A 144,179-nucleotide genomic window follows, 5' to 3' on the forward strand; every position below is an offset into this window, starting at 1 on the left:
AACAAAACGAATGAAATTTTCAATGAAACTTAAAAACATGCATGTAACGACCCGGTCGATCGTTTTGAGTCTATTAGCGCCGACCCCCCTATTTATTGCCTTCTTTGTGTTATACTATGGTTACGTGACTTGTCGGGAGGTTTGGTTTTTGGTTTCGGAGTGAAATGGGACACATAGTCCCTAAATTGGAAGTTTAAGTCGTATGAGTGGACCGTAGTTTAACTTGTGTGAAGACGACTCTGGAATAGAGTTTTAATGTTTCGAATAGTTACGTATGGTAATTTGAGTCTTAGGAGCGTGTCCGGATGTTGATTTGGAGGTTCGTAGGTCATTTCGGCATTAATTGGCGAAAGTTGGAAGATTTTTGAAAGGTTTAACCGGGAGTGGACTTTTTTATATCGGGGTCGGATACTGATTCCGAAAGTTGGAATAGGTCCATAATGTCAATTATGACTTGTGTGTGAAATTCGGGGTTAATCAGAGTTGTTTTGGTATGAATCGGTGTTGGTTTCGAAATTCGGAAGTTCATAAGTTTATTAGGCTTGAATTGAGGTCCGATTCGTATTTTTAATGTTGTTTCATGTGATTTGTGAATTCGAGTCAGTACGTTATGGTTTTGGAACTTGTTGGTATATTCGGACGGAGTCCCGGAGGCTCCGTATGTGAATCGGATGAAAATCGGATCATTTTGGACCTAAGGAATTTGCTGATGTTGGGCTGGTTCTGGGGTTTTCACACATGCGGAGGGACTGGCCGCAAGTGCGGGCTCGCAAATGCGAGCCATTGGTCACAGGAGCGGATTTGGTCTAGCCTAGCTGGGCTCGTAAGTATGGACAAGTTTCCGCAGAAGTGACATCGCTTCTGTAGTGGGGAGATGCGCAGAAGCACCAATGGTCGCATGTGCGACATTTCATTCGCCGAAGCGCAAGCGCAGGTGCGCTTAGAGTGTCCACAGAAGCAAGATTTATGGGCCTAAGTAAAGGCCGCACCTGCAATGATTTTTTCGCAGGTGCGGAGCCGCAGGTGCGATATAACTGGGCAGAAAATGGGAAAATCGAGGGTGTGATTTTATTTTTATTTTGGGACTTTGAGAGCTCGGATTGAGGCAAGATATTGAGGGATGTTTCAGAGGAAGAATTTAGGTAAGGATTATTGACTCGTTTTTTATTAATTACCATGAATCTACTATTAATTACACCTTTTAATTATGGTTTTGGAGTTTAAAATTGGGAAAAACGTTCAGAAGTTATTAGACCAAGTTTTTGGGTTTTGAAAGGATAAATGAGGTCGAATTTGGATTATTCTTGAATGGTTGGACTCGATATCGAATGGGTATTTGGATTTTATGATTTTGGTTGGGTTCCGAGACATGGGCTAGAGTCGAATTTTTGGGGAGATTTTTTAATTCTTAACTAAGATCATTATTTCATTATTTAAATTAGTTTTCTATAGTTATATTTATAGTATGAAATTATTTTGGCTAGATTCGAGCCGTTCGAAGTTGGAAAATCGAGGAAAAAGCCTTCTAATTGATTGATTGAGAGTGGTTTGAGGTAAGTGACTTATCTAACCTTGTGTGGGGAAAATTCCCCTTAGAATTTGGTATTTTGGTGATGAATTGTGATATGTGAAGGCCGTGTACGCAAGGTGACGAGTGCGTACACGGGCTAAATGTTGAAAATTCTGGTTTTTGTAACGTAGTTTTCTTTTCATGCCTTAATTGAGTTAATTTAGCACGTTATAGTCATCATGTTTGGCCTAATTTCACATGTCTACTCTTCCTATCTCCTATTTGCAACTTGTATCACATGTTTAGTTGAATTACTTGCTTTTCTTGATTTCCGTATTCATTACTTAACTGTGGAAATTCTTTACTTGAAATTGATATTCTTGGAATATCATTTATCCAGTTGTTGTGTTTTGGCTTCGTGTTATTGTTGAAGTAATTGTTTGGTTGTTTGCAAGAGGTTTCTGCCATGCGGTTGTTATTGTTTGCAAGAGGTTTCTGTCGTGCAGTTGTTATTGTTGTACGAGGTTTCTGTCATGCCGTTGTGATTATTGATACGCATGCGGTGGTATAAGGTCTGGGTGTTGAAATTCATGCAGTGAGATAAGGTGGGCTTGATACACGAGGCTAGTAAGAGAACTACTACAAGTCATGCGGTGTGATAAGGTGGGATAAAATGCGGGATGCTATTTCGTAAAAATGATATAAAAAACCAAATATAAAGGCTACAGTGGTGGTATACGGAAAAACTGTGAGATATTTTACTTTTGGAACTACGAGGCGGTACCCTGGGAGTGCCCCTGTTGATTTCCTCTATTTGTTGTTGTTGTCCTTAACTTGTAAGATTCTTACTTCCTTTCGTGTTGTATTTGTCTTTTTCTTGATTTCTTGTCGTTACCTTCCGTAAATTCTTATTGTTTTACTTCTTTGTCATTTTATTATATCATTATATCTTCTGCCTTGTTTCTTATCACTACTCTACCGAGGTTAAGCTTGACACTTATACGGTACCGTTGTGGTGTACTCATACTACACTTTTGCACATATTTTGTGTAGATCCAGGTACATCTTATCAGCCTCGGTGTTAAGAGCGTTGTGTGGCTTGCTTATTGGAGACTTCAAGGTACACCTGCCCGCAGGCCTCAGAATCCCCTTCTTTCCCGTTCTTTTTCTTATTTCTTTACATTTGATAGACATTGATGTATATGATTGTTCGGTACTGTATCTAGATCTTGTAACTTATATCTCACCGGGTGTTGGGAAAATTGTACGTTTAAAGCTTATAGTCTATTGATGAAATTGTCGAAGTTTTGAAATTTTATGATTTTATTTGATATTTTTGCATATTATTAGACTTACCTAGTCTTATAGACTAGGTGCCGCCACGACATCCTACGGAGAAGATTTGGGGTCGTGACAAGTTGGTATCAGAGCTCTAGGTTCATAGGTGTTATGAGTCACAAGCAGGTTTAGTAGAGTCTCGCGGATCGGTACGGAGACGTCTGTACTTATTTTCGGGAGGCTATGGAACTATTAGGAAATGCTTCACTTCTTTGATTCCTTGTCGTGCGAAATTATTGACTTTGGGATTCTAAACTTCTGTTTTTCTATTCTCTCACAGATGGTGAGGACACGTACAACCAGATCAGATGACCAAACACCCGCGCCCCCTGCTAGAGATGCGAGAGACCGGGTCCGGTGTAGAGGCCGAGGACGTCCACGTGGTGCAGTTATAGCACCCACACGAGCTACTACAGAGGAGCCACTAGTAGCTCCAGTTGGAGGGCAGGCACCTGAGACGCCTGTTACTGCACTAGCTCTCCATGAGACTCTCGCCTAGTTTTTGAGCATGTTCGGCACTTTAGCTCAGGCAGGGTTAATCCCACTTGCTTTTGCTACATCTCAGGCCGGGGGAGGAGCACAGAATCCTGCCGCCCGTACCCCAGAGCAGCGGGTCCAGGTTGACCAGGTCCTAGAAGTCATACCAGTGCAATCGGTAGCCCCAGTTTAGTCCGAGGTAAGGGCAGCAGTCTCTGAGGAGGAGCAGCTTAGGCTCGAGAGGTACAAGAAGTACCACCCTCCTACCTTCAGTGGCTTGGTGTCGGAGGATGCTCAGGGTTACTTTGAGGACTGCCACTGAATCCTCTATACTATGGGTATTATGGAGTCTAGTGGGGTTGCTTTCACTATGTTCCATCTTAGGGTAGAGGCTTATCAGTGGTGGCGAGCATATGAGTTGGGTAGTTCGGCCGAGGCAGCTTCACTCACTTGGACTTAGTTCTCAGATATGTTCTTGAGGGAGTATGTCCCCCAGAGTCTCAGAGATGCATGGCGCACAAAGTTTGAGCAGTTGCGCCAGGGTTCTATGATCGTGTCGGAGTATGCAGTCCAGTTCAGTGATTTGGCTAGGCATGCGCCAACCTTGGTTGCTACTGTTAGAGAGCGGGTCCATTGATTTATTGAGAGGCTCAACCCCAGTATCAGATTTAGCATAGGCTGAGAATTGGAGATAGACATCGCATACTAGTAGGTAGTAGGGATTGCTAGGAGATTGGAGGGTATGCTGACTCGGGAGAGAGAGGAGAGGGAGACCAAGAGGTCTCGAGATTCAATCACATACAATGGTACTCGTGCCCCAGCTACAGCTCGTCATGGTAGGGGCTATGTGAGTCTCCTTGTTCATTCAACACTTCCAGCTGCCAGGGGTATTCTGACCACTCATAGGCCTCAAGCTCCCTATTATGCACCGCCATTATCTAGTGCACCTCCTGCACGGGGTGCTTTCAGTGGTCAGTCCTGCCGATCACGCCCGAACCAGCCACAACAAACATGTTCTCCGAGAGCTTGTTTTGAGTGTGGTGACACTCATCATATGGTGAGGGATTTCCCCAAACTCAGGAGGGGTGCACCTCCACAGACTACTCAGGCTTCGCGTATTCCACCGGGTCCTCAGGGTTCTCAGTCCATGGTCGTCACCCCACCTGCACAACGAGCTATAGGTGGAGATCGGGCAGGAAGAGGTCGCCCTCGAGAGGGAGGCCAGGCCATATATTATGCTCTTCCTGCTAGGATAGAGGAAGTTACATCCGACTCTGTCATCACAAGTATTGTTCCGGTATGTCACAGAGATGCATCAGTCTTATTTGATCCAGGCTCTACTTATTCATATGTGTCATCTTATTTTGCTCCGCATTTGGGCGTATCCAGTAGTTCTTTGAGTTCTCCTGTCTATGTTTCTACACTTGTGGGAGATTCTATTGTTGTTGACCGTGTGTATCGGTCGTGTTTAGTTGTTCTCGGTGGTTTTGAGACCAGAGCTAATTTATTATTGCTCACTATGGTAGACTTTGATATTATTTTGGGTATGGACTGGTTGTCACTGTATCATGATATTCTCGATTGTCATGCCAAGACCATGACGTTGGCTATACCAGGATTACCACAAAAAGAGTGGAGAGGTGCTTTAGATTATGTTCCTAGCAGAGTTATCTCATTTCTAAAGGCTCAGAATATGGTTGAGAAGGGGTGTAATGATTATTTAGCTTTCGCGAGGGATGTTAGTGTTGATACTCCTACCATGCAGTCAGTTCCGATAGCGAGGGATTATCCAGATGTATTTCCGGATCTTCCGGGCATGCTGTCCGACAGAGATATCAACTTTGGTATTGATTTATTACTGGGCACTCAGCCCATTTCTATTCCACCCTATCGTATGGCCCCAGCAGAGTTGAAAGAGTTAAAGGAACAATTGCAGGAGCTTCTTGATAAGGGCTTTATTTGGCCCAGTGTGTCGCCTTGGGGGTGCTCCAGTCTTATTTGTAAAGAAGAAGGATGTAACTATGCAAATGTGTATTGATTATCTCCAGTTGAACAAGGTTAGAGTGAAAACAAGTATTTGTTGCCACGCATTGATGACCTATTTCATCAGCTATAGTGTGCCCGAGTGTTCTCTAAGATCGACTTGCGTTTAGGCTATCATCAATTGAAGATTCGGGAGCCAGATATCCCGAAGCCTGCCTTCAGGACTCGGTATGGACATTACGAGTTCCTTGTGATGTCTTTTGAGCTGACCAATGCCCCAGTCGCATTCATGCACTTGATGAACAATGTATTCCAGCCCTATATTGACTCATTCATTATTGTGTTTATTGACGATATTCTGGTGTACTCCCGGAGCCGGGAGGATCGTGAACAACACCTGAGGACTGCGCTTCAGACATTGAGAGAAAAGAAGTTATATGCAAAATTTTTGAAGTGTGAATTCTGGCGAGATTCAGTGGCATTTATGGGTTATGTGGTGTCGAGTAGGGGGATCAAGGTAGATCTAAAGAATATTGAAGCAGTGTAGAGTTGGTCCAGACCATCCTCAGATACGGAGATCAGGAGTTTTCTTGGTTTGGCGAGGTATTACCGTCATTTTGTAGAGGGTTTCTCGTCTATTGCAGCACTTATGACTAGGCTGACCCAGAAGGGTGCTCCGTTCAGGTGGACCGAGGAGTGTGAGGAGAGATTTCAAAAGCTCAAGATTGCTTTAACTACAGCCCCAGTGTTGGTATTGCCTATAGGTTCGAGGTCTTATACTGTGTATTATGATGCGCCACGCATTGGTCTCGGTGCGGTGTTGATGCAGGACTCCCTACGACAGAACTACTCTGATACTACTTTTGTCACGACACAAACCAATGGGTCGCGACGGGCACCCGGTGCCTTACTCAACCGAGTACCAATGTAACGTATCTTCGTATCATACTTTCATAGGTAAATGAACCAAAAAGGCTGTCATGAGATAACTAGAATCAAACATGTGGGAATACTCGACATGGGATGACCCAACATGATATACCGACTTATACATATATTATACGGGTCTATAAGGCCGACATGATCATTTGTATACTCAAAACATAGGCCGACAAGGCCATACAAGTATCCATATGCCTGACATATGTTTACAAGCATCTAAGATTACATAAATATCATAAAGGCCGGGACAGGGCCCCGCCATACCAATCAATACATGTCCAAATCATACTGACCAAATAGGCAACTTTTGAGCAAATGGAGTACACCAACACCTTCCGCTAAGCTGATAGAATACTTGGAGGACTCTCAACTTGTCTATCGGAACCTGCGGGCATGAAACACAGCATCCCCAGGCAAAAGGGATGTCAGTACAAATAAAGTACTGATTATGTAAGGCGTGAAAGCAGTATATAGTAAACATGAAAGAAATATGGAGGAAAAGACTCAAACTGTAAGTCCGAATAGCTCTATGAATCATGAAACATTTATAATGTCATGCATATGTGTATATATGTCATATCATGCATAGGTATATACGTACATAACATCATCTAGCCTCTGAGGGCATCCCATCATATCATCTCGGCCACTGTGGGCAAAATCATTAACGTATACCTGCTGATCAGGTGGTGGTGCGTATATAACACCATAACCTTTCCCCATATCCCATATACATATAATATACACGTATATAATGTTATCTGGTCATGGGTCAATATACATGTATAAGTGAATGCAATGCATAAGAAGTAAGTTAATAAGATTTCTCGGTATGCCATAAGATCAATATGCCTTCAGATAAATTTTATCAACTACGTATTTTTCTGAGACCCATGAACAGAAGATATAATAATAAGACATACGGGGAATCAAGAACATAGGCACCCCTAGTGCTTCTATGAATAGAGGTATTTATGAAAGTTGTGTGTTTGCTTGTTTCGTTTGTATCGTATGGATCATGCCAAATGCAAAGAAGAGATAACTTTAACATACCTTAATTGCTCATAAGAGCTCGTAGAAGGTCGTAGATAAAGAATCAAACTTGGATCGCCTTCAAAAGCATTATCCCCAAAGTGAGAACCATGGTTACTACCAACATTTTCTTATTCTAAAATAATTTATCCTCATGGTGTTAGGCATGAAATTCCCAAAGGAAAGAATGAATCATTAACTAAAAGAGTTTCTCAATGTTGTTTCATTCTCCTCATAAAAACCGAAGTGTAATGTTATAAGTAACTTTCATCTAAAGAAAGCAAATGAACAATTAATGCTTGGCTTCCACCTGGCCATGTATTGGCGGTGGGAGTCTTAAATTTGTGACAAATATTGCCTACTGACACAAAACATATCCATCACATACTTATCTCTATTCTTTAATACTTAATGCATATAAAAATATATTTACTTCATTATCCAATTTATAAAGTCCTAGTTATTAATAGTAAATTATAAATATTTTATGAAGACATTTACTAATATTTCATAACGATGAAGTTATTGATAAAAATATATAGATTCTAGTTTTTCCACTTTAACAGCAAGAGTTCAAATTTTTGTACTATAAATTCTCAAAATGGATAAAGATAACTGTTATTATGAGAAAATAATTTCTATCTTTATAACAAAGAAAATCCCATTTAAAACTTTCTCAGATCAAATGTATAATTTAGAGCATATCCGAAAATAGTAATAATAGTAACTATCCAAGATTATACTTGATATATATCAATTGTAATGGCTAAAGTGCCTTGGACGGTGGAAGAGGCAATGTTTGTCTTTACTTGCCAATAGATCTTTTACAAAGAATACATATATCCACATAAGCACCTCAATAATTCTATACTAATTATAGGACCTATATTATGCTAATCATGTGTATTATCCATTTTTACATGCTAGCCTATGTTATTTTAACATCATGACCAATCCTCATTTTACTACGGGGCATAATATCAACGTAATACTGCGGGGTGTAACAAGGGCGATTGCCTCCGCGTCTAGATAACTGAATGTGCATGAGAAGAACCATCATGTCCACGACCTCGAGTTAGCAGCTACTACTCATTCCTTAAAGGTCTGGCGACACTATTTGTATTATGTCCCTTGTGAGGTCTATATCGATCACCGGAGTCTACAACATCTATTCAAACAGAAGGATCTTAACTTGCGGTAGTGGAGGTGTTTAGAATTGCTCAAGGACTATGATATCACCATTCTATATCATCCCGGGAAGGCCAATGTGGTGGCCGATGCCTTAAGTCGCAAGGCAGAGAGTTTGGGCAGCTTAGCATATTTACCGGTAACAGAGAGGACACTAGCCTTAAATGTTCAGGCCTTGGCCAACCAGTTTGTTAGATTGGATGTTTCCGAGTAGAACTGAGTTTGGGCTTTTGTGGTTTCTTGGTCTTCTCTTTATGATAGTATCAGATAGCCTCAATATGACGACCCCTATTTGCTTGTCTTCAAGGACACGGTTCAGCACGGCAATGCCAAGGAGGTCACTATTGGAGATGGTAATGTATTATGGATACAAGGCAGGCTATGTGTGCCCAATGTAGATGGCTTGTGTGAGTTGATTCTCCAGGAGGCGCACAGTTCATGGTACTCCATTCATCCTGGTATCGCGGATATATATCAGGACCTAAGGCAGCATTATTGGTGGAGGAGAATGAAGAAGGACATAGTGGAGTATGTATCTCGGTGCCTAAATTATCAGCAGGTGAAGTACGAGCATCAACGTCCATGTGGATTGCTTTAGAAGTTAGAGATCCCAGAGTGGAAATGGGAGCGGATCACTATGGATTTTGTTGTTGGACTCCCACAGACTTAGAGAATGTTCGATGCAGTTTGAGTGATTGTGGATAGGTTAACCAAGTTGGCTCATTTCATTCTAGTGGTGACTACTTACTCTTCTGAGCAATTGACTCAGATTTACATTCGCTAGATTGTCAGGCTTCATGGCGTGCCGGCGTCTATCCTCTCTGGCCCAGGTACGCAGTTTACATCGCGGTTCTTAAGAGCCGTACAACATGAGTTAGGTATCCAGGTGGAGTTGAGTACAACATTTCACCCCCAGACAAATGGACAGTCTATTGGATGATATGCTTCGTGCATGTGTGATGGAGTTTGGGGGTCTTGGGATCAGTTCTTGCCAATTGCGGAGTTTTCCTACAACAACAACTACCAGTCGAGCATTTAGATGGCCTCGTATGAGACTTTGTATGGTAGGCGGTGCCAATCTCCGGTGGATTGGTTTGAGCCGAGCGAGGCTAGGCTATTAGGTACAGACTTGGTTTAGGATGCTTTGGAAAAGGTTAAATTAATTTAGGATCGACTTCGTACAGCCCAATCTAGACAGAAGAGTTATGCAGATTAGAAGGTTTGCAACGTTGCATTCATGGTTGAGGAGCGGGTCTTGCTCCGGGTTTCGCCCATGAAGGGTGTTATGAGGTTCGGAAAGAAAGGAAAGCTGAGCCTTGGGTATATCGCACCTTTTGAGATTCTTGAGAGGGTTGGAGAGGTTACCTACAGACTTGGACTACCAACTAATCTAGCTGCAGTTCATCGAGTGTTCTATGTTTCTATGCTCCGGAAGTATCACGATGATCCGTCTCATGTGTTAGAATTCAACTCAGTCCAGTTGGACAAGGATCTATCTTATGTTGAGGAGCTGGTGGCCATTTTGGATAGACAGGTCCGAAAGTTGAGTTCGAATAACATTGCTTCAGTTAAAGTCTAGTGGAGGGGTCAGCCAACCGAGGAGGCGACTTGGGAGACCGAGCATGATATGCGTAGTCGTTATCCTCATCTTTTTACCACTTCAGATTTTTGGAAAGTTTGACCGGGAGGGGACTTTTTGATATCGGGGTTGGATCCCTATTCCGAAAATTGGAATATATCTGTAATGTTAATTATTACTTGTGTGCAAAATTTGGGGTTAATCAGAGTTTTTTTGTTATGAATCGGCGTTGGTTTCAGAATTCAGAAGTTCATAAATTTATTAGGCTTGAATTGGGATGTGATTCGTGTTTTTGATATTGTTTGATGTGATTTGTGGCCTCGAGTCGCCCCCGTATGTGAATCGGATGGAAATCGGATCATTTTGGACTTAGGGAATTTGCTGATGCTAGGATAGTTCTGGTATCTTCACACCTGCGAAGGGATTGGCCGCAGGTGCGGACTCGCAAATGCGAGCCATTGGTCGCAGGAGCGGATTTGGTCTAGCCTAGCTGGGCTCACATGTACGGATAAGTTTTCGCAGAAGCTGCATCGCTTCTGCAGTGGGGAGATACGCAGAAGCGCCAGTGGTCGCAGGTGCGACATTTCATTCACTAAAGCGCAAGCGCAGGTGAGCTTAGGGTATCCGCAGAAGCGAGATTTCTGGGCCTAAGTGAGCGCCGCACCTGCGATGATTTTTCCGCAGGTGTGGAGCCGCAGATGCGGCAGTAAGGTCGCAGGTACGTCATAACTAGGCAGAAAAGGGGAAAATCGAGGGTTTGATTTCATTTTTATTTTGGGACTTTGAGAGCTCGGATTGAGGCGAGACTTTAAGGGATTTTCATAGGAAGCATTTGGGTAAGGATTCTTGACTCATTTTTGATTAATTCCCATGAATCTAGTGTTAATACACCTTTAATTATGGGTTTGGAGTTTAAAATTGGGAAAAAAATGTAGAAGTTCTTAGACCAAACTTTTGGGTTTTGAAAGGCTAAATGAGGTCAGATTTGGATAATTCTTGTATGGTTGGACTCAATATCAAATGGGTGGTCGGAGTTTATGGTTTTGGTCGGGTTCCGAGACGTGAGCCCGTGTCAACTTTTTGGGATGATTTTTTAATTCTTAGCTAAGATCATTATATCATTATTTAAATTAGTTTCCTATAGTTATATTTATAGTATGAAATTATTTTGGCTAGAGTCGAGCCGTTCGGAGTTGGAAAATCGAGGAAAAGGTCTTCTAATTGATTGATTGAGCGTAGTTTGAGGTAAGTAACTTGTCTAACTTTGTGCGGGGGAAATTCCCCTTAGGATTTGGTGTTTTGGTGATAAATTGTGATATGTGAAGGCCGTGTACGCAGGTGACGAGTGCGTACACGGGCTAAATGTTGAACATTCTAGTTTTTGCAACGTAGTTTCCTTTTCATGCCTTGATTGAGTTATTTTAGCACGTTATAGTCATCATGTTTGTCCTAATTTCACATGTCTACTTGTCTTATCTCCTATTTGCAACTTGTATCACATGTTTACGTGATATAAGGAAAGACTGAGATAATTTCACATGTCTACTTGTCTTCCTTTCCTGTTGTATTTGTCTTTTTTTTGATTTCGTGTTGTTACCTTCCGTAAATTTTATTGTTTCACTTCTCTGTTATTTTATTATATCATTATATCTTCTGCCTTGTTTCTTATTATTTTCAGTAGGTTTCTGACCTGACCTCGTCACTACCCTACCGAGGTTAGGCTTGGCACTTACTGGGTACCGTTGTGATGTACTCATACTACACTTCTGCACATGTTTTGTGCAGATCCAGGTGCATCCTATCCGTCTCGGTGTTAGAGCGTTGTGTGGCTTGCTTATTGGAAACTTTAAGGCACACATGCCCACGCTCGCAAGCCTCGGAGTCCCCTTCTCTCCCATTTTTTTTTCTTATTTCTTTACATTTGATAGACAATGATGTATAGGATTATTCGGTACTGTATCTAGCCCGATAGCAACAAAGTCAAACTACGGTTAAACTTGAAATTTCTTTAAATCTTTATACCTCTAGTTTTCAACAAATGGAGATAATTCAACATATGGACTTCCGAATTCGATAATGGGCATATACCCGAGTCCCAAATCACGATACGAACCCACCGAGACCGTCAGAACACTGATCCGGGACCGTACTATAGTGAACTTATACCAAATTTCGGAACTAAAATCCGGACCCGATAGCAACAAAGTCAAACTACGGTTAAACTTGGAATTTCTTTAAATCTTTATACCTCTAGTTTTCAACAAATGGAGATAATTCAACCTATGGACTTCCGAATTCGATAATGGGCATATGCCCAAGTCCCAAATCACGATACGAACCCACCGAGACCGTCAGAACACTGATCCGGGTCTGTTTGCTCAAAACGTTCAAATGAGTTTTAAAGCACGCTTTTACATTTTTATTAATTTTTCACATAAAAACCTTCCGGATTAAGATACGGAATGCAAACGCAAATCGAGAAAGCTAAATTGAGCTATTTGAGGTCTCGAAATACAGAAATGAAGGTTAAAATTAAAGCTGACCTATCGGTCATCACAAGAGAATGTTTGTGTATTGGTATTTGTGGATGTGTTTGTTGTTCTACATTACTCTCCTCGATCGAGTCTTGTCTAATTAGGATAGGTTTCACATTTGTCCTTATAACAATAGTAATCATTTATGAAAAGTTATGTGAATTATTAGTAATTTAGTATTGCATTTAGGAATAACACATATTTTAAATTGATTACCTTCTCAGTTATTTAAGTAATTAAAATTTAGGATTTAGGGTATTTGAAATTTACCTAAAAATTATATGAAATTCATGTCAGATGATTTGATTGTTTCACTACAAGAATATGCATATTACATGGGATTTTTTTGCGGATTATATAGGAAATCCGCATGTAGGGCTGTCAAATTTGACCCAAATCCAAATGACTTGCCCAACCCGTCCAAGGTCGTGTTGGTTATAGACCCGTCCATTTATTGAACTTAACCCGTTTGGACCCAATCCATCTCAATCCATTTAAAGTTGGGATGATTTTTAACCTAAATTGATCCATGAGTAACTTTGCCAAAATATCTAAAAAATATTCTTTTTTTGTTTGATATGTTTTATATGACCATAACTAAAGGAAAAAAGTTTTATTTAGGAATTATACAATTTATAAGAAAATAATATATATTAATTAAAGTTTGGTAATAGTTGGGCGGGTTGGGTTATGACCCAAATTTTAGCCCATCTTGACCCAATTCATCTCAGCCGAGTAACTTTTGGGCGGGTCATTTGATCCGCCTATTTATTCACTCAACTCATTTTGATCCGCCCAATTAGCCAAACCCGCCCATTTGACATCCTATCCGCAAGTAACTTAGTTTCTTCCGGATATTCCTACTAGCAGAAGTCTATTTAAAAAAACCTTCGCAAATAATAATTACATGCTGATTTAAAGCCCCAAGTACAATACCTAGAGATTTTTGAACCGATCTACCATAGGATTATATATGCACACACATTCATAAAGACCGATACACAAAGTTATGTGAATTATTAGTAACTTAGTATTGCTCTTAGGAATAACAAATATTTTTAAGTGATTATCTAGTCGTTTTTTAAGTAATTGAATTTACCTAAATAGTCTTAACTAAACAAAACACGCTAGATGATTTAATTGTTAATTCACTAAAGAAAAATGCATATTACATGGTTTTTATTGCGGATTATATAGAAAATTCGTAGGAACTTAGTTTGTTGCGAATATTTCAGCCAACAAAAATTTGATAGAAAAACTTTCATAGGTAAGTAATTATTATATGCAAATAATTTGCAAGCTTGGATCTCATAACCTCGGGTAAATTACCTAGGGATTATATACAAACACATTCACAAAGACCCAACATGCAAAGTTGTGAATTAGTAGTAACTTAGTATTGCTTTTAGGAATTACAAATATTTTAAAGTGATTATCTAATTCACTTATTTAAGTAATTTAAATTTACTTAAATAATCTGAACTAAGCATGCCAGATGATTTGATTGTTAATTCACTATAGAAAAATGCATATTACATGGTGAATGTTTTTACAGATTATATAGGAAATCCACAGGTAACTAAATGTCTTGCGATATTCCTGCAAACAGAAATCCATTAGAGAAACATTTATAAGTAATTATTACTTGCGAATTTAAAAATTCATAGGTGGCTATATATCCGCATCCAACTATGCAAGTTCCCTGGGATACCTGCCAACAGACTACTAGAAATTAGGCCTATGGCAACGGTTGCAATACCGTTGTCGTAATTCGGGTCTGTTCCATTAGGCCGCATGTCAATAAATCTATCGCAACGGGGTCTTGCCACGGTTAATAGCCTGTTTGGCCAAGTTGGAGAAAACAACTTATTTTGAGAAGTGCTTTTTTCAAAAATGCTTTTGAAAAAAGTACTTTTGCAGAGAAGCAGTTTGTGTTTGGCTAATCACACTAAAAAGCACTTTTGAGCAATAATTTGTGTTTGGCCAAGCTTTTCAGAAAGTGCTTTTAAGTATCAAATTACGAATAAGGACATGAATAAATTTTCTTAATAGTTAATATTCTAAGTAAAATAAATAATCTTAAAAATTTATTATTACAAGCAATAATTAAATTTTTTTATTTTATTTAAGTAAAATATTAAAATAAAATTTAAAAGTACTTAATTCTTTTAATATAAGTTAAATATATTAAAAATCATTCAACAAATATATAAAAGCATTCACCCCTAAAGTCACTATATATTAGAAAGCTATCCTAAAAATAATAAGAAATATTTATACATTAATATACTAAGTGTTAAGTTTAACGGTTATTTTGGTATATACTATATTTTGTTAAGGGTATTTTTGGTAAGAAAAAAAGTCAAAACTGTTTTTGCTTCTGCTTTTGGGAAGAAACTATTTTTTTCTGTTTCTCCGAAACTGCTTTTGCTTCTTCCCAAAAGTACTTTTTCCCCCAAAAAAATTTTGGCCAAACACCTCAAGTTAGGAAAAAAAGTATTTTTGAGAAAAAAAGTATTTTTTCCTCTTGAGAAACTTGGGCAAACATGCTATAAATATCCGTTGAAGTAGCTGTATCTATTGCAATTGTTTCCTTTTTACATTTATTTTGGTCTATAGCAACGGTTTGGAACCGTTGCCATATAATCTTTTGCAATAGCCCTGTGAGGGTGCTGCAAAGGTTTTTTGATGCTACAATAACGATTACATATTGCAACGGCTATTAGGAGCTATTGCAACAGTATTCTTTTATATATTTGATTATAAATAATTGTTTATCTATATGATGTAATAATACATTGATATTATTACAAACCACGAAAGGAAGCTATTTATCAACCAAAATAATCCAAAATTTCCAACAACTATTATCCATATATAAAATAAAAAATAATTACAACATTGTTTCACAATCAAGAGTTAGCATACATTAAAAAAGTTTCAAAAATGACGGATTGCTAGAAAATCTAATGGAACAACAATCAGTTAATACTCTTAAATAAGGTTTCCATTGTTTTTGCTACTCTCGGGTCATTTTTGTCACCTATAAAAGATGATAAATAAATAAATCAGCAAATAACTCACAAAAGAATATATTTTCAATGAATAGACTAATATCGTGACACACCGTAAGGTAGAATGTACATTAAGTGGGCACAACCAGTATTCAAATCTTCTCCATATTATCCTGAGTGCTAAATGAGATCTTCTCCATGGTAACATGCATTATTCTGACCCTTCTTATTTCACCATAGTGGAAATGATAGGCTGCTATAGTTAGCAAGAAGGGTCAGAACAAAGATAAAATCAACAAGAACAAGGGGAAACAAATTGCAATTGAACTTGAAAATGAGCAGTACACTTTGAAGAAATTAATAGACCAAATAAACAAGAGAAAGAAAGAGCAATCTTTCAGAAATGGATTGAAGTTAATCAAGCTCACACTGGTTACCACTGTTCGGTTAATCAACAGACCTAAAACTCCATACATAAGCAAAATGAGGCCACTAGGAAGAACATGTGAAGAATAAACATCAAAAACTAATTCTCAGTAGGCATTCAGAGGCGGATCCAGAATTTAAATTTAATGGGTTCAACTTTTATAATTTTTAGCATTGAACTCATTGTGCGGTTAAAATTATGGGTTCAAATCTAATACTTATTGAGAATTTAATAGATTCTTACATATAAATTCATACTTCATATCGAAAGTTATGAGTTTATTTGAACCCGTATTTGAAATGCTACATCCGCCCCTGTAGGCATTGGCTTTTCATTATTTGTGATCACAAGCCTGAAACTCATGTTTAAGACAGGAACTATAGCGTAAGCGCGACAATATTATCCAGGGACATTAATGGTGACTAACTCTTGCAACAAAGAAGAGAAATGTGACGACTGACAAGCCTACTTGCTACTACTTGGCTGGCATTCTATCGAACAATGGAGGTACATGACATACTCCATTAAGCTCAATTTTAACCCCAACAAAAGAGCAACTCACCTATTGCAACATCTAAATCGATCACATAACAAAGTATAGTTAAAACTCTATTTACCCACATAAATTACACCCTCAAAATCTAAAATTAACCTAGAGATACGTTTCACCCACTTAGATGAGAAATTTTTTAAAAACTAGAATAAAAAAGAAGAAGCAATGAGTTGGACTTACCTTGAAGCTGACCCACAATAAAGAAAATTAAGAAACCTCGACTATTTTGATCCACAATAGCGAAGAAAACTAATGTAGACCAAGCGAATGAAATTGGGCAAAGAAGGTTATGTTACAGTGCTTGAGGGCTAACATTGGATGCCTTTAAAGCAATAAAAAGCTTTGCCGGTGGGGGGTTAGGTCGTCTGGCGGCGATTAATGAAAGTTTTGCCGCAGGGTTTTTTGGGCGGCGATGCAACATATCCGAGGAATTGAAGAAATCTAAGTTTTAGTGAGAGCAATAGCCATAGAAAAACAAAGAAATAAAGAAAGTAATATACTTAATAAAAGGTTGCGGGTCTAGAAAAATCAGAAGCGAAAAAATTTGGGAGAATTGAAAACGTTGCCACAAATAATTTTACCAAAGGGTCGTTGCCATAAAGGTGTCTACTGCGACAGTTAGCATATCCGTTGCAATAAATACTAATGGTTTATCCATTATTGCAACGGTTCAATTGCAAAAGTGTCTAATAGGCGCAAAATTCTTATGCAACGGTTATATGCCTAATTTCTAGTAGTGAAATCCGTTGGAAAAACATTTATAGATAATTATTATATGCGAATTTAAAAGTTCTCAAGTAAATATTGTGTCATTGCATGTTCTATGGAAACTAAAAATTTTAATAACAGCTAAAACTTGAAAGTTACAAGATAAATTCCAAAACACATTTGTATAATTAAATATTAATCAATCCACAAAACAAAATTCTTTTAAAATATATGTAATGAAAGTCTGAAAAAAAATAAAAATCACTACAACTAAGTATTATATGTCTGAATATATGTCTTCAGAGCCTATAAGAGCTGAAGAACCCTAGCACATGTAAGTTAAATTGTACATGTAGCTCCACAAGTAGTGCCTGAACAACTGACATATACCCACTTGCTGTAAATGTACCAGGATTAAACATGTGTATGAAAAAAGACATAATTGAAATCTGAAATAAAGTTTAAGAAAAATGAAACAAGCTAAGCTTATTGCAAGAAACAATAACATGTTCTCCCAGAATACTCACATAATTTAAATTTTATTAGTTTAAATATTAAAAGTTAATTAAATAATTATATAGCTATCTAAATTATACTTGAAACTTATATGTGCTCTACTTTATAAGATATGGATTATAATATACTTCAGTGAGCTGCATCTTTCATTGGCTAACAAATAAATATTTAGTTTGCTTTATCAGTTTTTTAAGATGAAAGTAGTTTGTTTATTAACTAAAAAGTCAGAAAATGTCTACTAGTAATTTGACATAAAAATTATAAGTCATAATACTATTGTCATTTTTCATAAATTAAATTCGGATGAATCATGGAGAAATTCACTAGTTAATGAATTTGGTTAGTCCATTCAAGTCGGTAGAAGAAGTTTACTAAGATAAAAACTTTACTTGCATCTAGTTTTACATCAAATAATATCAATTTATCATAGTTAAATGAGTAAATAAAATACGAAAATATATCAATTAACTATGATTAAGCGAGAAAAGTATACGCAAATACACATCATGCTTCTCAGGAAAACAATCCCCAACTAAAGACGCAATCACTTATCCCCAAGAAAGTTCGCAACTAACAAAATCCCTAGGTAAATACCCTACTTACAACCACCAAAGGTTGGTAGGTGATATGGTAAGCATCCTTCTATTCTTAACTACAATTAATAGGCGGGGTCGTATTTAATTGGTAGGGAATGCTTTGAGAAAGCTAATAATGATAAAATTTTGTGGATTCTATCATAATACTTGCACTCAAGAGTGTCTTTCTTCTTCTTTCCTATATTTTTTCCTCTTTTCTACTCTATACTACTAAAATATTTTCCTATTTTAAGGTGATGTTTACGTTCTTCATGGTTATAGGAATGCAACGTTAGCAAGCTTGCTAGCATAGCTAATCCATTTATTTTAAATCTTCTCTCCCTCCCTCCCCACCCAGCTTTTTATTATGTAATTAGTATAAACCGCAGAGTCAGTTCACGTTGAAATTGCACCTATATATATTAAGATGATTTTGATTTTTACATAGAGGATATACCAAAGATCAATAATTTGTGTTTAAAGAAGATCATTTTGTTTTCTTTGCTCTTTTCCTTTTTCTTATGATGATAATCAAATCGTTCACTCTATTTAAAACTCCCATATTAAGATGATTTTAACCTTTAACCAATTTCATGAAACATTTTTGGAAATTGTCTACACTTGGATGCTTTCTTCTTGAAGAGATGATACTACATAAAGTCATTACCTTCAATAATTTCAAGTTTACACACTGAAAATGAAAAACAATCATCTTAGGGAAAAACGGGAAGATCCTATTGCTTGTTGGATGGAAGAGGAAATTTACAAAATTGACCATATCTTAGAGCAGTATAAATTGAAATCCGATCACACTTGCTCTCATTCACAAAAATTCTCACCTTAGCTTCTTAACATTCAAGAAAGATGTCAAGAAGCCTTCCCAGCTACACTTTACTAGCACTCATTTTGATGACACTTTCTTTGGTTTTAGGTTTTGCGAATGCAGACGTTCAATGCAGTGATGTTATATTAAAGATAATCCCATGCCAAAATTTCTTAATGAGTGGAGAGTCGTCCCCTAGTGTTGCTTGTTGCAGTGGAGCACAAGCTCTTGACAAAGAAGCCGCCGCGTCTCAGCCGGACCGCCAGGCTATCTGTGGCTGCCTGAAGTCTGCTGCACAAGCTTTCCCTATAAACGTTGATAAAGCAGCACAACTCCCTAGTCTCTGCAAACTTACTACAAAAATACCCATCAGCCCTAAAGTTGATTGCTCCAAGTAACTTCTTCTCCTGTTTATAATTAATTGTGTCACATTTAGCCCATGAAAATCTAACCAGCTGATCAACTCGTCCAAGTTAGGACGGGTTGGGTTGGACTTATATTCATTGGCGGGTCGATTTGTGTATAATCCAAGTTAGACAATCAAAAAGTTTGGGCTAATCTGGATAGCTTATGTGGCCAAGTTTGTTTGGTTTGGTTAGTTAGATCTAGTCTGGATTGGACTATGATCAATTAACTTAGCTTAAATTGGGGTCCACACATAGCCATTCTCAGGGATGTTATTTAGAGATTAGCCGGTATATATTTTATCCTGAAATTTTAAACTAAAAATTTTAACTTCAGTATACTTTTGTCCCGAAAAATTGAACTAAAAAACTAAAATTCAAGACGCACTGGCTAATTTCTAATGAGCCCTTTAGACTGACTACCTGGTGTCATTATTACCTTAAATTCACCCACCTATCTTGATCCAAATAAATTTTAGGCGGATATGACCTAACACCTTTGTTGATTAAATTCATTTTAATCCTTTCAAATTTTGTCCAACCAGTCCATTAGACCCTTTTATAAAAATGAAGGTTGCTATGTTGTTTAGTAAATAATTACTATAGCTCAAGGTGGAGCCACGACAGAGTGACGGTCATTGTCCCAAATTTTCCAAATTTGTTTTTTTGGTATATAAACTACATACGATGAAGTATGTGTTTTCACTTTTCATGTTGCTTAATTTCTTTCATATAAACTCCACATTTCTTTTCCCGTAGAGGTTGTCACCAGATTTTTAAAATTTGGCCTCGCTAGTTATCAATATCATCTTAGAAATTATATATTCTATGGATGTTTGTCTTGTAGCTAATTACCTTTTTCTTCTTTTGTTCTTTATATTGACTGTAGGATTTGAAGGACAAGTGGAATTCTTAGCAAGGATTTGAAGAAGTACTATACCAGTTTTTTTATATGAATATAATGTGGTGCTAAAGGACTCTAGCCTACACTATCCCAAATCCGTTTTAAAATTATGTAATATCGCTTGATACGCATATTAATACGAAAATATGGTTGAAGCTTAGTAAATCTTTCTTTCTGATCCATTAACTACTTCTCTTTTCCTTCCATCTCATCTCCTCGCCTTTCGTCGTCAGGATTTAAACGTTATGAGTTTGAGTTTAATTAAGACGAAAGCCTCAAGTTGACATGCAAAAATTATAGGATCAAGTTGCAAGTATTGGTTTTCAAGTCCTAATGACAACCGATTCTTGCACCTATCATTCCATGATCCTAATTTAGAATGAATTAATTTGAGAAAATGAAAATTCGAAAGGAAAGTTATACTGTTTCGGGTAAAAATGAGTATAATCTTCAATCGAAAGGAAATAAATGTCATCTTCTTCAACTAAAGATTCATTTGAACGGGTTAAGATTTTATAGTGGAGAGGGATTATGTGGAACTTGAATGATGCATAATGCATCTAACACACTAGACGAAGCAACTGACGTATTAACTTTGATGTTCACTTGTCTCTTCTATAGAAGGCTTACAAAATCTTATATAATTCGGTAAATTAGAGGAAAAACAACTGCACATATATATTTCATATAGAGCACAAATATACAACACAAAACCTTTCTTCCAGAGAACAAACTGAACTACAAACTAGCTTTGTTGAACTCGTTTTTTAACAAATTTGTGTCACAATTATCTAACAAGGCAACAACAATACCTAGAAGTAACTTAAAAATGAAAGAACCGAATAGGAGAAACGTGTGCCACAAATACATGAAATAGAGGCTAGCTAAGAATGTCTAAAACTTGGTGAAGAAATATTCAAGATTATCCTGCTCAGTCGGATTTTCTCTATTTATTGGAACTAGGCTCTCCTTGTAACGTATAGGCCAAATACTGCCAGAGCCTATATCAGTGAAATTAAAACCAAAATCTGTAACTTTTTTAGCAGTGTGGTCATAATACACATTATTGTAAGTTTGTGTCATTTCATAAATAAACTTATCATACCCCCACATGCCAAGAGGCCAATGCCAAGTTATAGGAGGATTAACAGTATAAACTTTAATCCAATTATTCTCTCCAATCCTTGCCCATATATCATAACACGATGTCTGAGGCTGAGCCATTTCATCACAAGACATTGCAGCGAGAGAGCCACCGCGCAACATCAGAGCCCCCCAGTGTTCACCTGAAATCGGCGGTCCTTCCATTTCCCCAAACAGCTCAGTCACAAAGTCGAACGTTGTAATGCTATATACATTGTCTTTGTCAAGGCACAACCAATAATAAACTCCATTTAGATGAGTACAATCAAGGGATTCACACAAGTTACTATCGTAAGGGAAATTCGGGTCCAGGTATTTCCAGGAGTCATTATTCGACGAATAGATAGCAGCAAACACCTTAGGATAAACCTCGTTCTTCTCTTCATTCGTATATATTCGTAGCGTTAATACTTTATAATCTTGATTCACTGAATCTAACCCTATTGCAACTACACGATCATGTTCATCGAAAAATCTCTGAAGCTCAAATTGTCACATAGGAATAATCCTACACTCTTTCGTAGCAGGATTCCACCAAGCAAAGCGAACATTAAGTAGAAAATGTCCTTTTTCTAATAGGAATAAGCCATCAACTGGACCATAAATACCTCTAAAATCACTAACACCTTCACAACGATAAATCCTCTGACGAGCAGGGACGACGCCTGCAATTATTTTCTCAGGGAGCAAGAAAAAGTTAATAGCTCTTAAAGGGGGCTGTGGTCTATAGTCAACACCAAACTTACAAAACCAGAGACGAGGACGATTACTCTCGTTATCAAAGTGCTTCTTGATAAAACTCGAGCTTTTAATAAGATCGTGCCAGCTTTTACATACACATTTGAATCGCAACAGCGATTTCACGGGTAACCTCAATAGAATATCATTTACAGTTTCTTCTCGTGAATAGCTGTCAATACTAGTTGTCATTCTGCCCCTGAAATTATTTCCTACAATATATGCAAAAAACCTGGTTATGTTTGAGGTTTACATAAACATAAAAATATAACAAATGGTACCGAATTGATGAAGTAAAAGCCAAAAATCAACAAAGAAATAGAGAATTGGTAATCCAACCTTATATGAAGATGAAGAAGAGACAGCGTTTGTTCATGTGAAGAAGTGTGATAGAAAAGTTAAACTAGACAAAACAGAAGGCAGTTACAAATGTTAAAACTACAGCAAATACAGCACAAAGCAGAGGAGTAACAAATTATGTAGATCACAAAAGACACGAAAAAGAGTGAAATCTTATAAAATTAGTCTTTATGTAGGCTGCTGGGCGTATAATATGAAAACAAGAGAATGAGCGTAAAATCAGCTAATAACGAGTGTAAGAATAATATCCATTCAATTCCTAAAAGACTGGGTAAAAGAACTGAGTAACACAAGGGACAGTCAACTTTATACTTGATGATTTACGATTTGTTCTTCAAACAATGTGTTAAATCTCATAAGTGGTCCATTCCTCCACTACCATTTTCATCGCTCTTTCCAAGCTCCCCTGCCATTAGGTCATATAATTTTCTTACGGAGAAAAAAAATGAAAAACAAAATAATTCAATCACGGATAAACCTCTAGTATATTTATTAACAAACGGTTACCCTCTTATATAATGGGAATCCTGCAAACATATTATTATTAGTTTGTATAGTATTTCCACAATAGGAATGACTTAATGTCATGCCTTAAAACAGCGGGAGCGTGCCTAAAATTAAGCAAATAATTAAAGTGAAATGATCAAAAGGAAAATTAAATGAAAGATAAAATGTGGGTTCAACCAGTTGATTGCCATGAACATTACATAGGAATTGCAACTACTCGATCCCACAAATAAAGAACGGGGACTGTTGGAAACAATGTCAGATCTCTTGAGACGTATAGTTGGTGTTCTATCTAACTCAGGCAAGGAGCACGGTCCTAAGATTCATACAAGAAACATATTAATTAGAGAAGCTTAACAATTTACTGAGCACTAACTCCTCGTTGTGATTTGTATACGGGTAAAACCGAGGGTAACATATACCCCGATTTCCCGATGGGTAGAACGACGCGGAGACATGACTGCATGGGATCAGAATCGAAGCCAGGGACTTCTCGTACTAGGGGCCGAATGGAGTGTTCGCCACCGAGCTTAGCAAGACAATGCTCCCCGGACCCAGAGCGAGCTCCTAAACCTCGGGAAGCACTACGAACGGTTGCACACGACTAACAGAAAGCTGTGATATCCGCACCCAACTGGGTATCACGGCGCGAATCTCGCCCGACGTCGGTAACATATCAGTAATTGACGAGAAAAGAGAATTTTTACTTTTTTTAGAATTGTACTAGGGATGAAACTCTCCTATTATATAAAGGGGAAGCTTTTTCATTCAATACATATTGTAACACGCACATCAAAGCAATATAAACTTGTTTCTCTGCTTTCTAGTTATTGAAAATTTCTTATTTTAATCATAGTTCTTCGTACACATTTGGCTCCGAATCGAGGGTCCGGTCGAGGGCAGAACTATTGTTAAGCTTGAATCTGAGCACGGATTTAACGTCTCAACTGGTTTGGTTATTTATTTTATCTTTAATTCGTTTATCTAACGTTCTTGATTACTTGTATCGAATCAATCCACATATCCTTAAAACCCAGAAGTCCACAACAAGTACCAATCAAAAATTAGAGTTGAGGATGACTAACTCAGATCCCCTTCCGAGTCCGTTTATCCTATCGGAACCGATGACAGGCCTAAGACAGTCGTCGATCATGAATCAAGGCCGGTTCGAGATCGGTATCAATCATACAGTGCAGATCGAAGGGGAAACGGGTCCAGACGTAACTCTACAAGGAACGAAAGGAGAAGCGATCGAGGGCCCATTAGCCGAGGCTTGATGGGCAAAAATGCTATCGACAGGCCGCTCGGGGGAAGGGAAGCTCCGAGATTATTAGAGTATAACTTCAATGTTGATGCAGCCAGCATCGTATCTGCCATCGAGCGCGTCAAGGAGACCAAGTGGCCTCGGCCATTGTAGTTCGATCCTAACCGGAGAGATCCTAACCTGATATGTAAGTATCATGGAACTCATGGACACAGGATCGAGGACTGTTGACAATTGAGAGAAGAAGTTTACTGGTTATTTAATAATGGACACCTGCGAGAATTTCTGAGTGGCCGAACCAAAAACCACTTCAGAAAGAGGGACACCAATAAACAGACTGAACAAGAGGAACCCAACACGTCACCAACATGATCCCGGGGGGAGGGGGGAAGGGGGAGGGGTCGATGTCCCTCGAGGACCGATGATAAAATGCACTAAAGTGTCAATCATAATGGAGAAACTCACCGAAGATTATATCTAGAAGGAACCATTTCGTTCAGTGACGAGGATGCAGAGGGCATCGTACAACCTCATAATGATGCACTGGTAATTTTCGTACTTATCAATAAATCTCATGTTAAACATGTGTTGATTAATCCAAGTAGCTCGGCCAACATCATCATATCGAGGGTCATAGGGCAGTTAGTGTTACAAGATCAAATAGTGCCAGCAGTCTCGGTGTTGAATGATTTTAACATGGCATGTGAAACCACTAAAGGGGAGATAACTCTACCCGTGAACACCGCTGGGACCATCCAGGAAACAAATATATATGTGATCTAAGGGGACATGAGATATAATGTTCGGGAGACCATGGGTTCACAACATGAGGGCAATACCTTCGACCTTAGACCAAGCGTTAAAATTCCCTACTCCGGGAGGAATCAATACAGTATACGAAGAACAGCTAACTGCAAAGGAGATGTTCGCAGTCGATGAAGTACTCCCGGTGCCCACCATCCCGACATTAAGGAACACAGAGTTGATCAGAAAGACTGAAGTCAAATAGCAACCACTGATGCTGGTCCCAGTCGGACCGGAGGATCGAGGAGCTGACGAGGAAGATAATTACATAATTCCGAGATCCTTCATATCTCGTGATGATACCGACACCACCAAATCAATGGTCGAAGAGCTGGAGCAAGTCATATTGATTGAACACCTGCCTGGCCGGAAGGAATACTTGGGCACGGGGTTAACTCCCGAGTTTAGGAAAAAACTCATTTAATTTCTTATAGCTAACGCAAATTGCTTTGCTTGGTCCCTTCTTGACATGAAAGGGATCCCGCCGGAGGTAACCACTCATAAGCTGATTTTAGACCCGAAGTTCCATCCAGTTAAGCAGAAAAGGAGGCCACAGTCCGAAGTCAAGCTCACCTTCATCAAGGACGAGGTAGGATCAATTTGGGAAGTTAAGTGCCCAAACTAGTTAGCCAACGTAGTGGTAGTACCTAAGAAAGGAAATAAGCTAAGAATGTGTGTAGATTATAAAGATATGAACAAGGCATGGTCTAAGGATTCTTTTCCTTTTCCTAACATTGATCGAATGATCGACGCGACGGTCGGGCACGAGATACTCAGTTTTCTCAATGCCTATTCCGAGTACAATCAAATTTGGATGGACCCGGGCGATCAATAAAAAACTTCCTTTATCACTAAATTTAGCACCTATTGTTATAACATAATGTCGTTCGGATTAAAGAACGTCGGTGCCACTTATCAACGCCTAGTAAACCGGATGTTCGAAGAACAGATAGGAAAATCAATGAAAGTTTACATTGGTGACATGTTAGTTAAGTCCCTACGAGGAGAGGACAATTTGAAACATTTGCAGGAAACCGTCGACATATTGAAAAAATATAATATGAAGCTGAATCCGGAGAAGTGCGCATTCGGGGTCAGATCGGGAAAGTTCCTTGGATTCATGGTATCCAATCGGGTAATTGAGTTTAATCCTGACAAGATCAATGCCATAGAAGACATCACCGTAGTGGACAACGTCAAGGCCATTCAGAGGCTGACCGGGCATATAGCCACCCTGGGCCGGTTCATATCAAAGTCCTCGGACAAAATCCATCGATTCTTCTCACTGTTGAAAAAGAAGAATAACTTTTTCTGGACCCCGGAATGCCAACAAGCTTTGGAATAACTCAAACAATACATTTCGAGTCCGTCCCTGCTTCACACTTCGAAGGCGGATGAGCAATTATACCTCTACTTGGTAGTGTCCAAGGTGGCAGTAAGTGGAGTTTTAGTCCAGGAAGAGGAAGGTACGCAATTTCCTATTTACTATGTAAGTAGAACTCTAGGCAAGGTCGAAACAAAGTATCCTCACCTAGAAAAATTGGCGCTCGCTTTGCTAAGCGCCTCCAAGAAACTAAAACCATACTTTCAATGTCACCCCATATATGTCGTAACCTCTTACCCACTGAGTAACATTATGCACAAGCCCGAGATCTCGGACCGATTGGCCAAATGGACTGTCAAAATCAGCGGGTACGATATCGAGTATCGACCTCGAACTGCCATAAAATCACAAATTTTGGCCGACTTCGTGGCCAAATTTATGCCGGCCTTAGTACCCGAAGTCGAAAGAGAATTATTGCTAGCCTCAAGGACTACCTCGAAAATCTGGACACTTCTTACGGATGGCGCCTCAAACGTAAAGGAGTCCGGGCTTGGCATTGTGCTGAAGCCTCCTACGGGGAATGTAGTTAGGCAGTCTATTAGAACTGTGAAATTGAATAATAATGAGGCCGAGTATGAGGCCATGATTGCATGTCTCGAATTGGCTAAAAGCCTTAGATCCGAGGTGGTCGAAGCTAAGTGTGATTCCCTCCTTATGGTAAATCAAGTCAATGGAACATTCGAAGTAAAAGAGGAACCAAAGCGAATGTATTAAACAAGTTACAGGTAACGTTGCATCAATTCAAGGAGTGGACCTTATAGCACGTACCCCGAGATTAGAACAACGAGGTTGACACTCTGGATAACTTGGGGTCCTTGGTTGATGACGATGAGTTTAGCTCGGTGGCAGTAGTACAACTCATGAAGTCGGTGATAGAAGAAGGTCACGCCGAAGTAAATTCTACGGTTTAACTTGGGATTGGAGGAACAAGTACATAGATTACTTAAAGACTAGGAAATTGCCCTCGGATCCTAAAGAATCGAGATCTCTGCGTATGAAGGCCTCCAGGTTTAGCTTGTCTGAAGGGACTCTGTTCAGAAGAACGTTTGATGGTCCACTGGCCATATTCTTGGGGCCGGGAGATACAGAGTAGGCCTTGAGAGAAGTTCACGAAGGCACTTGCGGGAACCATTCGGGAGTGGAATCTTTGGTTCAAAAATTAATCAGGGTCGGCTATTACTGGATCGACATGGAGAAAGGCGTGAAGGACTTTGTACGAAGATGCGACTGCTGCCAGAGACATGCACCGATGATCCATCAACTGGGAAAGATACTTCATCCGGTCTTTTCCCCATGACCGTTCATGAAATAGGGAATGTACATCGTCGGTCCCCTGCCATAGGCACCCGGTAAGGCTCAGTTCATACTATTCATGATCGATTATTTTTCTAAACAGGTCGAAGCTCAAGCGTTTAGGAAAAAGAAGTCATTGACTTCATTTTGGATCAATAACATGATGATTCGGGATACCGAACGAGATCGTATGCGAAAATGGGAAACAGTTCGTCGGCATCAAGGTAAATAAGTTCTTTGAAGATCACAAGATTAAGAAAATAATATTAACACCTTACCACCCGAGTGGAAACGGACAAGCAGAATCTATGAACAAGGCCATTCTTTAAAACCTGAAATAGAGGTTAACCGATGCCAAAGAGAAATGGAAGAAAATCCTGCCCGGAGTCCTGTGGGCGTACCGAACGACCTTGAAATCTAGTATCGAAGCCAACCTGTTCTCACTGGTCTACGGTGCCAAAACCTTAATACCAGTCGAAGTGGGAGAACTGAGATTCAGGTTCTAATATGCAGCCAAAGTATCGAATGGCGAGGCCATGATCACGATCCTGGAACTATTGGATGAAAGGAGTGAGGCCTCCCCAGTCTAGTTGGCCACCCAGAAACAGTGGATAGAAAGATAATACAATCAAAGAGCCAACCTCCGACACTTTAAGATCGGGGATTTGGTATTGAGGAAAGTAACATTACACACCCGGGACCCGAACAAGGGGAAGCTGGGATCAAATTGGAAAGGACGGTATCGAGTCATCGAAATTACCGGCAAAGGCTCATACAAACTAGAAGCAGGAAACTGTGTGCAACTACTGACACAACTGGAATGTAACTCACTTAAAGTGGTACTAATGCTGAGGTACGATCTCAATTACTCTTTAATAATATTATGAATCAGACTAACACTTGAAGGCAATGGCCGAGAGAGAATGTGACTATTAGGTCTGAAAGCACGCGTTGCGCTCTTTTTTCCTTGAACCAGTTTTGTCCCAAAATGGGTTTTTCGGTAACGTTTTTAATGAGGCAACAATAAAACATGCTAACTTAGATTCGAAAGTCGGTCACAAACTAGAGTCAATGGGCGTTCATTATGCATCAACAGTATCCGAGACCTCTCATGTTCGACCTCGAATACTGGGGTCATCACACTCGGATTAAGGTTTTTAGCAAGGAACAATTTAACAAGGAAAGAAAAAAATCTTATATGTTAGAAGTTAAGGCTCGGTGGTTAGGATTCATTGTAAGGGACAAACGGTCAAGTGAACCATGCCCACATAGTCCACTTTAGCCACGATACAAGCTTTTATATGCTTTTGATCATGTACTTTACACACAGAAATAAAAAATAGTTCCGCCTTGCTATTACACATTTCTTCCCCCTAAATTCCAGATCCTAAGAGCCCATGGGCTACCCCTATTTGGGGAATATCGAGCCCAAGGGATACCCCTACTCGGGGACTATCGAGCCCAAGGGCTACCCCTACTCGGGGACTATCGAGCCCAAGGGCAATCCCCACTAGGGGACTGTCATCCGAAAACTGTTCAGACAACTCGGGCCACTAAATCCTGGAGGCATCAAACTCATTAGGTAGTGCCCAAATACAAAAGGTTACAGACGCCCTAAAAATAGCTTAGAGATGTCCGAAGCTCGTAATCATTAAGTAAAGCCTTTATAAAAAATTTGAAACCTGCTGAAAGGTTACCCTCGGCAAAAGCATCGTCTAAAATCACTAAAGTATCTTGAAAGAATTTCCGTTCACATCGAGTTTTCAAATCCTCGAGCAAACAAAGTTGTATCAAAGCCAGGCTCTATCTTGACCTTTAAAAATCGGATGCCCTATAACTGCATTTGATTCTACGCTAAGACATTAGAAACATTGCAAGAATAAAAATTATGAAGAGGTACTGAAAAGGTGAAGACTTGAAATTGCCAGAAAGGAAAACTTTTATATATATTCCGGAATATACTTACAAAGGCCCAATAAAAATGGCCTCAAAATAAATAAAAAATGTACATAAGACAAAAAACTAAAAAAGTACTAAGGCATCTATGCCTGATCTTCACCAGGGCCCGACTCTTCGCCAGAGCCGTCGAAACCTTCGGATCACTCTGAACCCTCAGAGCCCTCAGAACCTTTGGCACCTTCAGACTCGAAAAGCTACTTCGCCTCGGCCTATGATTTTTTGGCTTCTTCGATCTCGGCCAACAGGTCAAAACCTCGGGCGTGGATCTCCTCGAGGGTCTCTCTATGGGATATCTATTTCATATATTCGGCTTTGACATTAGGCGGACTTCGGCTGCCTCCACATCGGCCTTATATTGGGCCACAATTCCATTAGTGTCGGCGGAGGTTGTATCCAACTTGGACTTCAGTGCTTCGAATTCCCTACCGAGGGCATCCCGCTCTATGCTAGCCGAGCTCAGCTATGCTCGGAGGTTGTCATTCAGCTGAGATCACTTATCAGCTTTCTCCTTTGCCGCCCGTAGTTGAACCTCTACCGATGCCAGCTTCACTACATCGTGTTTGCATAATGTTCTGGAATCGTTGCATATCTGTAGGACTTGAATAAGTATAATCTCATTCCTTTCTCATGTTTATCGCATTCTTCCTTTACCATTCCGTAGTTATCAGAACCACTTAATTCTGACTTAATGCCACATCACTCCATATTCCCCCCTTTAGGGGAGTACTAAGATTTAGTTCTACGACGATCTATATATAGATGTTTTACCTCTTCATCTTTGGCATGTTTTCACATCATCGATGACCCTTACTTGCCTTGCGGAAATCTTTCTATACCAAGGATAACAAAATTCCTTACTCACGAAGGAGACACTTAGTGTAACTGGCACACACAGTCTCTTACGCTTAACTTTGCTTGCATTGCTTGCTTTAGGGAAGCGTCTTCCTCAATGACCTTTAAGGGTTATTCTTCTGTCGTCCATTCTATTATTGCCGGAACAATTTTAAACTTCAAAGACCTTTACCTTTTCGACCAGGTGGGCATGTTCCCGCCTCAGGGTTGAAGTTTACTTCTGAGCCCTGTCCAGCTCAGCCTGAAGGTCCTTGATGACCCTGTTTGTTGCTCACTAAGGAGCTTGTACATATCCTTCTTTTAGGTCTGCTCCTTAAATTTGAACTCGAGCTGGGTGATCTTAGAGCGGAACCTGAAGAAGCTCTCATAGTGAAGCACCGAGGCCTGCAAAGCAACGAAAACAATAAGAGATAATTAAACTTAAGTGGAATCCACAAAAGGAGTATTGATGCCTTACCCGGTTCAGTGCCTGCTGAGCCTCGTTGAAGAGACACAATGTGCCCACCTCATTAATCTTTGCCTGGTCCTCCTCGGTCACCAAGCATCAGAGATAGATGGCTAAGCCTACGGGAGCAAACAGAACTCGAGCATCCCCCGGGACCGTAAGAACAACTGTTCTCTTGCGGCCGAGGTCCACACTCGGAGGAGGAAACTGCTTCACCAATTTTGGGCTCGAACTCAGCCTGCCAATTTTTGAAGACACGTCTTTATTCGGGACTTCCAGGTCACCCAGCCCGAAAAAGTCTTCCAAAGTGGACGAGTCCACGCCATCGAATAAGGAGTGAAAAGGGTCGTCTGTGCCATGAACCCCTTCACTTAACTTCTCTTTTCCTGCTTAGACCTCCTCAAGCATAGAATCGGTGTAGGAGGGCACCTCCATGATGTATATTACACCAAGCGCCTCCTTCATAGCAGAAACGACTTCTCGGGAGGTCTCAGCCCCCGCCTCCATCTTGTCTTCTTGAGTCGGAGGGAGGTCGGCCTCACGGCTCTTCTCCTCGGTAGCCGCCTGCTCCCCGACAAGGGTCGATCCGTGGGAAACAAAGATATCATCTTCTTCGGGCTCATCCCTGAGCTGGTAAAGAAAATTGGAGTCTAGTACTTGGGACACGATATTCTTCTTGGACTTGTGGGCCCGTGTCACATCTCGAAATCGGGGAGTGCGACCGGTACTCAACCGAGTGAACCTGGTCGAGCAAGCCTGTTAGATTTTCTTCTACCCAACTCACCCATGAATAAAGAGAAGATGTACTCCATTAATCAAACACTGAAAACATTTCATTAATAACTCCCATTTCATTTCCATTAGTAGTGTCATTCATAATTTCCAAAATATTACAAGATTATAGATATAATGAAAAACATGTTTGCCAAATACCACCATTTCTAGTTTAATTTCCCACATCAAACACCACCCACAACCTATCTACGGAGCCTCTAAGTACAACAGAATAGTAATATGAAAATGACGACAGCAAGGCCCCAGCAATACCTCAAAACACAAAGTACAACATCAAGTGATATCATGCCCGAAATAGAGTAGGGCTCACCAAAACCTGCTGAATAGGGAGCAACTGCTAACGAGGACCAAAGTTGCCCGTTGATGAACCACCTGCATTCATTGAAGAAGCAACACCCCCGACAAAAGAGACATTAATACATATGGAATAGTACTAGTATGCAAAGCTAACTGTCATCTTTCAAAATAGAATTCCCATATAAGAAAGGGAAAACCATATACGCAGCAAGTCACAATCAACAATATCCAAATGCCCAGTTAAAACATAACAATTTTCAAAATACGAAAATAATATATATTGTTGGTTGGGAAATCATTAGCACTGATTTACCACCGTATTTTTAGCATGGAGTCCGATCACGCCCGATCGGCTAGGCCATATCCCCACGAACAATGTGGTTTGACATGTGGTGCGAAAGAAAGGTGTTACCAAGAGTAGTACCACCATGTGCGCAACATGGCGTCCGATCTCCACCCGATCAGCTAGGCCGCCTTCCCACATATGTCGTGTGGGTTGATTTTTCCAATTCACAGCTATTTTCAATCTCATCCCAATTAAGGGGAATAATCTCATACCAAATAAGGGAAATAATCACAATCTACTCCTATACCGGCACGTGTAGTTTCGGGTATGGGCCTTATGACCCACCTTTCCTCGGTTTACTAATGATACTCCTAAAAATATTTTTGGTTTGCACACAGGGGAAACAAAAGCACAAATATGTTTACCTCATCATCTTTCACATTTTCTAAATCTCCACTAGTAATTTAAACCAATCACAACAACAATACTTTCTTGGCTCTTTGGCCATTAACAAGATTCTTTATTCAAGGCACGGTGACCGTATTTCAAATTTCACACCATCATATCTTTCCTTCCATGGATCATCATCACAATTATAAACATATATAATATTCCGGAAACCACAACTTTAAGTTCATTGGAAATGAAGAATTTAAACACAATAGATTTCTTTCCAAGAAATGGAGTAAAATGATTGGCAATCGAAGCACAAGTTAAAATCATAAACAAGTAGCACACCATTTATTTTTGAACTACTTTTTCCCAAAAAGGTCAATACACAATTTCCACTCACGGATATGTAAGAACGCAAAACACATTGAAAATACTTACAAAGCATAACATTAGTTAAAACAGTCACATATGGGCACAACTTGAGTGCATAAGCTTCTAGGCAATTCTATTTTCGAAGTCATTTTAAAACAATTGAATCAAAGCTTATTTCTTAACCTCTCTCACATCATCTAATTTCATTGGCACCACTAGCCACAAGTATAACTTTCATTCTTGGTACGTTATCCATACTCTATATCCCCAATTCACTTATTTCATTTTCAAGCATCTTTATAGATTATCAACAACAAGACATTTTCAATCAAGACCTTAGGTATACATATGAACAATTAAGAGTCTTAAGCATATCGAGTTTTTCTCACACAATTTGGCATACTAGCTTTCATTTGAAACACGACTCAAAGCCATAATATTTTAATATGCAACCCATACTTTGAACATATATCTTTTGACATAATGCTCATTCGGAATAGCCAAGTTTATAAGGTATAACTCGGAACATAGGAATTAGGAACTTGAGACAACCATATTTGAAACTTACGGGAATATTATGGAATTAGATTCTAAGAGAGTAGTTTAGCCAACATACCTCGCTTTGAGCTTTTCTTAAATTACTACAACATTCCGAAAATTCTAGCAATCCCAATCTATTTTGAGACATAACAAAATTGAACATAAATTAGGAAGATATTCATGGTTTCAGCTCATTTGAGTGTTTTATCAAACACTAGGTGTGCAAATTTGACTACAAGGTTCTTCTACAAGATTTTCTTCATTCCACAATCCAATCTTTACTTATTTAAGCTCAACAATATTCCCAGAATCCTTATTGGTACATGCATGTATAAATAATACTCTTACACCCAAGAATCATACTCTCAATCAACCATCTTCTACCCAAATTCGAAATTGAAAACTAGGGTATGGAACCTTACCTCTTAGGTGAAGAACTTGTGAGGTTTCTTGTTGAATTTCAAGGCTTGAGCAAGATTGGGTGATTAGAATGTTAAGTTTCATCCTTCTCTCTCTAAAATGCTCTTGCCTCTCTCTAAAATGCTCAGACAATCGCCCCAAAATAAGCCCCAAAGACTATTTATCAAAATGGGGTCGGGTTATAAAAATAGGAAAATGGACCCTCCGAACTCAAGTTTGTGGTCGCAGAACAGGTATGTGGTCCTTATAATGGACCGTAAAAGTGATGCTCAAAAATTGTATGATCTGGGCAGGTCTGCGACCAGTCTGCAGTCTGCAGACCACTTATGCGGCCGCAGAATCACCAAACATAATTTTCTCATGCAACTCTGTGACAAAAGTGCGGACCACGAAACAGATTTGCGATCGCACAATGAACCGCGAAACAACCCTCAAAATTCAACAAATATTTGGTCAATTTTACGACCATTATGCGGCCCTCAAGACGGTTATGCGTTCGCGAAACAGACCGCCGAATTGTCTTCTTCTGCCAAAAATTTCCATCAACTCCTCAGTGCATTCTTCGACCCAAAAAGTCTGAATCGTGGCAATCCTCAAACACATAAGTCTACCTCGACACCACAAAACCTCAAATTCTTTGGCGAAATTTTTACGGAGCCTTACATCCTCCCCCACTTAGGATCATTTGTCCTCGAATGAGGAGTAGAGTCCGCCCAGAACATCCAACATAATTCATCTCCTTCTTTTACACATCGCAATCCTCCAGATTTGACTAACTTCTAAATTTTTCAAAAATTTCGGCAAAGTCTCCTCTATAATTGGGCTTATCCACATGCCATAGAATCACTAAAAACCAATCCTAAAAATATATACATTACTCGATGATGCAATATAACATAAAACAACACCAACCGTGGCCTCATAAGCAATATATTACTAGAAAAGGAACACCCTTAGCATAAGTTGTACAAATGATATGTAATTCATAGGGAACAATTTCATAGAACGATTACATAGATATTCAAACAAATAAGAGTGCTTCTTCTTCATTTCTTACTCAACCTCCCAGGTGGCCTCTTCGACTTACAGACTTTGCCATAACACATTAACGGAGGCAATCTCAACTCCCGGACTTATCTAACAATAATGGAAAATAGATACCCCTCATAGTCCAATTATCCATTAACTTCACCTTCACTAGGCTCCGACGGAACGATAGGCAAAGTATTTCCAACTACCTTCTTAGACACAGACACATGAAACACCGGGTTCTTGGAGAACCACAATGGGGAATTATTATACTCATAGTTCGGCCTACTTTATTTACCTCAAGATTTCATAAGGCCAAAATGTAAACTACACCGATCTTACCTTTATCAACAATTCACATAATATCTTTATGGAGAAAATCTTGAGAATAACATGTTCACACTCTTCAACTCTAAATCTCTACGTCGAGCACCCAAACTAAACCTTTGGCGACTTTCAACAATTATTCTATGATGTACTAGAATGAATATGACTATAGAGTTCCTACCCAATATGTTCGATTACGGAAGGATGCTTCTTCTTTGACAGGTTTGAATCTACAACTCTCAATAGATTTACCATAAATAGGAACAACGAGGTTCGAGATTGGGCTGGAATTGTTCAAGAATCTATCATTGCACTGAGAAGGGAATTTTTAAGAGGTTATATTATAAGATACATGAGGGTTACTACCAATAGTACTGGCATAGTTAATCGTTGTGATGACATCATCGATTCGACAAATGAGGCATAGGGTTTCCTAGTAGGCATTGATAATGTAGGGACCATGTACATGATCCTAAGGTGTATAACAAGTGAGTCATTTTAGACATGTGATATATGGGAGGCATGATCGGGAGGAAAAAGATATTAGAATCAGCTATTCTTGGAAGACTATGTGTTATGAAAAGGACAACAACAATTGTTTCATTCCATATGTGCCCTGTTCGGCAATAGGAAGCCTCAAGGAGAAATATCCAAGTACGTGACACCAATTGCCTTATTGAGTGTAAGGAAAATTGGTTTAACTCAAATTAGAATATTCTGGTACCCTGAATGTGATATGGGTTTCAAAATACATGAAATTGCGTTACACTCTTAACAGTAACTAACACCGGAAATAGATATGCCACAAGCCCATGAGGTTGAAAAAGAAGTTGAACACTTGTGAGATTATTATCATTCTAACAGCTTAACCCTTCCTGATAGTTGATCCTATATGAGAGGACTAGAGATACGACAAACTTATCTTTCAAATCAATATGCCCATGATTTATGCCGAAATCTGGAAGCATCTAATTTCAACCTTTCACGAGTGAAACCACATAGCTAGGATACCTTAATATTGGGATAAAATCATGTGTTGGTTAGAAAGAATGAACACTTCGCTATTAGCTAGACATGGTTTTGCCATAATAACTATCAAGCTGCAATATCAGGCCACTTAATGGGCAACTACAATACTAGGAACAGCGTGATTTACTCACTGAGGCATGATTTAGGTGGACATGAACGTCATACTAAGATGGGCAAACAAAAAGATCTTCTTGTGATGAATTTGTAAAAATCTCAAATTTCCCAAAAACTTTTATGCGGACAAGTGACCCATATTCATTTGACAGGTACACATATGATAGGTGATGATATATGCTCTTATGTTACTAGACGGTGAAAAGGATTCATGATAATATTCACAAAGGAGTAAAGTGATTGTTCAAACCATAGGAGCCACATACACCGGAGAGAGAAATAGTGGCTCAAGAAGGATATCAACACTAGGTTGCTTTACATTAGATTTGATACTACATAGGTAAATATTATGATTGTGCGTGCATAGGCACAAGTGAGCAGATGTTATCTATTTGAATCAGAAGGTTCTGTAAGAAATTCATCAGATATAGTCCCTTGTTGAGAATATTAGGGAAGCAAGTGGGAAGTATTAACCCTAGAGTTATAACTCAATTCAAGGACATAATTATAGAACTCAATTCCTCAAGAAGTCGTCAATATAAGGAATTGTGATAAAGAGGCTTCACAAATGATAGGTCTTGTACAAAGAGTAGATACAAATAATGGCTCATAAAGTTGTTTCGCTTTTATCCCAAATTCCATAGCAACATTAGGAATGACATATGACAAGATAGAACCGGGATCAATAAGGGCATATACCTCATGAGATTGGACAGTTAATATACCTGTAACTACATTTGGAGAAGCCTCCGACTTTTGACGCCTCCTCATAGCATAAAACCTGATGGGCCCTCCTGAGCTCTGAACACCACCCCTAGCTGCTCCACGCCCTGCGTGTGGTATAGTGCCTCTAGTTGGGGGAGGCGATGTGGATGTAGTAGATACAGAAGTGGGTGGTTGTGTCGCACCCCCGCCCATGCTCTGGAGAGACTAATGATAATCTTTCTGAATGTGACCCCTCATACCACACTTGTATCATACATTGGTACCATAGTTACATACTCCCGAATGACATCTCTCTCAATTCACACAACGGGGATGAGGCCCGCTAAACTGATTCGCCCCACTGACCTAATATTCACCCCTTTTGCATACATCATAAGCATCACCCTTATCCTTGCTCCAGGCCTCCTATGTAGGAGTAATAAACCCCGTACCGGTTTGCTATGTGGGCCTTTGGAATTTCCCAAACCTGCCACCCCTAACATGTTGCTTAGCATACTCACAACACGACGCCAAATGTTCCTTCTCGCACATCGAGACTGGGATAGGTGTACCCAACACAGGGCATTTGTTCTTCTTGTGCCCCCTCTTTCCAAAACCATAACATATTTCAAGAGTCATCCAAAATGTTCGCAAGTGACACTTCTTGCAAATTAAACAATCCGGTTCATTAGCACCAACAACTCTCTTTCGTTTCTTAGATTCTCTCACCACACGATCCGGTGTTGCGGTGACATTGGTAGGAACAAGGACACTTCCCTTAGCAACAAGTTCTTCCAATCCCTCCATGGCTCGGTGCATTCTCCCAACGAACTCTTGTGTAAATCTCCCCCAGATTCAATGGCGGGGTCATTCCCTCATCGCTGCTTCGAACTCGTGGATTACTTATATGGAAAATGAACCATCTGCATCCATTGAAGATGCAACGCTCCCAACAAAAGGGACGTTAGTATATATGGAATAGTACTAGTATGCAAAGCTAACTGTCCTCTTTCAAAATAGAATGCCCATATAAGAAAGGGAAAACCATATAAGCAGCAAGTCACAATCAACAATATCCAAATGCCCAGTTAAAACATAACAATTTTCAAAATACGAAAAATAAAATATATTTTTGGTTGAGAGATCATTAGCACCGATTTACCACCGTGGTTTTAGCATGGAGTCCGATCACGCCCGATCGGTTAGGCCATATCCCCACGAACAATGTAGTTTGACATATGGTGCGAAAGAAAGGTGTTACCTAGAGTAGTACCACCATGTGCGCAACATGGCGTCCTATATCCACCCGATCAGCTAGGCTGCCTTCCCATGTAAGGGGAATAATCTCATCCCAAATAAGGGGAATAATCACAATCCATTCCTACACCGGCACGTGTAGCTTCGGATATATGCCTTATGACCCACTCTTCCTCGGTTTACTAATGATACTCCCAAAAATATTTTTAATTTGCACACAAGGGGAAAAAAGCATAAATATATTTACCTCATCATCTTTCACATTTTATAAATCTTCACTAGTATTTTTAACCAATCACAACAACAATACTTTCTTGGCTCTTTGGCCATTAACAAGATTCTTTATTCAAGGCACGGTAGCTATATTTCAAATTCCATACTTTCATATCTTTCCTTCCATGTATCATCATCACAATTATCAACATATATAATATTTCGGAAACCACAACTTTAAGTTTATTGGAAATGAAGAATTTAAACACAATAAATTTCTTTCCAAGAAATGGAGTAAAATGATTGAAAATCGAAGTGCAAGTTAAAATCATAAACAAGTAGCACACCATTTATTCTTGAACTATTTTTCCCCAAAAAGGGCAATACACAATTTTCACTCACGAATATGTAAGACGCAAAACACATTGAAAATACTTACAAAACATAGCATTAGTTAAAACAGCCACATATTGGCACGACTTGAGTGCATAAGCTTCTAGGCAATTCTATTTTCGAAGTCATTTTAAAACAGTTGAATCAAGGCTTATTTCTTAACCTCTCTCACATCATCTAATTTCAATTGCACCACTAGCCACAAGTATAACTTTCATTCTTGGCACGTTATCCATACTCTATATCCCCAATTCACTTATTTCATTTTCAAGAATCTTTGTAAATTATAAACAATAAGACATTTTCAATCAAGACCTTAGGTACACATATGAGCAATTAAGAGTCTTAAGCATATCGAGTTTTTCTCACACAATTTGGAATACTAGCTTTCATTTGAAACACGGCTCAAAGCCATAACATCTTAATACACAACCCATACTTTGAACATATATCTTTTGACATAATTCTCATTCGGAATAGTCAAGTTTATAAGGTATAACGTGGAACATAGGAATTAGGAACTTGAGACAACCATACTTGAAACTTACGGGAACATTATGGAATTAGATTCTAAGAGAGTAGTTTAGCCAACATACCGCGCTTTGAGCTTTTCTTAAATTACTACACTGTTCCAAAAATCCTAGCAATCCCAATCTATTTTGAGACATAACAAAATTGAACACAAATTAGGAAGATATTCATGGTTTTAGCTCATTTGAGCATTTTATCAAACACTAGGTATGCAAATTTGACTACAAGGTTCTTCTACAAGATTTCCTTCATTCCACAACTCAATCTTTAATTATTTGAGCTCAACAATCTTTCCACAATCCTTATTGGTACATGCATGTGTAAATAATACTCTTACACCCAAGAATCATACTCCCAATCAACCATCTTCCACCCAAATTTGAAATTAAAAACTAGGGTATGGAACCTTACCTCTTAGGTGAAGAACTTATGAGGTTTCTTGTTGAATTTCAAGGCTTGAGCAAGATTGGATGATTAGATTGTTAAGTTTCCTCCTTCTCTCTCTAAAATGCTATTGACTTTCTCTAAAATGCTCAAACAATTGCCCTAAAATAAGCCCCAAAGGCTATTTATCAAAATGGGGCCAAGTTATAAAAATAGGAAAATGGACCCTCCGAACTCAAGTATGCGGTAAAAGAACTGACCGCAGAACATGTATGCGGTCCGCATAATGGACCACAAAAGTGATGCCCAAAAACTGGGATGATCTGGGCAGGTCTGTGACTGGTCTGTGGTCCGCAGTCCACTTATGCGGCCGCAGAATCGCCCAACGAAATTTTCTCGTACAACTCTACGATAGAAGTGCGGACCGCGAAATAGGTTTGCGATCGCACAATAGACCCCGAATCAACCCTCAAAATTCAACAAATTTCTGCTTAACTCTGCGACCATTATGCTGTCCGCAAAACGGTTATGCGGTCGCGAAACAGACCGCTGAATTACCTTCTTCTGCCAAAACATTCCATCAACTCCTCAGTGTATTCTTCGACCCAAAAAGTCTGAACCGCGGCAATTCTCAAACACATAAGTCTACCTCGACACCACAGAACCTCAAATTCTTTAGCAAAATTTTTACGGGGCCTTATAGCTCGAGTGGCCGACCTCTTTTTTATCTTCACCTCGGATCCCTCTAAGCCCAAGGACTTTCTTTTCCTTTTCTTCTTTTCATCGGCAACAGCCCCCGGCTGTCCCGTAACGAAGGTATCAACGGGTAGGGACGCATCCTCGCCCCCTTTCAGCAGCATAAGCTCAGTGGTCTTAGGCAAACCTGCGAAGGAAAGAGAAAGGGTCAGCGTTATATATGTTTTGGGCGTAATATTAACTATTCTAAGAAAAGCTTAACCATGAGAACGGTCCTCCCATCAGCCCTTCGAAAGCTTGCAGCACTAACGCTCAAAATACGACATCTGCTTACAAATGCCTTCGATCCAATCCTTGAGCTGGGGGACCGCAATGGGAACCCAAGCAACAGCGGCACGATCACGAATACTGACAATGAGAAAGGGAAAAAAGAAAAACTCGACACTTAAGGAAATAGTACACTTACGAGATGCATTTCACTTCTCGGTGAATGGAAGAAACTCGGGAGGGATTAAATCTTCGGTCTTCACCCGAACGAAGCGCCCCAGCTAGCCTCGATTTCGATCCTCGTCAATGCTCAAAAAGGGGCCCTTGCTAGACTGGCGAGTGAGCTTCATTAGTCCCCCTCGGGAAATTTAGGGACTATATATATGGAGCAGGTGGTTGAAGGTGAACCGAGGAGACTCGGTGTTATTCGCAAAGTAACGGAGGAGGATCACGATCCTCTTAAGAGACGGGTAGATTTTCCCAAGGCACACCTCGTATCTCTTGCAGAAGTCCAAAATAACTGAGTTTACCGGGCCCACTATGAAGGGATAAGTGTGAACACTTAAATACCCCTCCACATGAGTGGTGATATCGTTCTTAGGCCTGGGTAATACCAAGTCCTTACCTCCCCAGTTACAGTCCTCTCGGACAATGGGAAGGGTATCTTCGGTGACAGAGCATATATATCTCGATGCCCTTTCACCTCGGTCTTGTTTGGATAAGGCCTTCTCAACTTTGAAGTAGTCTAAGATTGAACAACCCCCGTGAATAAAACTTTTCATGGGAGGCTCTAAGGTAGCTTCGGCGAAAGCCACTTCGGGAGCAATCCCCTCGGGAGCAGCCACCTCGAGGACAACCACTTCGAGGATGGTTGCCTCGGCGCCCGTGGCTGGGTGAGAAGATGAAGAGGAAGCCTGCTGAGGAACTGATTTGGAAGTCTTGGCCATCGTAAATCTGGAATATATGTGAAGATTTCGAAAGCGTTTATTAAGATTTGAAGTTTCAGAGTGAAGGTATGAGGTTCTGGGTTGAAAATCCAAGAAAATGTATGAAGGTTTGAAGGTAGGATGAGGATTTGGTAGAATCTTAAGAACAATTATGAAGATTTGAAAGAGTTGGAAGCTGTTAGGGAATTCGAAGAAAAGAGCTAAGATCGGAAAGTGGAAAAGTTACAAAAGGTTGAAGCTTTTATAGGAGAAAACATAATCATCACGTGACGCTTCATATTCGGAGGCGGCCAGCCAATGGTTAACATGTGTCCGAAGTCAGAACAACGTGACTAATGGGTCGTTTTGGCTCCTTCGTCATTTCGGTTATAACGTACGAAGGAAGGAACTGGGGAACATCTATTATTTCCCATCTTTACGGCAAAGCTATTCTCTGGAAAACGAGGGGACTATCTGTATACGAGTAAAACCGAGGGTAACATATACCTCGAATTCCCGGTGGGTGGAACGAAGCAGAGATATGACTGCATGGGATAAGAATCAAAGCTAGGGACTTCTCGTACCAAGGGCCGAATAGAGTATTCTCCACCGAGCTTGGCAAGAAAACGCTTCTCGGACCTAGAGCGAGCTCCTAAACCTCGAGAAGCACAACGGATGGTTGCACACGACTAATGGAAAGCCGTGATATCCGCACCTAACCGGGTATCACAGCGCGAATCTCGCCCGACGTTAGTAACATATCAGTAATTGACGAGAAAGGAGAATTTTTACCTTTTTTAGAACTGTACTAGGTATGAAACTCTCCTATTATATAAAGGGGAAGCTTTTTCATTCAATACACATTGTAACACGCATATCAAAGCAATATAAACCTATTTCAATTCTTTCTAGTTATTGAGATTTTTTTTTTTAATCATAATTCTTCATACACATTTGGCTCCGAATAGATGGCCCCGTTGTGGGCAGAACTATTGTTAAGCTTGAATCTTAGCCCGGACTTAACGTCTCAACTTGTTTGGTTATTTATTTTATCTTTAATTCGTTTATCTAACATTCTTGGTTACTTGTGTTGAATCAATCCACATATCCTTAAAATTGCGTACAAATTTATTTATTATCCATTTTAAGGGTAAACATTATTATTTGCATATTTTGTCTATCACAAATAAGCTTCCGGTAGTGCAAATTTTAATTCAATTTAATGTTGGTTTTGGTTTTTATTGCTGTGAATAATTTCACCAAAATGATTTGAATTTAATCTTATATATATGCTTTGGTTTGTAGATTGGAGTGGCAGTTGATAAGATCAAAGGCGGATCCAGAATTCAAATTCTATGAGTTCAGCCTTTAAGGTTTTTAGCATTGAACCTATCGTACCATTTGTTGTAATCTTAGTGAATTGTTATACATAAATTTATGTTTTACATCGAATGTATTGGATTCAGATGAACCCGGCACCACTACTCTAAATCCGCACCTGGATATGTGTGATGACCCAAAGTAACCCAAAGTGTCATCTTTAAATTTAATAAGTAATTCTTTGTTCGAAGACCTCGAAAAGCACTATTTTATCATTTCTCGACTTGCGTGCACAGTCCGTACAATTCTACGAAAAGTTTATATGTGAAAAATAGATTAAAATATGAAATAGAGCTTTAAAACTCAACTAAGTTGACTTTGGTCAACATTTTGAGTAAACGAACTCGGATCAATATTTTGACAGTTCTGGTAGATCCGTATCATTATTTGGGACTTGGGCGTATGCCCAGAATCGAATTCCGAGGTCCCTAGCCCGAGATATGCAATTTTGATAAAAAATTAAAAGTTTGAAAGCTTAATGATTTTTAAGAATTTACTGATATTAGATTTTTTGACACCGAGTCCGTATTTTGGTTTCGAAGCCCAGTATAGGTCCACTATAATATTTATGACCTGTCTGCCAAATTTGGTGAGAAACGGAGTTGATTTGACGTGATTCCGACGTCCAGTTGTGAAAATATAAGTTTTAAATTTTCTTGAAATTTTTTATTTGATTTGGTATCTGATTCGTCGTTCTAGGTGTTATTTTAGAGATTTGATCGCGCGAACAATTTCGTATGATGTTTTAGGACTTATGTGCATATTTGGTTTGGAGCCTCGAAGGCTCGGGTGAGTTTCGGATAGGCCACGGGATGATTTCGAACTTTGAAAAATCTGGTTTCTGCAAACTTAAGGCTTTTAGTGTGTTCTTCTTCGCGTTCACGAGAGTCTTCGAACGCGAAGAGAAAATTGGACTGGCACATTTTTGTGCTTCGCGATCGCGACAGAGGGAACACGTTCGTGAAGGGTCGAGATTCATAGCTTTGCGTTCGCGATTAAAGCCTCGCGTTAGCGAAGGGGAAATGACTGGAGAGAAATTTGCCTTCGCATTCGCGAAGGGTTGCGAAGGGTAGCTCGTGTTCGCGAAGGCCAAGCCAGGCAAGCTTCGCATTCGCGAGGTAGCCCTCACGTTCGCGAAGAGTAAAATTGGACAGCACAAATTTGTGCTTCGTGAACACGAGGCACTGACCGCGTTCGCGAAGGGTAAAAATCGGAAAAAATGGGATTCGTCCCATTTTCAACCTTTGTCCATTTTTGAGCTCGGGTAAGGCGATTCTTGGGCGATTTTGATGGAAAAATATTGGTTAAGTATTCCTTATCCTATATTGGTTATATTTCATGATTCCATGCTCATTTATATCATGAATCCGTGAAATTTTGGGAGAAAAATCAGATTTTTATAAAATTTTCCAAGAACGAAAATTTAAGATTTGAAAGTCTATTTAACATCGGAATTTGATAATATTTATATGGTTGGACTCGTCTCGGAATGAGTGTTCGGATTTTATAAGTTTTTCCGAGATTCGAGACGTGGGCCCCGCTATCAATTTTTAAAGTGAATTTCGGAATTTATTCGAAAAATTAGTAAATTCATATGGAATTAATTCCTATGATTCGTATTGAGTATATCGAATTTTTTGTGAATAGATTTGAAGATTTTGGAGACAAATTTAAAAGGGAAAGCTATGGTTGAGTAATTGATTGAAATTGAAAAGCGAGGTAAGTGTCGTGGTTAATCTTGACTTGAGGGAATAGAACCCTTAAATTATTTGTTATATGAAATGCATGTGAACGATGTATAGGCGAGGTGACGAGTGTCTATACGTTGTCAAATTAATTATTTGCATAATTATTTTAAAATCCTAAATTTGTTTTAATATACTAATTAATTGTTATGATAATTGTTTCTCTCATATTCTTTGTCAAATATTAATTCTTGAATTCCTGCAATAATTGCTACATGCTTATTTGATTTATGTGCATTAATTGCTACTTGACATTCAGCATATTAATTAGTAAACTGCCTATTTTTCTACTTGATTTTCATAATAAATTATTATTTGTCATTGTTTGTTTCATAATTAAATCATAATTATTGTATGCATGTTGTCTTAAAAATTTTATATTAATTTTTGTATTTATTGGGGCAATTTCTTCTATATGAATTGGTAAATAGATATATTGGAAGATCGGGTAGCACGCCGCAATAGACTTATTAAAAGTCCATATTGGGGGATCGGGTTGCACGCCGCAACAGAGTTAAAAGTCCATATTGGAGGATCGGGTTGCACGCCGCAACAGACTTATTAAAAGTTTATATTGGGGGATTGGGTTGCACGCCGCAACAGACTTATTAAAAGTCCATATTGGGGGATCAGGTTGCACGCCGCAACAGACTTGTTTAAAAGTTCATATTGGGGGATCGGGTTGCTCGCCGCAACAGACTTATTTAAAAGTCTATATATACTTGATTAAAATAAATATATGGGAGGATTGAAAATGGATATATTGGAAGAGCGGGTTGCACGCTGCAACTGAATTGAATATATTGTGGGAGTGGGATGCACGCTGCAACGGAAATTGATAAAAATAATAATTGGTTATGACTGCTGAGTTGGCTTCAACTATTAAAATGAGTTATCTGATTTATTTCTATTATTGTGGTTATTACTATTATTGCGTACAGGTTATTGAAGTGACCTGCCTTAGCTTCGTCACTACTTCATCGAGGTTAGGCTCAGCACTTACCAGTATATGGTGTCGGTTGTACTGATACTACACTCTGCACTTCTTGTGTAGATTTCGGAGTTGGTCCCAGCAGCGTACCATAGATTCGCTCGAATTTCAGCTACTCAGAGGAGACTTGAGGTATAACTGCACAACGTCCGCAGCTCTGAAGTCCCCGTCTACTCTACTTTAGCTGTGCGTTTGTTTTCAGACAGCTTTATTTTATTCAGATCTTTATTTATATTATTCTAGAAACTCGTACACTTATGACACCAATTTTGGGATGGTATTTAGACACCATTATTTTATGGATTATTCACTATATTTTAGATTTTAATTCCGCATTTGTTTCTTTGTTATTAATAAATTTAAAAATTATTTTTAAATGAATAATATTATTCCAACGTTGGCTTGCCTAGCATGTGAAATGTTAGGCGTCATCACGATCCGAAAGTGGAAATTTCGGATCGTGACAATATGATAGAAGAAGCTGCAAGGAATGTCAATGACATGTTGAAGTCAAAATGGTTCGAGGATTCATGCTTATTACTACTTTCTTCGGTTGTTGGCAGTTGCTTGCGATTACAAACTGTTAGTATCACTGTGTTCAAAAACTAGAAATTAGAGAAGAAAAGAAATGTTAGTTCAATAAAAGGGAACATAAATAATTTTTAAGCCCACAAGTTGCTTGTGTGTCTTTAAGGAATTTAATCCCCTCATTGTTGCCCAATGAGTGGGTTGCTCTAGTGGTGAGCACCCTCCACTTTCAACTAAGAGGTTGTGAGTTCGAGTCATTCCAAGAGCAAGGTGCGGAGTTCTTGGAGGGAGGGAGCCGAGGGTCTATCGGAAATAGGCTCTCTACCCCCAGGGTAGGGGTAAGGTCTGCGTACACACTACTCTCCCCAGACCCCACTAATGGGATTATACTGAGTTGTTGTTGTTGTTGTTTGTTGGTGTTGTTGCCCAAGGTTATAGATTACTTCCTCCCATGATAGAACGGAAAAACTATTTTGTAATATGAAAGTGCAGGGGGGGGTGAATTATAATTTTTCTTTTCTTTTTTGCAGTAGTCGACTAATTTAGTTCTAGTCGACTGGGCTTTTCAGGAATCAAGAAAGTAAATGACACAGTATATTTTTATACTGGTTCGGATTCAGAATGAATCTTACGTCCAGTCTCCTTGGGTTGCATGGGTGATCTCTTTCAAGTATGAAGTGTCTTAGTACAAATGAGTTGATGTTGTTATACACCAAAAGCTTTTGTCACTCGTTCTTCTCTCTATAATTGATACAATGCCTCACCAATTTTTTTCTCTCTCTCTTTTCTTCTTAGATGCACAAGAAATCTATAGCAGACTACAATGTTTTGTTTGAAGTAGAACAAAGAGATTGAAGTTGGTTTGATCAAAGTATATTCTCTTCAAGCCTGGATATATACTTCGTGAGGCCTTCTTGACTCTTGAATGACTTGAATCTTGAGAGATTGCAAACCCAAGGGAGTTGATCCTTGAAAGGAATCATAGGAGTTGATCCTTGAAAGGAATCATAGATTGATTCTTTTCAAGAATAAAGTCAAGTTTCTGTTGATCTTCCTTGATTTGTGGTCTTGACAAGCTTTTCATCCGCTTGGCATATCTTTTCGTTACTTAAGTGATTTGCGATAGATCCCTTGATTTCTGGCTCAAACGATCTCCAGTGCAGCCCTTTTGCGATCTCGTTTTCCTTTGATTTGGGACCTTCCTGTAATAGCTTCCGTCAATCATTTATCGAATCATTGATTGATTCTTCTTCTGTATCTCCGCTGCTTCTTCCTTTTTTATCTCTAATCATTGATTCTTTCCCTTGCACTGCTCCCGGTAATAGATTGTTTCCTTAACCTATTCTTGAATGGTATTGCTTCTTGATTCCTTTGTTTTATTCCTTGTGATCCTGCACCACATGTGATGTATTATTATTCATCATTGAAACTCATAATTAACATAATACTGGCAATTGAAATTACAGAATTTCGGTGAACTCAACAAACAGGAAAAAATCACACTTGACACTTTATTTATTTGAAAAACTAATGCAACAATGTAGAGAAGAAAGGAGAAATTTTCAGACTTTTCATGTGTGAAAAATGAGGCTAAGCCTTTAAATTTATAGACAATGAAAAGGTGAGGTGAAGGGGCGCAATTCAAAAGGTGCCTCTTCCATTTCCCATTTACGCCCTTTCACGAAACCTAACACAAACTCATTACATCAAATTTAACCATTTAGCAAGCTATTGGCTACAGTATGTTTTCAGCACTCTTTATTGTGGAAATGATTGCAATTCAAGAAGCAACACACAAGTCAGTGCTGAACTTAGTTATAACAAACTGTACAAAATAGAGTAGCTTCATCCATCTGTGGCAATGCTATTAAGGTGATAACAAAAGCCGGGTCTTACCAGAAAGCCGAAAATGGAACTAGAACATTTTTGCCACCAAAACTGGTAATATAAGACCTCTCTCTACTCATGCTTGTTATCTGCTCATGAATACTGGGCCAGTCAAGTTTTACTCTTTGATCCTTAACTATGTGGGCTAACTAGATTCCCATTTTATATGTGAGGTCAATAAAATTCTACAAAGAGTGTGTTTCTGGTACCAAGTAAAGTTGGATTTTCAGTTGTGCTTGTTAATTTGGGATGCCAATAGTAGCATAGTTGCTTAGTCATTCTTCCTCTTACGTATTACAATATAGGTGCTTCACATGCTGTCTTTAATTAGCAGAAAACTGACTCAACGGTCTCTGTTTGAGCAAGAAAAGGAGGGCATTTTGTCACCCTTCCAATTTGTTGGAAACAATCAATTAAAAAGAAAGTGAAAGCAACTCTTTTCTTTTTTGCTGTGATTACTATTATTCTTTTTCCCAATTTTAATTTCTGCAATTACTTTACTATCTAAAACAATCGGATGCTATCGTTGGTCTTATACTTGCTATCACGAACTTGATGTTAATTTTTATTAGGAATTTGTATCACTGTTTGGCTGCTCCTTTAACTCCTGGCAATAATTTTTATCTTTTTTTTTAAAAAATTGTAATTTTATTATAGTATGATGAGCTTCTAAGCTTCTCTTCGTGCTCTTTAAATTCAAATGATTCACTAGACATGTATTTATCTAAACGAATTCATTGAAATTTCATTTCCTTCTCTTTTTCATTATAGTTACTTCCACATTTCTCTTATTTCATTTATGATTTCCGTCGTCTACTTTAAACCTTCTTATCTTCTGCCTTTTTTCTGCTCAAATTATCACATTCGTTGCATACTTGAAGCCAAGTAGATATAATTTAACAGATAAATGGAGTCGGGCAATATAAACATGCAAAATCTTTGTCTGAAGTGTTATACAGCCAGTAGTGTTCAGCAACATATATTTAACCGCTATATTTACTCGTTCCCCCTAGAGTGAAAGTGGTGATCTCGTAGTTCTGTCTGTGAAGATGCACTGTCTGAAAGCTGTACACTCGCTGATGTTCTCATATATTTTCCGCCTTTTTTTTTTCCCTCTTTAGGCTCGTCCGAAAGCTGTACACTCGCTGATGTACACTAGAATTCGCAGATGCCCACATCTCGTGCTTTTTTTATCGGTATTTCGTGAAAAAGTATTCAGCATTATCGTACTGAGTCGGATTTTTTCTCTTTACAGGAACTAGGCTCTCCTTATAATAATAAGACCAACAGAAGCCAGAGCTTAGAATCTGAAAATGATCAAATCCAAGATTTGTAACTTGTTTAGCTGTATGGTCATAAAAAACCATCCTGTTAGTTTCTGTAAGTTCATAAATAAACTTATCGTACTCCCATACCCCGAGAGGCCAATGCCATGTTATAGGAGGATTCACAGTAAACACTTTGATCCAATGATTCTCTCGTATCCTCGCCCATATATCATAACACGACGTCTGAGGCTGAGCAACATCAGTACAAGATATAGCAGCAAGAGAACCACCGCGTAACATTAAAGTCCCCCAATGATCATTTGGAATTGGTGGTGGTTCTGTCTCCCCAAACAATTCAGTTGCAAAATCAAATGTTCGAATACCATACACGTTCTCCTTGCTAAGGGACATCCAATAATAAAGTCCGTTCAAATAAGTACAATTAAGCGACACACATAAGTGAGTGTCGTGAGGTAAATCAGGCTCTATCAACTTCCACGAGTCGTTGTTCAATGAATAGACAGCAGTAAACACCTTAGGATAAACATCGTTTTTTTCATCATCGTAAAATACTCGCATCCATATAAGTTTATAGTCTTGATTCACTAGGTCTAATCCTAATCCCACTGTACGGCTGTGATCGTCGAAAGAATTTAGAAGCTCAAAATTAAACTTGGGAATAAGCCTGCACTCTTTGGTTGCAGGATTCCACCAAGCAAACCGAACATTTTCTAGATAATGTCCTTTCTCTAATACGAACAACCCATCAACTGGACCAGAAATACTTCTGAAATCAGTTACGCCTTCGCAACGATAAAGCCTCTGATGTATAGGGACACATCCTGCGTACATTTTCTCAGGTAGCACGAAAAAATTAAAAGCCCGTAGAGGTTCGGGATCATGATTGTAGTCAACACCGAACTTGCAAACCACTGGACGGGTATGATTACTTGGGCTATCGCAGTGCTTTCTGATAAAACTTGAGCTTTTGACGAGATCACACCAACTTTTACAAACACATTTGAATCGCAACAGTGATTTCACAGGTAATCTCGATAGAATGTCAGTTACAATTTCTTCTCGTGAATAACTCTCCGTATTACTTGTCATTTTGCTCAAATTATTTCCTGCAATATACGCAAACATCCTGGTTATGTAAATATTCACAATTAGCCCAATGTACTATCAACATTATCATATACTCTCTCCGTTCCGGGGCACGGAGTTTAAGAAAAAATAAAGACTTTTTGAATTTGTGGTCCTAAACAAATCAAAAGGGGTTGAGATTATTTGTGTGGTTATAAAAACTTTGTAAGTTTAAGCTAAATTGTTTCCAAATTTAGAAAATGGTCTTTCTTTTTTGAATGGACCAAAAAGGAAATAGGTTCACATCAACCGAAACGGAAGGAATATGAACTTACTTTTTTGGTGAAGTACTGTATAGTATCTTTTTTGGTGCTATTTCCACATAGATCGTATGAACTTACTTTGTACCACTTGTGTGAAGAAAATTTAAATAGGAGTATATTTTTACGCGAACACAAATTCTTCTTTTATTTTAAACATCCATTAATTTGAACATGTTTCTTCCCATTTTATGCAACTATAAATCTTGAGAGAACCCATAAATAAACGAAAAAACTCCATTAGGAAGATAATATGTCAAAGCTAAACATGCGGATTTCAGCATACTAATAAGTAAATATTCACAGTTATGAGCTAAAAATAGTTGTGGCAGAGCAATAAAAACGGAAACAGAGTTATTTACCCACTCTTGCACACATTGACTAATATAACAAAATTAAAAGGCTTAAAACCAGCAGATGAATTAACAAATTGGTAATCTAACCTTATATGCGGATGAGAAGAGTTGGTGGCTGTTTGTATCAAGAAGTGTTGCACAGAAAAATCAAACAAGAAAACAGAGAGGCCAATTATGATTTGACCAAAAAACGGAGTTAAGAATATGTAGATAAGAAAAGACAAAGAAATGAATGATGTCCGAACATCTCTGATTTATAAAAATTAACCTTTATATAGGGATTGGACATGTAACAGAAAAACAACAAAAAGAACGTAAAATTAGCTAACGACCAGTGACTTCTTCCTGTAGCAATGAAAAAAAACATAATCTCCATTCAATTCCCAAAAGAATGGGGGTAAAAGGACTGATTAACAGAACATCTTTGTCGGCATAAAAAAACCGTTTTTTGCTTGTCATTGGATTGGAGGCCTTCTTGCTTTTGAAGACACAGCTAAAACCTTCTCTATTTATGAAGATGAACAAGAAAGCAAGCTCAAAGAGAACTAAGTCATAGATTTCCTCTTTTAGGAACTTAAACCACCTTATTACCTAAGTGCCGCCGGTAAATTCCAGGACAGTTATCTGATTTAGGGCTTTTTATTCAAACTATGTTTTAAAATTTTAGAATTGGCCCGACCCTCCACCTCCATTTTCATGACTCTTTCCCAGCGCCTTTTCCACTACATGGACGCCAGTACCAAGGAAAAAATGAATGTGACAATCTCTAATAAATGTTAACGTTGGGCGTGCGAACATAGTCAATAAACCTTATGGGTTTGGCACAAATCGAACAATATCACACCATGTTAAGAGGTGGGCCGTTTAGCCTAACAGTTAACAATGCAAATCCATTCCCCAAAGTAAATGTCACAATGCAATAAAACTTATGAACTCAGACATGATCGTGATCGTGAAAGACATCTATCTAGCAGATGTAGAATAGTAGAGAGAAATAAGAGAATAAATGTTAGTACCAAGTATTATTGCAGCAATAAAGGTCATTTTCAAGCACCTCTTGAAGAAAATGAATTTTTTTTTGAAACAAATCTTTTCTGTGATATTTTTTACAGTGACCACATGGAAGTAACAAACCCCTGCTGTAAAATAAATAAAAGAAAGAAGACAAAAGCAGTAGACGGGAGGATCCAGCCCTCTAACACCGGGTTCAATTGAACCCAATACTTTTATTACGGAGTATAAATTTATGTGTAAAAATTTATTAAAATTACAATAAATAGTAAATATGAACTCATAACTTTAAAAATATAATAATGTAATGCTAAAAAGCTTGATGGTTGAACTCATAGAATTTAAATTCTGAATCCGCCTACCGTAGAAGGATGACAAAGAAAAAAAGAGAAGAAAGAAAACCTGGAAAAACAAAAGGTGTAAAAGAAGAGATACAAAAAGGGAAGAAAGAAAACTTGGAAAAGTCAAAGTTGGCAGGTTACAAATGTCAAAAAAGAATTCGACGCGCAATTTGCGGTGCCATCCTCTTCGTATTCACATTGGCTGAAAATTTTATTTCAGCAGACGTTCTGCCTATAAATAGGCATCCCCTCCTTCAGTTGTATATCATTCATCAACTTCTTCTTCCTCTTCAATTGAGTTATTCTTTGTGTGACCGTAGATTAGGTAAAAATTGCCGTAAATTTTGTCTTGTCTTGTGCAATTTATTATTTTTCCCTTTTGAATATTTTTTCCCTTCTATTAGCCTAACACGCTTCCCAACAACTGGTATATAAAGCCCCATAAATTTTTGACGTTTATTTGAGCCAATTATAACTTTAGTGACATGTTTATAGTGACCTTTAAGTGTATCCTAACTCACACGAGAGTGCATGAAAATATGTAAATATATTTATGGTATTGATTAGACGTGATTTGAAATAGTTAAATGGCCAAATGAATCAAAACTTGAGATTTGGAGTAAAATACATTGTATTATAAAATACATTCCAGCATAAATATTGCCAACTTTCACTGTGAAGCCACTAAAATAGATTGAAGTCTTGAGCTTTACACGTGAGAATTTATGGTCAAGCCCACTAAGGTGCCCACATAATTGATAGTTAAGAAATTGGCATATTTATTCTGTTTAGTGTGAACACTAAGCCTCACTTAGCTATCAAGATAATAACATGTAACACATAATCTGATAAGGGAAATCAGATCCAAAAGGATGGTGGAATCAAGCACGGCAAGTGAGCTCGTAAGCTCAAAACTATACCCACTGGACGACGGACGCAGACCATTCAATTTTGTAAAGTGGAGGCAAGATTCTTCTTTGGGCCATTCTTGTTTAGAGAAGAAAGAGCAGCGTATCAGCTCATCTGCTATGCAATAGCGGCACATTTATTGAAGTTCTAGGTGAGTACTAAATGGTGATTTTGAGTAGATTTCATTCATTTAATATAAGTATTAACACCCAACTCATTGAAATCCTAGATTTGTAAAGAAATTATTCAAGAACACAAAAGAGGGAAAAGGCTAGATTTTTCTACAACAAGGTTATTCTACCGCTCCCTCTTCAATTATGAAGTTCAAATGATGTTATTGAGTATTAAAAGGTGATGGGAATTTGATATTAAAATAACCCCAAAATGGGTGTTCTTGACATTAAAGAGCTAAGGAAGGGGATGATGAATTATAACTAGGGATAAGGATTGAGTTAAATAATGATTCTAATAATCTCTTTAAGTTGATACTTGCTTTAAAATGACATTTTGGAGTTAATTAAATTGTGGGAGTAATCGAAAATAAGGATATTGGATGGCTTGATGCCGATTATGAGCCCGAAAAAGAGTTATGATTAATTGTTTGAACTTGAATTGATGAAGTTAAATTGTAAATGTTATAGATTGATATCGTACATGCATAAATTGTATTGTTGGTCATTTATTGTCTTTTATTGAATAGTGGCACTTTAAATCATAATTTTTCATTTACTTGGATCAAGTGATTGTAACAAATATTGAAACTCATTATCTTGTGATTTTACAATTTATCGAGATATATTAAAAAAGATTATCATTTTATTGAAGTCAAAGGAACCTTATCAACATATAGAATTGAACTATGGGCCTTGGAAGCCAATTATCGAAAATATTTATAGGACCTATGGGTCATACAATTTAAAGAAAATATTGTTTGGGAGGACCATAGTTATTATCGCTACAGAACACACGTTTTATTGTGTACCATATATTATCTAATGAGACACCTTACTATGCTAGCACTATCGTCAAAATCCCATAATAATGGGTGAGGCAGCCTCGTGACCAGGCGATGGTTACTATCGTCAATATCCTTCGGGTGAGACGTCCAGGTTGACTGAGGGATGGTCAACATATAGACATTGATTATCATTATTATTATAACTATTGGAACTCCCTATTGAAAGATTTATAGCCTATTGAAAGCTTTACAGTCTATTGAAAGATTTATAGCCTATTGAAAGATTTACAACCTATTGAAAGATTTATAGCCTATTGAAATGTTTACGTGTTTATTAAAAGGTTTACAGTTTACTGAAATGCATTTAATGTTTATTTCTTTTCGTTATTCATTTTATGAATTGCCATACATATTTTACTTCATGTATTTTACGTATTCCTGAAGTATTGTTCCAGCCTTATCGGAAGGAGTCAATAATACTTACGGGGTACGATTTCTATGAAATTGTGCTCAGCCTCCTACGTGGGGCAACTTATTTGATATTTCAGATATCGTGGAATTGGAGTTGACATCACGAGCTAGGCGTCTTTTGCATTCTCTACTATACTTGGTAAGCTCGCTATTTTATCGTTGGGTCTATGTCTAGTGATTTTATTATGTCCATAGAGGTTCCGATGACACTGTGGGGAGGTCTAGTCATTCAGATGATATTAATATATATTTTCTTAAACTTTCATGTTCATTCCGCACTTATGTATCTTGGCTAAAGGCCTACTTATATTTTGAGTTAAAACAAAGACTTTTACCAAACGATTCAAGACGATATTTCAAATATTTAAGTGATACTTCAAACCTTGAAATAATCATGAATGGGTAGATGGGTTTAAGTGGTTCGCTCGGTGTAAGTTGAAGGCACTGGGTGCCGGTTGTGTTGTCCTTTTTGGGGCGTAACATGGTATTAGAGCACAGATAGTGTAATTCTGGTGGAAAAGTACGGTATTGGTGCAGGTACAATTCACAAGAATACTGCGACACTATTGATCATCGTTACTATTCACATGCACTATTCACATAAATGTTTTTGTGAAAAATGACATCGTAAGAAAGGAAGGTTAAGATTGACAAGTTCAATGGCAAAGATTTTGGATTCTGAAAAATACAAATAGCGGATTATTTGTACCATAAAAAATTACACTTACCTCTGACCGAGGTAAAATCAGAGTATATGGCCAAAGCGGATTGGGATCTATTAGATCGCCAAGCTCTTAGTGTGATTCGTTTGACGCTAACACGAAATGTGGCGTTTAACATCATTAACGAGAAGACCATTACATGCCTGATTAAGGTGTTATCAAATATGTACGAGAAGCCATCTGCTTCAAATAAAGTTTATTTGATGCGTCGATTGTTCAATTTAAAGATGACAGAAGGTGGATCTGTCAAGGAACATATCAATGGGTTTAATATAATATTAACTCAGTTGAGTTCTGTTAATATAACATTTGATAATGAAGTCATAGCATTGTTCTACTATTATCTCTACCGGAGAGTTGGTCTGAAATGGTAACTGCAGTTAGCAGTTCATCGGGAAATACCAAACTCAAATTGAATGATATTAGAGACTTGGTTCTAAGTGAAGATATTCGCCGAAGAGAATCAAGTGATTCCCCAGGATCTATTTTTAATACCGAAAGTAGGGGGAGAAGCAATCAAAGAGGACGAAGTCATAGTCGTGGAAGATCAAAGTCAAGGAGAAGAGGGCAATCCAAAAATTGCAAAGACATTACTTGTTGGAATTACGATAAAAAGGGTCACTACAGTAGCCAATGTAGAGAACCAAAGAAGATGAAGGAATAAAATTCAGCAAATGTAATTGCTGAACAAGTCGGTGATGCATTAATTTGTTGTGCAGACAGTCTAGTCGAATCTTGGATTCTGGACTTAGGTGCATCCTTTCACTTTACATCATGCAAAGAATTATTGCATAATTGTATTGCTGGAAAAATCGGGAAGGTTTATCTAGCAAACGGCGAACCTCTGGACATTGTTGGGAAAGGTGAAGTTCATATAAAGACTTCACAAGGCACGCTATGGAAATTGCAAAATATTTGACATGTTCCTGGCCTAAAAAAAATCTGATATCTATGGGTCAGATTAACTGTGAAGGATATACAACAACATTCAGTAACTGATCTGTCACGACCCAAAATCCAACTAGTCGTGATGGTACCTAACCCAACCCGCTAGGTAAGCCAATTAACAACTATCCAATTCCAATGATATTTAATAAGACAGTTAAGTAAAGAAATATCTGAATATTATACATTCTCCAAGGACTGGTAGTACAAATCATGAGCTTCTAAGAATAGAGTTTACAAAGCGGAAATGAAATAAATACATAGTCTATTTGAAAAGTACATAAACAGAGTTTTATAGATCTAAAGCTACCACGAACAAGAGGCAGCTACAACCGGGACGCATGTACATTTTCAATTCAGCTCCCATCGAACACCGCAACATAAGCAACCAACATCTGCACGCAAGGTGTAGAAGTGCAGTATGAGTATAACCGACCCCATGTACTCAATACGTAACAAACTTAACCTTAGGTTGAAAGTAGTGACGAGCTAACAAAAAGGGGTCGGGTCCAACACCAATATTCCACATCAGTTCATAACAATATAGTACAAGTAACAAACGAGTATCTCAGAAATAAAAGGCCCAGTTCGTTCTCAGTTCCAGAAAAATAGGCATTTCTTTTCAAGTATCTCAGTGAAAATCCAAATTTTTTACCGAAAAAGTCAAAATACATGTAAGTTTGAAAACTGTGATTTTTCCCAAAAATCCTTTCAACAATAAACAAGGTATTCCATATTTTCTTTCAGATAGCAAGTGTAAGATGCCTCTCTATGCCCATATGTAAAAATGTATGAGAAGTCATAAATGACGTGATACTATACAATATGAGGAAAAATGCATCTCTATGCATGTATGCCAAGTGTGCATGCCAAATGCGATGCAAATCAATGATAAAGATCATATGCATACTCTCAGAGTATCAATTCACTCCGTCCTCCTAGTCACTCAGCACTCGGCACTCGGCACTCGGCACTCACACTCAGTAGGTACCTGCACTCACTGGGGGTGTGCAGACTCCGGAGGGGCTCCTACAGCCCAAGCGCTATAATCCGCACGGACAACTCACGTGCCACAATATCAATATCTGGAATCGCACGGACAACTCACGTGCTGCACGGACAACTCACGTGTTATAGTAAGCCAATCTGACTCGCTGCAGCATGCAGCCCTATCCCATAATCATCCTCACAACCAGGCCCTCGGCCTCACTCAGTCATCAATCTCTCCAGTCTCTCGGGCTCACAATGTCATGATACTAGCCCTAAAACAACGATATGATGCATCAATAAATAATAACAGAGACTGAGATATGATATGCATGTGAATGCGTATGACTGAGTATGTAATGCAATGAAAGCAAATTACTCAACAACAGAAATGACCTCAGTGGGTCCCAACGGGATAAACATGTAGTCTAGACATGGTTTCTAACATAATCACAGCTCGATAACTCTAGTACTTAGAGATTTCATGATTTCAGACAAGTTCAGGTAACTGCACAGTATCACAGAAATAACGAAAATCACAGTTCACACGGTGCACGCCCACACGCTCGTCACCTCAAAATTAAACACATAACACGTATATTTAGGGTTCATACCCTCAGCTCCAAGATTAGAAGAGTTACTTACCTCGAACAAGCCAATACCAATGCCGAGCAAGCCAAACAATGCTCTAAATATGCCATCACGCGCGTAGCAACCTCCAAATAGCTCAAAACTAGCCAAAAGCAATTCAAATACATCAAATACAGCCCAAGGAAATAATTCCAAATGATAACAATCGAATCCTCAATCAAAGCCCAAAACTGGCCAAAAATCACACCGGAGCTCGCACCTCGGAACCCAACTAAACTCACAAAATTCGACAACCCATTCAAATACGAGTCCAACCATACTAGTTTCACTCAAATCCGACTCCAATTCGATGTTCAAAACTCAAAAATTCATATTATGAAACTTTAGGACAAAACCCAATTTCCTCTATAACGTTCATCAACCAATTACTAAAATCTAAGATGGATTCATGAAATGTAATCAAAACCGAGTAGAGAACACTTACCCCAATCCTTATGATGAAATTTGCTCCAAAAATTGTTCCATTCCGAAGTCCATAGCTCAATATGTGATAAAAATGACCAACCCTCGAACTTATAACATTCTGCCTAGCGATTCCACATTTGTGGACAGATCGTCGCATCTGCGACCACCGCTTCTGCGGTAAAAACTTCGCTTCTGCGAAAATAGCCTTGCCCAGCAGCCCCCGCACCTGCGGATATCAAATTCCGCTTCTGCGAAGATTTTCGCACCTGCGCTTCCAATCTCGCATCTTCGCGCACGCAGGTGCGCTACAAAAATCCGCTTATGCGGTCTTCCTCACCCATCCTCTTTTCGCTTCTACGACTCCACTAACTTTTCTGCGACCATCGCACCTGTGCAATACCAGTCGCAGGTGCGGAACACCAGAACCAGCAGCTTAGCAAAAACCAAAATGCAATGAAATGATCCGATCTCGTCCGAACTCACCCGAGTCACTCGGGACCCCATCCGGATATATCAACAAGTTCAATAACATAACACAGGCCTACTCGAGGCCTCAAATCACATATAACAACATCAAAACGACGAATCGCACCTCAACTCGAAATCAATGAACTTTGAAACTTCAAACTTCCACAACCGATGCTGAAACCTATCAAATCACGTCCGATTGACCTCAAATTTTGTACACAAGTCATATTCGACATTACGAACCTGATCCAACTTCTGGAATCAGAATCCGACCCCGATATCAAAAAGTCAACTCCCGGTCAAATTTTTCAAAATTTTCACTTTCGCCATTTCGAGCCAAATTCAACCACGGACCTCCAAATCACAATCCGGACGCGCTTCTAAGTTTAAAATCACCCAACAGAGCTAGCGGAACCATAAAAATTCCAATCCGAGGTCAAATGCTAAAAAGTCAAATTTGGTCAACTCTTTCAAATTTAAAGCTTCCTAGTTGAGAATCATTCTTCCAAATCAGTCCCGAATAACCTGAAAACCAAAACCGACAATTCACAGAAATCAAAATATATTATACGGAGCTACTCACGCCCGTAAAATACCAAGCGAAGTGCAAATGCTCAAAACGACCGATTGGGTCGTTACATTCTCCCCCACTTAAACATACGTTCGTCCTCGAACGTGTCCAGAGTTGTTCTCAAAGCTATCAAACCGCCATATAACCTTACCATGCACGTACCGGGTGTGATCCCACGTCACCCTATCCCATATAGGTTCGATAACACAACATAATTGGAATTTCTCAATTCAACCTAGCCCACAAGCCTTAGAATCCAATTTCTAACATCCGAAATTTCTTATAAGATCAGAATCTCGCATCTACATACTGTATAAGTATGAACAAGCTGTACCAAGCCGCAACCATAACCCAAGATACAATCGCATGATATATCACATAGCACAGATACTCGAAGCAATGATTTCTAATCACAGTAGCTGCTCACAACAATCCAATGCCGGTAATAAACCTCATATCAAACAAGACTCCATTCTAAAACCTTCGTACACTACCGATGATGAAAGGAACATGCAGAAACTCATAACCATTCATCAGATCAACTAGTCATAAAACTCCCTCTCCTTCGACAAGAACTATAGCAAATTTCTAAGCCGACTTTCGATATTATCCTTCCAACCATGCTGTAATCTATTCCAATAGTATCCATTCTAGGTCCAATGACCTAATCTCATCCAACACGTCTACTCTAGTAACATGACACATCAATACAATCTAAAGCCATACCCCGTGCAATCCGTGCACCAATAAGCAACATTCCAAATATACTCAATCATGGAAAATAAATGACTCAGACGAGAGAACTGTCCCGCAAACTCGACAAGTACCACCACAACACAATGCTAAGAACCTATCACACACTGTAGGACCAAAACACACGAATCTAACATGAAGGATCATGTCTCAACATAACTTTGCCGCAATGTGCGACCCCATCCAGACACTTGCCCATATGAGACACCTCGAGCCACCATGCTCAAAATCAATAACCACGTATAATTCGACATCAAGTACCCAAAGTGCATTACCATAACCATGGAGAAGCAGATGACACAATGCCACACAAAACCTGAAAGAACATAATCAATACGCCCTCAATCATGTAATACCCAACTACTCATCTCGCTCAAATTCTGCTATAAAGCCCCAAATAGAACCGCACTAGGCGTACTTATAGCCAACGAATCACAACTTCTCGTAGCATAAAAGAGTAACTCACAGATCCTTTCAGAACACGAATAAGCTCAACAATAACCAAATGGCACATCCCTCAATAATAGCAGTATGAAACTAACCAATCCGGCTCGGTGTAGAATACACATCCTAATTGGGCCTACCAATGGAACCCCTCCCCCCCCCCAAAACGACTCTGGTCACCCACAAATAGATAAATAATCCTCCAAAGGTCCACAATGACTGAATCATAACACTCATTATCATCTAGCTAGCACTGGCCACAACTTCACAGCCCACAACCATGAAATAATCTGCTCCTGAAAGGTCTCGGTTTCCAAATCCATAGAACACACGAATCACCATTTCTGATTCCATCTCCACCGCCCAAATGTCTAACACATCTCTCATACACGATCATCCCACGAGGAATACTTCTAAAATTCTTCCGTGCCATCTAGCAAAATTTGAATATCAGCAGTCGATCAACCAAGAGAGTGTCGTAATACCAATGAAGTATCCATAAATCAAAACACATTGCCCCTTCTGAAATATATACTATCATCAGGCCATACCGATTAGTAATATCGGGTTACCTAGTCATCTGAAACCGTCCATACTGCCTATGAATCTATGTCATTCCCTTCCAAACTAACCTGTGACCTTGCACATGCAAATCTCAATCCCACACAACACCGCATCTACCATGCCATCCTGTGAAGAGTACAAGAATCTCATAATCAACTCTGAGTCCCAAGCAGAATATATACCCGATCAGTCAGAATCATTCCATTTGATTTCATCCAGGAGAAATTCACTATACACCACATGCTCCTCAGGCCAGTAGGAAATATACCCCTCGAACCTTGGTAAAAACTATTGAGAACTCTTCGAAACCCATTTGCACATAACCAAGCTATCTGAACCGAATCTCTCTAACTCAACCCATCCACGCAGGTTGCCAAAACCCAAGAGCATTGCCATGAAACACCTATAGAGACTAGCTACGTCATAAGATCCAAAGAACCGATTATATCCATTACTGTGCTGATCCAACCTACTACCACGCTGTCCTATTTCTCCAAGTCCCTTCCAAATTGCCTTCAAATTGATACTTTTCCTTGTTGGAACACTACGATCCTTTACCAAAATTTACCACACAAGAGACCCTAGTATAAAACACAACGCCCTAAGGCCCATAAGCCGCTGACTTCCCTCTTAAGCACCCCAAAGCACCACAACCGTGACACACACTCTAAAGAGACCTTATGTGAACCTAAAATTGTTTCCTTCACCTTCTTGATGCTGAAATGCATAATCCACAATGGTATAAAAATGCCACAAGTCTCGACACCATCCAATATTACTCTTAGTTTCTAGTCATATACAAATCTTGAAAATTCCAAATCGCTACATATAAATCTTGAATCTATTAGAACCATTCTCGAGAGTCATCCACTCTACTCAAATCTCAATTAAACCGACCAAACGGACCGAACGACTTGTGCCCCATTAGCACACCAACACCCAAGGGAGTAAAGAGTAACCCACACTCCTAAGCAACCGAGCAAATTCCTACTCCATATACACTACATCCTTCGCGAATAACCACTCAAATTTTTTATGATTTCTCATATACCCATAGAGTGTAATACAACTTATATCCAGAAATTCCTTTACCCGAGTCATCCTCGATCTCGACCTCTGCAAGTCATAACTGATTCACCAGTATACCTCGAACCGAAACCAATACAACACATAACCGTGCAATCAACTCGTTGATAGTAGACTCCCCCACTTGGCTCAAAGCCGTGGAATAAAACATCTGACTACTTACAATAACCATACCCCATTACTACCATAATACCACAGTGAGATTCCATTAAATTCTTCATCCGCTCATGCAACACAAACCATCTAGTACCTCAAATCATCTGCAAATCCCGCGTTCATCCTCGTGATGGTTAAGCCAACTTCCATAGGCGATCCAAACTCAAATTGCAATATATATCATTTACTGGTAAAAGGGAACTCTCTACAAAACATCTTAGGGATCACACAACCTCAGGATACCTCGCAGGGGATAACCCACCTGCTTTGCCTCAAACTGGCATCTCTCTACATCCTTCCATAGTCATGACTACTACGCAATCACTTAATCTTCTTGATTCTGTACTCATCAATATGACATGAGAATCTACTTCACTCCACAACTAAACAACATGAGAGATTCCTCAATACATCCATAACTCGAGACCATACACCAAATCAAGACAGAAATCAGACACCCCATAGTCCTTTCTACATATCAAGTAAACTCTTCTCGTCACATTCGAACAATCTGAACACATCTCGCAGTCACATCATACTCACCACGTAGTCATCCAATCACAAATTCCACTAATAGGGACGCCACCGGATATATAAGTCCCAAAAACACGTGCTCACACAATTGAAATCTCGGTGCTCAAGCTACATTCAAAACCCGGCCTCAAGTCCTCCAGACTGGCCCATCATCAGCATGCCAAAATCATATCTCGCACCTCAACCATGGAATCACAAGCCGTCGTTGCACAACTGATACCGAGCGCTCATGTGCGCATACGAATGCGTGGAAGGAATTCAAAGGGTTACGCTTCAAGCTGAATCAATGCCGCACGATAAGGAAAGAAAGATGGGAAGTATATCCTAAATGTCTTGTAGCCTCTCGAAGATAGGTATGGACGTCATCATACCGATCCGCAAGACTCTACTAGACACTTGCTCATGACTTGTAGAACCTATGAACCTAGAGCTCTGATACCACATGTCACGACCCAAAATCCAACTAGTCATGATGGCACCTAACCCAACCCGCTAGGTAAGCCAATTAACAACTATCCAATTCCAATAATATTTAATAAGACAGTTAAGTAAAGAAATATCTTAATCTTATACATTTCTCAAGGACTGGTAGTACAAATCATGAGCTTCTAAGAATAGAGTTTATACAGCCGAAATGAAATATATACAGTCTGTTTGACAGATTTTTATAGATCTAAAGCTATCACGAACAAGAGGCAACTACAACCGAGACGCAGGTACATCTTTAATCCAGCTCCCATCGAACACAGCAACATTAACAACCAACGTCTGCATGCAAGGTGCAGAAATGTAGTATGAGTACAACCGACCCCATATACTCAATAAGTAACAAACTTAACCTTAGGTTGAAAGTAGTGACGAGCTAACAAAAAGAGGTCGGGTCCAACACCAATATTCCGCAACAGTTCATAACAGCATAGTATAAGTAACAAACGAGTATCTCAGAAATAAAAGTCTCAGTTCGTTCTCAATTCTAGAAAAATAGGCATTTCTTTTCCAAGTATCTCAGTGAAAATCCAAATCTTTTACCGAAAAAGCCAAAATACGAGTAAGTTTGAAAACTGTGATTTTTCCCAAAAATACTTTCAGCAATAAACAAGGTGTTCCATATTTCCTTTCAAATAGCAAGTGTAAGATGCCTCTCTATGCCCATATGTAAAAATGTATGAGAAGTCATAAATGACGTGATACTATACAACATGAGGAAAAATGCATCTCTATGCATGTATGCCAAATGCGATGCAAATCAGTGATAAAGATCATATGCATACTCTTAGAGTATCAATTCACTCCGTCCTACCAGTCACTCAGCACTCGGCACTCGCACTCAGTAGGTACCTGCGCTCACTGGGGGTGTGCAGACTCCGGAAGGGCTCCTACAGCCCAAGCGCTATAATCCGCACGGACAACTCACGTGCCATAATATCAATATCTGGAATCGTACGGACAACTCACGTGCTGCACAGACAACTCGCGTGCTATAGTAAGCCAATATGACCCGCTGCGGCATGCAGCCCGATCCCATAATTATCCTCACTACCAGGCCCTCGGCCTCTCAGTCTTCTTTGTATGAGCGCATCAGATAGCATCAGTATGATGACCCCCATTTGATTGTCCTAAAGGACACGGTGCAGCACGACGATGTCAAGGAGGTTTTTATTAGAGATGATGGGGTGTTGCGGATGCAGGGCCGGATATGTGTGCCCAATGTGGATGGTTTGCGTGAGTTGATTCTTGAGGAGGCCCACAGTTCGTGGTATTCCATTCATCCGGGTGCTGCTAAGATGTATCAGGATTTGAGGCAACACTATTGGTGGAAAAGAATGAAGAAAGATATAGTGGAGTTTGTGGCTCGTTGCTTGAACTGTCAGCAGGTGAAGTACGAGTATCAGAGGCCAAGCGGTTTGCTTTAGAGACTTGAGATCCCCGAGTGGAAGTGGGAGCGTATTACCATAGATTTCGTTGTTGGGCTCCTACAGACTTTGAAGAAATTTGATGCAGTATGGGTTATTGTGGATAGGCTGACCAAGTTGACACATTTCATACTAGTGGTGTTCACCTATTTTTCAGAGCACCCGGCTAAGATCTATATCCGGGAGATCGTACGCCTTCTTGGTGTGCTGGTGTTCCTGAGCCAAGGGTCAACCGGAAATAGCCTCTCTGCCTTCTAAAGGCAGAGGTAAGGTCTGCGAACACTCTACCCTCCCCAGACCCCATTTGTGGGACTACACTAGGTATGTTGTTGTTATTGTTGCATGGTATGGCGGTGCCCATTATCTTCGATTGAGGAACGCAGTTCACATCGCATTTCTGTAGAGCCGTGTAGCGTGATTTAGGCACACGAGTTGAGTTGAGTACAACATTTCACCCCTAAACAGACCGGCAGTCCGAGCGCACCATTTAGATACCGGAGGATATGCTATAGTTTGGAGGTTCATGGGACCAGTTCCTACCGCTTGCTGAGTTCGCCTACAACAACAACTACCAATCGAGTATTCAGATGGCTCCTTATGAGGCAGTATATGGGAAGCGGTGTCATTCTCCAGTTGGTTGGTTTGAGCCGGGAGAGGCTAGGTTGTTGGGCATTGATCTGGTTCGGGATGCCTTGGAGAAAGCCAAGTTTATTCAGGATTGACTTCATACAACTCAGTCTAGACAGAAGAGTTACACTGATCGGAGGGCTCATACTGTATCATTTATGGTGGGAGAGAGGGTTTTGCTGCGGGTTTCACCCATGAAGGGTGTGATGAGGTTCAGGAAAAAGGGCAAGTTGAGCCCTATGTGGTCTTTTTGAGATCCTTAAGAGAGTTCGTGAGGTGGCCTACAAACTTCCATTGCCACCGAGCTTATCAGCAATTCACCTGGTGTTCCGTGTCTCCATGCTCCAGAAGTATTATCGTGATCCGTCCCATGTGTTAGATTTTAACTCAGTTCAATTGGACAAGGATTTGACTTATGATGAGGAGCGGTGGCCATCTTGGACAGACATGTCCGAAAGTTTAGGTCAAAGAACATTGCTTCAATGAAGGTTCAATGGAGGGGTCATCTGGTCGAGGAGGCGATCTGGGACACCGAGCACGACATGCGGAGTAGATATCCTTACTTTTTCGTCACTTCAAGTATGTCTTTATGCACGTTTTAGGAAGAACGTTTGTTTTAAGAGGGGGTAAATGTAACGACCTGGCCGGTTGTTTTGTATATATGAGCCTTGATTCATCAATCTATCCAATTTCTCGGGCTCACAATATCATGATACTAGCTCGAAAATAATGATATGATGCATCAACAAATAACAACAGGGACTGAGATATGATATTCATGTGAATGCGTATGACTTAATATGTAATGCAATGAAAGCAGATTACTCAACAATAGAAATGACCTCAGTGGATCCCAACAAGATAAGCATGTAGCCTAGATATGGTTTCTAACATAATCACAGCTCGATAACTCTAGTACGTAGAGATTTCATGATTTCAGACAAGTTCAGGTAACTACATAGTACCACAGAAATAACGAAAATCACAGTTCACACGGTGCATGCACACACGCCCGTCACCTAGCAAGTGCGTCACCTCAAAATCAAACACATAACACGTATATTCAGGGTTTATACCCTCAACTCCAAGATTAGAAGAGTTACTTACCTCGAACAAGTGAATACCAATGCCGAGCAAGACAAACGATGCTCCAAAGATGCCATCACGCGTGTAACGACCTCCGAATGCTCAAAACTAGCCAAAAGCAACTCAAATACATCAAATACAGCCCAAGGAAACAATTCCAAATGATAACAATCGAATCCTCAATCAAAGCCCAAAACCGGCCAAAAATCACACCCGAGCCCGCGCCTCGAAACCCAACCAAACTCACAAAATCCGACAACCCATTCAATTACGAGTCCAACCATACTAATTTCACTCAAATCCGACTCCAATTCGATGTTCAAAACTTAAAAATTCATATTATGAAACTTTAGGCCAAAACTCCCAATTTTCTCTATAAAATTCATCAACCAATTACTAAAAACGAAGATGGATTCATGAAATGTAATCAAAACCGAGTAGAGAGAACTTACCCCAATCCTTATGATGAAATTTGCTCCAAAAATAGTTCCATTCTGAAGTCCATAGCTCAATATGTGATAAAAATGACCAACCCTCGAACTTATAACACTCTACACAGCGATTTCGTATTTGCGGACAGATCGTCGCATCTGTGACCACCGTTTCTGCAGTAAAAACTTCGCTTCTGCGAAAATAGCCTTGCCCAGCAACCCCCGCACTTGCGGATATCAAATTCCGCTTCTGCGAAGATTTTCGCACCTGCGCTTCTAATCTCGCATCTGTGCGCACGCAGGTGCGCTAAAACAATCCGCTTATGCGGTCTTCCTCACCCAGCCTCTTCTTGCTTCTGCGACTCTACTAACGCTTCTGCGACCATCGCACCTGCGCAATACCTATCGCAGGTGCGGAACACCAGAACCAGCAGCTTATAGCAAAAATCCAAAATGCAATGAAGTGATCCGAACCTCGTCTGATACTCACCCGAGCTACTCGGGACCCCGTCCGAATATATCAACAAGTCCAATAACATACCACGGACCTACTCATGGCCTCAAATCACACATAACAACATCAAAACGACGAATCACACCTCAACTCGAAATCAATGAACTTTGAAACTTCAAACTTTCACAACCGATGCCGAAACCTATCAAATCACGTCCGATTGTCCTCAAATTTTGCACACAAGTCACATTCGACATTATGGACCTACTCCAACTTTCAGAATTAGAATCTGACCACGATATCAAAAAGTCCACTCCCGGTCAAACTTTCCAAAATTTTCACTTTCGCCATTTCTAGCCAAATTCAACCACGGACCTCCAAATCACAATCCGGACGCGCTCCTAAGTCTAAAATCACCCAACGGAGCTAGCGGAACCATAAAAATTCCAATCCGAGGTCAAATGTTAAAAAGTCAAACTTGGTCAACTCTTTCAAATTTAAAGCTCTCTAGTTGAGAATCATTCTTCCAAATCAGTCCCGAATAACCTGAAAATCAAAATCGATGATTCACACAAATCAAAATATATTATACGGAACTAGTCACGCCTGTAAACTACCGAGCGAAGTAAAAATACTCAAAACGACCGGTTGGGTCGTTATAGGATCGTGGAAGATAACCAAAGGAAATTTGGTTGTGGTACGAGGCTTGAATAAGGGAACACCCTATGCAACTGCAATACATAGAGATACTATAGCAACAATTGATCATAGCCGTGATACAACATTATGGCACCAGAGGCTCGGGCATATGAGTGAGAAGGGAATGGAGTTATTGGCATCAAAAGAAAAGTTGCAAAACCTAAAGCATGTTGAATTAGGTTTGTGCGAAGATTATATTTACGGAAAACATAAAAGAGTTAGTTTCTCAAAGGCGGGAAGGACACCAAAGAAAGAAAAGCTGGAACTAGTGCATACAAATGTGTGGGGACCAGCTCCTGTATCTTCTCTAGGAGGCTCACGCTATTATGTCACCTTCATTGATGATTCCACAAGAAAGGTATGGGTTTATTTTCTGAAAAATAAATCTGATGTGTTTGTTACCTTCAAAAGATGGAAAGCTGAAGTTGAAAATCAGACAAGTCTATAGTTAAATGTTTGAAGTCTGATAATGGAGGAGAGTATGATAGTCAAAGGTTTAAAGCATTCTGCTCTGAGAATGGGATCAGAATGATCAAGACAGTTCCTGGAACACCGGAACGAAATGGCGTTGCTGAGAGGATGAACAGAACCCTGAATGAACGAGCCAGAAGTATGAGAATACATTCTAGATTGCCGAAGTATTTTTGGGTCGAGGCTGTTAACACGGCAACTTACCTCATAAACAGGGGACCCTCTGTACTGCTGAATTTTAAAATTTCTGAGGAGGTATGGACAGGAAAGGAGGTAACTCTCTCATATCTGAAAATTTTGTGGTTGTGTTGTGTATGTGCATGTAAACTCTAATGATAGAGATAAGTTTGATCCTAAGCCCAAGAAATGTTTCTTCATTGGCTATGGTGATGATAATTTTGGTTATCAATTTTGGGATGATCAGAATAGAAAGATCCTAAGACACAAGAATATCACATTTAATGAAAATCTGATGTACAAGGACAAGTTTGAAGTAGAACCAACCAGCACCAGCAAACAGACATCTGAAATAGTTGAGTTAGAAGAAATCTCACAAAATGAAGTGTCTAGATTACAACTGATTCTGAAATTGAAGATGAAGAACCAGAAGCCGAATCTGGATCACAACCAGAACCGGAACCAGAGATAGAATCAAATGCAGAAACAAATCTGGAGTCAGGACTTGAATCAAATTCGGGATCAGTTACTCTTGAACCTACATTAAAGAGATCTAAAAGAGTCACAAATGCTCCAGATAGGTTAACTCTTTCTCTTCACTATTTACTTTTGACTGATGCTGGAGAACCAGAGCATTTTGTTGAAGCAATGCATGTGATAGACTCTCATAAGTGGAAGCTAGCCAAGAAAGAAAAGATAAATCCTCTTCAAAATAAGAAAACATGGATACTTACAGAGTTACCAAAAGGAAAGAAAGCATTGCAGAACAAATGGGTGTACAGAGTCAAGGAAGAGCATGATGGTAATGAGAGATACAAAGCACGATTAGTAGTAAAAGGCTTTCAGCAGAAGGAAGGAATTGACTAAGTCAAATTAACTACTATCAGATTGGTGCTAAGTAGCATAGCTGCAGAAAATTTGCATTTGGAGTAGCTAGATGTTAAAACTACTTTCTTACATGGTGACCTTGAAGAAGACATCTACATAAAGCAACCTGAAGGTTTTTAAGTTTATGGTAAAGAAAACCTTGTGTGTAAGTTGAAGAAGAGTTTGTCTGATTTGAAACAAGCACCCCGACAATGGTAAAAGAAATTTGATGGATTCATGCATAATAATGGTTTCACACGATGTGAGATGGACCATTGCTGTTACAAAAATCTTGATAAATCCTATACCATTTTACTATTGTACGTTGATGATATGTTAATTGTAGGATCTAGCATAAATGAGATCAACAGGGTTAAGCAACAATTGAAGGAGAAGTTTGAAATAAAAGACTTAGGACCAGCTAAGCAAATGCTTGGGATGAGGATTAGCAGAAACAGGTATGAAAGAACCTTAAAATTGTCTCAAGAAAAGTACATACAAAAGGTACTAAGCAGGTTCAGTCTTCATGATGCAAAGACCAGAAGCACTCCACTCGGAATCTATCTTAATCTGTCGAAGGACCAATCACCTAAGACAGATGAAGAAAGAAAGTACATGTCCAAAGTTCCATATGCTTCAGCAGTAGGAAGGTCGATGTATGCTATGGTTTGCACTAGACCTGACATAGCCCATGCAGTTGGAGTTGTCAGTAGATACATGTTAGATCCAGGAAAGGAGCATTGGGAAGGTGTAAAATAGATATTGCGATATCTTAAAGGCACCTCAGGTATGGCACCTTGTTTTAAAAGGAGCAATATTATCTTACAAGGTTTTGCTGATGCAAATTTAGGCGGCAATCTGGATAGTCGAAAAAGTACCATAGGCTATGTGTTCACCTTGGGTGGTACTGCTATTAGCTGGATGTCTAGACTTCAGAAAAGTGTTGCTCTATCTACCACTGAAGCAGAGTACATGACAATCTCAGAAGCTGGAAAAGAGATGATTTGGCTCAAGAATTTTCTTAAAGATCTAGGTAAAGAGCGGCCAGAGTGTAATTCATCTTGCCAAAAATCAAGTATTTCATGCAAGATCAAAGCACATCCAGTTGAGGTATCATCATATCCAAGAGTTGATAAGTGAAGGAACTCTTTCCCTGCAGAAGATACCAGGATCGAAGAATCCATCAGACATGTTAACTAAAGTTGTCGGTGTTGACAAACTGAGGTTGTGCACCGCCTTAGTTAGCCTTCAAGATTGATAATGTGAAGGCGCCACTAGAGAATAGCAAATCTTTTTTTTTTAAATTTTCTTTCTTCTTGTATATGGGTTTGAGGGGGAGATTGAAAGGAACAAACCCAACTGTAAAAGAAATAAAAGAAAGAAGACAAAAGCTGTAAAAGAAGAAAAAGAGAAGAAAGAAAACGTGGAAAAAGAAAAACTGTAAAAGAAGACAGAGAAAAAAGGAAGAAAGAAAACACGGAAAAGTCAAAGTTGGCAGGCTGCAAATGTGAAAGAAGATTCGGCGCGCAATTTGCGGTGCCGTCCTCATCGTATTCACATTTGCTGAAAATTTTCTTTCATCAGACGTTCTGCCTATAAATAGGTATCCCTTCCTTCAATTGTATATCATCCCTCAACTTCTTTTTTCTCTTCAATTAATAAAGAGTTATTCTTTGTATGGCCGTGGAGTAGGCAAAAATTGCCGAACCACGTAAATTTTGTCTTGTCTTGTGCAATTTATTGCATTTCTCTTTTAAATATGTTTTCCCTTCTATTAGCCTGACATGCTTTCCAACACCGGATACCACATTTTTGAATGTTGTTGAGTTTTTCAAAAGGAAATAAATATTAATAAATTATAGTATAGGTTACGTGTGTGGTTATAAATTGTTGTCACTTGACAAAATATATCCAGATTCCAGATGTTGATGGATTTCAGCTCCCTGAAGGAGATATTAATTACAAAAGTGTTGGCCATAGAACTATCGAAGAATATATAACGCGACGTTTAAAGGCTTCTGAAGAACTAACATATTAGGATTGGTTTCATTTGCAAGTAGGATATCAAGCAACCATAATTAGGATAAAATTAAGTTAATGCATTTTCATTAGCAGTACCCTTATAAACATATAAATGCAGAGGCGGATCCAGAATTTGGAGGTGACGGGGCACTATTATTTTTGACATAGTCATGACTCGAGTTTGGGATTTTTTGAGGGGGAGCTTTAATCAAAAGAAAGGGGGTTTGGGGGGGAAACTAAAGAGAAAAAAAAAAGGACCAGAAACTAAAGAAAAAAAGCCAAATGAAAAGAAATCTGGGCTTACAAGGAATTGTTGGAGCTGGGCCAATTATCCAAGCATAAGAGCAGCAATAAGCTGCAGACGCAACCAGTGCCCCAAACGAGCTTTTGAGTATGAGGGTGCCTACTAAAGTATATAACCTTTTCTCAAGGTATATAACATATATATACATATAGATATAGGATTTTTGCCGAGCTTAACAGGTGCCGGTGACCCCTCTACATTCCACGTAGGTCCGCCCCTGTATAGAGGGTACGTTAAGGAAGAATAGCTTATAAGCGCAATTTGAAAAATACTATCAAAATTCTAGGATTATAATTCAAGCGCCATTGATGGAAGATAGATATTGAAAGAAGCAATCGATTATGTGAAGTATTAGGGGAAATGAAAAATCGTTTGACTCCCTTGAATTTCGGAACCATTCAAATACCACTAGTTAGATATCAATTTAATTGATAATTAGTTGAATATATACCTCCATTTGTTGTCATTTAACCAATATATATATAGAAGAACTCTAAAGTTCTAACAAATTTCAGAATTTCCAAATTAACAAGGCACTTCCCTGGAATACTAAAGAAAAAGAACACTCCAAAAGTGCAAAAATAAAAAGAAACACCAAGCACAGGTCTTATTCTGAAACTTGACATTAGTCCTCTGTCTAGAAGGTAGAGTTCTCTGGCCTGAGCTGGTAAATCTTGAACTTTAAAGATTTACTATCTCATTCTAATATTTTTCCTTTTGCTTTTTTCACTTCTTTAGGCTCATCTCAGACTTCAGTCAGAGACCTTTAAACGAGGGAAGGAAGGCCAAGGCAAATATGAAGAGTCAGAAAACAGTCGTAAGCTTTATTCCCGTTTCTATTCTTCAAAAATAGACGGTCACATCTCGTGCTTGTTTAAAACTTAGTGAAGAAGTGTTCAACATTATCCTGCTCAGTCGGTATTTCTCTCTTTATTGGAATTAGGCTCTCCTTATAATCAGTAGTCCAACAGAATCCAGAATCTAGACGTTGAAAATGATCAAATCCAAGATTTGTAACTTGTTTAACCGTCTGATCATAAAAGACCATCCTGTTAGTTTCTGTTAGTTCATAAATAAACTTATCATACTCCCAAATGCCATTAGGCCAATGCGAAGGTATAGGAGGATTCACTGTATAAACTTTGATCCAATTATTCTCTCGAATCCTAGCCCATATATCATAACAGGATGTCTGAGGCTGAGCCATATTACCAGAAGACAGCTGCAAGAGAGCCACCGCGTAACATTAGTGTCGCCCAGTGATCACCTGGAATTGGCGGTCCTGTCATTTCCCCAAACAATTCAGTCACAAAATCAAATGTCCGAACACTATACACATTGTCTTTGTTGCATATTTCTTTGCTTCTGGTCATCCAATGATATTTTCCATTTATATAAGTACAATTTTGGGACACAGATAATTGACATTCGTAAGAGTAGTTAGGTTCCAAGTATTTCCAGGAGTCATTTTTCGACGAATACAGAGCAGCAAAAATCTTAGGATAAAGATCGTTTGTCATTTCGTCCCAAAATGTTCGTAACCATACAACTTTATAGTCCTGATTCACTCTGTCTAAATCTATTCCAACCATACGGCAGCAGTCTTGAAATCTTTCTTGAAGCTCAAATTCGACACGAGGAATAAGACTACACTCTTTAGTAGCAGGATTCCACCAAGCAAACCGAACATTATCTGCAAAATGTCCTTTCTCTAATAAGAATAATCCGTCAATTGGACCATGAATATCTCTGAAATCACTAACACCTTCGCAACGATAAATCCTCCGATGGGTAGGGACACATCCTGCGTATATCTTCTCATTGAGAAAGAAGAGATCAAAAGCCCTTAAAGGCTCGGGATCATGATTGTAATCAACACCGAACTTGGCAACCGTGAGACGAGGACGAATACTCTCGCTATCAAAGTGCTTTCTGATAAAACTCGAGCTTTTTATAAGATCACGCCAACTATTGCACACACATTTGAATCGCTACAGTGATTTCACAGGTAACCTCACTACAATATGATCAGTAACAATTTCTTCTCGCGGGTAACTCTTTGTATTACTTGTCATTCTGCTCAATATATTCAAACATCCTGGTTATGAACTAGGTTTACCTGAAATAACTAAAGGACAAGATAGAACAACGGTTCTACCTGATTGATAAAGAAAATAAAATCAGCCCAACGAACTGTAACAATGTCATTCATAGTAGTAGTATTTTTTGCGCTATAGATCGTCTGAACTTACTTCTTAGCAATTGTGGGAAGAGAATTTAAATAGTATTTGTAGATCATAAAAGATAAAGAAGTGAATGATTTCCGGACATCTCTTATTTATATAATTGGACATGTAACAAGAAAACAACAAAATGAGCGTAAAATTAGCTAACAACAAGTGACTTCTTCATATAACAATGATAAAAACAAACTCCGTTCAATTCGCAAAAGACTGGGTTAAAAGTTTGACTAGCAGAAGGAGAGTAAATTCATGTATGATTGACTAGCAGAAGCAATGACTTTGTGTTATTGGTTTTAAATGTTGTTTAGATACCAGAAAGACTTGAGACTAGTTTACCAGAATAAACAATCCTCAAGCTTAAAAGGGTAATTATGGAATATTATTGAAAAATGTCCTTTGAAACCATTTTCACTAAAAAATATCGAAATACGACAGGCGAGTGTTATAAAACAAACCAGGACAGAGGTCTTTGAAATTACCTATGATATTTCAACTAATTCAAAAAATATGGAAATAACAATAGCTTTCTCGCTATTGTTAGGTTTAGAATTTTAATAATGATCAATAATCAAAAGAGCCTAGAATAATGTCATCTCACTTTGTGTGCAGATTCGCAACAGCGCTAATGAATGAAAGGAAAGAAAATCATACGAGGAAATCAGAGGAAACCAACGGCTATGTTCTTCGAACTCTGTATCAAATGGAAAGAAAATCAATCAATCAAAAAATAAGGAAGAAAAGTCAATCAATCAGACTTGCTAAAGATTCTCAAGCGTGCAAGAAAGGAAAGAGAGTCAATCAAGGATAGAGAACAAATCAAAGGGCAATCTAGGGAAGCTCTAACCAAGGATAATAAGAGGAACCAAATCTTCAAACTCAGAATGAATCTGGCCACACCTCTGAAGCTAGATCATGAGGTTACCCTTGGGTCTCACTCTTATAAATCTATGCCTCACAAGGAAAGACCTCCAATCATTGTTGCTGTGCGATCCCATAAAAGAGAAATCAGAAGACTCATCGAGCAATATAAAAGAAGAAGAAGTAGAAGGACAAGGAAGATTACGCAACTTCACATATGTTTCTATACCTTTCTAGTTCTTAGTACAAACATTGTGAACGTACTAAAATCATCACTGTTGTAAAGACTTACTGGAGATCTAAGAGAACCCTTGTGACCTAAGGAAACTAGACGTAGGTACCACACCGGTACTGAACCAGTATAATAACTGTTGTGCCTCCTTTACCTTCTGTATGTGCAATTTAATTCTGTTGCGGTTGATCCCGGTGTGAAGTTTAGTCGACTAATTCCTCTCTTAGTCAACTAAGTTTTAAAATCGGCTATAATTCACCCCCCTCTCCCTCCCCCCTCTTGTACTTTCAATTGGTATCAGAGCAAGGACTCACGAATATTGCTTAACAGCAAGTGAGGAAAAGATCATGGCATCAAACACAGTCGTTGGAGCACTATTTCAAGAAGGAACTTCTCAGGTACGACCTCCTTACTTCAATGGCCAGCACTTCTCATACTGGAAAGTTCATATGGAAACCTACACTATGTCATATGACATTAAGGTATGACGTGTGATCAAAAAGGGAAATCTTCCAATTCCGCCAAAGAAGGATATAGACGGTGAAATTATAGCATCATCTGATCCTCTCGATTGAGATGAATACACTGAAGAACAAGCAGTTGTTATCCAAGTGAATACCAAGGCAAAAAATATATTGTACAATGCAGAAGAGTATAAAAAGATATCTAGCTATGAAACTGCGAAGGAAATGTTGGACAAGTTAGAAGTCACATATGAAGGAACAAACAAAGTAAAAGAAACAAGGATTAATCTCCTAGTTCGAGATTATGAGTTGTTTCAAATGAAAGATGGAGAATCAGTTGAAGAAATGTTCTCTAGGTTCAGCAAAATCCTTGGAGACTTAAAGTCCTTTGGTAGATCAATCAGAAGTGGAGAACAAGTCAGAAAAATTCTAAGAAGTCTCCCCACGATTTGGCAACCCAAAGTTATTGCTGTGGAATATCAAGATCTTGACATGATGTCATATGATGAACTCAGAGGTGCTCTAATTACGTTTGAGAAAATACATTTAGACAGGCAAGTCCAGCAAGAAAAAAATAAGACAATTCCATTCATAGCAACTGTAGCAGAATCAGAAAATGAAGAAGAAGAAGAAGAAGAATGAGGAAAACAAAATGAGAATATAGCCATGCTCTCTAAAGTTATAACAAGCATGATGAGGAAAAATAGAATTAGCAGAAGAGGTAAATCAAATTTCAGAAAAGGGAAGATGAATAATGAAAATGACAAAAATGGTGGAAGATGTTACGAATGTGAAAAACATGGACACATTCAAGCTGAATGCCATGAGCTGAAAAAGAAAGTAAGCAGAAATTTCCAAAAGAAGAAATCCTTTGGAGCATGGAGTGATGAAGAAGAATTTGATCATGAAGAAATTGCCAACATGTGCTTCATGGCCATCAAAGAAGGTAGTGATGAAGATTCAGGCGAGCTTGATCTCATGGAAAATGAAGGAACAAGTGAGTTGCGTCTTACAACATGTCCTAACTGTAATGAACTTCAAGAATTTATTGATATTGCTCTTGCAGACATTGAGAAAGTTCTAAATGAGCTTCGAAAGATCCAAAGAGAATAAAAAGACTGGGCACTGAAATTAGAAATTTGTGAAATTGAAAGACACATGCTTCAAGATGAAGTTAATGAACTTCAACTTCAACTAAATGGATTGCGAAAATCCACCAGTCATAGTTCCGTCAAATCAAATCAGTCAGGTCCTCGTAATTTCACATCTAGAATAAGAAATTTCTCTACATGCACTTATTGTGGCAAAATTGGTCACACCTCTAACCATTGCGGGCTTAGAAATAGAGGAGAAAAAATCTCTAAAAATTCCAATAACCCCTCTTGCTTTTATTGTGGAAAACCTAGCCATACATCTAACCATTGCAGGTTTAAGAACAACAGAAGATGGGTCTGGCGACCCAAGGCCTCCAGTCAAGCTAATATTCAGAGTATTAACTATTCAGGACCCAAGCAGGCTTGGGTACCTCAAAACAAGTGATTTTGTTTTTTTGCAGGAACACCGCAAGAAAAATCGAAAAGGGAAACGGTATCTTAATAGCATATGTTCCATACATATGATATGTGACAAACGACTGTTCAAAACTGTCACTAAACTAGATGGTGGATCAGTCACTTTTGGATACAAATCAAAAGAAAATGTAATTGGAGTTGGAAGAGTCCATCTCAGCTCATCGTGTGATGTAGACGAAGTATACCTGGTAGATGAACTTGGCTACAACCAACTCATCAGTCAACTATGTGACAGTGACTATGAGGTTTGTTTTAAAAATCATGGTTGGTTTATTGAAGACGAATCAAGTAAAGTTATTCTGTCTGGAAATAATGTCTACACTCTTAGTAATATAGATAGTCTTGGAAATCATATTTGTCTAACATCTATGATTAATGATCCTTGGGTTTGGCATAGAAAACTTGGTCATGCTAGCATGTATACTATTCATAAACTTTCCAAACTTGATCTTGTCATTAGTCTTCCAAAATTAAATTTTTCAAAAGATCAAGTCTATGATGCATGTCAGCTAGGAAAATAAAACAGGTCCTCTTTTAAAGTTAAAACTTAGTTTCTACTACAAAACCTCTTCAACGTCTACATATGGACCTTTTTGGTCAAACTAGAACTGCTAGTATAGGTGGTAGAAAATATGCTTTTGTTATAGTAGATGATTTTTCTCGATTTACCTGGGTTATTTTTCTGAGTCATAAAGATGAAGCATTAAGGAATTTTGAACTCTTCTGCAAGAAAAGGTACATCGGAAAAAAGGTAATTACATATCTGCCATAAGAAGTGATCATGGAGGACAATTTGAAAGCAAAGCATTTGAAAACTTATGCAATGATCAAGGGATCTCCCACAAATTTTCATCTCCTATATCACCTCAACAAAATAGAGTGATAAAACGCAAAAATAGAACCTTGCAAGATATGGCAAGAACTATGATTGTAGAAAACTCCCTCCCACACCACTTCTGGACAGAAGCTGTAAGTACAACTTGTCACATCATTAACAGATGCTTAATTCGACCTATTCTCAAAAAGACTCCATATGAACTATGGAAAGGTAAAAGACTCAACATCAGTTATTTCTATCCTTTTGGTTGCAAATACTTTATCCACAACAATGGAAAAGACAACCATAGTAAGTTTGATCCAAAAAGCGATGAAGGTATTTTTCTTGGATACTCTCCCTCCAGTAGAGCATGTAGAGTTTTTAATAAACGTACTCTATCTATTGAAGAATCTATACATGTTGTCTTTGTGGACACTAACCCTCGCTCAAGGAATGAAAAACTTTCTGAAAATGAGAACATTTCCAATAGTTCCAAAATCTATCAATACATGTGAAAACACTCGTGATGAGATGACTGATCAGCAAGATCAGTCAACTGACAGCCGCTAGGGGTGTTCATAAAAACCCAAAAAATCGAATCAAACCAAAAACCAAACCAAGCCTGAAAAACTGAACTAAACCGACTATAGAAGTAGCTATTTCAAATTTATTATTATACCTATATATATATATATATATATATATATATATCCTAGTTTCTAAAATTTTATGGTACATGTTAATTGTTTGCACGTTTAGTACAGTTCTTTGCCTTTATATCCTAGTTTGATTGGTAGTTTTCTTTTGCTAAGTATAAGAATTCATTTCATGTTAAAAATAATCTATTTTTAATTGAGTCCTTAAATTCATCACTATTGATTCAATTATCATCAATATATTTTGATAAATGATAGATTTCTCAAAGGGCAATTGATTTGATAGTGTTACGTTAAAAATGTAGTCATCGAAATATGTGTTTGGTAGTGTATATCTCATATTTAAGAAAAAATTGATAAATAACCGAAAAACCGATAAAATTCGACATAAACCGAATTGATAAAAAATCGACTTAATTGGTTTGGTTTGGTTCTAATATTTAAAAAACCAACTTACTTGGTTTAGTTTCTTTTTAGGAAAAACCCGATCCAAATCGAACCATGAACACCTCTAACAGTCGTGTAAATAACCAGGAGCTTCCTACAGTTGAACAATCTAGTCCCATTGAAAAGGAGCCAGTATCAGTTGTTCCAAATGAGTGGAAAAGTGAGCCTGGATATCCACATATGTACATCATTGGAAATCCTCAGGAAGGCATGAAAACAAGAAGATCGCTAAAGCAGACGCAAAATATTACCATTATCTCAGTTCAAACCAAAAAAGGTAGATGAGGCCCCTGGGGACGAAAGCTGGATAACTGCAATGAAGGAAGAGCTTGATCAATTTGAGAAGAATAAAGTATGGGAACTCATTCCTAAATCTCCAAATGCATCCATTGTTGGAACAAAGTAGGTATACAGAAATAAGCTAAACGAGTCTGGACAAGTGGTACTAAATAAAGCTAGACTGGTTGCTCAAGGTTATTCACAGCAAGAAGGAATTGATTACGAGGAAACTTTCGCTCATATTGCCAGGTTTGAATCTATTCGTATCTTATTAGCTTATGCTGCTCACAAATATTTCAGACTATTTCAGATGGATGTAAAATGCACATTCTTAAATGGTTTCATCTCTGAGGAAGTATTCGTTAAGCAAACTCCAGGATTTGTAAATGAATCCTTTCTAAATCCTGTCTATAAATTATCCAAAGCCATGTACGACTAAAGCAAGCTCCTACATCTTAGTATGAAAGGTTAAGTTCATTCCTAGTCAAACATGGGTTTGATAGAGGTAATATTGATACTACACTATTTATCAAACGATCAGCTGAATGTAATTTAATTGTGCAAATCTATATAGATGATATTATTTTTGGAAGTACTAACCTTGTGTTATGTAAGGCCTTTTAAAACATCATGAAAGGAGAATTTGAAATGAGTATGATGGGAGAATTAACCTTCTTCCTTGGGCTACAAATCAAGCAAGTACAGAAAGGGACTTTCATTAGTCAAACAAAATATACAAAAGAGCTTATCAAAAAGTTTGGCATGTCTAATGCTAAGGCCATAGGGACTCCTATGAGTCCATCAACCACCTTGGATGAAGATAAATATGGTAAGAGTGTTGATGAAATAATGTATCGAGGTATGATTGGATCTCTACTCTATCTTACAGCTAGTCAACCTGATATTATGTTTAGCGTTTGCAAATATGTAAGATATCAGTTAGCTCCTAAAGAATCCCACTTGACCGATGTTAAATATATTATCAGATATCTAATAGGGACAGTCGACTATGAATTATGGTACGAAAGCTTAAATGTATTTGATCTCAAAGGTTTTTCAGACGCAGACTTTGCAGGTGATAAAATTGACAGAAAAATCACAAGTGGAACGTGCCAATTACTTGAAAAATCTCTTATATCCTGGTGTAGCAAGAAACAAAGTTGTGTTGCTTTATCTACCACTGAAGCAGAATATTTGACTGTAGGCAACTGTTGCACACAAGTTCTATGGATTATGCATCAACTGTTAGAATATGATTTACGTCTTAATTGTGTTCCTATTATGTGTGATAACACTAGTACTATTTGCCTTTCAAAAAATTATGTGCATCATTCTAGAGCTAAGCATATTGAGATTAAGCATCATTTCATCCGTGATCATATTGCAAAAAGTGATATTGTGTTAGAATTTATCAATACTGAAAATTAGTTAGCGGATATTTTTACAAAACCATTGCTTGAAGAGAGATTCTCTTTCCTTCGTGACAAAATTGGTATTTGTTTAATTCCCGTTTAATTTCTCTAAATTTGTCTATTTTAGAAAATTTTCCATAATTGATCTTCGTGATATTTTCCCTAAATATCTTTAAGTATTTGATTACTTTGTACGTACATTTATTGCCTCACTAACGGTGGGCTTGCAGAAGGCAACTTTTCAGTTGCCTTTCATGCGTATCTCTAGAATCGAGGCATCCATTCATCCATTTTTAACTGCTCCTCTATCGTTATATCTCCCACTATATCAAAGAAAACCCTTCTCTCTCTTACTCATGGCCTAAACCAAACTCTCTCCGTCCTCTTCCATGCCTAGAAGAAGCCATCGCTTCAAGAAAAATCATCAAACTGATTATTATGTGGATGTAGAGTCATCAGAGAGTACAGATCATCAACAGTTCGAGGATAAATCCAGTGATTCTCAAGAAGAAATTCTCATCGCTCTAAAGAGGGTTGGAGAACGTCCAATGGATTCCATCCCCAAACAATCATCTCAAAAGAGAGGGAAAACAGAAAGCATAGAGTTTGGGCCTGAAGACAAGATGAATTTCTATGGTCCTGAAGAGCATGCAAAATTTGTCGCTTTCAAAGGGAAGTTGATTGCTTATGGTCGCACTATAAGTTTGAAATTTATGAAAAACTCTCACTGTGATGTTATCTCTGTGTTTGAAACTCAAAAACTTGTCTCCCTATGTGCTACTGTTGGTGACACTGTCTACGAAGAGCCTTTGCGTATGTTTTATGCAAATCTGTTTGTGAATGATAAAGATGACTTAGAATCTATGATTTTGGGAACTCGCATTATTCTTGACTCTTATCAGTTTGAAATTATCTTTGCAACAAAGTTTGTTGGGTATAGTTTCTTTGTGCAACATTCTTGGCCTGATATAATTTTGAAGTGTCGTTTGAGGAAGAAAAAAGTGTGTTGTCTAAAAACTCCCTGACATTGATCCCAAAAATCTAAAATTTGAGCATCGTGTACTAGCCCACATTATTGCTACCACCTTGCGACCCCGTACTGGTTCACTTAGCACCCTGTCTCTCAGAGATGTGTTTGTCATGTACTATCTTGTGAACGGGAAGGCTATTAATTAGTTTGCTTGGGTGCGTTTAAGGCTGGCCCACTTAATTCTAAACTGGATGGACCCATGTTAAATGGTACATGGGATGGGACAGGATGCCCATTCGTCTCGTTTATCCCATCTCATTTTTCCTATCCCGTCCCGTCCCTCGTGTGTTTTTAATTTATTTATATTTTTGAAATATAGCCATTGGGCAACGGCCTCCATTGCAAATTTAGCCGTTCCCAACGGCCATATTTGCCCCCCTCCCCCCTCCCCCCAAACATGGCAACCACCCCCCCTCAAACTTTTAATATAACCCCTAAATTTATTAAATTATACTTTGGCCCTATTTTTAACTATAAATACCCCCATCATTCTTCATTTTTTCCCACAAAAATTAATCATTCTCTCTCAAATATCTTACATTCTATCTATATTATTCTCTCAATTTTCTCGCAATCAAGTGATCAACTAAGTTTCAAGTATTTGGGCAAATATTTGGAGCAACTTTCAAGCTTCAGATTAATTCGTCAAGTATTTGGAGCAATTTTTTGGGCAATTTCTTCAAGTTTTAATATTTAATCACGGTGCACTCTTTCCATCTCCTAATTTTAATATATAATTTTTGCGTATCATTTTAGTGCTTAATTTTTGTGTCTATGTTACGTGTTCTACTTTCGTATTTTATTTGTGTGTTTAATATTTGTATTAACTTTTTAAATTTAATTTCCTATTTAAATTATGGCTCTTAAAAATGTATTTGGCATATTTAAAAATAGTAGTAAAGGTGATACTAGTAGTAATCCTAATCCTAATCCTAATCCTAATCCTTCTCCTAGAATTAGAAAACATATAGATGAAATGACTCATGTTGATAAAACTTTATTTTCTCAACCCCCGCATGTTATAATATTAATTTCGGAGAACAACTAGATCATGAATCTTTACAAAGACAATTTGGCAATGATATTTTTATTGAGGACGAAGAAAATGAGGATGAAGAAAATGAGGAAGAAGAAATTGAGGAAGAAGAATTAGATGAAACACCTACTAGTCCCGCAACATAAACTCCAACTCAGAGTCAATCTCGGTCTGGAGCTTTACCCCATGTACCTCCTGTAAGGAGTAAGCCTAAGGTTGAACGTGCCAAAACATCACTTGTATGGAAATTTTTTAAACATGATAAAGTCAATCATCATGTTATATGTGAAAAATGTAAGAAACGATTTGCACATTCCAAAAGTGGTGGGGCGGGGGATTTAGTGTCACGACCCAAACTAACCTCTGTCATGATGGCGCCTATCGTGGAACTAGGCAAACCGACTAATTTCCAAAACAAACTAATATTTTCATTTTAAAGATAATTCCAAGGTTATTTAACATAAAACCTCCATTTAAAGGGTTCAAATCAAAGAAAAACAGAAGTGCGGAAAAGAAAAGCTCGACATCGGGGTGTCACTAGCCATGAGCATATACTATAATTTGTCTAACAATATCAAGGCTAACTCAACCCGAAAAATAGCTAAATACAACTAGAGGAAGATAAGAGGGTGAAGAGCAGGGGTTGTGATCGCCAAACAGCTACCTTGCTATCTCCAAGAAAATCTGCAACCAGAACACTCAATAACCGTTACCGTGCCCATCTACACCTGGATCTGCACACAAGGTGTAGAGAGTAACGTGAGTACGCCAACTCAGTAAGTAACAACAATAAATAAAGACTGAGCAGTAGTGACGAGCAATAAAGCATATAACGTTCATATCAGGAAATCTCAGTAAAATACCACATTCTTTTAAAAATCAGGATTTGAATCAAACATCTCGTTTAAACCCAGTTCCAGTAAAAATCATTTAAAGATATTTTTCCAACAGTTTTTTTTTTTCAAACGAAGGCTCAATGCAAAAGTGAGCAAAAATGATGAAATCATAAACAGCCCCTCGGGCAAAACATCACTCATATACAGCCCCTCGGGCAAACCTCACAGTCACTCGTGCCACTCGGACATACCTCATAATCACTCTTTCCCCTCGGGCATACCTCACAATCACTCATGCCTCCCAGTCACTCAGCACTCGGCACTCGGCACTCAGTAGGTACCTGCGTTCACTGGGGGTGTGTACAGACTCTGGAGGGGCTCCTTCAGCCTAAGCGCTATAATCTGCATGGACAACTCATGTGCGATAATAATAAAATATGTTGCAGGCGGGCAGCCCCGATCCACACTCATCCTCACAAATCAGGCCCTCGGCCTCACTCAGTCATAAACCTCTCAAGCCACTCGGGCATTTCAGTAAAACAGGGCTTTCGGCCCAAAACATTTATATGCATCAAAATAGAATCATAAAACTGAGTTATGCGGTAAACAAGTATAAACATGACATTCAACCCAATTGAATGGTAAGAAACAGCCCCTACGGGTCCAAACAGCTTTGGCGCAAGGCCCAAACATGGCATTCAGCCCAATTTACAGAAATTCTTTCTAAAACATATAAGTATCAAATGGTTTTAACAAAGTATGCAACTTTACAGTTGCTACGGAAAAGACCAAGTCACAAATCCCCAACAGTGCACGCTCACACGCCCGTCACCTAGCATGTGCGTCACTTCAAAATAGTAGAATGATACGAAATCAGGGGTTTCATACCCTCAGGACCAGATTTACAATCATTACTTACCTCAAACCGGTCAAACCTCTATCCCGCAATGATCTTGCCTCTGGAATCGGCCTCCAAATGCTCCGAATCTATTCACAATCAGTACAATACCATCAATATGCTCTAATGGAATGAATTCCATAAGAAAAACTACAAAATTAGACCAAAATCCGAAATTGGCTCAAAAATCGCCTGTGGGGCCTACGTCTCGGAACCTGATAAAAGATACAAAATCCGAAAGCCCATTTAACCACGAGTCTACCCATACCAATTTTACCAAAATCCGACCTCATCTCAACCCTCAAATCTACAAATCGTATTTCCAAATTTCTAAGTTCTAATCTCCGATTTACACCTCAAAATCATGTAATCTAGTCGGATTATTCGATGATAAATCAATATTATGGAGTAGAAATGATCACAAGGGACTTACCTCAAGTTTTCCTTGAAAATATATCAAAAATCGCCTCTCCTCAAGCTCCAATTTGTCAAAAATGGCAAATGGGACGAAGTCCCTGTTTTTATAATTCTGCCCAGACAAATTCGGTTCTGCCTCGATCTTGGCCTTCGATCGAGGTCCTCGATCCTGGTCCTCGATCCTGGCCCTCGATCCTGGTTCTCGATCCTAGGCCTTCGATCATGTCTTCGACCCGGCCTTCGACCGTGACCCTCGACTCTGGGCTCGATCATGGCTTCGATCGTGGCCCTCAACTCTGAGCTCGATCATGGCTTCGATCGTGGCCCTCGACTCTGGGCTCGATTATGGCTTCGGTCGTGGCCCTCAACTCTGGGCTTGATTTGGGCTCACATCTGGGCTCAATTTTTGGGCTCGATTCTGAGAGATTTCTGGGCTCGAATCTGGCAGACAAAATTTCCAATAGAAGGAAATTGCAGCAGCTATTCTAGTTCAATTTTTGATCCGTTAACCTTCCGAAACTCACCCGAGGCCCTCGGGACCTCAACCAAATATACCAACAAGTCCTAAAACATCATAAGAACTTAGTTGAATCCTCAAATCACTTCAAACAACGCTAAAACCATGAATTACACCCCAATTCAAGCCTAATGTACTTTGAAATTTCTAATTTCTATAAACGACTCTGGAACCTATCAAATCACGTCCGATTGACCTCAAATTTTGCACACAAGTCATAAATGACATAACAGAGGTATTCCAATTTTCAGAATCGGATTCCGACCCCGATATCAAAAAGTCAACCCCCGGTCAAACTTCTCAAAAATTAAACTTTCGGCATTTCAAGCCTAATTCCTCTACGAACCTCCAAATAATATTTCGGACACGCTCCTAAGCCCAAAATCACCATACGAAGCTATTGGAATTATCAAAATTCGAATCCGAGATCGAATGCTAAAGAGTCAAATATAGGTCAACTCTCCCAATTTAAAGCCTCAATAATGAAATTCCTTCTTCCTATTCGATTCCGAAATACCTACGACTCGAAACCAACGATTCACACAAGTCAAAGTACATCATACGGATCTACTCATGCCCTCAAACAACCGAGCGAAGTGCAAATGTTCAAAATGACTGGTCGGGTCGTTATATCCTCCCCCACCTAAACATACGTTCGTCCTCGAACGTGCCCAGAGTTGTTCCAAAAGCCATCAAATCGCTGTGTAGCTTTCACATGCACATACCCGGGGGTGATCCCACGTCACCCTATCTCATACAGGTCTGATAGCACATCATAACTAAAATTTCTCAATTCAACCTAGCCCACAAGCCTTCGAATCAAATTTCCAATATCCAAAATTTCCTATAAGATGAGAAGTTTGCATCTACATACCGTATAAGTCTGAACAATCTGTACCAAAAGCTGTAACCATAACTCAAATACTCAAATTCAAATACCGCATAGCTCGAATGCTCGGAGTAATGATTTCAAATCACAGTATCGACTCAAATCAATCCAGTACCAGTAATAAACCTCATATCAAACAAACCCTCGTTCTAAAACCTTTGTACAATGCCGATGATGAAAGAAACATACCGAATTCATAACCATTCATTAGACCATCAGGCCATGAAGCTCTCGTTCCTTCTACAAGAACTATAGCCAATTTCAAAGCCGACTTCCGATATTATCCTCCTAATTATACCACAATCAAATCTGATAGCATCCATTCTAGGCCCAATGACCTCGTCTTCTCCAACACGACAACTCTAGTGACATGACACAACAATACAATTTAAAGCCACAACCCGTGCAATCCGTGCACCAGATAGCAACATTCCAAATGTACCCAATCATAATAATGACCCAAACAGGAGAACCGTTCTGCAAGCTCGACGAGTACCACCCCAATGCAATGCAAAGAACCCATCACACACCGCAGAACCATAACATACGAAACTTACACAAGGGATCATATTTCCACATAACTCTACTGCAATACGTGACCCTATCCAAATACTGGTCTATAGGAAACACCTCAAGTCACCCTGCTAAAATCAATAACCATGCTCAATTCAACATCAAGTACCCAAAGTGCATTACCATAACCACAGAGAAGGAAATGACACCATGCCACATAAAACCCGAAAGAACATGACCAATACGTCATCAACCAAGAAATATCCAATACTATTCTCGCTCAAATCCCGCTATAAGGCCACAATAGAACCGCACCATATGTGCATATAACCACGGATCACAACTCCTCGTAGCATAGAAGAGTAACTCACCGATCATTTCAGAGCACGGATAAGCTTCACATCAACCGAATGTCACATCCTTCAACAATATCAGTATGGAGCCAATCAATCCGGATTGGTGTAGAATACACATCCTAATTGGGCCTACCAATGGGCCCCGAATCAACTATGGTCAGCCACCAATAGATAAACAACCTCCGAAAGTCCACAATGACGGAATCATAACACCTTCTATCATCTGGCTAGCTCCGGCCACAACTTCACAGTCCACCACCATGAAACAATCTGCTCATGAGAACTCCCAATCTTCAATTCCATATAACACATGAATCACCCTATTTGATTCCACCTCCACCGCCCGAATGCCTAACACCTCTCTCATACACAATCCTCCCACAAGAAATACTTTGAAACTTCTTCCGTGCCACCTGGCAAAAATTTGAATATCAACAGTCGATCAACCAGGAGAGTGCTGCAATACCAGCGAAGTACCCCATAAATCAAAACACACTGCCCCTTCTGAAATGCACACTCTCATCAAGCTATACCAGATAGTAATATCATTTACCTAGTCATCGAAAATCGTTCATGCTTCCTAAGAATTTATATCCTTCCCTTCAAAACTGAATTGTGACCTGGTACATGTAAATCCTATTCCCGCACAACATACCACATCTATTATGCCATCATGTGACAAGCATAAGAATTCCATTATTAACTCTGAGTTACTAGCAATTACATACCTTATTAGTCAGAAACCTCTTTCTTTCTTCTTTCTAGGAGAAAATCATAACACACAACACGCTCCGTACATTGGTAGAAATTATCCGGTTTAAACCATGGTAGAACCCATCATGAACACTTTGAAATCCATTTGCACATAGTCAAGCTATCTTAACCGAATTCCTTTAACTTCACCAAGCCACACAGGTTTCCAAATCCGGGAGCATTGCCACGAAACACCTGTAGATACTAGCCACGTCATAAGTACACCAATAACCGATCATACCCATTACTGTGCTACCCCAACCTACTTCCAAACTGTCCTATTTCCCCAAGTCCTTTCCAAATTGCCTTCAAATTGCTATTTTATTTCCTTATTAGAACACTAATATCCTTAACTAAAACTTGCCCCACAAACTCTAGCATAGAATCACACCGCCCTAAGGCTTATAAGCCGCCGAATACCCTTTTTATGTATTCCAAAGATTCCACAACCAAACATGCTTACTCCGAAGAGACTTTATAGAAACCTAAAACCGTTTCCTTCACCTTCTTGATACTGAAATGCATAATTCACAATGATATGAGATGTAATGAGTCTCAACACCGTTCAATGTAACTCCCAGTTTTCTAGCCATATTTATAAATCTTGAATCCATTGTAACCATTCTCGAATTAACCGACCAAACGGACCGAAACGACATGTTCCACATTAGCACATCAACACCCAAGGGAATAAAGAGTAACCCTCACTCCTACGCAACCGAGAAAATTCCCGCTCCATGTACAATACATTCTCTGTGATTAAACACTCAATTATTTTCATGGTCCTCCTATAACCATAGAGTGTAATACAACTTGTGTCCAGAAATTCCTTTACCCGAGCCATCCTCGATCTCGACCTCTGCAAGTCATAACTGATTCACCGGCATACCCCGAACCGAAACTAATACGACCCATAATCGTACAATCAACTCGTCGATAGCATACTCCCCCACTTAGCCTTAAGCTGCAATTATATAAAATTAGAACCCGTAAGGATTTCTCCTTCTCAATTACCAAGGTCTCGCACCGTTAACCTGCCAGACTTCTCGAAGTCTGTTATGAAGCCTTTCATGAACGTTCTGAATCTCCAGTCAAAATTACATACGCGACCTCCTACCGGGTAGCTAGTAATATTCCTCGCAAAAGCTTCATCAACATCATGCCACCGCTAGCTGCACACAGGAGATAACCTACCTGTGGAATTCCTTACCGACATCTCCCAATGACACTGCACTGAGTGCAACGACCACGAAATTCGTAAATTCTCCTGAGATCATGCTCGCCCACCATTTATATAAGTCTGCATTTTCCCTATTGACATCGACTGTATGTCAACAATACCTTCTGAACTCAAGTCATATTGCACTTGACACAAAAATCAGATCTTCATGCCTCTATTCATGATCTTCACGCCCACCATTTTTATTTTTTCAGATCTTCACAACTCAAGTCAAACACACCCTTTTTTTGTTCACTAACCATCACTCCAAATAGAGTATGCAGGCTGATTCACATATTAACACGATTCCAAACCATTCTACACTTTCTCAAGGTGCACGACTACCCTACTAGTTAATTCATATGCTAATCTGCCACTCTTACTTCGGTTAAATCATCTCCTTTAAGAAACTTCTCAACCTCTAATTCTCCTACTTGACCTGCTAGTACTTCAACCACCACAAAACACTTCCCGCCATGTCTTCCCTCATACTTTGCTACCCAACTGCTGCATCAAATTGAAATGTATTTTTGTCGCACCTGAACTAATAAAATGTTACCGACTCTAAGTCTCTTCAAAGATTATCTTTCCCGAGCCATCAACATCAAAATACCCATTTTCAACCACTATTACTACACAACCACTTACTCTTCTTGAGTTTAAACTCATTGACAGACATGAGAATTTAATTTGCCCCAAAATTTAACAACGTGAAAGATCCTTCAAAACATTCACACTCGAGACGGTACGTCGCATCAAAACAAAAAATCAAGCACCCAATGGCCTTCCTTTACATTTCAAGAAAACACTTCTCGTCACATTCACATAGTCTTAACACTTCCCGTAGTTACGCCATACTCACCACAAAGCCATTCCACTGCTCATCGAGCCACAATTCTACTCGTAAGGACATTATCAGGCATATGAGTCCAAATGTATAGGTTACGACTGAAGCTACCGAGCCAAAACTACGGTTTAAACCTGGCCTCAAGTCCTCCAGACTAGCCCATCACCAAAACATATAATACACATCTCAAACCTCGTTCATAGAATCACAAATCGGCGATGCACAACAGATACCGAGAGCTCATGTGTGCATACGAGATGTATGGAAGGAATTCAAAGAGTTATGTCTCAAGCTGAATCATTTTCGCATGATAGAATACAAGAAAGTGAAATTTTCCTAAGGGTTCTGCAACCTCCTAAAGATAAGTAGAGACGTCTCTGTACCGATCCGCAAGACTCTACTAAACCCACTCATGACTCGTGAGACCTATATAACCTAGGCTCTGATACCAATCTGTCACAACCCAAACTAACCTACGCCGTGATGGCGCCTATCGTGGAACTAGGCAAGCCGACTCATTTCCAAAACAAACCGATATTTTTATTTTAAAGATAATTCCAAGGTTATTTAACATAAAACCTCCATTTAAAGGGTTCAAATCAAAGAAAAATAGAAGTGCGGAAAAGAAAAGCCCGACATTGGGGTGTTACTAGTCATGAGCATATACTACAATCTGTCTAACAATATCAAGGCTAACTCAGCCCAGAAAATAGCTAAATATAACTAGAGGAAGATAAGAGGGAGAAGAGCAGGGGCTGCGATCACCAAACAGCTACCTTACTATCTCCAAGAAAATCTGCAACCAGAACACTCAATAACCGCTACCGTGCCCATCTACACCTGGATCTGCACACAAGGTGCAGGGAGTAACGTGAGTACGCCAACTCAGTAAGTAACAATAATAAATAAAGACTTAGCAGTAGTGACGAGCAATAAAGCATATAACGTTCATATCAGGAAATCTCAGTAAAATACCACATGCTTTTAAAAATCAGGATTTGAATCAAACATCTCGTTTAAACCCAGTTCTAGTAAAAATCATTTAAAAATATTTTTCCAACAGTTTTTTTTTTCAAATGAAGGCTCAATGCAAAAGTGAGAAAAAATGATGAAATCATAAACAGCCCCCCAGGCAATACATCACTCACATACAGCCCCTCAGGCAAACCTCACAGTCACTCGTGCCACTCGGGCATACCTCACAATCACTTTTGCCACTCGGGCATACCTCACAATCACCCATGCCTCCCAGTCACTCAGCACTCGGCACTCGCACTCAGTAGGTACCTGCGCTTACTGGGGGTGTGTACAGACTCTGGGGGGCTCCTTCAGCACAAGCGCTATAATCTGCACGGACAACTCACGTGCAATAATAATAAAGTATGCTGCAGGCGGGCAACCCCGATCCACACTCATCCTCACAAATCAGGCCCTCAGCCTCACTCAGTAATAAATATATTGCAGGCGGGCAGCCCCGATCCACACTCATCCTCACAAATCAGGCCCTCGGCCTCACTCAGTCATAAACCTCTCAAGCCACTCGGGCATTTCAGTAAAACAGGGCATTCGGCCCAAAACATTTATATGTATCAAAATAGAATCATAAAACTGAGTTATGCGGTAAACAAGTATAAACATGACATTCAACCCAATTGAATGGTAAGAAACAGCCCCTAAGGGTCCAAACAGCTTTGGCGCAAGGCCCAAACATGGCATTCAACCCAATTTACAAAAATTCTTTCTAAAACATATAAGTATCAAATGGTTTCAACAAAGTATGCAACTTTACAGTTGCTACGGGACGGACCAAGTCACAAATCCCCAACAGTGCACGCTCACACGCCCGTCACCTAGCATGTGCGTCACTTCAAAATAGTAGAATGATACGAAATTCGGGTTTCATACCCTCAGGACCAGATTTACAATCGTTACTTATCTCAAACCGGTCAAATCTCTATCCGGCAATGATCTTGCCTCTGGACTCGGCCTCCAAATGCTCCGAATCTATTCACAATCAGTACAATACCATCAATACGCGCTAATGGAATGAATTCCACAAGAAAAACTATAAAATTAGACCAAAACCCGAAATTGGCTCAAAAATCGCCTGTGGGGCCTACGTCTCGGAACCCGATAAAAGATACAAAATCTGAAAGCCCATTCAACCACGAGTCTACCCATACCAATTTTACCAAAATCCGACCTGATCTCAACCCTCAAATCTACAAATCGTATTTCCAAATTTCTAAGTTCCAATCTCTGATTTACACCTCAAAATCATGTAATCTAGTCGGATTATTCGATGATAAATCAATATTATGGAGTAGAAATGATCACAAGGGACTTACCTCAAGTTTTCCTTGAAAATATATCAAAAATCGCCTCTTCTCAAGCTCCAATTTGTCAAAAATGGCAAATGGGACGAAGTCCCTGTTTTTATAATTCTGCCCAGACAACCTCGGTTCTGCCTCGATCTTGGCCTTCGATCGAGGTCCTCGATCCTGGCCCTCGATCCTGGTTCTCGATCCTAGGCCTTCGATCATGTCTTCGACCCGGCCTTCGACCGTGACCCTCGACCCTGGGCTCGATCATGGCTTCGATCGTGGCCCTCGACTCTGGGCTTGATCATGGCTTCGATCGTGGCCCTCGACTCTGGGCTCGATTTGGGCTCACATCTGGGCTCGATTTCTTGGCTCGATTCTGAGAGATTTCTGGGCTCGAATCTGGGAGAAGAAATTTCCAACAGAAGGAAATTGCAGCAGCTGTTCTAGTTTAGTTTTTGATCCGTTAACCATCCGACACTCACCCGAGGCCCTCGGGACCTCAACCAAATATAACAACAAGTCCTAAAATATCATACAAACTTAGCCGAATCCTCAAATCATCTCAAACAACGCTAAAACCATGAATTACACCCAATTCAAGCCTAATGTACTTTAAAATTTCTAATTTCTATAAATGACTCCGGAACCTATCAAATCACGTCCTATTGACATCAAATTTTGTACACAAGTCATAAATGACATAACAGAGGTATTTCAATTTTCAGAATCGGATTCCGACCCCGATATCAAAAATTCAACCCCCCGGTCAAACTTCTCAAAAAATAAACTTTCGGCATTTCAAGTCTAATTCCTCTACGGACCTCCAAATAATATTCTGGACACGCTCCTAAGTCCCAAATCTCCATATGGAGCTATTAGAATTATCAGAATTCGAATCCGAGATCGAATGCTAAAGAGTCAAATTTTGGTCAACTCTCCCAATTTAAAGCTTCAACAATGAAATTCCTTCTTCCAATTCGATTCCGAAATACCTGCGACCCAAAACCAACGATTCACACAAGTCAAAGTACATCATACGGAGCTATTCATGCCCTCAAACAACCGAGCGAAGTGCAAAATATTCAAAACGACTGGTCAGGTCGTTACATTTAGCAAGGCACTTACTTAAGGAGCACAAATCTTTATGGATGCAAGCTCAAATAGAAGCTGGAAAAATTACGGATCCTAACACTGGTACTAGCGCTCCTAGTTGATATGACGGGGGTTCTAACTTTTTACAACAACAGCTTGACCCTACTTCTGGTACTATTTTACGCCCCTATAAAAAAAATAGAGATCGTGAGAACTTAACAACAATGGTGGCTGTTTGTGGCTTACCTTTTACTTTTCCTTCTCACCCTACTTTTGTACATTATATACAAGAAACTTATAATCCTGCTTTTCAAGGTTTTCCTAAGACCACAGTTAGAAATAATATTTTTAAATTTCAAATCGAATATCTTCAGTATATTCGTTGTGTATTTTTTAACTTAGATTGTAAAGTGTCTATCACATCTGATATAGGTCGTAGTCCTAATTGTTGTGATTATTTAACTGTTATATATCATCGGGTTGATCATCACTGGAATATGCAAAAACATATTATTGGTTATAAATTTGTTGATTCAAAACACACTGAGCATATATTGCAACCACTGTTCTACAAATAGTTGATTTTTATGGACTCATTGATAAAGTCTTAACTATCACCTTAGATAATGCTTCTGCTAACACAACCGCAACAACTAGCTTAAAAACTAGACTTTGTCTAATTAATCAAGATATTTTTCATGTTAGATGTGCATGCCATATTTTTTAACTTGGTTGTAAAAGATGGTATTAATTTATTTGCTGATGCTTGTAGTAAAGTACAACATGCTTGCGGCTATATTTTTCGTGCTAATAAAGCGAGTAGACTTCGTGAATTTGCTCGACAATGTGCTAGTGCTAACATTCCATATAGAAAAGTTCCAAAAGATGTTTGTACTAGGTGGAATTCTACTTACGAAATGCTTAAAGTTGCTTATGATTATTGGGTGCCTATACAAAAGGTATTTAATATGCATAATGGTATCCCCGCTGATCAAATTGTTGTTTCTGATTGGGATGAGATCAAAGAGCTTACTAAATTTTTAGAAAATTTTTATTATGCTACAAAACGATTTTCCGGTATATATTATCCTAATGTTACACAAATATTATGGTATATTTGTGGAATTTCTGTTGTATTTGGTAAGTATAAAACAAATTCAACTTATACACCGACCATTAATGAAATAATTACAAAATTTAAAAAGTATTTTATCCCAATTTCTCAAGTTTATTTAATTTCTACTCTACTTAACACATCTTTAAAATTAAGAGGTGCAAAGGGACTTGTTCGTAAAATTTATGAGAATTTAGCAATTCAAAAAAATGAACAACCATCTCTCGAAGACTGCCAAGCTAACATATATTCTTATGCTAGATCAATATTTGATAAATATAAATCTATGAAAACAACAGGTGGTGAAACTGCTCCTTCTACTTCTAAGGCTAGAGTAGAAGTTCTATAGGAAAGATATAACAGGTTTTGATTCCTCTATTGATGATGAAGTTGATTCTTATCTTAATCAAGGATTGGAAAGTATTGAAGACGAAGAAGGCAACGAACAACTTTTGGCATGGTGGAGGGAGCGTGGCAAGGATTTTCCAACACTTTCAATAATGGCCTGAGATATCCTAGCTATTCAAGAATCATCATTAGCATCGGAGAGTGCTTTTAGCGCGGCAAGATTTCAAATCGGAGATCATAGACATTCATTAGTGGAGGACAACCTAGAGATTTCCGTATTATTCAGAGATTGGATTAATTCAGAAAGAAGAAATCTTGGTTTAGAAAACTTAAACACTAGGAAAGAAGAAGAATACAATGATATGCTTAGCACTGGGAGCGATGGCGGCATGGAACTCATGGAACATGAATCAACATTGCCAATTCCAGAACAATGTCCGAGAGAAATTATAGATAAGTTACAACAAAGCTATATAGGAGCTTACAAATATTAGTATGATAATTTGTAATTGGCTACTAAGAGGCCTAGTTCAAACAGAAACCTTCATAGAATGTGGCTGCGTAGACTAGGTGCTCTTCAAAAGAATTATATTTGTATGTGAAAGTTCTATTAATAAAATAAAAGGCTCTAAGCCTTGAATTGTTTTTTATGAATTATCTTACACTCTTACTTAGTTACTTAATAGCTTGAAATTATATTAAATAAATTACAAGTCTAATTATAATTACTAAAATATTTCATTACAAGTCTTCTGCTTTAATATTTTATAATTCTTTACTTAGTTTTCTAATTTTTTTTATAATTTATTAAGTTTTAATAAGTCAAAAACTAGCTGTTGCAAACTTTAAAAACTTAGTCATTGTCAAAAAACTAGTTGTTGTCAAACTTAATGCTTAAATAATTAAAAACAAATGGCCCACTTAAGGCCCGCGAACCGTCCCGTCCCATCCCATTTGTTAACGGGATGAGATGGGTCTATCGTTTTGTCCCGTTTATCCCATCCCGCCACCGTCCCGGCTAAATATCGTCTCCTCCCGTCCCGTCCCATTCCGTCCCGTTCCGTCCCGTTTATTTAGTCCTGTCCCGTCCCATTGGACAGCCTTAGGTGCGTTAGTACATACTTGAAAGCATCAAGGATGTCTTATCTTCTCCTAACAGTTTGCTTTATGATTTACTAATCTCTCACATCTTTCAAGTTATGAAAGTAGATTTGTCTCCCTATGCCCCTAAAACCATCTCCAGTGCATATGACAAGACTCTTTTGCCATGATGGGTTACACCTTGGTTGAAGGAACCTGGTTCAAGAAAGACAAAGCACCAAAATCCACTCCTCAATAGGGCACTGGAGGGATTAAATATGAAGCTACCAAATCCTCTTCCTCAGATCTATTTCTACTAATGAAGCAAAATACTACAGGTATCAAGAAACTGCTAACCTCTATGCAGGAACAGGTGGATAAGATCAGGGAAGTAACTAAGGAAATTGGAGCAGATGTGGCCAGGTTAAGGATCACTCTCCAGCCACAAAGAGGTAAAGGATCAGGGAGGATATCATTGAGAAGTTGACCAAAGTCACCAAGGAGATTGGTGCCTCCTATGATAGTTTCTGCCCCAAATGATCAACACTTTGAAGTATTTCCTTGGAAGGAATTAAGTGTTTGGGCTATTTAAACAGTCTTTTTTTTATTAGTTGTTAAAACTTTTCTTTTTGCTGTCTCATGATGGGCATGTAGTCAATTATGCCTAGTATAATTGCTAGTTGTATATATTTTTGCCCGCTTAACTAGTATTATTATTAGTTATTATTCTCTTCTTGCTCTTTTTGATTGATGTCAAAGGTGGAGAAGAAATAGAGTACAAAGACAGGGAGAGCATGCAAACAAACAAGGAGCACAAAACCAGGGGGCAGAAGTACACTCGTAAAGGGAAGTATCCCCTAAATTAATCGAACTCTTTTTCGATTATTGTCATCATCAAAAAGGGGGAGATTGTTAGGTTTAGAATTTTAATAATGATCAATAATCAAAAGAGCCTTGACTAATGTCATCTCACTTTGTGTGTAGATTCGCAACAATTCTAATGAATGAAAGGAAAGAAAATCATACGAGGAAATCAGAGGAAGCCAACAGCTATATTCTTCGAACTCTGTATCAAATGGAAAGAGAATCAATCAACCAAAGAACAAGGAAGAAATGTCCATCAATCAGACTTGCTAAAGATTCTCAAGCGTGCAATAAAGGAAAGAGAGCCAATCAAGGATAGAGAGCAAATCAAAGGACAATCTGCGGAAGCTCTAATAAAAGATAATTGGAGGAACCAAATCTTCAAACTGAAAATGAATCTGGCTGTACCTCTGACGCTAGATCATGAGGCTACCCTTGGGTCTCACTCTTAGAAATCTATGCCTCATAAGGAAAGACCTCTAATCATTGTTGTTGTGCGATCCCAGAAAAGAGAAATCAGAAAACTCATCGAGCAATATAAAAGAAGAAGTAGAAGGACAAGGAAGATTACGCAACTTCACATCTGTTTCTACACCTTTCTAGTTCTTAGTACAAATGTTGTATTCTTGAGTTTACAAGTGTCGCAAAAGATAGGAAGAGTTAGAAAACAAAATAATATTTGTGTCAACACTAGAAAAAACATTGTTGGTGTATGTCATTGGTGGTGAACATACTAAATCATCATTGTTGTAAAGACTTACTGAAGATCTAAGAGAACCCTTGTGACCTAAGGGAACTGGACGTAGGTACCACACCGGTACTGAACCAGTATAAAAACTGTTGTGCCTCCTTTACTTTTCTGTCTGCGCAATTTAATTCTGCTGCGATTGATCCCACTGTAAAGTTTAGTCGACTAATTCCTCTCTTAGTCAACTAAGTTTTAAAATAGGCTACAATTAACCCTTGTACTTTCACCTATTCCCCTCCCCCCCCCCCCCCCCCCCGCTTCTGTTTTTACCCCCTTTTCTTCACTTTCTTGTCCTTCTATCTCTATTTTCCAAATTGCTTTATTCTAATGAGTTCTCAGTCTCTCATCCTCTAAATTAAAGTATCTCTCTTTAATGTTTTTTTAATAAAAGATTTGTAAAATAAGCATCGGTTTTACTCATTATTGTTGTGACTTGAGCTGATTTATATATGATTCACTTATTGAAAAGAAGATGCGATTGAGATTTTAGGAACTTTAGTATCGTACATGCTAATAAATTTATGCATGGATTCGAGTTTTAGGAAATTCTCCTTTCCATTCTCATTTGAGCTTACTAAAAGTGCTTCGAATTATCAAGAGGATATGGTATATCAACAATGTTATTCGTTTGAAAATTCATATTTCATCAGGAAAAATAGAACTATAAAAATATCAAGAACTTGTGAAATTAGATTGGGTCTGTTGTTGTTGTATATTTCCCGGTGAACAAAGCACCTGATTGTTTGGATCAGAGAAAGTGAAACTCTCAATTTGTTTTCCTGAGAAAGGAAAATAGCACTAAAAAGTAGGGGGGAAGAAAAACATATATATGCACATGTTGAAAATAGATATTTGATCTCTACATTTACAATGTCATCTTCATATTTTTCCCTTTACGAGGTATTGAGTTGACTCTAAAGCGGGAGCCCGGGCATATATCATCCCCGGAAACATAGCATTTTCTTATCTTTTAGAGAATCTCCCAATTGTTTAAGAGTAACTAGAAGTATTATTTAACCAAAAAGAATTTGGTTCAGATGTTGAATATCTATCTACAAGCTTTCGCAACTCAATCACATGTGACGAAATCATTAAAAATTTGACCTTTTCGGCCTGATACTCACATCTCATGCTTGTTTTAATACTTGGTGAGGAAGTATTCAGCATTATCCTTCTCAGTAGACTTTTCATTCTTTATTGGAACTAGGCTCTCCTTGTAACTAATAGCCCAATTGGAGCCACAACTTAAATCATAGAAATGAAATCCAAGACTTGTAACTTCTTTAACTGTCTGGTCATAAAACAACAATCTGCAAGTTTGTGTAAGTTCATAAATGAACTTATCATACTCCCATATTCCAATAGGGAAATGCGAAGGTATAGGAGGATTAACAGTATAAACTTTAATCCAATTATTCTCTCTATTCCTTACCCATATACCATAATTGGCTGTCATAGCCTGAGTAACATCATCACAAGACATAGCTGCAAGAGAACCACCGCGTAACATTAGAGACGCCCAGTGTTCGCCTGGAATTGGTGGTCCTGTCATTTCCCCGAACAATTCAGTTGCAAAATCAAATGTCCGAATAAAGTACACATTGTCTTTGTTGCAAAATCTCTGGCTTGTGGTAATCCAATAATAAACTCCATTCATATAAGTACAATTTTGGGATATACATATTTGACATAAGTGAGAGTAATCAGGTTCCAAGAATTTCCAGGAATCGTTGTTTGTCGAATAGACAGCAGCATATACCTTAGGATAAACATCACTTGTCATATCATCCCAAAATGTTCGATGCCATATTACTTTGTAATCTTGATTCACTAAGTCTATACCTATCCCAAGTCTACGATTATTGTCTTCAAAATATTGTTGTACCTCAAAATGTATACGAGGTATAAGCCTGCACTCTTTGGTTGCAGGATTCCACCAAGCAAACCGAACGTTATCTATATAATGACCTTTTTCCAACAAGAATATACCATTAATTGGACCATAAATACATCTAAAATCACCAACATCTTCGCAACGATAAATCCTCTGGTTTGTAGGGACACATCCTGCGAATATTCTCATTGAGTAAGAACATATCGAAAGACCTTTCACCTGGATCTTTTTTGTAGTTAACACCGAACTTGCAAACCATAAGGCGAAGACGATTACTCTCACTATTGAAGTGTTTTTTAATAAAACTTGAGCTTTTGATAAGATCATGCCAACTTTTGCACACACATTTGAATCGAAAGAGTGACTTAACAGGTAACCTCAATAAAACATGATCAGTAACAAGTTCCTTTTGTGAGTAGCTCACGGTATTGGTTGTCATTCTGCTCAAATTATTTCCTGTAATATATGCAAAACATCCTGGTTAGGAACGACGCTTAATTACCTAAACATGGCAAAGGTCAAAAGCTGGAGCATATATAGATGTACTCATTCTACTATTATCTTAAACAGCATTTCAAAGTATTTCTATTATATGAAATATATATATTTTGGAAAAACTCGTAAATAAATGAAAGAAACCATTAGACATGTGATATGACAAATTAGATAAGGAGTAATCTCAAGAACTATCCTCAAATTTGTAATATAACAGAGACAGCCATTTGCCTTTTTAACATACCTCTTTCTTTTTAACTTTTCTTCATTCCTAACTAAAGGAAATCCCTCTTAAATCTATTGATTCTTTACCGTCAATCTTTCATTATACTGAACAATTGTGAAACGAAATTCGCAATTATTACAATTCACGTTAAAGGAAATAAAACAAAAAGAAATAAAGAAGGCTAGAGAAAGGAGAAAAGCGAATGCAAAACCATAAGCAATTTACACACTCACAAGGAAGAAAATCCTGAAACTGTTAAAGAAGTAAAAGCTTAAAAACAACAGACGAATCAAGAACTGGTAATCTGACCTTATATGCAGATGAAGAAAAATTAGTAGTTATTTGTATAGAGAAAAAACAAATATGAGAAAAGAGAGGGCAGTACTGACTTTAATAAAGAAGAAAACAGAGAGTAAAGAATATGTAGATCACAAAAGACACACAAGTAAATGTGTTTCGGACATCTCTGATTTATTAAAAAAAAAAGTATTATTTATGTATGCTTAAGAAGTGACAGAAAAATAACAAAATGAGCGTAAAGTTAGCTAACAACCTAGTGACTTCTTCCTATAACAAAAATAAAAATAATTTCCGTTCAGTACCTAAAAGAATGGGTAAAAGGATCGACTGACATGTAACAATGATTTTTATAGTGAATAAATAATTCAAAAGACTAAGATACCCCTGATTTACATTATACTAATCAAAAACAAATTAAAACAAAGTAATTCTTCATTGGATTAACCGTAATGGCGCCTCGAATGGCACTAAGAGTATAGTTCTAGGATTCTTAACTATATATTAAGTATTCTAACATTAATATTATAGAATATCTTTTCTAATGTTATCAAGTAAACCAATTAAATAATATTAGTTCTTATGCACGTGTGTTGCACGTCCAACACAATATTAACAATATCTACATACAACAATATACATAATGAAAAATAAATCAATATCGCTCTCTCTCTCCTGATTTAAATTTAGTTGTTCATCGACTTTATAAGTTCAGACGATATCCAATCATTTTGACCGGGACGAATAAGACCATATAAAAATCCACATTGATCATTTACATAAATTTGTACTTTATTTTTTCATGTATAATACTATATATTCAAACCTGTGTTTTAGTAACATTGATATTATTTACAATATCGTATACTACAAAACTCGGCATACACGTGCAACGCCATGCCGAGAAACTAGTAATATTACTATTGTTATTATAGGTTTCAAGTTGAGCAAGACTAAAATAAAATACTGACTTGAGTCGATGTAATGACCCGGCTCGTCGTTTTGAGTAATTGCGTCTGGTTCGGCAATTTGAAGTCATGAGTAGCTTCACATAGTGTATTATGACTTGCGTGCATTGTCGGCTTTGGTTTTTGAATGATCCGGAATTGATTTGAAGGAGGACTCCCACTTGAGAAGCTTGAAGTTGAAACAATTGATCAAGTTTGACTTTTTGAGTATTTGACCTCGGGTCGGAGATTTGATGGTTCTGGTAGGTCCGGATGGTGATTTTGGACCTAGGTGTTGCCCGAATTTATATTTGGATGTTTCTAGAGGGTTTCAACATCATTTGGCGGAAGTTAGCAATTTAAAGGTTTGAAATTTTCTTAATTTGACCATGGTTTGACTTTAAGGCTACCGGATTCGCATTTTGGTTTCGGGACTTGGAATAGGTTTGTTTCGTCATTTGGAACTTGCATGCAAAATTTGGTATCATTTGGAGTTGATTTGATGTAGTTCGGACACTTGGTTGCAATTCTAGAAGTTCTTAAAGTTCATTGTGATTTTCATATGTTTTGACGACCGATTCATGATTCTAGACGTTATTTTAGTATTTTGATCGCGCGAGCGAGTTTGTGTTATATATTTAAACTTGTGTGGGTGTTTAGTTTGGAGCCCCGAGGGTTCGGATGAGTTTCGCACACGTTTCGGATTGTTTGGAAGAAGGTTCAGATTTGCTGGTGTTTTGATCTCGCATTTGCGAGTTGAGGGTCGCATTTGTGACTGCTGCTTTTGTGGACTTGTGATCGCTTTTGCGAAGAGACTGGGGACTGGCAGGCTTCACATTTGCGAAGCCAGCCTCGCAAATGCGATGGTGAGCTGGGCAGCTGGTAGTTTGCTTTTGCGAACATTTGGGCCGCTTTTGCAAATGCCCCGTCTTCACATTTGCGACCTGTTGTATCGCATTTGCGATAGGAGCAGAGCTGTTCAAGCTTCGCTTTTGCAAAGTAATGTTTGCTTTTGCGAGGGTTCGCAAATAGTCGTAAATACAACTTCTGCAACTCGTTTATAGCTTAGTATTCCGAGACTTGGCTTCATTTTATCATATTTTAAACTCTAGACTCAATATGAGGCGATTTTGTGGAGAGATTTTCATACCAAACTATTAGGTAAGTAATTTTAATCAATTTTCAATTATATTTCATGATTATATATTAGATTTAACATCAAATATTTGAGAATCTAAGATGAAATTTGGGAATTTTTGTAAAAGCTTTGAAAAATAAAAATTTGAGATTTGAGAGTCGAATTGGACTCGGATTTGGAAACAAAATATATATATGGACTCATGAGGTTATGGGTAGTCAAGACCTACCCTTGGACCCGGGTTTTGACCGGGCGAGCCCGGGGTTGACTTTTGTTGACCTTTTGAAAATTGTATAAAGATCATAACTTTGTTAATTGAAATTATTTTCTCTTGCACTATTTGATGTATTTCATTCATCTTTGGCTAGATTGAGCCGAGCGGAGGTGAATTGTAAAGAAGATGCTAATTTGAGTATTGATTTGGTTAAGTTGAGGTAAGGATCTTGTCTAACTTTGTGTGGGAAAAATTACCCATTAGGATTCGGGTTAATTGTGCTATTTGTATTATGTGAAAGCCATGTACGCAAGGTGATGAGTGGGTACATGGGCTATATGTGGTATTTAACCGGTGTAGGTTATCTGGACTCTTTCCATGCCTTTAATTGAATTGTCATGACGTGTTATATCTCCCATTGTTAATCTACTCTTACATGCTCTATTTGACGTTGTTAGCACTTATTATACCTCTTACTTGTTATTTTGCCCTTATATGCTTTAATTGAACTTATTGTCTTGTTACTCTTAATTGTTGAGTCTCTTCCATGACGTCGTGCTTATCTGCTACTTGCCTTAACTGTTTGTACTTGCACACTTTAGTTGTCACGTGCTTCAGTTATCCTCTTGTTTTTGTAATATTTTATTGCATTCCTTTGATTATTACGTGGTTCCTTTATTGTCGTGTACTCATACCCTTTGATTGTAGAAATTCTTGTAAATTGAGTTATTGAATTGTTGTTGTTAATTTAAATTGCTTGTGGATCGGGTTGCACGCCGCAACGGGTGAAATAAGAGAGAATTGTGATATTGATAAATGATGATATGGTGGGTTCGGGTTGCGCACCGCAACGGATTGTGTGTGTTATATTTGTTGTTGTTGTTATGTTTTATCTGAGTCATGCATCCTACGTGAACTGTTGTATTACTTCAAGGTGTCAATTTGTGCTTCTGTGGTTACTTGGTGAATTAATTTTCAAGATGAATTTACTGCGCAGAGTCATTATCTCATACCATGCTGAGTTGTTGGTAACATAACAATTTTAAATAAAATAATTACTTACATCCTTGCCTTATGTGACTCTTAAGTTAAACTCGTCGTTTCATTCGGTACTTTACTATTCTTAATAGTTGTCATATTTCAATTTAATTGATTTCTCAATTTAAAGTTCTTACTCTGTCTGATATTTTTACTTTACTTAAAAATCGTTATTATGTTTTAATTTAACAAATTCTATATTTAATTCTGTAGCTTATCCGATACTTTATTTTATTTGAAAATGTTATTTTCTTCGTCCAAATAATTTCTTAAATATACTCATTTTCTCATTTGATTCCCTACTTTATTCAACGTTGTTATTATGCCTTATCGTATATAAATAAATCTCTTGGACATTTTAATTAGCATTTTACATGGATACAATGTACATAGTAGCACGTGGGTTTTGCCGTGCGAAAATCATTTGGAAAAATGTGGGCACGAGGTGTTATACGTGTAAGATTTGAGAGTTGTGACTTATGATTTGAGATTACGAGGAGTAGTACCTCGAATAATTCTTGTTGTAAATTGTGCATTAGAAACGATTTGACTAATTGAGTTGTCATCCGTTTCTTTATTACTCGTTCACTTCTTGTTGCTATTCGTGCTTCTATTATTTTCATTGTTGGTTATAAATTTGTGATCCTTATGCTTTTGGTCTTACATTGATATTCTTTCCATTGTTAGCTTTAAGTTATATCCCGCACACGTTTACACGTCTAGTAGGTATCTTGACCTAGTCTCGTCACTACTCTACCGAGGTTAGGCTTGATACTTATTGGTACCGCTGTGGTGTACTCATGTTACGCTTCTGCATATTTTTGTGCATATCCAGGTACTTACGATCGAGTTGATTTGAGACTTATGTCTGCACAGCTGGAGACTTCAAGGTATACCTGCTTGACGTTCGCAGGCTCCGAGTCACGTACTGTTGTATTTTATTTCCATTGTTTCCTATTATTCTGGGACAGTGATGTGTTGTTATTTCTAATGACCCTTAAAAAAGATTATGACTTGTACTACCGGTCTTGGGATTTTATGATCGACGTTGGCTCAGCCATGTGGTATCAGTTATTATCTAATGAATTGCAGTTAAATAGCTAAAGTTTGGTAATAATCAGCATCTGTTAGGCTTACCTAGTTTTAGATACTAGGTGCCATCACGGCATCCTAAGATGGGAAAATTGGGGTCGTGACAATCGGAAGGCTGACATTGAAGTGAAGTTGGACATACAAATCATACCCAAGAGAGGCTCGCATCCAACGTCTTGTGCGACAAGAATGTGCCACCAAGACTTAAAGGCAAGTTTTACAGAGTAGTGGTTAGACCGACCATGTTATATATAGCAGAGTGTTGGCCAGTCAAGACCTCTCATGTTCAGAAGTTAAAAGTTGCGAAAATGAAGATGTTGAGATGGATGTGCGAGCATCCTAAGAGAGATAGGATTAAGAATGAAGATATTTGGGATAAAGTGAGAGTGGCATGTGTGGTGGACAAGATGCGAGAAGCGAGACTGAGATAGTTCGGGCGCGTGAAGAGGAGAGACACATATGCCCTAGTGAGAAGGTGTGAGAGGTTGGCTATAGCGGGTCCTAGGAGAGGTAGAGGTAGGCCGAAAAAGTATTTAGGGAGAGATGATCAGACAGGACATGTCACATCTTCAGCTTACGGAGGATATGATCCTTGATAGCAGGGTGTGAAGGTCGAGGATTAGGGTAGTAGATTTTAATAAGTAGTTGGTACTTTTTTTTTATAGCTGTAGTACTAGTGTTATCCTCGTATTCCCTATTTTTAGATCGCTATTAGTACATGATATTTCCTTTGCTTCGATTTTATTTTTTTCTGGCTATTGTTACTATTTCTTTTTCACAATTCTTTGTCATAACTGCTATGATTTTGCTTTTATTGAGCCAAGAGTCTACCGAAAAAAGCCCCTCTACCTTCACAAGATAGGGGTAACGTCGGCATACATATTACCCTCCCAGACCCCACTTGTGAAAATACACTGAGTATGTTGTTACTATTGTTATTATGTTAACTATTTCTATAATTCAACAGTGAGTATTTTGTGGACTAATTTTTACATCCCAGTTCCTATGAAGTCGAAGAAAGTAAAATATCCAGGAATATTTTAAGTGAGACAATCCAGTATCAAAAGAGCATATTTATTGTGACACTATTTCCAGTTACACGCTAATTGATGATATCTACGGTATGTTCTGGTCAGGATATTACAAAAGGCTAATCAAAACAATGTTAACAGCTCTTTGTCTCTAACATTAGCTTGGACGCAACATAGACGTCAATTAAACTATAACCGATTGGCTTTCTTTGTTCAATTCTTCAATAGCATTTCTTGACCAAAGCTCCAACCCAAAGTCATATGACAGCAATAGATTTTCGTACTTTTATTTGGCAGGAACAACACACAGTCATCTGATAATCTTCCAGAGTTCTGCATAGAATAAGAATGGGAGAGACCCATTCCTTTTTCCCTTTGTTTATCTTCTTGACAAGGTAACTTCTCAATGTATCTACATGCATTTTAACAGGGATACCTTACCACATTTATACACTTTTTCACTCAAGTGCTTTATTCTTCTATACAAGTAGGTAGCTCTTTGTAGATGAATTTCTAAGTACGGAATCTTTCAAGTAAGCCTCCGAAGAAAAAGCTTATCTTGGCCAAACCACCAGTTTCAGGTACCTTTGCAGATGTTGGGACTTTCTTCACATTAAGCATCATTGTCTGTCCAATTTCTTCACGCAGTCTTTCAATGGTCTTCATCTCTACAGGGTTTCCAGATGCATCTCGTACGTAGAAGACATTCTTTGCTTTCTCCCCGATAGTTGTGACACCAGCTCTAGTCACTGATAGCCCATTTTCTCGTAGGACTCTCGTAACTTCAGAAAGTAAGCCAACTCGGTCCTTGGCACATAACTCTAGACTAAAACCCTGCATATCAAAGGAATCAAGACCTGGTAGCACTAAATATTTGAGGTTGAAGGTTCGTGCATGCCATAGTGTTATAAATTGAACTAACATGTGAATGCTTGAAAGTCTGATAATATTTGATGAAAAAGGACAAGTAAGAAGTAGAAATTAGCCATGCCCAATTTTCCAAAGTATAATATTAGAGGACCACATCCTGCCGCCAAACTTTCCCATTCATCCCAATCTCAAACTAAAAGATTGCACATGTTCGTGGACCTACCCAAGCTTAGAAAAGAAAAATCAGCTTTGGATTATTCTTCCGATTCATTTATTCCAGGCAATTACGGACTCATACTGAATGAAAGTTGATATATAGAATAGTCCTCGATTCTTTCTTAAAGTGAAACTTTAACTATGAGTTACTTTAAGTTAGAGACCTTTGCCTATTTGATAAAAAGTATTCATAATGGGGGTGGGGCTGGGGGACTTGGTGAAAGTAGCCCGCTTGGCTCAGCACCGAGGCTAATCATAATCTTGAGAAGCATTTAGGACAATAATTTAGAGAAGTGGATAATCTACCTTACCTCACTTATCCTTCGCCGAATCGCAGCTTCAAGACACTTCACAACCTTTTCCTTCTCCTCTTCAGATTCCAGAGTGCAACCATCCATGTGGCGGATAAAATATTCCTATAAATTCAGTCGTCCTCATATTACATACTGCCTACTAGAATTAAAGCCTAATAACACCCCATCAGTGATTCCGACGTTGAGCCACTTTGAAACTTGAAGGAACTTTAGGTATTAAAGCATAACACTCCATCTAACATTTATTTAATATGATGATACTAAACTACAGGCCAAACAGATAACATTCCATTTCAAAGTGGCGGTCTGGGGCCATGGTGACATTGATAGGCGGAAATAAATTTTTAAGTACTGTAAAATAAAATGATTTATCCTCGGTATGTTACTTTGTGTATATGTATGTATGTATACATACATATATATACATACATATATATATATATATATATATATATATATATATATATATATATATATATATATATATATATATATATTAGCAGTAATCAGAATACATAATGAGATTACCTGTGATGCATAGGGACCATCTGATGAGATAGTGGCATGGAAAACAGCATACTGCATGTCTGTGAGGGTGCATACAATGTCAAACATAAGCTTTGGTCTATCCTTGCAACTTACATTGACCACTGAGTACCCTTTCTCGACACAGCTTTCAATTCTGACTTCTGGTTTGAAGTTAGGAGGGTATTCTATCTCCATTTCGAGACAACCACCTTCGTAGTCCCTATCAGCAAAGAACATCTGATGAAGCCGCCGATCAACATGAGTACTACCAACTGTGAAAGTAGCATGAGCCCCACTCTCATCATCCTCACATCCACGAAGTATGTTATTGAGTTGCTCTTCCATGACACATAATCTGGATTCTTCATCCACATCAAGTGATGAACAATTATCATTGACATAAAGAACACATGCTGTGCGCCTATTATGGGTCCAAACCTCAGCAGCAGCGACATTAAAATGAAGATTGGCTAGTACAGCAGAAATTTCAGATAAAAGACCCGGACGATCGCTTCCTATAAGCTCAATGGTGGTGTAATCTCCCACAGAGTTCACTCCTACCCTTCTACCTGGCCAAGTCTTCAATATGCCTGATGTGTAACCTTCAGGTCCTAGAGCCTAATGTAACAAATTCAATAAAATCGTTAATAAAACTAGGTCTTTTGCTTAGGGAAGCTACGTTTTAAGTTTCCGTCACTTAGATGACAGACCTAGGTGTGGTAAAGCATTTACTGGGGATAAAATATGATTTTCTTGCGTGACTGCTAGGGTATGTATGATCTTGAATACAAAGTTCAGGAAAGCCTTACTACAACTTTTGTGTAAAAACTTGCAGTAAAAGCGAGGATTATGACAGCAATTAGCTCGTGACTGAAACTTAGTGAAATAGGCAAAGGCAAACACATTAGCAGGCACTATTTAGTTAGTGGAATTGGGAACTCTTATCTAACAATGAGCAACTATTCTGTAAAAATTTTAGTAACCAGGGATTTCTGAATAGTTGCTTGACTTTTGCTTTGTTCTGAAAAGTCATAGAGTCCCAAAAGTAAAACTCTGATATATGCTAGGTGCAATAAAATACATGAGTAGGAATGTGAATCTGTCAAAGAAATTTGTTCTCTTATCCCCGCACTAATCGTGTACAGATTATAAAAATATGAAACCGAAGGCAAGAAAAATAAGGGATACTTTACTTTTTCTATATGACCGATAGTGCTGCTGTCTGTAACTTTCTTGCCGTGTTGATCAGTAACATGAAATACTGTTAAAAAGAAATGAAACTTGTAAAAAATCTCACAATTGTGTTCCCTAAGTATTTAGAATATTATATGAAGATGGACAGAACTAAAAAAGACTGTTAATGGTAAACAGACTAGAAGGTTTATACTTTTTTTGAAATGTCCCAAAAACGGGCGAAAGTGAATATGGTATAGAAGGCCACCAATTAACACAGTACTAGTAAATCGAGAACCACCAATTCGGGAGAAACTTGAATTTGGGTATTTATTTGGATAGCTGTCCGAGCATGTAAATGAAATAGTAGAACATGATCCATATCTAGCAATGGCGGAGCCAGAAGTTAATACAAGGGGGTTCAAAACATACCAGAATATCACAATTGGGATTTGAACCTATGACCTAAAAAAATCTTTAACACATACTAGTAAATCAATAACCACCAATGCGGGGGAAACTTGAATTTGGGTATTTATTTGGATAGCTGTCCGAGCATGTAAATGAAATAGTAGAACATGATCCATGTCCCCCAGAGTAGCGCTAGAATATGCAACTAAAAATACTTTGACATGCCTTGTTTAAAAGCTTCAACACCTGCAAATGCTAAAGAGAAATAATACTCACCATCCATGAACCACCCGCCATCAGAGGATATGTAGGCTTTGGTAATTACAAGATCAAGGTCTGTTAGGATTTGCACCACTTCCAGCAGTATTCCAGGTCTGTTGACACTGTCAACCTGAGGAAAACAACGAAAACCTCAGTGGGTACTTTTGAACACCTCAGTACCTAAGGCACTGGAGGTGGTTCATTAATAAAATACTTTATTTTACCCATCAAAAATCAAATACTTTATCACAAAAGCAACTGAATGATATAGAGTTAATGTGGGACCCCTTATCTGAATCAGACTAGTGATTCAAATCTTGCCTATCAGATCACCGGGCTATAGCTTACAGAGATCAGTATACTTTGACATCAGATTGTGTTCAAAAAGTTTGCAAATAAAATTTGTGAAACATGCTCTCTATGTTTGTAAAATCTTTTCAATATACTCCTTTCTTTCATTAAAACTTTTGATCAATGCAGCATAGCAGGCTGAGATAACCAGACTCTTATTAATCCAATATGAATAATCGTTGTAATCTTAAGAGCTTATTGAACTGTGGTGAGTGAGCTTCTTTTCTCATGAAAGGTTCTGCGGCTCCTTGAAATAACAAAATAAGGACAATCACTCAAAGATTCTTAATGCTGAAAGATTACCTTCACTAGAGTGCATTCTTTGCAACTCACATTGTCCACAGATACCCTAATAACATCAAATAATCATTAGTAAAACCACATGGAAAAAGATAAGGGTGTCAAATATGAAGCAATATAATTGACATCCACAATTTTCTTTCATTGGTTCAAAGGAGACCAACAGGTTTCCATATCTTGGTAGAAGTAACATCCTAAATGGGCATCAAAACTGTGATGTAGACACAGTGAATAATATCTAGGCTGGCCAATGAATGAATGAAAGTAAATAAAAACATAGTGAAGGAAAGCAGTGGATGTTGCAAAGATGGCAAAAGCTAAAAGTAGAGAAACTCAACCTTGGAGGGTTTATTCTGATACTTAAGGTTTCATATTCAGGATCAAAATAAGGCCCATATCTCCTTGCCATATGAACAACACTTCTGTAGTCAACAAATATACTTCCCTTTTTTCCTTTACATAGAAAGTAACCAAATTTGCTCTATAGCAGCTGACTGGCCTAGTCATCCATGATGACAGCAATAGCAAATTAAACCGGCATTTACCTGCCAAAGATGACATAATAAAAGCGCAAGTAAATGTATGTTGCTGCAAATAGCAGGCCATTGAAATATAAATGCGATAAACCGAAGTACTTTTCTAGCTAGATTGCCCGAAAAGTATTTAAAGCTTCTGGTTATTATGCAAGATGTATGGATGGAGGATGAAGCAAATAGTTGTACTACTACTGATGAGAGAACCAATACCGTTCACTCAATTTTCATGACATGCTTCACATGATGGTAGAATATAGTCGAATCTAAGTTCTACAAAGGAGTAATCAAAATGCAATCCTAAGATCAAAGAGAAAGTAGCATGAATCGATAATCTAAAGCCACTCCTTGTTAGCTTTTACTTAAAAAAAATCATGCAGATCAAAGTTTTTAGTTCTGTCATTGCTCTGATTACCAACTTGTTGAGGAAAGGTCTATCTATCGAATGCAAAGCAGAGATTCAAGAATAAGGATGAAATGTGCAAGCTCCTGGGCTTTAACTCCCAGATCCTTGTAAAATACTCATAGTAGAATACAATGTTCCTAAGCTAGCATTATTGAAAGGTCATCCATTGCTTAAGATCTCAAGAAATTTGAAAGGAAGGAATTATGAAAAGAAAGAAATAAGGGAACTAAAAAGAAAAACAAATGTCTTCCAACAATCTGGTTACACTTCATTTTCTATTTCTTGGATAAGTTACTCAATAGGAGACTTGTAAAATAATCTCAATAAGAAAAGTGTTTGTTTGTATTTATTGCAATAAAATTGAGCATGTTGACAATCGTTAGAAAGTGAAGGATTTGAGTGAGAAAGAATCTGGGGGAAGGTAAATTAAAAGGATTTGATTCCTAGACTTTGAGACAGTAGCCAGATTCCGAGTATCAGTCTCAATCAGGACTTCTTAACCACATAATTTTTAACGGTCCTGATTCAACAACATAAATTCACCACCAATTTGACCATCAAATCTAATCCCTATAGAGATGCGTATCCAACTCCAAAAACTCTTCCACCACCAAAACACTATCTAACATTAAACATACTTTTAACAATTCTAATAAGTACTCACTAATTACATCCTAAACTCATCTCCGTAAACAACTAACAAAACATATTCTCAGAAATCAGTTTCCAAGAAAACAACAGGTTGAGGTCAACAACAATGAAGTTACTAGAAGCTTCTTCTTGAATCAATTTTCCTCTTAATTTGCAGAATATCGGTATGAACATAAGCATAATCGATATATTCAAGATAAGAATAAAGTTTTTAACTCACAGATACTGTGAAACTTCTGGAAACTCGGAGAGAATCCGAGTACGGAGCCGCCTGCAAAATCGTGGAGAAGCAGAATCAAATTCACACATTCATTCCACTAATTCTAAAGAGAAAACAGAGAAATAATGCTTCCAAAGTGCACCTTAAATAAGGAGGAAAAAGGAAAGGTGGAGAAGCTTTCGACGTAGGAGTAGCACTTTGCTGTGAAGAAGTGCTCCTCCTCCGTTTCCACTCTCTCTCTCTCTCTCTCTGTGTCCCACTCTTATAAGGCTTAAGTGCAGTGCAATAGCTAAAGTGCGGTGTGTGTGTGTGTAAATAATTTCCCCGCCCGCTCATTTGAGACATTATTAGAGAATATAATGAGTTTTTTTATTAAGCTAATGAAACGTTTCCCTGACACAGATACAGCTCTGAGACGCTAAACGACCACCGGGCTGTACTCTCTCTGTAGCGCGTGAACTACCGTCTCCTTTACGAGTTGAATCCGCTTCGAGTTTGGGTTGCTTGTTGAGAGGATTGGGCGGATATTTAGGCTTAATAATTTAGCTTATCGATTATCAGCTTGTAAATGTACTAGTTCGCTAATCATTCGATAAGATATCGAGTAGATTAATATTGGGTTAGTGATTATCGGATAATTTATCGACTAAATCAAATGCAACAACAACAACCTCTTGGTTGGAAGTAGAGGGTGTTTACCATCAGAGGTAAGCAAGAGTGATTATCGGACGATTTGTCGACTAAATCAAATAGACAATAAAATTTATATAAGTAAGCAAGACAGTGAATAATAAATAGACGATCCAATCACAATCATAATCACAATCATACTCAAGTAGGGCTAATGAAGCTCTTATTATTGATGACAATTTCTTTTCTTTAATTGTTTTACAATAAGCAAGCTAAAATACAAATTGTGGTTCCTTAATTAGTAATACAAGTTTAGTAATAATTTTGCTTCAGTTACCAAATTAATTGATTTATTTGAACAGAAAGGTATCAAAAACTATCTAGATCTGCTTAGTCCTACTCCAAAAAGTTATGATGACGTTGAAGCTTAGGCAGCTACAAAGTTGCTTCCTTGTAAGTCTAATTGGTGTCGTTATTTCCTAAGGATTGTTGAGAGAAATAGAGAGTGCCGCTAAGAGCTGCTGAAATTTAGGGAAATAAGAAATTAGGGTTTCAAATAGTGAAAGATATACTTTATATATATCGAGGTAAAAATATAAATATAATAATTCTTAACGGATTAACGGTTTATTCGATAAGGAAATTGAGTAATTCGCCCTCGAATCGATAAACCATTAATTATAAAATTTCAATCCGTTCACCAACCATTAATCCGATAACTCGACACCAATAAATCACTTTTGTGATTCGATTATCGATTACGGTCCGAACATTCTACGGCATCGACTGATTTTGAACAGCCTTATTTCAACGTCAACAAACATTCTACGGCATCGACTGATTTTTGTGATAGTGTTTGCTCCAATCGAAATTGAATTGAGTTAGAATTGAACTTAACATTTCTAATTTTTCGCTTGTAGCATTGACCTTTTAAAAAATTTAAATTTATAATAAAGTCATTGACTAAAATAATATAGGACAATTACCGATTTACGTTTTTACACCAAATAAAATTAAATTCACAATATTATGTGAACCGCCATTATAAATAGTAGAATATGTGGTGAAGTACTCTCATAAATAAGAAAATGGAGCGTAAAATCAGTTCCCTAAATCTATTTGTCTAATCTAAGATCTATACTACTAGTATGTTTGTTCTTCTCATTTTTATAAATTCTATGTCACGACCAAAAATTTTAACTTGTCGTGATGGCGTCTATTTCAATACTGCGCAAGCCGATAACCTCAATAAATCACAATAATCTCTTAAGTTTGAAAATATAAGATTTGAATTCCATTGAAAACCTCACAATTTCAGATACAAACACTCCCAAAACCCGGTGTCACTGAATACATGAGCATCTAAATAATAACAAAGTCTAACTAATAAGAACACTCTCTAAAAATATAGAACAATACAATAACTGAAAGGAAAGAGAGTCAAAGTCTGCGGACGCCAAGCAACTACCTTGTAATCTCCAAAAGATAAATCCTCAAATCTGGCGACCACCGTATCCGAAAGTACCTGAATCTGCACACGAGGTGCAGAGTGTAGTATGAGTACAACCAACTCAATAAGTAACAAGACTAACATCTAGGCTGAAAGTAATGACGAGTTAAACAGGTACAGTCTTGTACAGAAATAACAGTATGCTTTCCGGTTCAACAGTTAAACTCAGTACAAGAAAAATAGATAAAATCTGCATGATATGAGGAATATGACATCTATATATCTACATGCCAAAGTATATGTTGTATGTGATGCAACTAAAGCAATTGCTTTGGGCCCCAAAATTTTTACGACCCAATTTTTTTTTGTGTTTGGTGTTTTTCTTGTTTTTACCTGTATTCGGTATTTGCATTGAAGCCCCGACTAATTTAAATTTGCACTGCCTAAGGCGTAGTAAAAAGGAAAGCGCACTCTAAAAAGATATCATCCATAGGGTTCAAACCCGAAATATTTGATTAAAGTAGATTAAATCATATCCATCCCACCAAAATCCTTGGAGGTGTAGCCCAACTTTTATCAATAATAGATTTATAAGTTAATTTTTTTTTAAAATGTTGAGTATTTAAAAATAGAAAAGTAAAATATTTTATAAAAAGTAATGATAACTTTTTGTTTGTTATTGATATAACTGTTTAAGCAAAAATTAAAGAAAGAGTATTATTCCCCTAAACTTTTACCCTGAATATAAAATTTTGCGTTATTTACATTTTACGGTTGGCATCATTAGTGAAATACCTACATTATTTTTTTTTTCTTTTTATATTTCTCACTAGAAAACGTGTAATAAACTTTTAGAGTTAAGCTATATTGCTACGTAAAACAATTATTATTTTTTCAATAAAAACAAGAGCTGAAGAATACTAATGAATAAGCTATATTGTGCATTCTTAAATTTTTCCTCTGCAGGTTTCAAGCATTGTAACAAGTATATTCAAAGATTAAATAATTATTTCGATATCAAGTTATCAACTTTTTGAATCTTGTTTTATTTTCAAGATCATCAATATCTTAAGAGTGATTAAATAGTTTATTAAAAAAATTATTAATACTTTTATATTTCAAAAATCTAGAAAAAATAGATTTCACATAAATATATATATGAAGGTTTTGTTTCAATAAAAGCCTCCAACTAAATTTTCACTTTAGGCCCCCAATCTTGTTGAGTTAGCCCTGAATATAAGAAGTTAAACCCTTTAAAGGAATTCAATTGGTGGTATAGGAAGGAAGCATACTTGCTTACCTAAAAACACAAGTTGCAACCAATGAAAGATGAGAAGTTCTGGAAAGTGGACTATCTCAAGCAATGGAACCACCTGAGTTAGTCAATATGGCAAGAAGACCTAAGATTAAGAGAAAAAAGATGTGGCTATCAAAAGGCAAGGTGAGTGGGGAGTTTCCAAAAAAAGGAGAGTAATGATATGCAGTAACTGTAGAGAGCCTAATCATAATGCTACATGTTGTGAGAAGGTAATAATGTAACGATCCAATCGATTATTTTGAGTATTATAATCTCGTTTCCCCATTTACTACTCAAAACACCGGGTTAGTTGGTTCAAGTCCGGAAGAAATTCGGAATGAAATGAGATACTTAGTCTCATAATCAAAAATTTAAGTTAGAAAAGTCGACCGGATGTGGATATATGTGTAAAAGACCTTGAATTTGAATTCTAATAATTCTAACAGCTCCGTATGGTAATTTTTGATTTAGGAGTGTGTCCGAAAAATTATTTGGAGGTCCGTAGTAGAATTTGGCTTGAAATAGCGAAAGTTGAATTTTTGGAAAGTGAAGGTAAGGAGGACGAGAGGTGACAGGCCTTGAGACAACAAAAGAGTAAAGGCAATAAAGTCATATCGTCATTTCGAGAAATCAGTTCGTGACTCCAACGCGACTACCAGAAGGAAAAGTTAGACCTAGAGTAACAGAAATCAGTATAGACTGGTGAACAAGATAAACTAAACATGAATTAGGGACTGAGTGATTTGATAATAGTCGGCATCATGGGAGATTCAGGGATTGCGTTCTGGCAATAATAGAATTGACGGCAGAATAATAACCCTTCAATGTCATTCAGGAAGATACTTCCCTAAAGCAAGGAATGTGAGCAAAGTTAAGCGTAAGGGACTGTGTATGCCAGTTACACTAGGTGTCTCCCTCGTGAGTAAGGAATTTTGTTATCCTTGGTACAGAAGGATTACCACAAGGCAAGTAAGGGTCATCGATGATGTGGAAAGATGCCAAAGATAAAGAGGTAAAACATCTATGGGTAGATCATCGTAGCGCTAAATCTTAAGTACTCCCCTAAAAGGGAGAATATGAAGTTATGTGGCATTTAAGTCAGAATTAAGTGGTTCACAAACTATGGAATGGTAAAGGAAGAATGCGATAAAAATAAAAAAGGAATAAGATTACACTTATCCAAATCCTACAGATATGCTACGATTCCAGAAAATTATGCAAGCACAAAGGAAGTAAGGGTTCTTGCCCGGGATGTTATTGATAAATAAGGAGCCAGTGCGAGAGGTAAGTTAAGACAAAGGAAATAACCCAAGAAAGATTACGCGGAATATTGATATGAGAATGGGCCAACGAGTAGGTAGTAGTTTATCCAAGAATAGCCTAGTTATGGCTAAACAAGAGGACACATACAAATCAACAGATTGTGCAAGATCAACATAGTGAACCCCAACACGGGGAATTCAGTCTCGCAGATATGACATCGTGATCCTTGAGAAATTTTCAGTTAGGAGTTGGGGTAGGTAAAGATACCTCATGAGGGTCACAGAAATAAAAGAGAGTGTCATTGGGAAGACAGCTAAAATATCAGTTCAGAAGCAACCCTACAAGCACAAGGGCGTGGAGGTAAGTAACTACAGATAATTATAGGCGAGGAAGGATATCAAAAATTCTATCGAGTATACGATGTAATAAGCTCGCAGCTTTACAAGAGTCAGAGGGTCCTCCCTAAGTACTACAATGAAAGGCTAGCTGAGGAAATAAGGAAGAAGGCTTACACCTAAGCATAGTGACCTAAAGAGCAAATGGTCTTGTAACAACAATCTCACTATAACATTGTAAGCACTATATAAGAAAGTGACACCTACCGTGGCTAATGAACGGGAAGTAAAATCAAAGTAGGATTTAAGATCATATTAGTTGCACGAATATTTCAGCATGCGTGGGAACTAAGGTAAGCTAAGTATGCACGCTATAAGGGGGCAAAAAGACCAGGAAAAGTAATAGCTTACGTTTAAAGAAAACTGAAAAGGAATGAAAGGAATTATTCGTTCAATGATCCCAAGTTAGTTACATTATGAATGCACCTAAGATTTCGGAGTATTATCCATGTATCATATATGTTGACAATCATACAGCTGTAGAAGACTCCGGTATGAGTTAAAAAAAAGAATCGAGCCCAGGTCATAGACAAAGGATTGAATTGTTAAATGATTGTATCATGGATATTACATAGCACCCATGAAAGGCTAAAGTAATAGCTAATACCAGAAGCCGCGGATCGGGAGATAGCTTAAGCCTACATAAAGGCCGATCGAAAGGAAGAGGAAACTAAAGAGTTACATCAGCTAAGTAAATTAGGAGTCTGATTACCGGACCAGAAAGTTATAAACATTATGATTGAGAACATTGCGGAATTTATCTTAACATCAGAGGTACAAAAGAGATAGTACAACAGCCATATTGTATGATGGCTCTACGACAAAGCCAGTTAGAAGAGTACCAGCATCATAAAAAGTCAGTATGAAGCTACCACCAGGTTTTGTATGCACCAGAGGTGCAAGTATTATAAGAGAGCTTCAAGTTGTGGATGTGAATTATACTTATATGGAAGGTGGGTTATGAAAGAGATAGAAGATATGATGTGAGACTTTAAGATAAGTAAGGTAAAGGTGAACAACGTACACGATACTCAAGCGCAGAAGGTCGTGAATAGTCCATACTACGTATATAAAGATAGAAGCGCGGAGATTCAGTATCTAGGAATGATAGAGGCATCGTCAGTGGCATATCTTCCAGCCTATGGTTTCTAGGTTTTGAGAAGCCTGATTAAGAGAGTAAAGAAGAGTTAGAGACGATGTGATGTCTCGCTTGATGTTTCAGGATGACATAAGGAAATCTATGATGTAAGCAAGTTGAAGGAAGGTTGTGAGTAGTATAAATAGATATGTGTAGGCCACAAGCTATTGTATGGTAAAACGACAAGGTTCTAGAAGACAGGAGTAAGGATAAGAAAGGGCGAGTGAGAAGGTGACGAGAATGGATAAGTCCTCAGGATTAAAATACCCACGTAATGTGAATCACATTAGGATGCTATGAAATACGGTTGTGGAAGTATAGTATCGCCCCTAGGTGGATCAGTCTAATTACTCCAGATGTCCCCGACGAGACATGAGCCCTAGCTGCAGTGTTACATAAGAGGTCAAGTTATCAGTGGTAGATTATGGATCAACGTTAAGGTGAATCGACAATAGATGGAGAAAGTCCCAATGTATGAGAGGAGATGAGGATTCCATCCTTTAGATGAACAATAATAAGAAAGCATTGAAGGACATGGATTTATACACCTATGATAAGAAGCAACGAAAGTAACCTGGAGTTCGGTAGCAGACCTCAGTAACGATAAATCAAAGTAAGAGTTATGGTATAGTATGACCTACCTAGATGCAGTAAAGTCATACCAATGGATAACCGGGTCTATAAAATATGATATAGCAATTATTGTAAGTTCAACAATGTATCGAGCAAAGAACATCAGTATACCTATAGATGCCAGAGAGACATCTTATCAAGCTCTGTATATGCTTACAAAGTGAGGCCTAGAGATTGGCTAAAAATTGGAGGAAAAAGGAGAAAGAGTCGCGTAGGCGCACATAAAAGGAAAATGTCGTACATGTTGCATGACAAAAGGTAGCAAGAGTTATGATGTTGGAAGAATTTCGACCACCGGCCGTGGTGTGAGAAAGAGGCCTAAAGGGGGGAATGCTCTGGCCTTTGGATTTATTCAAAGAACAATTGCCTAAATGGAAAGAAGAGTATTAAAGTATTCACAGGAGCTATGGGTTATGAGAATGATAAGTGCATCAGTCAACATTCGAGGATGAATGTTCCAAGGGGGGAATGATGTTACACCCCATGTTTCCGTACGTAAAAATACGCCATAAGTAAATTGATGAAAGCTAGAAAATGAGATATTACATCCCGCATTTTAGTACGTTAAAGTTTCGTCATAAGTTAATCCACGTACGTTCGGGAATGAGATTATTTTGGGATTATAAGTATTACGCTATTTCAAACATGTGACGAGTAAGTTCGTGAAGGTGAGAGGGCAAGCAAATCAAGGAAAATGAATTTTGTCAAAGTTTGACGTTTGGGAATAAAATACGGCCCAAGCTATAATACCCCGTATTTATGGACTGGTGCCATACAAGGTACCACATGACCATGATAGTAAGGTGCATAAGGTATGTTAAAAGTGAGTAGTATTTTAAGTAATTTGAGATAATTCTTGATTATGTGGGTAATTGGTTAATTAATAATTTTGGTGCGGGATTAGCTAATATTGGATCTTGGATAATTAATGATTTTGGTGGGTTAATTAATGATTTTGGATTAGTTTGTTATACTGTCCCAAACGTGGCAGCAAGTGACATGGATCAAAGACCTAAAATTATAACTCTTATATATGAGTGAAAGGTGGCACATTTATATATATATATATATATATTATGTGGCGTAGTCACCTTGCAAGGTGGGTCCTACATCAATTTTAACAAAATACATCTCTAACAAAGGGAGATCATATGTTGGATGCCTCAGTTACGTTGATTATCCCTTTCTAAATTTCATTTCTTAATTCATTTGTGGATTACATTTTATGTCTTGCTTAAACAATGTGGACGTACGAAAATGTGGCATATGCATATATCCACAATTTTTCTTTTATATCTTATGAACCATAAAAATTTCACCAGCTTTGCATTTATTGGTATACAACCTTTTAAGTTGAAGCGAGAACAAGAAATAGTCTTATAGTGTAGTCCTAACAAAAGAATGTCACACTATTTTCTGAATTTCAAATGAAGGGTTCAAAAAAGATGATCTTGCAATAGCAACGTTATTGCTTAGAGCATTTCATACGAATTGCCCCCTATTTCGATCTCGCTATTACATGTTTCATCGCGATTGGCGTGTGTTAGAGGGATTATCAAGAAAATCGACTCAGGTATGTTAAGGATATCCCTTCTTTCTTTTTGGCATGATCCAAATAATACAAATGAAACGAGCAAAATACGCAACTTTCATAAATGTCTGTATTCATAGAAATACTAGGGGTGTCTATATTCTTTATACCCCATGTGAATTATTATTTTATCATCTGTTCATGGGTCTCAGAAAAATACGTATTTGATAAAGTTATCCGAAAGGCATATTGATTTTATGACATCCCGAGAAATCTTATTAACGTATTTGTTATACATTTCATGTTTTTATACATGTACATTGACCCATGACCAGATGGCGTTATATACGCATATATTATATGTATATGGGATATGGGAAAAGGTTACAGCTTTATATACGCACCACAACTTGATCAGCTGGTATACATTGATGATTTTGCCCACAGTGGCCAAGATGATATGATGGGATGCCCTTAGAGGCTTGATGATATTATGAACGTATATACCTATGCATGATATAACATGTCTATGCATATGCATGACAGTATAACATTAATGATTCACCGAGCTATTCAGACATACATGTTGAGTCTTTTACTCCATGTTTCTCTCATGTCTATTATTTACTGATTTTCATTCCTTACATACTCGGTACATTATTTGTACTGACATCCCTTTTGCCTGGGGATGCTGCGTTTCATGCCTGCAGGTCCCGATAGACAAGTCGAGAGTCCTCCAAGTAGGCTATCAGCTCAGCGGAATGTGATGGTGCGCTCCATTTGCTCCGGAGTTGCTTGTTTGGTCAGTATGATTTAGACGTGTATTGTTTGGTATGACGGGGCTCTGTCCCGGCCTTTATGACAATTATGTATTCTTAGAGGCTTGTAGACAGATGTCATGTACGTAGAAGATTGTATGGCCTTGTCGGCCTATGTTCTACGTACGAGTGGTTATTTTGGTCTTATAGGCACGTATGTCTTATGTATAAGTTGGTATTACATGTTGTATTCTACTTACCTCACGACAGCCTCTCCGGCTCAGTTATCTACGATAGTATGATACAAAAAGATACGTTATGTTGGTGCTTGGTTGAGTAAGGTACTGGGTGCCCATCGCGGCCCATCGATTTGGGTCGTGACATTACCCCAAAGAAGTAGTGACGAGGGGTCGACTCCGACACTTACTATGGGCTATAAATAAAATACCCATGATATAATTAAGCATAGATTTCGTAAATCGGTTGTAAGCTCAATATCATGAAATAAGTAAACAAAACTTTTGTTAATAAGAAATTTCCAAATATTGTTTTCATCGTTTATCATTTTGTATCTCAGGCCAATGAAGGAATATCAATTATCAAAAATTCCAAAGCAATCAATTTAATCATGCGCAAATCATGTCGAGGTCGTACGATCCGATCCAACATAAATATTTAAATTGTGCATTACCGAGGGTCGAACGACACGAACCACAGATGCATCTATCTGCTACCGAGGCGTTCAGCACTCTCCACAAAAGAGAAAACACATTAAACAACCAATTCAAGCTTTATGAAGGGGCAAATATTCCAAGAATTTTAAATTTCTCATTTAACGGTCAAGTAAATGAAGTTTAACCCTTTTTTATTTTTTACAGTTTCCTTATTGATTTTCTAAATGTTCTTAACAACTAAATTAACAAGTAGGGCGCAAACATTGCAATTACAACATGATATGGGTCCTAGACTACCTGGACATAAGCATAATAGTAGCTACGCATGGACTCTCGTCACCTCGTGCGTACGTAGCCCCCACAAATAGAAGCACATAATAATTTGATTCACATATATGGTTAATTCCCTCTTACAAGGTTAGAAAGGAGACTTACATTGTTCCGTAATTACATAACCGACTCCAAAGCCTCTCTAACAACTCAATTCGATGCCCAATGCTTCAAAACTAATCAATAAACGTGCAAACCCATAAATATACATTCTAACACTCACTATAATTCAATTTATAACAATTTCCAACTCCGCTCGAAAAGTCGATAAAATCACCTTCGGGCCCACGTGCCCTGACTCCGAAAATTTTAATAGATAGCCATTACCCATAACCTCACGAACCCAAATATATGATTTATTTCCAATTCCATGCCTAAATTCGTGGTCAAAAATCCAAAATTATCAATTCTAGGTTTTCCTCTTAAAATCCCAAAATTCTACAAATTTTCATGTCTAAATCCGTATATAATCCAATTATTTAACTTGCAATAGGTGGGAATCACTTACCTTGACATAGATGACGAAAATCTCCTTTCCAAGAGCTCTAAAAATCACCCAACCAAATGACAAATGGAGGAAAATGGCCAAATCCCGTCTTTTAAAAACCTCACTACCCAGGCAACCCTTCTTCGCGAACGCGGCATATCCCTCGCATTCACGAAGCCCAACATCCTCATGCCTAGAAATCTGTCATCGCGTTCGCGAAGGTTAGCTACCCTGACCCTTCGTGTTCGCGTAGGCCAAATGGCCTTAGGCCCATCTCCCCATTTCTTCTTCGCGTTCGCGTCACCTTGGCTACGTTAGAGAAGGCTTGCCTTGCTAGTGCCTCGCATTCACGTCCACTTGCTCGCGTTTGCGAAGGCCAACCCAGCAACTTAATGAAATTTAGAACTTCAAACTTCTACATCTGATTCTGAAATCCATCAAATCACGTCTGATTGACCTCGACTTTTGCACACAAGTCACGTTTGACATTACAAACCTACTCCAACTTCCAGAATTGGAATCCGACCCCGATATCAAAAAGTCCACTCTCGGTTAGACTTCTCAAAAACCTTCAAATTCCAGTTTTCACCAAATGACCTACGGACCTCCAAATCCACATCCGGACGCGCTCCCAATACCAGAATCACCATACGGAGCTATTCCTAGGATCGGAATCCCAAACGAAACATTTATAACATTGAAATACACCTCAACCTAATATTTATGGAATCCCTCCAAAATGCCAACTTCTACAATAGGCGTTAAAACGCTCCCAGGTCATCCAAAACACGATCCAGACATACGCCCAAGTCCAAAATCATCAAACAAACCTGTTGGAACCTTCAAACCCCTATTCCGAGGTCGTTTACTCAAAAATCATACTTTAGTCAATTCCTCCAACATAAGGGTCCTGAAATTATAATTTTCTTTCCAAATCAACTCCGAACTTCCCGAAATTAAATTCCGACCATGCGTACAAGATATAATACCTAAAGTGAAGCTGCTGAGGGTATCGAACCGTTGAATGATGCGCTAAAGCTCAAAACGACCGGTTGAGTCATTACACTATACCTACCAAATTAAATCCCTTTGAGTCTAGTTTCCAACGCATCAAACCGTTTGTCATTTGTATATTTCTACAGAACATTATGGCCATTTTACCGGACCTATACATATGCGCGACCGCGCATATAAGGGGGTTTCTGCCTTATGTATGCGACCAGATGTGCGGTCACTCGATCTTGTGCGCGGTCGCGCATGTAGGAGCCCTATAAATACCCTTAAGGCCGAGTAGAGCGAGGGGCTAAGTCATTTCTTTGAGCTAGGGCTTGCTTCCCTCCCATGAACCGAGGTAATGTTTTTGGAGTAATTTTTAGTTGATTACTACTCCTAAACACTTATATTAACTAGGATTAATATTGAAGATCCATAGATTCCATTCAAATCTCCAAAATGGTCAAGAACACAACAAGTTGGAATTTTCAAGAGTCTCACTACAAGAGGTATGTCTACCATCTCTAACTACTCAATGGTGATTATGTATGTATGTAATATATGTTAGGACTTATGGGATGGTGATTTGAAGCCATCATTGCCTAACCTAGATTGTGTTGGTGTTGTAGAGATTGTAAAATAGTTTAATTAATTAGATTTATGGTTTGAAGGATCTCAACACTGGGTTGCTTTACATTGTACTTGATACCACATAGGTAAACTTTACGACGGTGCATGCATAAGCACAAGGGAGTAGACGTTATCCATTTGGATCAGAAGGTTCTCTAAGGAATTCAATAGGTATAGTCCCTTGTGGAGAATTTAGGGAAGCAAGTTGGAATTATTAACCCGGTCTTGTGACTCAATTCAAAGAAATCATTATAGAAATTAATTCCTCAAGATGTTGCAAGTAAGATAATTGTGATAAAGAGGCTTCACAAATTATATGTCTTGTTCAAAGAGTGGATACAAAGAACGTCTCATAAAGTTGTTCCGGTTCTATCCCAAATTCTATAGCAACTTAAGGAATGACATATGACAAAGTGGAACCGGGGTCAATAAGAGCATATACTTCATGAGATTGGACAGTCAATATACCTATAACCACATCTGGAGAAGCCTCCAACTTTTGATGCCTCCTCATAGCATAAAACTTGTTGGGCCATCCCGAGCTCTTGATACCACCACTAGCTACTCCACGCCTTGCGGGCACTATAGTGCCTCCAGCTGGGGAAGGCGTTGTGGATGTAGTAGCTGCAAAATAGATTGGTTGTGCCGCATCCCTGCCCATACTCTACACGACGAACGACAATCTTTCTGAATGTGACCCCTCATAACACACTCGTAGCTTACATTGGTACCATAGTGACATACTCCCAAATGACATATCCCAGAACTTTTGCAAACTGACTCGCCCCACTAACCTGATATTCACACTTTTTGCAATCACCATACGCTTCCCCCTTATCCTCCCTCCGAGCCTCCATGGCGGAAGTAACAATCTCTCTAGCGGCTTGCGGTATGAGCCTTTGGACATTGCCAAACTTGCCACCCCTAACATGCTGTTGCGCATACTCACAACATGACGCCAAATTTTCCTACCCGCATATCAGGATGACCGGGGTGGGTGTACCAATCTAGGGCATTTGTTCTTCCTGTTCCCCCTCTTTCCACAACCATAACATATTTCAAGAGTCATCCAACATGTTCCCAACTGACGTTTCATGCAAATCAAACAATCTGGTTTATTATTACCAATAACCCTCCTTCATTTATTAAATGCTCTCACCACACGATCTAGTGGTGTGGTAACATTGGTAGGAACAAAGGTACTTCCCTTAGAAACAATTTCTTCCAATTCCTCAACGGCTTGACGCATTCTGCCAACGAACTCTTGTGTAATCTCCCCCAGATTCTCCTGCGAGGTCATTCCCTCCTTGTTCTTCGAACTCGAGGATTACTCATCTAGAAAATGAGACATAACGAGGAAATTAAATTTCTATATTGAGCTTTGTCGCATGATCTAGAGCATCAAAGAAGGGTGATATTCCTAAATGCCCAAGTACCCTCCTAATTTTAGATGTGGTCGACAACATACAGATAAGAAAGACTCTACTAGACACGGCTCCGAGACATCCTAGGACACTTTAAAACCTTAGGCTCTGATAAAATTCTTGTCACGCCCTGACCTCTAGGACCGCAACCAGCGCTCAACCGAGATACCCCTGTTAATCAAGGCTCAAAGATGCCTTCTATGCAGCCTTGCCCTTTAACATTACAAAAATCAGTACAAGTGATAGACAAGAGAAGAGTCAAGTGTTCCATATTCTTTTTCCATTACTCAAAGAAAATTCATTTACGATCTCCAAAATATTAAAAGTTTATAGATATGAAGAAAAACAAGTTTGCCAAAATACCAACACTTCTAGTTCAACTCCAAACATCAAACACCACCCACACTATGTCTACGAACCCTCTAAGTACAACAGAAGAGTAGAATGGAAGTGCTGGCGATAAGGCCCAGACTATACCTCAAAGCACAAAATACAATGTCAAATGACATAAAGGCTAGAATAGAGTAGGGCTCACCAAAACCTGTTGAGAATAGAGTAACTGCTAATAGGGATGAAGAGGGTCCGCTAACGAACTACCTGCATCCATTGAAGATGCAGCGCCCTCGATAAAAGGGACGTTAGTACATATAGAATAGTACTAGTATGCAAAGCTAAATGTCCTCTTACGAAATAGAACGCCAATGAAAGAAGAGGAAGCATCATGGAAGCAACAAGAAACAATCAACGATATCCAAATGCCAAGTTAAAACATTACAATTTTAAAAATATGAAAATAATATATATTTTTGGTTGGGAGATAACTAGCACTGATATAACACCATGTTTTTGTCACGGAGTCTGATCACGCCCGATCGAATAGTCCATCTCCCCACGGACAATGTGGTTTTCCATGTGATGCGAAAAAATGTATTACCAAGAGAAGTACCACCATGTGCGCAACATGGCGTCCGATCTCCACCCGATCGGCTAGGCCGACTTCCCACATATGCCGTGTGGGTTGACTTTCCAATTCATAACTAATATCAATCTCATCCCAAATAAGGGGAATAATCATAATCCACCACAATCCACCCCTACACCGGCACGTGTAGTTTCGGGCGTGGGCTATATGAACGACCCTTCCTCGATTTTCTAATGATACTCCCAAAAATATTTGTTTTTGTTTTTGCACACAAGGTAGCATAAATACAAATGTATTCACCTCATCATCTTTCACATTGTATAAATCTTAATTAGTATTTTCAACCACTCATAACAACAGTATTTCCTTGGCTCTTTTGGCCATTCACAAGTTTCTTCCATTTCTTTCCTCTCATGTATCATCATCATTAATATCAACATATATAATATTTTTTAAATCACAAGTTTAAGTTCAATAGAAATGAAAACTTTAAACACAATAGATTTCTTTCCAAGAAATAGAGTAAAATGATGGGCAATCAAAGTGCAAGTTAAAATCATAAAGGAGTAACACACCATTTATTCTTGAAATACTTTTCTCAAAAAGGGCAATACACAATTTCAACTCACTTCTATCACTTTCAAGCATCTTTATAGATTACCAACAATATGAGTATTCGAAATCAAGGTCTTAAGTATATATATGAGCAATAGGAGTTTTGGACGCATGTAGTATTCTTTCCAAGTTAAGCATAATGGACTTTCATTTGAAACACGACTAAGAGTCATAACATTTGAATACACATATCATACTTTGAACACGTTCCTGAAGGATAACATAATATGATAAGGGCATTCGAAAAGAATTTTGAACACACACACACACACACACACACATATATATATACACACACACACACACACACACACACACACATATATATATATATATATATTTCTATACAAGGTTCATTCGAAATAGTCAAATTTATTAGGAACCTGAGACAACCATACTTGAAACTTGCGAAAACATCATGTAATTAAATTCTAAGAGAGTACTTTAACCAACATACCTGAAATTCGCCTCTTAATAGTACTATGATGGACCACCACACTAAACAACTGCAATCTACAACAATGCAACACATTTGTACCTCTTTCAATGGAATTTATTCACCCAACAACCACCTTCCATACCAATGATTCACCTTACCATCGTCTCTTGGCCATCCACAACTTCCTTTAGCACACGCATGCTCAACAATTCACAGCCAAACCATAAATCTAATTAATTAAACTAGTATGGTTCAGCCTATTATAGTAGCACAGCCTGAGGTTTGGTTCACGATGTCTGTCGATGCGCTGAGGAGGATGGATAGGTTTCAGAAGTTATTTTCCCTTAGTTTTAGCGGTGCACCTTCAGTGGATGCTCTGGAATTCTTTGACCGATGTTATGAGATCTTCCGCAATTTAGGATTGGTTGAGTCCACTCGAGTGGACTTCATTATTTTTCAGATGCAAGGTTCGGCGAAGAGGTGGTGGTAGACCTATGAGTTGGGAAAGACAGTAGGATCACCTCCTCTTACTTGGGCTTAGTTTTTGCAGCTTTTCTTAGTGAAGTTTATTTCGCTCACTCAGAGGGATGATCTACACAGTCAGCTTGAGCATCTCCAGCAAGGAGGCATGACAGTCACCCAGTATGAGATGAGGTTTGTTGATTTGTCTTGTCATGTAGTTACCCTAATTGCTATGAGATAGAGAAGGTGTGGAGGTTCATAGAGGGGCTTACTTATGGTATTAGACTCCAGATGGCTAGAGAGAATGAGACTACGACTTCATTCGCTCAGGCAGTTGAGATTGCTAGGAGGATCGAATGCATTTGTGGCCAAGGGAGAGAGGCAATGTCTAATAAGATGCCTCATCATTTTGATGGTTTCAATGGTGCCTCGTCTGGAGGAAGGAGTCATTTTAGTCGAGGTCATGCGATCAAGCCAGTCTAGTTAGCACTTATGGTTTCAAGTGGTACTTTTGGTGGCAATGGTACTTATGGTCCTTGTTCTCAGTAGTCATAATTCAGTGCATCACTTTTGGCCTTGGTGAGATTGCTGATATCTGTTGCTGCCTTCTTCTGGTTTCCTTATACGCGATCACATAGGTCAATCCACGATCGCGTAAGCTTATTTGGGGCAAGGACATTTTTGCTCTATGCAGTCGCAGAGGAAGGAATGCGATCGCGTACGTGTATTAAGCTATGCTTCGTGAACGCATGGATAAGGTCACGTTCGCATAAAAGGATTTGAGCAGTGGATGAGGGGAGGAAATTACTCTACGCGATCGCGTGGGTCTGAACGCATTCGCGTAGGTTTGAGAGGCAGTGTTCCGCGTTCGCGTGGGGTCAACCACGTTCGCAGAAGGCCAAATTTAGGGGCAGTCTCTTTTGTGCTGCACGATCGCGTGAAATAATCCGCGATCACATATGGTTAATTTTTGGCAGTGGAAATGTGTGCTTCACGATCGAGTGACTTGGTCTGCGATCGCATAGAAGAGAGGTCTGGACAGAAAGCTTAAGTTCTAAAAATAGGACTTCGTCCCATTTTCTATTTTTGACGGATTGGAGCTCGGGAAGAGGAGAGGTTTTGGGATATTTTCAAGAAAAATAATGGGGTTAGTATTCTTAACTCATTATTGGTCAAATTACTCGAATCCATGGTTATTTTTAACATTTAATGGGTGAATTAAGTTGGAAATATTAGAAAAACCTCTTGGTTTAAATTGTGGATTTGAGGGTCGAGTTGAGGTCGGACTTTGGTAAAATTGGTATGGGTAGACTCGTGGTTGAATGGACTTTCGGATTTTATAACTTTTTTCGGGTTCTGAGACGTGGGCCCCAGGGGCGATTTTTGAGCTAAATTTCGGATTTTTTTTTGGAAAATTAGTATTTTCTTATGGAATAAATTTTATTGACTGAAATAAATTATTTGTGACTAGATTCGAGGCATTCAGAGGCCGATTTGCGAGGCAAAGGTATAGCAGAATAAAGAATTTCATGTTTTGAGATAAGTAACAGTTATAAATCTGGTCCTGAGGGTATGAAACCCCGGATTTGGTGTCATGTGATTATTTTGGAGGTGACGCACATGCTAGGTGACGGCCGTGTGGGCATGCACCGAGGGGATTATGACTTGGTCCGTCCCGTAAAACTGTAAAGTTGAATAACCTGTTGTTAGCTATAAGCTCTCTTTGTGTTGAAGAGATTTGATTGTAAATTATGTTAAAAATCATGCTTAGGTTGTGTGATAGTACTGTTGGGACCACAGAGGTCGCATATGTTACAACCCAAATTCGCATACCATAGATCACGTCGTAAGTTAGTCGATGTAAATCCAAGAAGAGATTATCTTTGAGATGATAAGAAGTTAATCCTATTGGTCTTAAACGATACAAGGGTGTATAAGAGTGGTTAACAAATATTAGAAGTTAAACGAATCAAGGATGTTGTAACCCGTATTTTCGGATAACACTAGAGGTGATTAATTGTCCCAAGAGGTCTTGTTTTAATGTATTTGAATCATATAATATCCGCATCATAAGTCTTGAAGTCAAGCGAGTTATGAAATAAAAGTCGATAAAAGTTGTCGCAACTTAGGTTTATAATTTTACTTAAACTTTAGGTCAAATGTTACTGTATTTTTCTCCCAATGTGCTTGGAATTATGGGGTGATCTACCTATCAAATTGAAGATCTATGAGTCTAGTTTCCAACGCATTAAACCGTTCGTTGATACGATCTCGGAATAGAGAGATATTCGCGTTTTCGCGAGAGTGCGCCAAGCTACTCTCTATGGGGCCCACAAAGGCGGTTTAAGACATATGGACATATATAAGATACCTCAACCCCATTTTAAGTCATTATTTTTTAGTATATTCAGACCTTATAACCCTAAAAACAGTCTCTCAAGGTTCTCTCATGATCCAAGACCCAAACAAAGGGCAAACAACACAAATCAAATGTCGGGAATCCCGTGGCGCTAGTAAGTTTCTTGTTCTTCTTGTTGTTGCTGATTTTTGTGTTGTTCCAGCTCGTGTGGGAGGTTGTTTTAAGTGTTTTATGTCCTGTAAATACACCTTCAAGTTTTTAATATCAACCCTAGGTGATTTCAAGTCTTCTAAAGTAATTCTAGTGCCGAAAAACCCGAATTAATTGCTAGTTTCGCTTCCTTGTTCTTGTGGCAGAATTGAAGGGATATTTCGTGAAAAATTAAGGTCAAATTGGAGTTGTTCTTTCTGTTTAAAGGTAAGGAACCTCTTACTCTATATATATTTAAGATTATCCAAGTTGCAGCTAAGTCGTTGAAGCTAGAACTTGTGAAATATATATCAAAAAGCTTGGTAGTAATGTTGTTGGTTGGTGGACTGTTTTGGAGGCTCAATATGATTATTAATGATATTGTTTGGGCTGTTTGGTGATTGTATTGACTTGTGGGAAGTCATATAAATAGGGGAGGTGCTGTCCGTTTCATCGTAAAATAGGTTGTGGTCGATACATAATAGTTACGACGCTTAAACGATAATGATAGTGTCATTTGTCTTATTGTAGACTAAGGAGTCGTGATATTTGCATAGCTTGAGGTTGGGCAGTATATACAAGGTATGTGAGGCTATCCCCTTCATTCTTTTGCACGACTCCGATTGTACATAATGTAATGAACGAGCTCCCAAAGATACTCTACTCTTAGAAGCTAGCAGTACTTACATTGCTGCCCTTCTTATGAAACGATTGGTATTGATGTTACTTCTCTTATTCTTATATTATCAATTTTGTTGGTAGTTCCTGATTCTTATAAGTTTCTTGATGAAGAGTTAATCCTAATAACGTGTACGAAGGATACCGACCTTACGTCACTCCGAAAGGTTCAAAATGTGATTCCAATGAGTCCAGCATGCATCATATATATGTATCTATTTTACTCTACCGAGCCGCGCTATAGTTGGCCGGGTATGGCACCTATTGTGCAACCACTGATCAGTTGGGTTTTACCGAGCTCCACGTGGCCGGGTACGATTCTACCGAGCCCTATGATGGCCGGGTACGTTTTACCGAGCCTATTATGGCCGGGTACGATATGATGATGGTGATGCCCACAAAGGCGTATGTTTTAAAAGTTTATGTATATATATATATATGTATCATGTATTTCATGTCAGTAGCCCTCAGAGGTACCCAGATGTCACAGGTTGTATATTCTCTATATGTATATATATATATGTATCATGTATTTCATGTCAGTAGCCCTCAGAGGTACCCAGATGTCACAGGTTGTATATTCTCTATCCGTGTTTACATTACTGTTCTTACTTATGCTTTCTTGCCTCACATACTCAGTACTTTATTCGTACTGACGTCCTTTTTATTTGTGGACGCTGCATGTCGTGCTGCAGGTCCTGATAGACAGGTAGACGTAGCTCCCCCACCACAGTAGGCTGTCCAGTTCAGCGGTTATTGGCGAGATCCCTTCTCCGGACTTGCCGTGGTCTTGGTATGCATTTTTGTTATAGACCTTATGGGTATGTCGGGGCCCTGTTCCGGCAATGTTGTAGCACTTATGTTCTTTTAGAGGCTCATAGACAGGTGTCGACTTATGTATGGTTTAGAATGCCTTTTCGGCTGATTTTTGTTGTATAGTCTTTCATGGCATCATGATAGCTCGTACCTTATATATAGTTTCTTGACAGTCTTGTCGTCCCATGTTATGTATGTTCATGACATTATCTTTCATTGTTGGATGTTTATGATCCATGTCTACTATTTATATTGATCTTGTCGGCCCTTAAAGATAATAAGGAAGGTTAGATAAAATGTACGTTGGTGCTCGGCAAGTATGGCCCGGGTGCTAGTCATGACCCTCCAGTTGGGTCGTGACAAACTTGGTATCAGAGCAAGTCTGTCCTAGGGGTTGTCTATGAGCCGTGTCTAGTAGAGTTTTGATTATGGATGTGTAGCGCGCCACATTTATAATCAGGAGGCTACGTGACATCTAGGGTTGTTACCTTTCTTCCTGAATCTAGATCGTGCGTAGAGTTGAGTAGTAAGTGTTCATATCTAATATTCACCTTGTTTTCTTTCAGCGATGCCTTCGACTAGGAAGCAAGCGATTAGTAAACGGCTTGATACAGCTGTGGGAGAGGGTAACATTCAGGTGCCTCCAGCCAGAGCAGGCCAAAGTGAGGCTCAGAGTGAGATGCCGTCTCATATCTCTCTGTCTCCTCCCGAGGATATTAGGAGGCACCCAGTACATCCAGTTCCTCTGTCTGGCACTACAGGCCATGATATGCGCAGTGCGGTGCAATTGTTGACTAGCTTGGTAGCTGCTCAGGCTCAGAGGCAGAATACCGGTGCTGCTGATAAACCGGTTAGTGCGAGAGTTTGTGATTTTATTAATCTAGACCCTCCAGTGTTTACCGGATCAGACCCCAAGGAGGACCCACAAATATTTATTGATCAGATTCATCGTACATTGCGGGTTATGCATGCTAGTGATACGGAGGCAGTAGAGTTGGCTTCTTATCGGTTACGGGATTTAGCGGTTTTCTGGTATGATAGTTGGGAGAGATCTAGGGGTCCGAACGCTCCTCCAGCCGTGTGGAAGGAATTTTCTGAGGCCTTTCTTCGTCACTACTTGCCAGTTGAGATACGACGAGCTAGAGCTGATAAGTTCTTGAACCTTCGACAGGGTAATATGAGTGTACGAGAGTATAGTATACAGTTTGATTCTTTAGCAAGGTATGCTCCCCATATGGTGTCAGAGATGAGTGATAGGGTGCATCTGTTCGTGAACGGGTTGGGACCACATCTGATAAATGAGTGCACAACAGCCTCCTTGGTAGAGGGCATGGATATTTCCCGTATTCAGGCTTATGCCCAGACCCTAGATGATCGTAAGCGCCAGCAAAGGGCAGATAGGGAGCAGGATAGGGGCCAGCATAAGAGGGCAAGATTTGCAGGGTATTCTGATGAGTTCAGAGGCAGTATCAGGCCCCAATCTTCGAGGAGTTCGGCGCCACCTGTAGCTAGTGCTCCTCCACAGTTTCAGAGGCCTTGGTATGATCGATTTACCTATTCTGTTTCAGGTCAGAGTTCGAGGGCATCAGGCTCACAATTTCATAGAGATACTAGTCAGACGAGACCCCCAACACCTCGTTGTGATCCGTGCGGCAAGGCCCACTTTGGACTGTGCCATCGAGGTTCCGATGTGTGCTATTCTTGCGGACAACGTGGCCATATGATGCGGGATTGTCCTAACAGAGGAGGTGGTGGTATGGCTCAACCGACTGGATCTGTGTCTGGTTCTTCCTCATCAGTTCGACCTCCAGCACAAGGTTTTCAACAGTCGACAGGTCGTGGTAGAGGTAGAGGTTCAGTGCCGAGTTCGAGTGGTGCTCAAAATCGAACCTATGCTCTAATAGGTCGACAAGATCTCGAGTCATCTCCGGATGTTGTTACAGGTATATTGTCTGTGTTTTCTTATGATGTATATGCGCTAATTGATCCAGGATCTACCTTATCATATGTTACACCCTTTGTGGCTAATAAGTTTGGCATTGAACCTGAATTGATAAGTAAACCACTTGCGGTATCCACTCCGATAGGAGATTCTGTGATTGCTAGAAGGGTTTATAAAGGTTGCACTGTGATGATTTGTAGTCGTCAAACCTCGGCAAATTTATTTGAGTTAGAAATGGTTGATTTCGATGTGATAATGGGAATGGACTGGTTGGCCTCATGCTATGCAAATGTTGACTGTCGTACGAAGATGGTTAGGTTTCAGTTTCCTTGTGAACCCGCCATTGAATGGAAGGGGAACATTGCTACGCCGAAAGGTAGGTTTATTTCCTATCTTAAGGCAAGGAAGATGATCTCAAAAGGTTACATTTATCATCTTGTTCGCGTTAGGGATGCGGAGGCGAAGCCGCCTACTCTACAATTAATCCCCGTGGTCAATGAATTTCCAGATGTTTTCCCAGATGAACTCCCAGGCCTTCCTCCTGAAAGGGAGATTGAGTTTAGCATTGATGCATTGCCTGACACTCAACCGATCTCTATCCCTCCATACAGGATGGCCCCGGTAGAGTTGCGAGAGTTGAAGGCACAGTTGAAGGACTTGCTGGATAAGGGTTTTATTAGGCCTAGCACTTCACCTTGGGGTGCGCCAGTCTTGTTCGTGCGGAAGAAAGATGGGTCGTTAAGGATGTGTATCGATTATCGACAGTTGAATAAGTTTACAATAAAGAACAAGTATCCACTTCCAAGAATTGATGACCTATTTGACCAACTCCAGGGTGCCAAGTATTTCTCCAAGATTGACTTGCGTTCAGGGTATCATCAGGTGAGGGTTAAGGAGAAGGATATTCCAAAGACGGCCTTCCGGACAAGATATGGGCATTTTGAGTTCTTGGTGATGTCGTTCGGGCTAACAAATGCCCCAGCAGCTTTTATGGATCTCATGAATAGTGTATTCAGGCCCTATCTTGATGTGTTCGTGATCGTATTCATTGATGACATTCTGGTGTATTCTCGTTCGGAGGCGGAACATGCGGGCCACTTGCGGATAGTATTACAGACCCTTCAGGATCATAAGTTATATGCTAAGCTCTCTAAATGTGAATTCTGGCTGAACTCAGTAGCATTCCTTGGCCATGTGATATCTGATGAGGGTATTAGTGTCGACACTCAGAAGATCGATGCAGTGAAGAATTGGCCGAGACCTACAACACCGTCAGAAGTCCGCAGCTTCCTGGGGCTAGCAGGATATTATAGGCGGTTTGTAGAAGGGTTTTCCTCTATATCAGCACCATTGACTAAGTTAACACAGAAAGCTACCAAGTTCCAGTGGTCTGATGCTTGTGAACATAGTTTTCAGGAGCTAAAGAATCGATTGACATCCGCGCCAGTGCTCACTCTCCCAGAAGGAACAGAAGGTTATGTGGTATATTGTGATGCCTCAGGTATAGGTTTGGGGTGCGTATTGATGCAACGTGGGAAGGTGATTGCTTATGCATCAAGACAATTGAAGAAGCATGAAAAGAATTACCCGACTCATGATTTGGAATTGGCTGCAGTAATATATGCTTTGAAGATATGGCGGCACTACTTATACGGCGTCCATGTTGACATCTACACAGATCACAAGAGTTTACAATACATCTTCAAGCAGAAGGAGTTGAATTTGAGGCAGCGTAGGTGGCTTGAATTACTGAAAGACTACGATGTCGAGATATTGTACCATCCCGGTAAAGCTAATGTTGTGGCAGACGCTCTCAGCCGTAAGTCAATGGGAAGCTTAATACATATTGAGGCAGGTAGACAAGGGTTGACCAAAGAGCTTCACCAGCTGGCCAATATGAGAATCAGATTGTTGGACTCTGATGACGGAGGTGTTACTGTACAGAATACAGCAGAATCATCTTTGGTAGCCGAGGTAAAAGCACGGCAATATGAAGATCCTACCTTAGTAAGATTGAGAGAGGGAATTCAGCAGTGTAAGATTACAGCTTTCAAGATCGGAGGAGATGGGACACTGAGATACCAGGGCCGATTATGTGTACCTAGTGTGGCAGGGTTGCGAGAGAAGATTATGATTGAGATTCATCAGTCCCGATATTCTATCCATCCTGGCTCGACAAAGATGTATCATGACGTTAAGGAGCAGTATTGGTGGGATAACATGAAGAAGTCTATTGCAAAATTTGTAGCCCAGTGTCCTAATTGTCAACAAGTAAAGATCGAGCATCAGAAACCTAGTGGATTGATTCAGAATATAGAGATTCCGACCTGGAAATGGGAGGTGATTAATATGGACTTCATTATTGGATTACCTCGCTCTTATCATAAGTTTGACTCCATCTGGGTGATAGTTGATCGACTTACAAAATCTGCCCATTTTCTGCCAGTTAAGACAACTTACACGGCTGAAGATTATGCGAAGTTGTATATCAAGGAGATTGTTAGGCTTCATGGTGTGCCGGTATCTATTATATCAGACCGAGGAGCTCAATTTACGGCTAACTTTTGGAGGTCTTTTCAGAAGGGTTTAGGCACACAAGTAAATCTCAACACTGCATTCCATCCGCAGACTGACGGACAGGCTGAACGTACCATCCAGACGCTTGAAGATATGCTACGAGCATGTGTTCTAGATTTCAAGGGGAATTGGGATGACCATCTGGCACTTATAGAATTTGCCTACAATAATAGCTACCATTCCAGTATTAAAATGGCCCCGTATGAGGCACTGTACGGGAGGAGATGTAGATCACCAGTTGGATGGTTTGAAGTCGGTGAGACAGAATTATATGGGCCAGATTTGATTCACCAAGCCATTGAGAAGGTGAAAGTGATACAAGAGAGACTGAGGACGGCACAAAGTAGGCAAAAGTCTTATTCCGACGTCCGACGTCGTGATCTAGAATTTGAGGTTGGTGATTGGGTTTTCCTGAAGATCTCGCCGATGAAGGGTGTTATGCGTTTTGGGAAGAAGGGTAAGTTGAGTCCGCGGTATATTGGGCCGTACAAAATTCTTCGACGAATTGGACAGGTTGCTTACGAGTTAGAATTGCCATCTGAATTGGAATTTGTCCACCCGGTATTCCATGTATCTATGTTGAGGAAATGTATTGGAGACCCTTCTCGGGTCGTCCCTATCAAAGATGTACAAGTTACAAAGGATCTATCATATGATGAAGTGCCAGTGGCTATATTAGATCGACAAGTCCGCAAGCTGAGAACAAAGGATGTAGCTTCCGTGAAAGTATTATGGAGGAACAAGAATATAGAAGAAATGACATGGGAAGCAGAAGAGGAGATGAAGTCTAAATACCCTTACCTATTCCAGAGTGAAGATAACGAGGATGCCGGGGGAAAGAAGGACGCATTATAAGGTGAAACAGCTCTATGAGGTAAGCAATAGCTTGTGAATACTCTTTTTTTAATACAAAATGGTGATATGCAGATAATGTACATATCCATAATGCTTTGTATAGTCTTGTAAGGCCATAGGTTGGGTTTAACTGCTTGCAAGTTTGGCTAGTGTCCATTTTATGGGGGAAACTCAGCCGGAAATCTCCGTCGGAATCCACGATGAGTTAGACACCCCATAAACCCTTACATTCGAGGACGAATGTTCCTAAGGGGGAGAGGGTGTTACAACCCAAATTCGCATACCATAGATCACGTCGTAAGTTAGTCGATGTAAATCCAAGAAGAGATTATCTTTGAGATGATAAGAAGTTAATCCTATTGGTCTTAAACGATACAAGGGTGTATAAGAGTGGTTAACAAATATTAGAAGTTAAACGAATCAAGGATGTTGTAACCCGTATTTTCGGATAACACTAGAGGTGATTAACTGTCCCAAGAGGTCTTGTTTTAATGTATTTGAATCATATAATATCCGCATCATAAGTCTTGAAGTCAAGCGAGTTATGAAATAAAAGTCGATAAAAGTTGTCGCAACTTAGGTTTATAATTTTACTTAAACTTTAGGTCAAATATTACTGTATTTTTCTCCCAATGTGCTTGGAATTATGGGGTGATCTACCTATCAAATTGAAGATCTATGAGTCTAGTTTCCAACGCATTAAACCGTTCATTGATACGATCTCGGAATAGAGAGATATTCGCGTTTTCGCGAGAGTGCGCCAAGCTGCTCTCTATGGGGCCCACAAAGGCGGTTTAAGACATATGGACATATATAAGATACCTCAACCCCATTTTAAGTCATTATATTTTAGTATATTCAGACCTTATAACCCTAAAAACAGTCTCTCAAGGTTCTCTCATGATCCAAGACCCAAACAAAGGGCAAACAACACAAATCAAATGTCGGGAATCCCGTGGCGCTAGTAAGTTTCTTGTTCTTCTTGTTGTTGCTGATTTTTGTGTTGTTCCAGCTCGTGTGGGAGGTTGTTTTAAGTGTTTTATGTCCTGTAAATACACCTTCAAGTTTTTAATATCAACCCTAGGTGATTTCAAGTCTTCTAAAGTAATTCTAGTGCCGAAAAACCCGAATTAATTGCTAGTTTCGCTTCCTTGTTCTTGTGGCAGAATTGAAGGGATATTTCGTGAAAAATTAAGGTCAAATTGGAGTTGTTCTTTCTGTTTAAAGGTAAGGAACCTCTTACTCTATATATATTTAAGATTATCCAAGTTGCAGCTAAGTCGTTGAAGCTAGAACTTGTGAAATATATATCAAAAAGCTTGGTAGTAATGTTGTTGGTTGGTGGACTGTTTTGGAGGCTCAATATGATTATTAATGATATTGTTTGGGCTGTTTGGTGATTGTATTGACTTGTGGGAAGTCATATAAATAGGGGAGGTGCTGTCCGTTTCATCGTAAAATAGGTTGTGGTCGATACATAATAGTTACGATGCTTAAACGATAATGATAGTGTCATTTGTCTTATTGTAGACTAAGGAGTCGTGATATTTGCATAGCTTGAGGTTGGGCAGTATATACAAGGTATGTGAGGCTATCCCCTTCATTCTTTTGCACGACTCCGATTGTACATAATGTAATGAACGAGCTCCCAAAGATACTCTACTCTTAGAAGCTAGCAGTACTTACATTGCTGCCCTTCTTATGAAACGATTGGTATTGATGTTACTTCTCTTATTCTTATATTATCAATTTTGTTGGTAGTTCCTGATTCTTATAAGTTTCTTGATGAAGAGTTAATCCTAATAACGTGTACGAAGGATACCGACCTTACGTCACTCCGAAAGGTTCAAAATGTGATTCCAATGAGTCCAGCATGCATCATATATATGTATCTATTTTACTCTACCGAGCTGCGCTATAGTTGGCCGGGTATGGCACCTATTGTGCAACCACTGATCAGTTGGGTTTTACCGAGCTCCACGTGGCCGGGTACGATTCTACCGAGCCCTATGATGGCCGGGTACGTTTTACCGAGCCTATTATGGCCGGGTACGATATGATGATGGTGATGCCCACAAAGGCGTATGTTTTAAAAGTTTATGTATATATATGTATGTATCATGTATTTGTATATATATATATATATATGTATCATGTATTTCATGTCAGTAGCCCTCAGAGGTACCCAGATGTCACAGGTTGTATATTCTCTATCCGTGTTTACATTACTGTTCTTACTTATGCTTTCTTGCCTCACATACTCAGTACTTTATTCGTACTGACGTCCTTTTTATTTGTGGACGCTGCATGTCGTGCTGCAGGTCCTGATAGACAGGTAGACGTAGCTCCCCCACCACAGTAGGCTGTCCAGTTCAGCGGTTATTGGCGAGATCCCTTCTCCGGACTTGCCGTGGTCTTGGTATGCATTTTTGTTTATAGACCTTATGGGTATGTCGGGGCCCTGTTCCGGCAATGTTGTAGCACTTATGTTCTTTTAGAGGCTCATAGATAGGTGTCGACTTATGTATGGTTTAGAATGCCTTTTCGGCTGATTTTTGTTGTATAGTCTTTCATGGCATCATGATAGCTCGTACCTTATATATAGTTTCTTGACAGTCTTGTCGTCCCATGTTATGTATGTTCATGACATTATCTTTCATTGTTGGATGTTCATGATCCATGTCTACTATTTATATTGATCTTGTCGGCCCTTAAAGATAATAAGGAAGGTTAGATAAAATGTACGTTGGTGCTCGGCAAGTATGGCCCGGGTGCTAGTCATGACCCTCCAGTTGGGTCGTGACAGCATACTTGTTGAATTATTTGCTAATTGTTGTCTTGTACTCAGTCATGATTTTACTTGTGTATCATACCTCAATCTTTCTTGATATTTGTTGATTCACTATGTTATCTTTGTTTGGGCTGATCTTTGTGATTACCGAGAGTCCGAGAGACTAGAGAGGTTGAGGACTGAGTAAGGTCGAGGGCATGTCGGTAAGGTACGTGAGTTGTCCGTGCAGGATATTATAGCACATGAGTTATCCGTAGAACACGTGTGTTGTCCGTGCGGATTATGGCGCTTTGGCTGTAGGAGACCCTCCGGAGTCTGTACACCCCTAGTGAGCGTGGGTACCCATTGAGTGTGAGTGCTGAGGGTTGAGAGCCAAGTGGTTAAGTTGTTGTGACGAGTTGAGTGATTGTTGCCCGGAGAGGCTATACTTGTTTTTCATTTGTTGTTGCACTTAGTTGCTATCTGTCATTATTCTAAAATACTCTGAAAGATTTTATATCCGGATTACATGAACATGAAGTGTATAAAATTGATTTGACTTAAACTGCTGGATTTGAAAGCATGTCTATTCTTTGCTGGAATTACTGAAAGTGAACTATAACTGTGTAGCTCGTCACTATCTTCAGTTCCTTAGTTATTATTGTTACTTGCTAAGTTGGTTGTACTCATACTACACCCTGCACTTCGTGTGCAGATCCAGGTGCTTCTGGATATAGCGGGTGTTGATTCTCTCGCACAGTTAATTTTTCGGAGATTCAGAGGTAGCTGTCGTGTTTCGCAGACCTTGTCTCTCCTTCCCTATCTCCTTATTTACTATTTTTGGTCTCAGACTGTTATGGACCGTATTTTTCAAACTTGTATTCATATTAGATGCTCATGTACTCAGTGACACCAGGTTTTGGGAGTGTTTGTATTGGTATTTGCGAGATTTTTGGGATTTTGTATTGTATTTAAATATTATATTTTCAAACTTGAAAGAAATTGTGGTTTATTGAGAGTGTCGGCTTGCCTAGTATCGAGATAGGCGCCATCACAATAGGTTGGGATTTTGGGTCGTGACAAGTCGGTATCAGAGCCTAGGTTGCATAGGTCTCATGAGTCATGAGCAGGTTTAGTAGAGTCTTGCAGATCGGTACAGAGACGTCTGTACTTATCTTCGAGAGGCTGCAGAACCCTTAGGAAAACTTCACTTTCTTGTATTCTGTCATGCGAATTTGTTGATTCCGGAAATTAAATTTCTATTATTCTATTCTCTCACAGATGGTGAGGACACGTACTACCGGATCGGACGGTCAGCCACCAGTGCCACCAGTTAGGGCCGCGAGAGGCCGGGGCCGTGGTAGAGGTCGGGGTCAAGGTAGAGGTCGTGGTGTAGCTCGTACCACAGTTGGACCAGCACCTGTAGTGCTACCAGTTGCTCCAGCTCAGGAGCAGATTCCAGATATAGCTGAGCTGACAGGATCAACTCAGGCACCAGCTGTGCCCATTGAGATTCCAGGCCTTGAGGAGACTTTGGCCCAGATATTGGTAGCTTGCACTGGTCTGGCTCAGGTGGTTTCGGCTCAGGCCGCACCTGTCACTTCTCAGGCCGGGGAAGGTACTCATACCCATGTTGCCCGTACTGCAGACCAGGTAGTACAGGGACTTCAGATACCGGGGGCACTACCAGCCTAGCCGGCTGCAGCTGCTCAGGCCCAGGTAGTTCCTATTATGGTAGATGATGAGCAGGGGAGACTTGAGAGATTTGAGAGGCTTCGACCTCCAGCTTTTAGCTGTGCTGAGTCAGAGGATGCTCATGGGTTTTTTGGATAAGTGTCAATGGATGCTTCGGACAATGGGTATTCTAGAGACCAGTGGGGTCTCATTCACTACTTTTCAGCTTTCTGGGGCTGCCTTCAGTTTGTGGGAGGCTTACGAGAGGTGTAGGCCGGTCGGTGCAGCACCCCTTACCTGGCAACAGTTCTCCGGTCTATTCATGGAGAAGTTCGTGCCTCAGTCCCGTAGAGAGGAGCTGCGCAGGCAGTTTGAGCAGCTTCGTCACGGTGATATGTGCGTGACACAATATGAGATGAGATTTTTAGAATTGGCCCATCATGCTATCTGGTTGATTCCCACAGATAGGGAAAGGATCGGGAGGTTCATAGATGGCCTCACTTTTCAGCTGCGATTACTCATGACTAGAGAGAGAGTGCCTGGTGCTACTTTCGACGAGGTTGTCGACATTGCTCGTCAGATTGAGATGGTTCGCAGCCAGGAGCGGGTTAAGAGGGAGGCTAAGAGGCCTCGTGGTTCAGGTGATTTCAGTGGTGTTCCTTCAGGGGGTCAGTTTTACCGCGCTAGGGGTCATTCTTACAGACATGCTCAGACGGGTCGTCCAGCTCATCGTGATACATCAGCTAGCCACGGTTCTTATAGTGCTCACTTAGGCCAGTCTTCATTTAGTGCACTACCAGCGCAGAGTTCTCATCATGCCTCTTCCGCTCAGGCTTCTACAGGTAATTCTTCGGGTTATCAGGAATAGCAGTTCCGTCAGAGGAAGGGTTGTTTCGAGTGCGGAGAATTGGGTCATTTCAAGAGAGATTGTCCTAGGCTGTTGAGTAGGGCTCTACAGTAGAGT

The 144,179-nt window shown here is 38.8% G+C and overlaps 5 protein-coding genes and 3 long non-coding RNA genes across 12 annotated transcripts; 4 read left to right on the plus strand and 4 right to left on the minus strand.

Moving 5' to 3' along the window:
* The first annotated feature begins 4,067 nt into the window (after nucleotides 1-4,067).
* LOC138894534 (uncharacterized) lies at nucleotides 4,068-9,068 on the plus strand. Its single transcript, XM_070179236.1, has 3 exons — nucleotides 4,068-4,776; nucleotides 4,852-5,120; nucleotides 8,778-9,068. Exons 1-3 carry the CDS (start codon nucleotides 4,068-4,070, stop codon nucleotides 9,066-9,068), a joined length of 1,269 nt encoding a protein of 422 aa, XP_070035337.1.
* Nucleotides 9,069-15,444: 6,376 nt separating this feature from the next.
* LOC108948307 (uncharacterized) lies at nucleotides 15,445-16,026 on the minus strand. The gene is made up of 2 exons (XR_004511761.2): nucleotides 15,728-16,026; nucleotides 15,445-15,626 (listed from the first exon to the last, which is right to left on the minus strand). It is a non-coding gene; the product is annotated as an uncharacterized lncRNA (long non-coding RNA).
* A 3,427-nt stretch (nucleotides 16,027-19,453) lies between these two features.
* Nucleotides 19,454-20,672, plus strand: LOC104115018 (uncharacterized). Its single transcript, XR_011409175.1, has 2 exons — nucleotides 19,454-19,593; nucleotides 20,493-20,672. It is a non-coding gene; the product is annotated as an uncharacterized lncRNA (long non-coding RNA).
* A 29,012-nt stretch (nucleotides 20,673-49,684) lies between these two features.
* LOC104115017 (probable F-box protein At1g14315) lies at nucleotides 49,685-52,038 on the minus strand. Its single transcript, XM_009625582.4, has 2 exons — nucleotides 51,879-52,038; nucleotides 49,685-51,156 (listed from the first exon to the last, which is right to left on the minus strand). Exon 2 carries the CDS (start codon nucleotides 51,137-51,139, stop codon nucleotides 49,952-49,954), a length of 1,188 nt encoding a protein of 395 aa, XP_009623877.1. The 5' UTR covers nucleotides 51,140-51,156; nucleotides 51,879-52,038; the 3' UTR covers nucleotides 49,685-49,951.
* A 1,872-nt stretch (nucleotides 52,039-53,910) lies between these two features.
* On the plus strand, nucleotides 53,911-76,309 carry LOC108948305 (uncharacterized). 3 transcript variants are annotated; one of them, XR_011408783.1, is made up of 5 exons: nucleotides 53,911-54,203; nucleotides 54,282-54,343; nucleotides 55,525-55,620; nucleotides 73,557-73,635; nucleotides 75,671-76,309. It is a non-coding gene; the product is annotated as an uncharacterized lncRNA (long non-coding RNA). The 3 variants fall into 3 exon arrangements; XR_001972999.3 differs by lacking the exon at nucleotides 75,671-76,309 and having other exon boundaries at nucleotides 53,912-54,203; nucleotides 73,557-73,878; XR_011408782.1 differs by lacking the exons at nucleotides 54,282-54,343; nucleotides 75,671-76,309 and having other exon boundaries at nucleotides 53,912-54,203; nucleotides 73,557-73,878.
* Nucleotides 76,310-76,840: 531 nt separating this feature from the next.
* LOC138894535 (uncharacterized) lies at nucleotides 76,841-77,257 on the plus strand. Its single transcript, XM_070179237.1, has one exon. The coding sequence runs from the start codon at nucleotides 76,841-76,843 to the stop codon at nucleotides 77,255-77,257; it is 417 nt and encodes a 138-aa protein (XP_070035338.1).
* A 22,559-nt stretch (nucleotides 77,258-99,816) lies between these two features.
* On the minus strand, nucleotides 99,817-100,761 carry LOC104114977 (F-box/kelch-repeat protein At3g06240-like). Its single transcript, XM_018777182.1, has one exon. It carries the CDS (start codon nucleotides 100,759-100,761, stop codon nucleotides 99,817-99,819), a length of 945 nt encoding a protein of 314 aa, XP_018632698.1.
* Nucleotides 100,762-107,077: 6,316 nt separating this feature from the next.
* LOC104103130 (ACT domain-containing protein ACR3) lies at nucleotides 107,078-113,617 on the minus strand. 3 transcript variants are annotated; one of them, XM_070177664.1, is made up of 9 exons: nucleotides 113,427-113,617; nucleotides 113,285-113,335; nucleotides 111,813-112,019; nucleotides 111,478-111,523; nucleotides 110,839-110,953; nucleotides 110,172-110,239; nucleotides 108,979-109,596; nucleotides 108,448-108,552; nucleotides 107,078-107,884 (listed from the first exon to the last, which is right to left on the minus strand). In XM_070177664.1, exons 3-9 carry the CDS (start codon nucleotides 111,881-111,883, stop codon nucleotides 107,564-107,566), a joined length of 1,344 nt encoding a protein of 447 aa, XP_070033765.1. In that variant the 5' UTR covers nucleotides 111,884-112,019; nucleotides 113,285-113,335; nucleotides 113,427-113,617; the 3' UTR covers nucleotides 107,078-107,563. The 3 variants fall into 3 exon arrangements, with proteins under 3 accessions (XP_070033765.1, XP_070033766.1, XP_070033767.1); XM_070177666.1 differs by having other exon boundaries at nucleotides 107,637-107,884; nucleotides 108,443-108,552; XM_070177665.1 differs by lacking the exons at nucleotides 113,285-113,335; nucleotides 113,427-113,617 and adding an exon at nucleotides 112,423-112,971.
* Between the last annotated feature and the right edge of the window lie 30,562 nt (nucleotides 113,618-144,179).

Source organism: Nicotiana tomentosiformis, chromosome 6, assembly GCF_000390325.3.
Source record: "Nicotiana tomentosiformis chromosome 6, ASM39032v3, whole genome shotgun sequence".
NCBI lineage: Eukaryota > Viridiplantae > Streptophyta > Magnoliopsida > Solanales > Solanaceae > Nicotiana > Nicotiana tomentosiformis.

What these genes read in the sequence shown, in the direction of transcription:
- LOC104114977 (XM_018777182.1), bottom strand. Translation starts at nt 100,761, where the DNA reads ATGAGAATATTCGCAGGATGTGTCCCTACAAACCAGAGGATTTATCGT.
- LOC104115017 (XM_009625582.4), bottom strand. Translation starts at nt 51,139, where the DNA reads ATGACAAGTAATACGGAGAGTTATTCACGAGAAGAAATTGTAACTGAC.
- LOC138894534 (XM_070179236.1), top strand. Translation starts at nt 4,068, where the DNA reads ATGCTGACTCGGGAGAGAGAGGAGAGGGAGACCAAGAGGTCTCGAGAT. An exon ending in AGATTCTATTGTTGTTGACC is followed by an intron (nt 4,777 to 4,851) that starts GTGTGTATCGGT and finishes TCACTATGGTAG; the next exon opens with ACTTTGATATTATTTTGGGT. An exon ending in TAGCGAGGGATTATCCAGAT is followed by an intron (nt 5,121 to 8,777) that starts GTATTTCCGGAT and finishes CTTGTCTTCAAG; the next exon opens with GACACGGTTCAGCACGGCAA.
- LOC138894535 (XM_070179237.1), top strand. Translation starts at nt 76,841, where the DNA reads ATGTTGGACAAGTTAGAAGTCACATATGAAGGAACAAACAAAGTAAAA.
- LOC104103130 (XM_070177664.1), bottom strand. Translation starts at nt 111,883, where the DNA reads ATGGCAAGGAGATATGGGCCTTATTTTGATCCTGAATATGAAACCTTA. An exon ending in AAGAATGCACTCTAGTGAAG is followed by an intron (nt 110,954 to 111,477) that starts GTAATCTTTCAG and finishes TGTTTTCCTCAG; the next exon opens with GTTGACAGTGTCAACAGACC. An exon ending in CTATCGGTCATATAGAAAAA is followed by an intron (nt 109,597 to 110,171) that starts GTAAAGTATCCC and finishes TTGTTACATTAG; the next exon opens with GCTCTAGGACCTGAAGGTTA.